The sequence below is a fragment of the Dysidea avara genome, chromosome 1, assembly GCF_963678975.1.
Source record: "Dysidea avara chromosome 1, odDysAvar1.4, whole genome shotgun sequence".
NCBI lineage: Eukaryota > Metazoa > Porifera > Demospongiae > Dictyoceratida > Dysideidae > Dysidea > Dysidea avara.
The window spans coordinates 29,978,137-30,118,272 of NC_089272.1; the positions used below are offsets into that span (position 1 = coordinate 29,978,137).

The 140,136-nt window shown below is 37.3% G+C and overlaps 6 protein-coding genes across 12 annotated transcripts; all 6 read right to left on the minus strand.

Moving 5' to 3' along the window:
* Nucleotides 1-13,766: 13,766 nt before the first annotated feature.
* Nucleotides 13,767-52,609, minus strand: LOC136243721 (extracellular matrix organizing protein FRAS1-like). Its single transcript, XM_066035352.1, has 12 exons — nt 52,250-52,609; nt 46,401-46,790; nt 42,498-42,653; nt 38,038-38,241; nt 35,206-35,256; nt 31,248-31,394; nt 24,845-24,973; nt 24,596-24,799; nt 17,766-17,903; nt 17,510-17,713; nt 13,875-14,201; nt 13,767-13,831 (listed from the first exon to the last, which is right to left on the minus strand). The coding sequence occupies exons 1-12, from the start codon at nt 52,467-52,469 to the stop codon at nt 13,767-13,769; spliced, it is 2,235 nt and encodes a 744-aa protein (XP_065891424.1). The 5' UTR covers nt 52,470-52,609.
* A 6,214-nt stretch (nt 52,610-58,823) lies between these two features.
* LOC136243810 (uncharacterized) lies at nt 58,824-61,193 on the minus strand. Its single transcript, XM_066035423.1, has one exon. It carries the CDS (start codon nt 61,191-61,193, stop codon nt 58,824-58,826), a length of 2,370 nt encoding a protein of 789 aa, XP_065891495.1.
* A 99-nt stretch (nt 61,194-61,292) lies between these two features.
* On the minus strand, nt 61,293-64,649 carry LOC136243934 (uncharacterized). The gene has a single exon (XM_066035502.1). The coding sequence runs from the start codon at nt 64,647-64,649 to the stop codon at nt 61,293-61,295; it is 3,357 nt and encodes a 1,118-aa protein (XP_065891574.1).
* Nucleotides 64,650-68,893: 4,244 nt separating this feature from the next.
* Nucleotides 68,894-74,803, minus strand: LOC136261163 (uncharacterized). Of its 7 annotated transcripts, none has more exons than XM_066055156.1 (7): nt 74,541-74,803; nt 74,417-74,483; nt 74,258-74,337; nt 73,881-73,981; nt 73,558-73,831; nt 73,415-73,491; nt 68,894-73,094 (listed from the first exon to the last, which is right to left on the minus strand). In XM_066055156.1, the coding sequence occupies exon 7, from the start codon at nt 72,276-72,278 to the stop codon at nt 70,365-70,367; it is 1,914 nt and encodes a 637-aa protein (XP_065911228.1). In that variant the 5' UTR covers nt 72,279-73,094; nt 73,415-73,491; nt 73,558-73,831; nt 73,881-73,981; nt 74,258-74,337; nt 74,417-74,483; nt 74,541-74,803; the 3' UTR covers nt 68,894-70,364. The 7 variants fall into 7 exon arrangements, 6 of the variants coding, with proteins under 6 accessions (XP_065911228.1, XP_065911236.1, XP_065911210.1 ...); XM_066055167.1 differs by having other exon boundaries at nt 72,282-73,094; XM_066055164.1 differs by having other exon boundaries at nt 68,894-73,491; nt 73,558-73,815.
* An 8,361-nt stretch (nt 74,804-83,164) lies between these two features.
* On the minus strand, nt 83,165-103,372 carry LOC136261198 (uncharacterized). The gene is made up of 10 exons (XM_066055177.1): nt 103,287-103,372; nt 99,741-100,061; nt 91,432-91,692; nt 87,417-87,749; nt 87,263-87,355; nt 86,427-86,567; nt 86,271-86,313; nt 85,823-86,051; nt 85,322-85,441; nt 83,165-83,552 (listed from the first exon to the last, which is right to left on the minus strand). The coding sequence occupies exons 1-10, from the start codon at nt 103,354-103,356 to the stop codon at nt 83,391-83,393; spliced, it is 1,773 nt and encodes a 590-aa protein (XP_065911249.1). The 5' UTR covers nt 103,357-103,372; the 3' UTR covers nt 83,165-83,390.
* An 8,139-nt stretch (nt 103,373-111,511) lies between these two features.
* LOC136261208 (fibronectin-like) lies at nt 111,512-133,036 on the minus strand. Its single transcript, XM_066055185.1, has 10 exons — nt 132,947-133,036; nt 123,190-123,504; nt 120,337-120,597; nt 115,535-115,867; nt 115,412-115,477; nt 113,887-114,030; nt 113,729-113,771; nt 113,253-113,496; nt 112,775-112,894; nt 111,512-111,924 (listed from the first exon to the last, which is right to left on the minus strand). The coding sequence occupies exons 1-10, from the start codon at nt 133,032-133,034 to the stop codon at nt 111,745-111,747; spliced, it is 1,794 nt and encodes a 597-aa protein (XP_065911257.1). The 5' UTR covers nt 133,035-133,036; the 3' UTR covers nt 111,512-111,744.
* Nucleotides 133,037-140,136: the final 7,100 nt, after the last annotated feature.

Genomic DNA, 140,136 nt, shown 5'->3' on the forward strand with positions numbered 1-140,136 from the left:
GCATGGGTGTCTATTAGCTAGATAGCAATATATCTACTGAATGGTTGGATTGCGTACTGTTTGCAACTAGCCATAGGACCTTGGAGTTACTGCACGATGGCTATATCTTAGTGGGAAACACGGATCCTTGGTGATATATGTGCGGGGAAACACGAATCCCTAGGGATATGTGTGTGCGGTGAAATATTTTAAAAATCGCTACGGGAAACACATATCACTGACAGCTTTTGGTGGGAAACACGGATCCCTAGTGATATGTGTGCGGGGAAACACGGATCCCTAGGGATATGTGTGCGGGAAACACGTTACCCGGGGAAACATATATCACTGTGACACCGGCTTTGGGGTATACAAATACAAAAAGAAGTGAAATCTAATCCAAAACAGCCAAGTTGTAAAAAAAGTGCGGCCCTCAGACAGGCTATGGTGAAAAAAGATGTGAAATCCAAGGTGGCGGCCAAGAAATGGCTGTGATGGTAGGTTAATGGTAAAAATTTTAATAATGACATTTCAGGTGAATTTTGTGCCAAGACCAAGCGGCACCAAATTCACCTGAATTGTCGTTATTAAAATATTTACATAAAACACGAATGCGTACTCGGATAGAGCTGAAATTTGGCACACTTGAAGGGCTCATTAAGGCGGATCTCAGTACCAACGTTGGTAGGAATTCGATGAACATACACGGAGTTATGACAGATTATGTGCGTAAAATAAGGCCGAAGGTCTGTCACGCCTACAGGGTAAACCCCTTGGAGGAATGAGTTGACAATTTCTATGTAGATGGAGTAACCATCGTAGGAGTGCCTTTTTGTGTTTTGAAAGGAATTGAGATAAAGACCATGGAGATATGACACAAAACCCAACCTGTGTCAAAATTACGCGATCGATTTTTATGAATAAAAAAACTATTAGTTTTCACATCTACCAGGCAAACCGCTTAGAGCAATGAACTGAAAATCAGTGTGTAGCTGGAATAATCATCATAGAAAGTTCTTGCAGTAGTACAGAAGAATCGGATTACAAACCACTGAGTTATGATTCGAAAGGCAACTACGTGTAGCAAATGCGAGATCGAGATACTCTAATAGAACAGTCACCCTAATAGAGCATTCAGCTACGTTTATAACTTACTCCATTACAGAATTGTATTACATTGCAGGATATTCTGTACGGAATTCAGCTACAAACAGTTAATCTGATAGACAATTCAGCTACATGCAAGTCACCCTGTAGAGAGTTCATCTAGAAACAAGTCACCCTGTATCAGCTAGAAGAAGTCACCTTGTAGAGAGTTCAGCTACAAAGAAACCATCATGTAGAGAGTTCAGCTGCAAACCAATCACAACTCAGCTACAAACAAACATGCCCTGTTAAAGGATCAGCTAGAAGAAGTTACCTTGTAGAGAGTTCAGCTACAAAGAAACCATCATGTAGAGAGTTCAGCTGCAAACCAATCACAACTCAGCTACAAACAAACATGCGCTGTAAAAAGATCAGCTAGAAGAAGTTACCTTGTAGAGAGTTCAGCTACAAAGAAATCACCATGTAGAGAGTTAAGCTGCAAACAAATCACCCAGTAGAAAGTTCAGCTATGAACAGATCACCTTGTTGAGAGTTCAGTTAGGGACAAGTAATCCAGTAGAGAGATCAGCTAGAAGTATCACCTTGTAGAAAGTTCAGCTGCAAACAAATCATCTGTAGAGAGTTCAGCTACAAACAAATCACCCTGCAGAGAGATCAGCTAGAAGAAGTCACCTTGTAGAGAGTTCAGCTATAAAGAAACCACCATGTAGAAAGTTCAGCTGCAAACAAATCCCCTGTAGAGAGTTCAGCTAGAAACAAGTCACCCTGTAGAGAGATCAGCTAGAAACAAGTCATCCTGTAGAGAATTCAGCTAGAGGAAGTCACATTGTAGAGAGTTCAGCTACAAAGAAACTACCATGTAGAGAGTTCAGCTGCAAACAAACATCCTGTAGAGAACTCAGCTACAAACAAATCGCCCTGTAGATAGATCAGCTAGAAGAAGTTACCTTGTAGGGAGTTCAGCTACAAACAAATCACCCTGTAGAGAGTTCAGCTACAAAGAAATCATCATGTAGAGAGTTCAGCTGCAAACAAATCATCCTGTAGAGAGTTCAGCAATGAAAATATCACCCTGTAGAGAGTTCAGCTAGAAGAAGTCACCTATTAGAGAGTTCAGCTACAAAGCAACCACCATGTAGAGAGTTCAGCTGCAAAAAAATCAATCACTCTGTAGAGAGTTCAGCTAGAAGAAGTCACCTTGTAGAGAGTTCAGCTGCAAATAAATCACCCTGTAGAGAATTCAGCTACAAACAAATCACCCTGTAGCAAGATCAGCTACCTCTAGAGAGTTCAGCTACAAAGAAACCACCATGTAGAGAGTTCAGCTGCAAACAAATCACCTGTAGAGAGTTCAGCTAGAAACAAGTCACCCTGTAGAGAGATCATCTAGAAGAAGTCACCATGTAGAGAGTTCAGCTACAAAGAAACCACCATGTAGAGAGTTCAGTTGCAAACAAATCAGCCTGTACAGAGTTCAGATACAAACAAATCACAGATCAGCTGGAAACAAGTCGCATTGTAGAGAGATCAGGTAGTATAAGTTACCTTGTAGAGAGTTCAGCTACAAAGAAACCACCTTGTAGAGAGTTTAGCTGCAAACAAATCACCCAGTAGAAAGTTCAGCTATGAACAGATCACCCTGTTGAGAGTTCAGTTAGAAACAAGTCATCCTGTAGAGAGATCACCTAGAAGGATCACCTTGTAGAGAGTTCAGCTACAAACAAATCACCTGTAGAGAGTTCAGCTACAAACAAATCGCCCTGTAGATAGATCAGCTAGAAGAAGTTACCTTGTAGGGAGTTCAGCTACAAAGAAATCACCCTGTAGAGAGTTCAGCTAAGAAGAAATCATCATGTAGAGAGTTCAGCTGCAAACAAATCATCCTGTAGAGAGTTCAGCTATGAACAGATCACCCTGTTGAGAGTTCAGTTAGAAACAAGTAATCCAGTAGAGAGATCACCTAGAAGTATCACCTTGTAGAGAGTTCAGCTACAAACAAATCACCTGTAGAGAGTTCAGCTACAAACAAATCGCCCTGTAGATAGATCAGCTAGAAGAAGTTACCTTGTAGGGAGTTCAGCTACAAAGAAATCATCATGTAGAGAGTTCAGCTGCAAACAAATCATCCTGTAGAGAGTTCAGCTATGAAAAGATCACACTGTAGAGAGTTCAGCTAGAAGAAGTCACCTTTTAGAGAGTTCAGCTACAAAGCAACCACCATGTAGAGAGTTCAGCTGCAAACACATCACCCTGTAGAGAATTCAGCTACAAACAAATCGTCCTGTAGAGAGACCAGCTAGAAACAAGTCACCCTGTAGACAGATCAGCTAGAAGAAGTTACCTTGTAGAGAGTTCAGCTGCAAACAAATCACCCTGTAGAGAATTCAACTACAAACAGATAACCCTGCAGAGAGTTCAGCTAGAGTCAAGTCACCCTGTAGAGAGAATCCTGTAAAGAATTCATCTACGTACAAGCAGATCACCCTGTAGAGATTTCAGCTACATTTCAAGTCACCCAGTAGAGAGATCAGCTGCAAATTATCCTGTGGGAATTAATTGACATGTAATAAGTACATGCTCTCTTTTTATATTATGAACTCTTGATATATGCATTATATATATAATTTGTACATTTACTGATAAAATCAGAATGAGTTAAAGTGTTTATAAAATCTCCTTCATCTTTTTCTTTTTCCTGTGGTAAAGAAAAATATATAGGTTAAAAAGCCCCAAAGCTGGCCATAGGCAAGCTTTGGGGTATACAAATACAAAAAGAAGTGAAATCTAATCAAAAACAGCCAAGCTGTAAAAAAAGGAGTGCGGCCCTTGAAAAGGCTATGGTGAAAAAAGATGAGAAATCCAAGGTGGCGGCCAAGAAATGGCTGTGATGGTAGGTTAATGGTAAAAATTTTAATAACGACAATTCAGGTGAATTTTGTGCCAATTGACCAAGCGGCCCCAAATTCACCTGAATTGTTGTTATTAAAGTTATTACCATTAACCTACCATCACAGCCATTTCTTGGCCGCCACCTTGGATTTCACATCTTTTTTCACCATAGCCTTTTCAAGGGCCGCATTCCTTTTTTTACAGCTTGGCTGTTTTTGATTAGATTTACACATCTCCAATCTTTTAAAGCACAACCTTTTAGTTTGATCCCCCCAACAAATTGCAAGGTCCTCTATCATCCTTTGCCAATCCACCCTGTTACTCAGTGTCTATTGGCTATACAATGGGTACTGGATACTACATAACACACAGACACCATGCACATAACCCACTGGGAAGATTTATGGATGCATCAAACTATTAGAGGTCAGTTGCAACTCACAGTTGCTGCTTGGAAATCTTCAAGAAGACTCTGTAGATTGACTCTCCATCTTCTTAATCCCATATTATATTCTTCAGTCAATTTCTAGGCGGTGTCAACTTGACACTGTCTCAATGTTAATATAATTGAGTTATCTCATCTTCCCCATCATGTATCGTCTGATTAAAACTGTTTTCCATGCTGTCTCTACTTGAATGCGATGTTCTTCACCATTGCCTGCATCACCTCTACTGTACAACCATAGAGTCTCAACATTTTGGAGCTGTTGGCATGCGTATCTCACAATTTACGTCACAGTGCGTCACAAGAATCGAGAAATTTTTGAGAAGTGAGAAATAATTAAGAAAAAGTTAAGAAATTATTGAGAAATTATCAAGAAGCAAGAAATTATCAAGAAACTATCAAGAAATCATTGAGAAATGAGAAATAATCAAGAAATTTCCCGGAAATTTCTCAGAAAATTTTGAGAAATAGCCCAGAACGGGCCACCGTACCTATGGAGAAATTAAATTTATTGCTCACATTTCAGCCAGGAAAGAAGATATCGAGTTCTAAACAACGTACAATTATTGCACAACAGCCTGGCCTTTTTGAGGGCCACACTGTTTTTTTACAGCTTGGCTGTTTTGGATTAGATTATATCTAATCAAAAACAGCCAAGCTGTAAAAAAAGGTGCAACCCCCAAAAAAGGCCATGGTGAAAAAAGATGTGAAATCCAAGGTGGCGGCCAAAAATTGGCTGTGATGGTAGGTTAATGGTAAAAATTTTAATAACGACAATTCAGGTGAATTTTGTGCCAAGACCAAGCGGCACCAAATTCACCTGAATTGTCATTATTAAAAATTTTACCATTAACCTACCATCACAGCCATTTCTTGGCTGCCACCTTGGATTTCACATCTTTTTTCACCATGGCCTTTTTAGGGGCTGCACCTTTTTTTACAGCTTGGCTGTTTTTGATTAGATATTACTTCTTTTTGTATTTGTATACCTAGGGCTGGGCGGTATTGAAATTTTACTATCATGATATATCATGGAAAAAATATCATGATATTACAAATTATCACAATACTTTTCATATTTTGACAGATGCTCTACTATGAAACTACAACTATCTACACAAGTGATATAATTGCAGCATCATGAATGGATGTGCAAAAACACATGTACATGGTATTAACCATTAATTTTATTGAACCATACGTGGATATGTAGACATTAGCTAGACCTACAATTCAGCATGGAGAGGATGTGTCTTACACACCCAAGTGAATGACATAAATTCATGAGTTTTACAGATTCCCATACATGACTTAAAAGATTGCTATAACTATAGCAACAAAAGCTCATTCACCCATGCACATATAATGCCACAATATGGAGAAATATTCTTTCCTCAATAGAAATCCAAAATAAAGAAGTCCCTTCAGTAGCTACTTTCATAATTATTCGCATGAATACTCTATAGAGTTAATTGCTGCTCTATTAGAGTATATAGGTGACTGCTCTATTAGAGTATCTCGACCTTTCCTGGAGCTATAAAACAGCAGCGCTATGTTTACAGTAGTTAGCTAATACGAATATTATTGGAGAACACCGTGGTAATCATGATATCACGATAATATCGTTTCCAAGAATTTTGACGATGCTGGCTGGTATCGTTACATCATAATATCGCGGTTTTACGATATAACCGAGATACCGCCCACCCCTATGTATACCCCAAAGCTGGCCATAGGCTGGCTTTGGGGCTTTTTTAACCTATCCTATTTCTTTACCACAGGAAGAATAAAAAGACAGAGCAGATTTTTAATACTTCAACTGTTTTTGATTTTATCAGTAATTATATAAATATATTTATTACATGCTATTATTCCCTACTGGATAACTTGTTCGCAGCTGATCTTTCTACTAAGGGACTTGAAATGTAGCTAAACTCTCTACAGATTGATTTGTTTGTAGCTGCACTCTCTACAGGGTGATTTGTTTGTAGCTGCACTTTCTACAGGGTGATTTGTTTGCATCTGAACTCTCTACATGGCGATTTGTTTGTAGAAGAACTCTCTACAGGATAGTTTCTTTGTGACTGAACTCTCTACAAGGTGACTTGTTTCTAGCTGACTCTCTACAAGACAAGACGACTTCCTCTAGCTGATTTCTCTACAAGGTGACTTGTATCTAGCTGAACTATCTACAGGATGATCTGTTTGTAACTGAAATCTCTACAAGGTGACTTGTTTCTAGCTGCCAGTGATCTCTCTATAGGGTAACTTATTTCTAGCTGAACTCTCTACAGAGTGGGTTCTTTGTAGCTGAACTCTCTACAACATCACTTCTTCTAGCTGATCTCTCTATAGGGCGACCTGATCTCTCTGTAGGGTCACTTTTATCTAGCTGAACACTGTACAGGGTGATTTGTTTGTAGCTGAACTCTCCAAAGGGTAATTTATGTGCAGCTGAACTATATGCATGGTGGCTTGACTTTCATCCGCCATAATGAACTTCGAGACTTAACAGCAGAATGGTTACAAGTAGTGTGTCATGATGTTACTGTTGAACCTCCATTACTGCCACTTAATAGGGAACTAATTACACCATCTTCAGCTAACTGCAGTAATACCGCAAGAGCTGACATCCATGCAAGGGGCTTCTGGGGCAGACGCCGGACAAGGTGCATTGTTTGACGTCAGGGTTTTCCATCCCAACGCACCAAGTTATCGTCAGACCGGGGTTGCTTCCCTTTTTCGTTGACATGAGCTCGAGAAGAAGCGAGAATATGGGGATCGTATATGCAGTGTTGACTGTGAATTTTTCACCCTGCTAGTTTTTTCAACATTTGGTGGTTTGGGCAAGGAGGCTACTATTTTCTACAACCGTTTGGCAGATCTTTTATCACAGAAGCACAATACGTCTTACAACCTGACACTCTCCTGGATGCGCTGTGCTTTATCATTTTCCCTATTACGTTCCGCTGTACTGGCCATTCGTGGGAGCAGAAAACTGCAGTCAACCGAGCTCCCCACCGTCTCCACTGAGCTGCGCTTAGTGGAGAGCCGTATTCTTACTGATTAGAACAATTGTTTTTATGTGTTGTTAAAACGTGTTCATTAATAATGGAAAAAAAAATATGCAGGGTGATTTGTTTGTAGCTGAACTCTGGTTTCTTTGTAGCTAAACTCTCTACAGGATGGTTTCTTTGTAGCTGATCTCTACAAGGTGACTTGTTTCTAGCTGATCTCTCTACAAGGTAACTTCTCCTACTACAGGATGACTTGTATCTATAGCTGAACTATCTACAGGATGATGATCTGTTTGTAGCTGAAATCTCTACAGGGTGCACGTGATTTGTTTGTAGCTGAATTCTCTACAGGATGACTTGTTTCTACATATAGCTGATCTCTGTATAGGGTAACTAGTTTCTAGTTGAACTCTCTAGTCTCTACAGAGTGGGTTCTTTGTTGCTGAACTCTCTACAAAGTGACTTCTTCTAGCTGACCTCTCTATAGGGTAACCTGATGTCTCTGCAGGGTGACGTTTATCTTGCTGAACGCTCTACAGGGTGATTTGTTTGTAACTGATATTTCTACGGGTAGATTTGTTTGTAAGTGAACTCTCTACAAGATGATTTTTTTGTAGCTGATTTCTCTACAGGGTAGATTTGTTTGTAGCTTAATTCTCTACAAGGTGATTTGTTTGTAGCTGAGCTCTCTATAGGGTGATATGTTTCTAGCTGATCTCTCTACAGGGGGATTTTTTTTTGTAGCTGAACTCTCTACAGGGTGATTTGTTTGTAGCTGATCTCTCTACAGGGTGATTTGTTTGTAACTGAAATCTCTACAGGTTGATTTGTTTGTAGCTGAAGTCTCTACAAGGTGTTTTGTTTGTAGCCGATCTCTCTACAGGGTAATTTGTTTGTAGCTGAACTCACTGCAAGGTGAATTGTTTGTAGTTGATCTCTCTACAGAGTGATGTGTTTGTAACTGAACTCTCTACAGGGTGATTTGCTTGTAACTGAATTCCCTATATTGTGTCTAGTGTATATATAGCTGATCTCTCTACAGGTTGATTTTTTTGTAGCTGAACTCTCTACAGGGTGATTTGTTTGTAGCTGAACTCTCTACAGGGAGATTTTTTTGTAGCTGAACTCTCTACAGGGTGATTTGCTTGTAGTTGATCTCTCTACAGGGTGATTATTTGTAGCTGATCTCTCTACAGGATGATTTGGTTGTAGCTGATCTCTCTACAGTGGGTGATTTGTTTGTAACTGAAATCTCTACAGGTTGATTTGTTTGTAACTGAAGTCTCTACACGGTGTTTTGTTTGTAGTTGATCTCTCTACAGGGTGATGTGTTTGTAACTGAACTCTCTACAGGGTGATTTACTTGTAACTGAATTCCCTATATTGTGTCTAGTGTCTATATAGCTGATCTCTCTACAGGTTGATTTTTTTGTAGCTGAACTCTCTACAGGGTGATTTGTTTGTAGCTGAACTCTCTACAGGGAGATTTTTTTGTAGCTGAACTCTCTACAGGGTGATTTGTTTGTAGTTGATCTCTCTACAGGATGATTATTTGTAGCTGAACTCTCTACAGGGTGGTTTGTTTGTAACTGAAATCTCTACAGGTTGATTTGTTTGTAACTGAAGTCTCTACAAGGTATTTTGTTTGTAGCCGATCTCTCTACAGGGTAATTTGTTTGTAGCTGAACTCACTGCAAGGTGATTTGTTTGTAGCTGTTCTCTCTACAGGGTAATTTGTTTGTAGCTGAACTCACTGCAAGGTGATTTGTTTGTAGCTGATCTCTCTACAGGGTGATGTGTTTGTAACTGAAGTCTCTACAGGGTGATTTGCTTGTAACTGAATTCCCTATATTGTATCTAGTGTCTACATAGCTGATCTCTCTACAGGTTGATATTTTTTGTAGCTGAACTCTCTACAGGGTGATTTGTTTGTAGCTGAACTCTCTATAGGGTGATTTGTTTGTAGCTGAACTCTCTACAGGGTGATTTGTTTGTAGCTGATCTCTCTACAGGGTGATTATTTGTAGCTGATCTCTCTACAGGGTTATTTGGTTGTAGTTGATCTCTCTACAGTGGGTGATTTGTTTGTAACTGAAATCTCTACAGGTTGATTTGTTTGTAGCTGAAGTCTCTACACGGTGTTCTGTTTGTAGCTGATCTCTCTACAGGGTAATTTGTTTGTAGCTTAACTCTCTACAAGGTGATTTGTTTGTAGCTGAACTCTCTACAGGGTGATGTGTTTGTAGCTGATCTCTCTACAGGGTGATTTTTTTTGTAGCTGAACTCTCTACAGGGTGATTTGTTTATAGCTGATCTCTCTAAGTGGGTGATTTGTTTGTAACTGAAATCTCTACAGGTTGATTTGTTTGTAGCTGAAGTCTCTAAAAGATGTTTTGTTTGTAGCCGATCTCTCTACAGGGTAATTTGTTTGTAACTGCACTCACTGCAAGGTGATTTGTTTGTAGCTGATCTCTCTACAGGGTGGTTTGCTTGTAACTGAATTCCCTATAATATTGTGTCTAGTGTCTATATAGCTGATCTCTCTACAGGTTGATTTGTTTGTAGCTGAACTCTCTACAGGGTGATTTGTTTGTAGCTGATCTCTCTACAGGGTGGTTTGTTTGTAACTGAAATCTCTACAGGTTGATTTGTTTGTAGCTGAAGTCTCTACAGGTTGATTTGTTTGTAACTGAAATCTCTACAGGTTGATTTGTTTGTAGCTGAACTCACTGCAAGGTGTTTTGTTTGTAGCTGATCTCTCTACAGGGTAATTTGTTTGTAGCTGATCTCTTTACAGGGTGATGTATTTGTAACTGAAGTCTCTACAGGGTGATTTGCTTGTAACTGAATTCCCTATATTGTGTCTATTGTCTATATATATAGCTGATCTCTCTACAGGTTGATTTTTTTGTAGCTGAACTCTCTACAGGGCGATTTGTTTGTAGCTGAACTCTCTACAGGGTGATTTGTTTGTAGCTGAACTCTCTACAGGATGATTTGTTTGTAGCTGATCTCTCTACAGGGTGATTGTTTGTAGCTGATCTCTCTACAGGGTGATTTGGTTGTAGCTGATCTCTCTACAGTGGGTGATTTGTTTGTAACTGAAATCTCTACAGGTTGATTTGTTTGTAACTGAAGTCTCTACACGGTATTTTGTTTGTTGCTGATTTCTCTACCGGGTAATTTGTTTGTAACTGAACTCACTGCAAGGTGATTTGTTTGTAGCCGATCTCTCTACAGGGTGATGTGTTTGTAGCTTAACCTTCTATAAGGTGAATTGTTTGTAGCTGAACTCTCTACAGGGTGATTTGTTTGTAGCTGATCTTTCTACAGGGTGATTTGGTTGTAGCTGATCTCTCTACAGTGGGTGATTTGTTTGTAACTGAAATCTCTACAGGTTGATTTGTTTGTAGCTGAAGTCTCTACATGGTGTTTTGTTTGTAGCTGATCTCTAATTTGTTTGTAGCTGAACTCACTGCAAGGTGATTGTTTGTAGCTGATCTCTTTACAGGGTGATTTGCTTGTAACCGAATTCCCTATATTGGGTCTAGTTTCTAGCTGATCTCTCTACAGGTTGATTTATTTGTAGCTGAACTCTCTACAGGGTGATTTGTTTGTGGCTGAACTCTCTACAGGATTGTTTCTTTGTCACTGAACTCTCTACAAGGTGACTTGTATCTAGCTGATCTCTCTACAGGGTGAGTTGTATAGCTGAACTCTCTACAGGGTGATCTATTTATAGCTGAACTCTCTACAGGGTGATTTGTTTGTAGCTGAAATCTCTTGTTGCAAACTGATTTCACTGTAGGGTAACTTGTTTGTAGCTGAACTCTCTACAGGATGGTCTCTTTGTAGCTGAACTCTCTACAGGGTGATTTGTTTGTGGCTGAAGTGATGAGTAATGGAGCTGCCTAGGAAGAAACAGCTCTTAAAGCAAGGTGAATCACAGCAAGGTCTTGTGAGGCTATATACATCCTGTAGACAACAGGAGAATTGGCTACATAAGCAATGGTAGGTTGGAAGAGTGTTTACAAATGAAAATACACTCACTTTCAAGCATAATCAACTGACATACATGTATACATTGTATTTAGAAGTTTGGAACCTTGTAACCAGCTGTCAAGTGATAAACATGTTACACTGCACAGGAACAAGTGGATAAGACACCTATCACAGTGGATAGGAGTTGTCAGTTATCGTTTACGTATGAAGAGCTTGTATGTCATTGGGTACATTGCTGGGTAGCAGGAAACAAACTAGCGAAAGCTGAGCCCAGTGGCACCAAGATCACAGTGTTTCTGAAATCCAGCTCTGAAATAATTCTGTGGCATCTATATAATGCTGCTGAAAGAAAGTGTTGATACAGAAAATTAATGCCTCGGTATGGTTTCATGGATGAAGACAAGTATCCTGATCGAAGATAAAAGAAAAGACAAGGCACAGAAGGCCTACACTCGTCGGAATCCCAAAAGGCACATCCCACTGGTGAGTTTGTTATCGTGGCATAAAGTGGTGGCCATGTACTGATTTATTTGGTCTCTACGCTTGCGAAAGTGGTCAGGCAGTGAGGCAGACTAAATTTCGAGTTTTGGCGATTTTTGTAAAACAAAAATCTTTATCTGGTCACCGGTAAGTGTTTTCTTGTTTTCAATGCTGTATTCATGTTAATATTATTCCACAAAGATGACTTTTGTCTTGTAATATTTCTCTACAATATTTCTCTACAGTAATATTTCTCTACAATGATTTTTTAAAGGTGGCAATATTGGCTGCTCACATCACTTTTGGGCGATCCCAACTTAAACAGTACTACCATACACTGTTTGATAAACAAGCATTGATATGTGTGACAAAAGAAATACAATGAGGATGCTCAGGTCTCAAAAATGTTACTGTTAGTGGCAGTGACAAACTTCAAATCACACTTTTTTATTATTATTATTATTAACACTTTACAGTGACCAGCACTGAAGGTCTACAACAACATGTGTTGCAGCCTTAGGATTACCTAACCTAGTTTCAAGGACTTAGACTTAATGACTTATACAGTAGCTGGAAAGGTGTAACAGAAAAGAGGCCAAAGTAAGGAAAAAAAATCCCTCCAACCCCATGAATCGAACTGCAGGTCACCCAATGTCTAGTCGGGGCCACACTCAGTCTTCCTCCAGGAGGGATGGATTTTCTTCCTTAATCCTAAGGTATTTATTATTAACACTTTACAGTGACCAGCACTTTGTTACATAATTAAATGGCACTCTTAAAAGGATATTATAATACTACCATTAATAATCACCATTTGAATACTTTTCCAACTAAAATACTAATTGTCTCAACAGAATGGTTAGTGTGCTTAATTGAAAATATTAAATCAAAAAATTGAAGTAGATTTTGGATTGTCAACCAAGTCACTGCAGCACTACAGTAACAATCCTGTAGTCAAATAGGGTTCAAGTGTTTTTATGTATTTTTAGCCCTTTCCTATATGAGTGATTATAATGATCTAGCTACAAAAAAGTGATAATACACTATGCATGTGCAATTTAGCACAGATCAATAATAATTTTGGTAATGTATAGTAGACTTGAGCCAATATGTACACTGTTTCCTTTTGAATAATGTTCAAATATCAAGCCTATTACTTTCAAAATTATGCTTGCAACATTATGCTCAAGAAATGGCTGTTTTATTACAGTACATCAGTATTTTATTTTAGATGAAGTGACTGTTTTATCATTATTATTGTAATCTTATTTTGAACAATCAGCCAAGAAACAGTAAAAATGACATAAAATGTAGCAACACTGTGTACTGTGTTCATGCTTTGCTATTTTCTTGGTGCGTATTGCACATTTTATAATTAAAATTCTTGAGAATTCCCTTATTATGCTAGCATAATGTTGGATACCTTTGCTAGGTTACTATATGTTCAATATTGTGCTGGCATATCGATGACACAAGCCTATGTCTAAATAGTTATGATAGTTTTGTAAGAAACTCCACTTAAAGTATAAATTGGAAGTAATAAATTTCTATACACTTTATCACCATCTCATTCTCAGGGTATTCAGCTCAATGATTAACTACAGTAACTATAGTAACAAGTCATACAGTATAGCAGGTAATTTTTGGAAACTGCATTTCCAAATATTATGAAGAGGCCCTTATCTTCAAAAAATACAATCGTCATGCTGTTTCTTAATGATGTTGAGACTACTTGTTTATCCATATTTACTTAAAATATCATCTCTCCTTTATATTTAATATATATACATGTCTGTAGTGTACCTATAAATTGTACAATATCACATACAACATTGAAGGAAACATTTTTACTCAACAGTTTGTGTGCATGTATTACAGTAAATGGGTATCACCCTACGTATGTACTGTATGGCTGTACATACAAATAACCTATGTACATATACATACACATGTACCTGATAAAACATGGAGAGAAGCATTCCTACTCATCATATCATTTACTACACAATGATATAAACTAGTTCCAAGTGCATTACTATCTGTCACACCAGTGATTAGGAGTGTACTAGTCAGTATATCTCCACTAATAGTTGTAGTGATATTGAAGGGAACTGCTCCTGTTAACATATATATTGTTGCAGTACTACCTCCTACTCTTATCTGCTCCCAAATCACATTATCACTAGTAATGTCACCATTACCATTCATATCTAGTACACAAGTGAACACTGCAACTCCTCCAGTACACACTGTGACATCACTTGGTTGTGTTATTATTTTAGCTGTGTTATAAAAATTGGTGAAAGAAAGCATAATAGAGTTTTTGTGCTGTCTGTATATATTTAGTTTGCAAATCATTCTAGCACTGATTTTTATACAGCGCATATAGCACCATAAAGATAATTGTCAACTTATAGACATGTTGTGATCTAGGATGTGGCACTCTATAAAATCACATGTGCACAATAAGACACCATTTTCGAGGGTGAAAATATATGCACTCTATGTTAGGAAAATTTTAAAATGCTATTGTGAAGACTATTGGTACTACAAAGTGAGTAGGGGTGCAGTAATTATGCTGGAATAAGTTTCAGCATAATGCCAGAAATCATTATTCTAGCATTATGCTAGCATTTTGAAAGAATAATTAAAGATTTCATGAATAAACGTTTGACATACTCTAATAGAACAGTCACCAGATCAAGATACTCTAATAGAACATTCACCTATATTACTCTAATATGATCAATCCTATTTTTTGCATACTACTCTATTAGAACAATAAATATCTTGTTTATGTGCAATAGTCAATCATAGAAGTTTAAACAGTCAATTCTACAGTTCTAATGGAATGATTTTGAGAATAATGCATAAATTTTTTAGCATAATGCAAGCTTTTTTCAGGAAATTCTAAATAGAATAATGCAAAGAATCATGAGCATAATTACCTCAGCCCTAAAAGTGAGTTTGCAGGTCAAGTACATAATATACTTGTGCCATGCCGTAGCAAATAATTCAGTTTAGGGAAGGTTTTCACTCATAATGGTGACTCGATACATCTGCCCTCATTTTTTTCCAGCATAGCAATTTTTTACCAGATCACACCTTTGATCACAACACGTCTATAATAGGTAAAAACCCAACTAAACAGGTGGAATTTATTAACGATGAAAATAATATTTTCATTTTGTCTCCCAAGTTGGCTTTGTGCCATCCTTTGAACATAGAATATACTGAGGTTCATATGGATTGCAACTGACAATTATTTTATATGCAATGATAGTATGGATTAAATTTCTGAAAAACTGCTGATCTTCGTACACACCATTGAAGATAACTTTTTACCATATAGGATAGCCACGCCATAGCATCACTGTAATTTAGAACACAGCCTTGCTGTTGATTTGTTCAGGTTGCAGGATCTCCACTGATGTGTGCCAGCCACTAGGATGCTTTGGCACCACGGAATGCTACTGGCTGGCTGAAATATATAAGGCTAGAGGCATAGACACTCTTACCATGAACAGTTGCTGAAATGGTTTCTACATGTACAAGTACACAGAATAAATTAGAATTTTGAACTAGAGTAGGGACCATAGCACATCGACAAAAAATTACTGAAACAAGCTGGAGTAGTGCACAATACTAAATCACAGTAAAACAATAAGAAGTGTTATATCCCTACTGTGCTCAAGATACCATAATGGAAATGCACAGTATAGGGATATAACACTTCTTATTGTTTTACTATGATTTAATATCATGCACTACTCCAGCTTGTTTCAGTACTTTTTATCGATGTGCTATGGTCCCTACTCTAGTTGAAATTTCCGATTTTTTCTGTGTACTTGTTTGTTAAATTTTTTTGTAAATAATTATTATGACTGGTAAACCCATGCATACTGCATCTGAAATAGCGCCGCACACTGCAATTATTGTCTGAAAAGTGAAGTATCCATTACGCTTTGTTGTCAGCTATTTTCAACCCATTATGCAGCATTTCGAATCAAGAACTGTTCGAAAAGCACCTCTGCAATCCACACATACCAAAAGAAATGGTGCCACACGCCCCAGTTATCGTCTGAAAAACCAGTATCCATTACATTTTGTTGACAGCTGTGTTCAACGTGTTACACAGCAGTACGAATCAAGAACTGTTTGAAATCACCTCTGCTATCAAAATAGCCACTATGACAAATACGGACGATTTCCATTATCAAGTCCGTTATGAAGGGAATCCATCATGTGCTATCGCCACATCAACACTTTTCATTGTCAGCAAAGATGAATGGGACACAAAGGAGGACACTGGTAAGTCCATGAAGAATGCATTGTACGTACTGCGGAATGCCAAAAGGCACCTGTTGGGATGAAGCGACGTCGAACAGTGAAAAAATCAAGCACATAGCCTTATATAACCGTTATCGAGTTATGCTTGTCTGAAGGCATCAGGCAGGCAGTCAGTCAGTCAGTCACTAGAAACTTCCGTTAAATAAATTATTTTTAAAATTCCGTAGTAGCTTGTTGAAAGCGTTTCAGGTCTATCTGAAAGCTTGTTTGGGCTTAGTTTTACCTAACTAATACTGCCTCATCGTCGTCAGGGAAAATCGAGGCTGTTTTTTGGGTGACATTGTTGCGTGGGCCATGCCTACTCCTTTGTGGTCCCTACTATACAGTAACTATCGTACTGTATGATTTTGCACTTTGTGTGGCACTGGTGGCCTTAAGAGCCCTATACTAAGGCTGGAGACTCCATATAACCTGCTTGACCATTTTTAAATCAATCGCTTGACCCACTACCACCCATGGTCGTGTGCTTGTATAGCCGTGAAAAAATCCTCAAAATTATAGCTACATAGTTAAAAAGCTATGATTAGCTGTACTGTATTTACAGTGAAAATTTCAAATTCTTAGCTTTTTGTTAGCCTTCCCACGCTATACTGGATTTAAAATATTTTAAATTGCATACATGTATCTCATCTATTCATGTGCGTACATCGACTTTTCTCTCAAGCTAGGTCACAGTACAGTACGTATGTAATTAATTTCTAGAACTTTCAATTATGAGGTAGAATCTATGACAAGGAGATAGAGGATTAATCATTGTAACCTCTGGGTGTTTGGTGTGGATATCCGTGGTTTGGATCCATGTACTGTAACAGTACATTTTGTGTATCTTTTATTCTGACTAACTCTTATTATTTTGATAGATTTGTAAAAAGAGGTCTTTCACTGTCCAATTGATCAACATTGATAATTCATAATTTCAGGTACCAAACAACCATGCTGTGAAAAAATGTGCATCCCTTCAAAAATGGGTGAAAGAGCTGTGAAATCAAAGGTGGCAGCCAAGAAATGGCTGCAATGATGCTAATGCTAATAATTTTTAATTATCACACCATCAAAATGATTAGTATTAGACATTGCAGTTTATTTTACAACTTTTTGCCCTGGCTTTTTGGAAGTCACACCTTTTTCACAGCTTAGCTATTTTAGTATAGATAAAAATACACACACACATGCATACATACACACATACAGTACATACATACATACACACACACACGCACACGCACACACACACACATACTATCATCATCCACTATGGTCACAGTAGCTATGCCATGACTACTACCAGTAACATCAGTTGGAAGCAAGTTTGGATCAATAGTGAGACTAAAGGCCTTATTGGTTTCAAATATGCTGTTATCATTTATTAGAATACTAAATGAAGCAATGGTCTCTCCAGCAAAAAACGTGGCAATGTATGGTCCAAAGCTATAATCAACACCTCCTGTGATATTATCATTACTATTAACATTTTATGACAATATCACTTTACTTACTAGTGGCAGTATTCTGAGTATCACTGACTTGTACAATAAAATCAGTTGATGATGGGTTACTAAGAACTAGTACAAGTTGTACTGTTCCAGCATCTTCATCAACACTGTATGTTGACTGGTTGAAGGATATGGTAATAGCTGTATGTAAATGAAATGAGTATCTTTATTAGCACTGTGATTGAACATTATTCTTACTAAAACACTGCAAAAAAGTTGGTGACATAACTGTCAAGGCTTTGCACTTGCATACTTACCAAAACAATCCACAATCAATTGATAGTGTGAGGTCTATGACATTATAAGTTCACTATACATTGAAGCAATTAGATTTTTTCATGTAGCATACATTTTCCCATGTGTACTAAATAAGGCTTATGTACATGGTGGGTTTTTGTTCAGCCAATCACATATACAGCTTTAGCTGTAATGAATTATCTGCCATTCTTTATAAGCACACTACAAACTGAATCACATCAAATGTGTTTGATCAATCCAGACATTTGAAAAAGGGTTTCCACTCTGAGGTCTGGCAAACTATAATACTCATAGTCCAGCTAGCTAACATATATGATAATCACCTTTACTAAAGAGTAAGAATATTTCTGTTTTATTTTCATACATAAAAGGAAACATTACTTACAGGCACTTGTTTACAAGGTCATTGTTTCTTTGTTCCAATTGCCTTCTTGTTTCTGCATACAGATAAAGGAAAAGCTCTATACCTCAATGGGATTTGCTTCCGGGTCAAATATCTTGTTGTTTTAACTATCAAAGACTATTCAACACAATTGGCTAGAACATTAGTAGTCTGTTCCTTTGTTACACTTAATGTCAGAGAAGCAATAAAAAATCAAGAATGTGTAAACATGATGGGAATTTGCTCAGCTGGGCACATATGCACATCATAACTGTTGTGAAACATTCGGTGAATACATTTCTGTGTGATTGTGTCTGTGTGTGCATGCATGCATGTGCATGTGCAAGTGCATACATGCGCATGCCTAGTTTGCACAATACATTCTGAAGCCTTCATTACCCAGTAAGGCACTTTTTACAATCATTTATACTACGAGTACACAAATCATTTGGAATTTTCAACTGGAGTAGAGACCATATACATCAATAAAAAGTACTGTAACAAACTGGAGTAGTGCACGATCAAGATACATGATAGTGTGTCACGCAGCCAAGTATGGGTGCGCAATAAAAAACTGTATATTTTACAGGAACCAAGAAAACACCATTATCATGCATCCGTAGCTCAATAGTGCCAGACCGGAAATCAACCATTTTTGCTGTGATAATTCTCTTGGGGTGGGATACCTCCCATTTCAAATTTGAGCTGAATCCGCTAAGCCATCACTGCAATATGTTTTCAAAGTTCGTCTTAGTTCCTTCATATTTTTCTTCTTTTTGCAACACTTAGAAAAATTGCTATAACTCACGCATGCTTTAATTGATTTTCTTCAAATATGGAGGGCAGTAAGAATGTAATGCAGCATGTGTGCAGTCCAAGTTTCATACACATCGGATAAAGAACAAGGGAGTTATATGCGATTTTCAAAAAAATGCAATAGCGATTTTTTGTCAAGGCCACAGGGTAAACTGTTTAAAGGGATGACTTGAAAATTGGTCTGTGCATGAAATAACTATTGTAGTGCAAATCTTTTGTGGTATGAAAGAAATCGCACTAGCCACTAACAGTCATGGAGTTATAACAAAAACACCAACTATGTGTAAAAAGTGCACGATCGAGTTTGTTAATAAAAAAGTATTACTTGTCACGCCTACCAGGCAAACTAGTTTATGGAATCAGCTGAAAATAGGTAGAGAAGTAGATTAACTGTTTTAGAATGTGATTTCAGTGGTTATAATGAGTTACACTACGAAAGTCAACTAGGTGTAACACACAAGTGGGTGATCAAGATACTCTAATAGTGCAGTCACCCTAATAGAACATAGCTTCATAACAAGTCTCTCTATTAAAACGTTCAACTACAATCAAATCACCATGTAGAGATTTCAACTACAATCAAGACACTCTGTAGAGAGTTTTCAATTACAAACAAATCACCCTTTAGAGAGTTCAGCTACAAACAAGTCACCTTGTGAAGAGGTTAGCCACAAACAAGTTACTTGTAGAGTTAAGCTTTAAAAAACCACCAGTAGAGTGTCCACCTACAAACAAGTTAGCATGCAGAGTTCAGCAACAAATAAATCCCCCTGTAAGGCGTTCAGTAAGTCACAATGTAGAGATTCAGCTTCGACCAAATCACCCTATGGAGAGTTGAGCCACAAACAAGTCACCCTGTAGAGAGTTCAGCTACAAATAAATAATCCTGTGGAAAGATCAGGTACAAACAAATCACCCTATGGAGAGTTCAGCTACAAACAAGTCACCTGTAGAATTCAGCTAAAAAGTCATCCTAAAGAGAGTTCAGCTACAACCAAGTCACCCTGTAGAGACTTCAGCTACAAGCAATTCACACAAACAGGTCACCATGAAGAGAGTTCAGCTACAAACAAATCACCCTGTGGATAGTTCAGCTACAAAAGAATCACTTTTGGAGAATTCAGCCACAAACAAGTGACCCTGTAGAGAGTTTAGTACACAAGTCAACCCCTAGGGTATTCAGCTTCACTTGGTACAAAGTTCAGCTACAGAAAATCACCCTGTGGAAAGTTCAGCCAAGAAATAAATCACCCTGTAGAGAGTTCAGCTAGTCCTGTAGACAGTACAGGTACAAACAAGTCACCTGGTAGAGAGTTTAGCTACAAACAAGCCACCCTGTAGAGATGCTCAGCTGCAAACAAATTCCTATTTGGAACAATCAGCCAAACAAATCACCCCTACAAACAAATCACTCTGTGGAGAGGTCAGCTACAAAATCACCCAATAGAGCTTCAGCTACTAACAAATCACTCTGTAGAAAGTTCAACTACAAACAAATCAACCTGTGGAGAAGGCGGTATTAAACAAGTCACCCTGAAGACATCTCATTTACAAAATAGTCACACTTTAGAGAGTTCAGCTACAAACAAGTCACCATGTAGAAAGTTCAACTACAAACATGTGGAGAATTCATTATTAAACAAGTCACCCTGTAGAGAGTTCAGTGGAAACAAACAGTCTTGTAGAGAGATCGGCTAGAAACAAGTCACTGTGTAGAGAGTTCATGCAGCTATAAACAAGTCACCTCATAGGGAGATCAGCTAGAATCAAGTCACCTATGGCAAGGTGCCATATGGGCAAGCAGTTGCTCGCGAAGGAACATGTTTGGTTGGACCACCACTTGAGTGTAACTTGAGCACAACTAATAAAAGTACAGCTGTACAACATTTTTATACACAAATAGGAAAATGACCTAAGGTGATGTGTGTGCATGAGTTCATGTAGCTACAAGGTGAGTCAGCTCTGTAGTAGTTGCTGAGTGTGGTGAGCTGGTCACTGATGCAACTGCTGTGTCAGAGTCGATAGGTCAGTGAACTGCTGAGTAAGCTGGGTCAATCACTGGCTGCTACAGTACTCTCCCTCCAGTGAGCAGATAGTGAACGATATGATCTGATAGGAGTGTGAAGGAGCAGTGGCAGTTGAAGGTGTCAGTGATGAAGGTTGCAGTTGAGCCTGTCCTGTCAGTGACATGGAGTATGGTGCTGACTTCACCGGTTGGAGAAACCATAGTGTGGATCAGTCAGCAGCGTGCAGGTGACTGAGTCAATTGACTGATATTGATGTTGGTTGAGTGATGCAGTGGCCAGCTGCACCTGGTTGGCTGGGGCTGGTTGAGTTGTAAAGCTGCAGAAGCTGTCCGGAACAGGAACAGAGTTTACGTGTCATGTTGATGTGCTGAGGTGAGCAGAGTTTATGTCTCGTTTGAGATGATGATCTGCTGTGATGTTAGCCGGAAGTGGGCAAATGAGGGGTGAGAAGGCTCAGTGTTGTCAAGTGGTGATAGCTGGGAGTATTGGCTATGCAGCGGTGCTTCGACAGTCCAGAGGCGTGCCATGTGAGCTGGTTGCTTCAAGCGATGGGCCTGTAGGAACTGGAAATGTTGTTGGATGAGCCGCGGATGACTGCTGGTAGCTATAGTATCCAGTGGGTGAGTGACTGTAGTGGAGGGCTGTGATGCTGGTGTCGGTCGGGTGGAGAGTCGATCACTACGCACGTGGAAGAGTGTCCGACGGTTGCTAAGGATGCACTGTAGTCGCACAGATATGCTCAGTGAGCGGCAGCAGCAGTTTTGTTGAATCCTCAGTAGTCACCAAATGTCAGCAGCATAGCTGGAGGTAGCTAGTCCTTTGTTAGGGGTAGCTATTAGTGTACGGATCGTCATCCAGGTATAACTCGCACCAGGGTTACCAAATATGGCAAGGTGCCATATGGGCAAGTGGTTGCTCGCAAAGGAGCATGTTTGGTTGGACCACCACTTGAGCGTAACTTGAGCACAACTAATAAAAGTACAGCTGTACAACATATTTATACACAAATAGGAAAATGATCTAAGATGCTGTGTGTGCATGAGTTCATGTAGCTACAAGGTGAGTCAGCTCTGAGGTAGTTTTTGAGTGTAGTGAGCTGGTCGCTGATGCAACTGCTGTGTCAGGGTCGATAGGTTAGTGAACTGCTGAGTGAGCTGGGTCAATCACTGGCTGCTACACACCCTAGGGAGAGTTCAGCTACAAACAAATCTCTCAGTAGAGAGATCAGCTAAAAGTAAGTTATCCTACAAAGAGTTCATGAAGTCACCCTGTAGAGAGATCAACTAGAAACAAGTAACCCTGTACAGAGATCAGCTACATTTCAAAACACCCTGTAGAGATAAACTAGAAACAAATCACCCCATAGAGAGATCTGGTAGAAAGAAGTCACCCTGTAGAGAGTTAATTCAGCCAGAAAGAAGTCACCCTGTAGAGAAATCAGCTAGAAACAAATCACCCTGTAGAAAGATTAGCTAGAAACATGTAACCCTGTACTAAGATCAGCTACATTTCAATCACCCTGTAGAAATATCAGCTTGAAACAAATCACCCTGTAGAAGGATCAGTTAGAAACAAGTCATCCTGTAGAGAGATCAGCTTCAAACAAGTCACCATGTAGAGATTTCAGCTAGAGAACATGTCACCCCATAGAGAGATCAGTTACATAACAAGTCACCCTGTGGAGAGTTAACCTGTACAAGAACATAGAAAGTTCAGCTATCTTGCAATTCTTTCTGTAGGGAGTTAGTTAGGTTACAAGTCACTCTGTGGTGAGTTCAACTACAAACCATTCACCATGTATTCAAAGAGTACAGCTACATTATGAGTCTCCCTGTAGAAATTTCAGCTACATACACATTTCCCTGTATAGCATTCAGCTGCAAATAATTCAACCTATGTGACTTTAATTTTTATCATCAATCAACACAATTGTAAATTACTAAATAATTTTGCCTAAATGTACACGTAGCTAAACAAATCATTAAAATCTTTATCCTCATAATAATCTTCTCCCTGTAGTAAAGAAAAATACAAGTTAAAAAGAAATATCTAAAGCTGGCCATAGGCTGGCTTTAGGTATGAAATTACAAAAAGAAGTGATATCTAATCAAAAAACAGGAGGAGGCAACGCAAATTCACCTGAATTGTCGTTATTACATTTGTTGCCATTAACCTACCATTACAGCCATTTCTTGGCCGCCACCTTTGATTTCGCATCTTTTTCACCATGCCTTTTTGGATGCTGCACCCTTTTTTTATAGCTTGGCTGTTTTTTGATATCACAGTAAAACAATAAGAAGTGTTATATCCCTACTGTGCATTTCCATTATGGTATCTTGAGCACAGTAGGGATGCAACACTTCTTATAGTTTTACTGTGATTTAACATCGTGCAATACTTTAGCTTGTTACAGTACTTTTTATTGATGTGCTATGGTCCCTACTCTAGTTGAAAATTCCAAATTTTTTGTAAACTTTTCTTTGCAAAATAAAATTATTTTGACTGGTGAACTGCGCATACTGCATCAAAAGAAAGAAATGGTGCCGCATGCCCCAGCTACCAACTATTGTCTGAAAAGTGTAGTATCCATTATGCTTCGTTGTCAGCTACATTCAGCCTCATTACACAGCATTACGAATCAAGATCTGTTTGAAAAACATCTCTGCAATCAATCAAAGTAGCCACTATGAAAAATGCGGACTATTTCCATTACAAAGGGAACCATCATGTGCTATTGCCAAATCAACACCTTTTGCTGTCAGCCAAGATGAATGGGACACAAAGGAGGACACTGCATAGTAAGTCCATGAAGAATGAATTTTACATACTGCTGCGGTATACCAAAGGCACCTCTCGGGTCAAAGTGACGTCGAACAGTGAAAAATCAAGCCCATAGCTTTAGCTGTTATCAAGTTATGCTTGTCTGAAGGCATCAATCAGTTACTCAGAAACTAGAAAAATCCATTAATTTTATTTTTAAATTTCGTAGCAACCTGTTGAAAGCATTTTGGGTCAATCTGAAAGCTTGTTTGGGCTTAGTTTTACCTAACCAATACTGCCTCATCATCATCAGGGAAAATTGAGGCTGGTTTTAGGGTGATGTTTTTTTCGTGGGCCAAACCTACATTTTTGCAGTCCCTACTATACAGCACTATCATACTATATGATGATTGCTAATGACAATATATATTGCAAACTAGTTCACTAGAAAGGAGGTGTGCACTATGTATGCTGCAAATGGTAGAAAAATATGTGTACTTACAAAACATTTATTAGTCATGCATCAAACCAGGGTGTTTGGGTAATCCACGTGGTTATGGATTTTGGCAACAGGTGTGTAAATTACTCACCATCATCATTCACTATAGTTACTGTAGCTGCACCCCTAGCACCATGAGTGACTCCATTGGGTAATGTAGAAAGCACAATAGTAAGAGTAAAATCTTCATCACCTTCCAATATATTATCATTATTGATCGGAACAGTAAACGAAGCACTGGTCTGTCCAGCAGTGAATGTGACAGTGTACGGTCCAGATTCATAATCAACACCTCCTGAAATATCATTACTACTATTAACATCTTGTGATAATTGCTTACCAGTAGCAGTGTTTGCATTGTCTCTAACTTGTACAGTAATATCAGTTGATGATGGGTTACTGAGAGTTAATACAGGTTGAACTGGTCCATCTCTTTCATTAATTCTGTATGCTGACTTATTGAGAATGACTAAACAAATAAATTTAACTAATAATTATCAAAATGTAGTTTTTAAAATACATCAAACAACATGGTAATGTGCTGTGCAGCCAAGAAAGCCAGTATGTCACACCAGTGTCACACCAGCATGTTCTTAACATGAAAAGTGGACCATTATTACAACACAGTTGTCCACCAGGTAGGGTAGATCTTATACCAAATGTGAGCACAGTCTTCAAAGTATGAATGACCAAGATTTTATTCTGCCCCTCAAACAAGTTGATGCTGTGCTACCTATAAAAATCATGAAAAAAGCAAGCTGCTAAGTGAAAACAGTTTAATTAAAAGAATCAGCAATAAATTTTACCAGAAAACGAAACTGAATGTTATGAGAAACAATAAGAACAGAAAGAGACAAACTCCAAAATGAAAACAGGAAACTTGAACAGTGATGTAAATCTTTGGAGATATAATGCAAACAAACCAGTTTAAACTATGCACAAATTGTGCACATAGGTAGCTGCTACCTTCTAAACTGTTTTGTAGTGTCTTTATACACAAATTCTTTATACAAAGCCTCAAGGCTACTCCTGATTATTACTTGCATACATAAGAGACATGCCCGTTTTTAAGTAGAGATACACAATTCCTGGTGGATTTGAAGGATAACTACATTGTTCTTTAGTTGCTAAATCCCAATGGGAAGGCTGTTCACAAAGTCTAGAGTGTTGCTTCGTCTGTATTTCAAAGAAACCACCTCTAAGCAAAGCTTATTGTTGCAAAATTTAATATAGGCTTTTATTCATCACATATTAAATGCTGCCATTGCCACTATTGCTTTTGATCACGTGAGTGTGTATGGACAAACATAGATAGCATATATGTAGATCAAGACACACGATAGTGTGTCATGTAGCTCAAGAAGCCGGCGCACCACACCGTGGGTATATTGACAGGAAAAAATAAAAATGTTATTTTCACACCTTTGTATCTTGGTGATCCCTTATGTGATTGGAACCAAATTTGCTACAAAGTTGCCCGCCAGCCAGGGGAGTCTACATTCCAAATGTGAAGGAAATCACTCCAGCCATTTCTGAGATACGAGCTGCCAAAGTTTCAATTTTTTTCTTCGTTTTTTGTTTTCTTTCTTCTTTGTCTTTTCGCACACTTGCAAAAATTGCTATACAACGCAAATGCGTACTTTGATCACCTTGTAATTTGGCACACAGAAAGGGAGTCCAAAGGCGAATCATAGTATCAAATTTGGTGCAAATCCAATGAATGGTTCAGGAGTTATGAACGATTATTCGTGTAAAACAAGATCGATTTGTTGTCAGGCCTACAGCATAAACTGCTTCATGGAATGAGTTGAAAATTGCTATGTAGATGGAGTAATCATCGTAGGAGTGCCTTGCGGTGGTTTGAAAGGAATCAAGATAAAGACCATGGAGATATGACACAAAACCCAACCTGTGTCACAATTATGCGATCGATTTTTATGAATAAAAAGTATTAGTTTTTACGCCTACTAGGCAAACCGCTTAGAGCAATGAGTGTATAGCTGGAATAATCTTCATATAAAGTCATTGCAGTAGTACAGAAGAATTGGATTACAAACCACTGAGTTATGATTTGAAAGCCAACTCTGTGTAGCAAATGCGAGATCGAGATACTCTAATAGAACAGTCACCCTAATAGAGCATTCAGCTAATTTATTTACTCCATTATAGAATTCTATTACATTGCAAGTTATTCTGTAGAGAGTTCAGCTACAAAAAAATCACCCTGTAGAGAGATCAGCTAGAAAACATCACCCTGTAGAGAGTTCAGCTACAGACAAATCACCTTGTAGAGAGTTAAGCTGCAAACAGAATTACCCTGTAGAGAAATCAGCTACAAACAAATCACCTTGTAGAGAGTTCACTTACAAACAAATTTACCTGTAGAGATATCAGCTACAAACAAATCACCCTTGTAGAGAGATCAGATCACCCTGTAGAGAGTTCCGCTACAAATAAATCACCCTTTAGAAAGTTCAGGTGTAAAAAATCACCCTGTAGATAGTTTGATACAAACAAATCACCCTGTAGAGAGTTCAGCTAGAAAACATCACCCTGTAGAGAGTTCAGCTACAGACAAATCACCTTGTAGAGAGTTAAGCTGCAAACAGAATTACCCTGTAGAGAAATCAGCTACAAACAAATCACCTTGTAGAGAGTTCACCTACAAACAAATTTACCTGTAGAGATATCAGCTACAAACAAATCACCCTTGTAGAGAGATCAGATCACCCTGTAGAGAGTTCCGCTACAAATAAATCACCCTTTAGAAAGTTCAGGTGTAAAAAATCACCCTGTAGATAGTTTGATACAAACAAATCACCCTGTAGAGAGTTCAGCTAGAAAACATCACCCTGTAGAGAGTTCAGCTACAAACAAGTCACCTTGTAGAGAGTTAAGCTGCAAACAGAATTACCCTGTAGAGAAATCAGCTACAAACAAATCACCTTGTAGAGAGTTCACTTACAAACAAATTTACCTGTAGAGATATCAGCTACAAACAAATCACCCTTGTAGAGAGATCAGATCACCCTGTAGAGAGTTCCGCTACAAATAAATCACCCTTTAGAAAGTTCAGGTGTAAAAAATCACCCTGTAGATAGTTTGATACAAACAAATCACCCTGTAGAGAGTTCAGCAAGATAAAAATCACCCTGCAGAGAGATCAGGTAACCCTATAGAGAGGTCAGCAAGAAGAAGTCACTTTGTACAGAGTTCAGCTACAAAGAAACCATCATGTAGAGAGTTCAGCTGCAAACAAATTACCCTGTAGAGAGTTCAGCTCTACGAACAGACCACCCTGTAGAGAGATCAGCTAGAAGAAGTCACCTTGTAGAGAGTTCAGCTACAGAGAAACTGCCATGTAGAGAGTTCAGCTGCAAACAAATCATCCTATAGAAAATTCAGCTACAAACAAACCCCCCCTGTAGAAAGATCAGCTAGAAGAAGTTACCTTGTAGAGAATTCAGCTACAAAGAAACCATTCTGTAAAGAGCTCAGCTGCAAACAAATCATCTGTACAGAATTCAGCTACAAACAAATCACACTGTAGAGAGATCAGCTAGAAGAAGTTACCTTGTAGATAGTTCAGCTACAAACAAATCACCCTGTAGAGAGATCAGCTAGTAGAAGTCACCTTGTAGAGTGTTCAGTTACAAAGAAACCACTGAGAGTTCTGTAATAAATATATGCATTATATATGTAATTTGTACATTTACTGATAAATCAAAAATATTTATTAAAGTATTTAACATCTGCTTCATCTTTTTTTCTTCCTGTGTTAAAAGAAAAAAAAATAAGTTTAAAAAGCCCCAAAACCTGCCATAGACCAGCTTTGGGGTATACAAATACAAAAAAAATGAAATCTATTCAAAAACAGCCAAGCTGTAAAAAAAGGAGTGCAGCCCTTGAAAAGGCTATGATGAAAAAAGATGTGAAATCCAAGGTGGCAGCCAAGAAATGGCTGTGATCGATGGTAGGTTAATAATAAAAATTTTAATAATGACAATTCAGTTGAATTTTGTGCCAAGACCAAGCGGCACCAAAATTCACCTGAATTGTCATTATTAAATTTTTACCATTAAACTACCATTACAGCCATTTCTTGGCCACCACCTTGGATTTCACATCTTTTTCACCATAGCTTTTTTGAGGATCGCATTCTTTTTTTACAGCTTGGCTGTTTTGGATTAGATACATAAATAGGTACATGAAAAACAGTTTCAAGAATTGGTGCTTATACCGTATAACGGGAATGATTCACGGAAGAAAACATTCGCGAATTTCGCGGTTTTAGGTGCATTCGCGAATGTATTCTTGCAAAATTTTCCCTACAATTAAAAAGATTTTTTCATGGATCAGTTGATGTAGCATTAATGTAATGAGTGTATAAGCGGGTAGCTACTCGCCTTGCTACTCGCTAAACTGCTATATATGCGTGACGGTCAGTATAGCCAGTGAGGCGCAGGACCGTGGCGTGTGATTCGAACAGGGATGCAAACTTCAGTGACAGTGGGAAAAATCAGTGCTACTAAATGGGGTAAATATAACTGCAGCCCAGCGATTCACTGTGCCAGAATGGCGTGTCTTAGCCTCGGTTTTAGAGCCACCCCCTATCGTCCCACGCTCATTTAATGTCATGAATGCCTACTTCTCCAGCGAAACAGCGATCATGCATAGCTACTAGTATTCGTAGTACACAACATGTCAGAGTCAGCCATATAGTCAAGCATTCCCTAGCTATCCATAGACAAAAAGACAAATTCGTTGTGGGCATGTGCCCAATTATTAATTACTTTATGCAATGAATCGCGAACGTTTTCTCGTGAATGACGAAATAGTAGATCATTCACAAATGTTTTCTTCCGCGAATCATTCCCGTTATACAGTATATACCTGCAGACAGCCACATGTGCCTGGTTTAAAAAAATTATTTTTGTTAACACACATGTACATAATTTAATTTCCATCACATTTCGGTATATGTAAAGGCAAACTAACTTATATATTTGTAAAGTTGCTAGTTATTAAGAGAGTCATGAAAGATTTTTTCACAAAAAAATCACTCAATTTCATGCTTATAACAAACTTGTGACCTCAAACAAACAAGCTGAAATCACTCTGTGTATAGGATTGTAATAAACACTACAGAGGTACTGTATGCTGTCAAAGCAAACGTGTGTATCATGCAAGTGATCAAAATAAAAGATTGTTCGCTATTGTTTAAGGGATTTGATTATACCACTACTGTTAACATAATGGCAACCACAAGAATGTTACAAAATCATAAAATCAAGCCGTCAGCTTTGTGCACAAGCACATTCTACCAACAGTACACCGTTAATCAGTGTATAATTGAAGCAACAAACGTTAGTCTGATTTTCAGGTGCTTTTACAACTATGCATGTGCCATCACACACACATGTAACATTATTCATCCAACAGAAAATTGCACTACAACCTTGTATCTTATCTCCTACCTTTCCCTCCCTTCCCTTATGTAGACTACATAATTATTGTTTTTATAATCTCTTCAGTATGCTGATAAGCACCATGGATGAACAGGCAATTACATAATATTATGTGCAATAGTGCACAAAGGATTTAGGTACCCATGTTACCATGGCATGCTCATTTCATGATACATGCAGTGGTTGGTGTAAATTTAAATGAAGATTGTGACAGTTTACTGCATTCTGCAAGAACTTCTAACTTGATAAACTTTTCAAACGTGCATTTAGCAATTTCTCCAACTACGGCTGTAAAAGATCTTGAGACACAAACCTTATCACTATCAAGTTTATGGCACTTAGCAATTAATGGGGTAATTTGCTGCAATTAATTAGATAAAATACATTGGAAGAAGGCAACAAATACAACAGTGCATGTGCAGTATTGTGTGGTCAGCACAACAGTATGTTATCGCAGTCTCAGAAGGGCAAAGCACAGGGATATCCTCATTTAAGCACCAATTTTCTATCCATTAAGCCACTTTTGTCAATTATCCACCTTCCTTAAAAGTTTTACTTTACAAATAGTTTATGTAATTTGTGGATATAAGCAATTCCACAACAGCCAAGCTACAAAAAAAAGTGCAGCCATCAGAAAAACAGGTTAGTTTGATGAAAATATGATATGTACAAGTCAATAAATTTGTAAAAATATCACTGCAGTCATTTTCTGGTTTTCAAGCTACTTTGATGGCTTTACAGTTTTGCCACATTTTGGCTACTATGGATTATACCAAACTGTGAAAAAGTATAGCCCCTAAAAAACTAGTGTGATTGAATTATTAACATCATTTTAGCCATTTCTTGGCCTACACTTATAAATCCATAATGCCTTCACCTTAGCTTTTTCAAGAGCACACCTTTCTTCACAGCTTGGCTGTTTATAGGTATCACTTAATTTGTATTTGTATAGCCCCAAGGCCAGCCTGCAACTAGCTTTGCAGCTTGTTTACTACTATAGTGTAAAGCCATAGATAGTGTCCGGAGGTACAGATAAAGCACAGATCAATTGGAAATGCTCCCACCAGTAAATAACTATAGTCTACTGTATCAAATATATACATACATACCTATACATCACATGCATACCACATACATTATTTTCTAGATTATTAAATATCCACAGCCAGTATATACGTATATACAACTGCAGTAGCCATGTTTTTTCTTTTTTCAGATACAAAAACATAATGGCTATCAAGGGAAAAGAGCTTGATATTGCAGTATTCTCCTAACCTTCAAGACTAGCACGCCTTGTTCTCTCTTTTCGAAATTCCATAATTTTCTGTTCACTGACATAATCTGGGTCATTATACACTGTAGCTCGTCGCATCAGAGTTTTTTGTAACACATAAGGATAAATATACTTTCCATCATTTTGTCCTGCATAAATAACAAACATAATTGATATTAAATAACAATCAATGAAAGGAAAAAATATGAATGGCAAAAAATGTGACCGGATTTGCGAAAAAGTACCTTTTCCACACATTTGACATACCAGCAAACTAAATGATGGAACATTTAACTCCTCATACCGATTAACTTGCTTTTAGTATCAAAATGTAGCCAAATACTGTAGTTACATTCATTGAAAATTTCAAGCAATTATATGCCATGATCAAAAATTATGAAGCTTTAAAGTCCAAAAAAATGGGTCAAATTTTGTGTGTGAAAAAAGGTACCTTTTCGCAAAAACAGTCACAAATTATGAATTTATAAACTACATATACACACCATGTGATATGATGACAGTTGCAAACATAACTGATCAGCAATTGTAGATAATTAGCCTGCAGTCCTCTTAACTGCTCAGTATTAGAATACATTTGTGTGAGTGTGTGTACATCCCTGTGTATATACTGTATGTGAGGCTAAATTTGGTTATACCTCCTCATGGGCAACAGCTTTGTCAGCTAACAGAACTGGTTTTGTTTAGTGTGGAGTTTATTCTGACTTGTCAGTGCTCACACAAAGGGCTCAGTGTTTTGGACTATTGTGATTTTGCAAGCCCTTAGTGTGTAACTCATGTGCATAAGGAGCCACATTGACAACACATGCTCATTTGAGAGCTGCTGGTTGTTGTCACAACTATCACCAATAAACATTGGCAGCTAGAATTTACATTCACTTGTTTAGTCTGAGGGCTTTGTCTACTAGGAGAGGTATCCAAGTTGATCAAAAAGTCAACTTACTGGTAGGAGAATTGTATCGGTTTAATACGAGTATTACTGGCATTAGCAAAATGAAATAGTTTAGCCAAGCAGTCTATGAAGTGTGGATAATTTGTCTTGGTCCATTCTGGCAGACCCATTCCTACATGAACCTGTGCAGAGGTATGAAGGTGTCGGCAAACTTTTAGACCCTGTGATGGCTACAGCTTGGAGAAACTCTGGGGAATGTTGGAGAACAATTAGCTCTAGAATTGTCAGTATCCATATGCAGCTTCAAGGATGTACTTTCTGTGGTGTCAACAGGCATTATGATAGTGGAGTTAGGATAAAAAAGTGTTACCATGGTAACACTTTTTTGACTGCAAATAGTGTGTATGTGGAGTTAGGATATGCCTACTCAAGAGAGGTGGATGTTATACATAACAAGTGCACAAAAAATTGGAATTTTCAACTAGAGTAGGGACCATAACGCATCGATATAAAGTACTCGAGTAGTCCATGATATTAAATCACAGTAAAATAATAAGTGTTATATCCCTACTGTGCTCAAGATACATAACGGAAATGCACAGTAGGGATATAACACTTCTTATTGTTTTATTGTGAATTAATATCATGGACTACTCCCACTTGTTTCAGTACTGTTAATCAATGTGCTATGGTTTCTACTGTAGTTAAAAATTCCAATTTTTTTGTGTACTTGTTTGTTAACTTTTTTGTAAATAATGACTGGTGAACCCATGGATACCACATCTGAAATGGTGCTGCACACCCCAGCTTTGTCAATTATTGTCTGAAAAGTGAAGTATCCATTATGCTTCGATGTCAGCTACTGTATGTTCAACCCGTTACACAGCAGTATGAATCAAGAACTATTCAAAAAGCACCTTTGCAATCAAAGTAGCCACTGTGAAAAATACAAACAATTTCCATTCGAAGGGAAGCCAGCATGTGCTACTGCCAAATCGACACTTTTTGTTGTCAGCAAAGATGGACAAATTGACACTTTTTGCTGTCAGCAAAGATGAATGGGACACAAAGGAGGACACTGGTAAGTACATGAAGAATGCATTGCACATACTGCGGTATGCCAAAAGGCGTGCACCTCTTGGGCCAAAGCAACGTCACACAGTGAAACAAAATTAATCAAGCCTGTAGCTTTAGCCGTTATCGAGTTACACTTGTCTGAAGGCATCAGTCAGTCAGTCAGTTACTCAGTCAGTAGAAAATTCCATTAAACGTATAATTTTAAATTCCATTGTAACTTGTTGAAAGCATTTCAGGTCAATCTAAAAGCTTATTTGGGCTTAGTTTTACCTAAACAATACTGCCTCATCATCGTCAGGAAAAATTGAGGCTGGTCTTTGGGTGATGTTATTTTGTGGGCCATGCCTACTCCCTTGTGGTCCCTACTATACAGTATTATCATACTGTATAATAAATTTGTGGGTGGCACTGAAGTTGAAAACTGGAGATCAAGTTGCTTCATAAATGTGGAGGTAAGCTAGTGAGAAGACTAAAAGGACCCTCTGGGATGATTGAGCAGAGTTTTCGATGCTGATACTACTATAGCCATGCACATCTACTAGAGAAAACCACTACTGCTAGCATTGTGACAGCTTGCAGCTTAACCATTAGTATGTACCAAAAGACCAAGTTTTTAGTTGCACACAATGGTGTTGTTCTAAAACTAATTGTTGTAGGTAAATGATTGTATTTCATTTGTAACATCCTTTTGTTACCTTGGATCTCTCATGGTGGAGTCTAGATGGAATTGAACACTAGGACATCATGTGCTGCCAGTGTTTTTGGAACTCTCAGAAGATCTGTTTTCAGTGACCATATTCCATCTTTAACCACTATGAGCATGGTCTACCAAGGGTGCTATATGCTGTGGGAATTTGGTCTGTGAAGCAAAGGGAGATTTGCACTTGGAGGTATTACAAAATCACTGTTAGAGGACATTATTAGGTGTCACATGAACTGTGCAGCTTATTAAGAAGTGAGGAGTAGGGTTTAGTTTGCCTGTACCTTTGGTAGATATGATTTCCTGTAGAAGATTGCATTGTTTGGCTCACGTTGTTAGGATGATAGTCTTTCCAAACAGTTGCTGTTTGTGTGGCTGTCCCAGCATTGTCCACCACATGAGGAGAATCTTTGTTGGGATGACAAGGTTAGATGCAATATAAAGTCTTTGCATAATGATGAGGCAAGCTGTTACATGTACTGGCACAATAGTGACACAGGGTGCGGCTTATCTGTAAGTAGTAAGACACAAGAAGGTAGATTTGTGATGGTTGCCAGTACAGTTTTAGTAGATCCCAGGATTAAAGCTAGACAAACAGCTGTAGCAGTGTTCAGTCATGATGTTATGCAGCAAGCAATATGATTGTTCCAGTTGCTGTTCTCAATGTCAATGAACATGTGAAAGGCCCCAGACTATGACAAGGCACAAGTGCTCCACAACCAAAAGGTTGTGACAATTCATCAACTTAGTGTGCTGTGAGGCAGAAAGCCATCATTTTATAGTGGTCTGGTATCCAGGTCCAGGTGTGTGTGTGTGTGTGGGGGGGAGGGGGGGCGATGGGGTACATGTGTGCATGGGCCCCTGCTGCCAATCTTTCCGTGATGGGCCTGGTAACACACCACTTGGCTATATTAGGAGAAGGCACCACAGAACAATATAAATGTAGGGAGAGAATCATCATGCTATCAAATGCAGAAATAATCCCTGACCATGGGCCCACCAAATGGAATCTATGCATGCTCTTAAGGAGCCACATCAGCTGGAATTCAGATTTCACCTACACAAAAACACATATCACCAGCAAGGGTTGATCATAAATGCTATCCAGGGGCCTGTGAGAAGCTTAATGTTTTCTTTCTTCCTGCTAATCACACATTGGCATACTGTGCCAACTTTTGGTCACACAACACAGTGAAAATCTTTGATGCAACATAAGGATACAGGTACCAATACGCTACATGTTCACATTGTTGACATTCGTCAACCAACAAACCTCCATTTGGAAGTACATATCTATCACCATAACTCGACTTAAAATTCTCACCTGCAAATGTACAAAGTACAAAATACATGTGTAATTAATAGTACAATAACAATATGGGATAGAAGAAAAATCAATTCGTTGTGTTTATATAATACATTTGATATTTGGCTTTATTACTTAACAAGGGTGTACAATAGGGATTAATTTTGCACTTCAGATTATGATTTGCCTTGTTCAAGCACTTTTCATTGTAATGATAAATGCTAACTTGTAAAATTTCTAATTTTTCAAAAGTCCATGGTGTACAGTCCGCAGTGTACTGTATACACTGTGGTATACCAAAAGGTACCTGTTGAGCTGAAACAGCATTTAACAGTGCAATGGGTGAATGTATTTTAACATTTTTACTGTAGCTCACATTCACAAAAAAACAAGCACGTATATAGCCTTAGCTGTTGTTTGTCTGAAGGAACTTTAGTAAGTCAGTAATTGTGACCTGCTGAGCAAAAACCAGCTGTTTTCACAAAATTCTATTTTTGCTATAAAAATTTATTGAAATAAAAAGGGTAAAAATACACGTGCTACAGAAAAAAATTTATGCATGTGTCAATCACTTTGTTATGTACCGAAACAAAGCTCAAATCAAAAAAACCTATATGCCACCAGGTTCTCCGGATCATTGGGAGTAAGAAACTCTTTGTTTTGTGTACATACAGTGTAAGGTAAGTGAGTTATGGGAGCTTATTTACAATGCAGTAGAAATAAAGTTTATCGTCATCATTTAATTGTTGAAATGGCCTTCGTCTTTGTCCACACAGAGATGTATAAGGAAAAAACTATACCTTGATTGATGTGCCAGTTCATGATGAACAGACTGAGCTAATTCCCATCTTTGTAGCTTATTTCAGTTGTGTGTTATGGTCGATTAAGTAAGTACCTGTGATGGGCCTTATCCAAAACTATGTGAAACCTTACAAGTATCATATATTATCCATTTTATGAATGCTATACTTTCGCTACATTTCCGCATCACATCCATGATATTTTAACTGGGGGTGTAGTTTGTACTGGAGCCTATGGGAGAATGGTGGGTTAAGCATATAAGAGTAGCTCTAGCTTTATCAGACACAAGTATGTTGTTTCATGGTTTAAAATCGCTCTAAGATGGCGAAACCCAGGAATGATACCTCAAAGCAGGTTTATTTCGCTGTGTGTGCTAATTAGAAACTTCTATAGATTCATTTAATGAACTGTAACTGCACTATGTTTGCATGTAACTAGCAATGTAAAAAGCATGTAGGATAATTGAAACAATGATGAATGCTAGATTAATGCAATAATATCTTCTTTGTTCTGACTCTAATTAGCGCACATTATCAAAAACCTACTTCTAAACATTTTGCTATCTTAAAACACCTTCTTTTTAATGACAAAACAACATACTTGTGTCTGATAAAGCTATAGCTACTCACTCTTATATGCTTAACTCACCATTCTCCCATAGGCTCCTGTACAAACTACACCCCCCAGTTAAAATATCATGGACACGGCACAGAAATATAGCGAAAGTATAGCATTCATGAAACGGATAGTATACAGCACTTGTAAGGTTTTGGGTAGTTTTGGATAAGGCCCATTCATTTGCCATATCGTTGCTGTACAAATCAAGTTTATTTCTGTTCCAACTGTCTATTGCCGTAACTCCAAGACTATTCATCACAAAAAAACTGGCTGTCCATCTCTTCATTACTATAGGTAGCAGAGAAGCAATAAAATGGAATTTAAGGAATGTGCAGAAACGGCCGGTTTTTGCTCAGTGGGTCACAATTTTAAAAATCCACAAGATAATTTTTCTAAAAGTAAAGCATTTCAGGTTATACTGAAGGCACTTCTGGGTATGACCATGCCAAACCATTACAGCCATTGAAGATATTGTGAGGCTGGTTTTTCACCAATAGTCTTTGTGAAAAGATGCAAACTTTCATGATCCTTACTATTGTACTGTATATATATCTCTTTGTAGACATGCATGGTGACGACCTTGAACAACAGACTACATCGAATATGCTATACCACAGCTATCCATCATCATTCTCACTCATTGAACAGGTAAAGAATTAGTTAATTAGTGTAGTTACAGTATAACAGGCATTAAATACGATGATATAAAGGTTTTTGTATGGCTCGCAAATCCTACTAGCTAATTATCTAAGGTGCAGCGCAGTGATGAAGACAGTATTTTGAAAATATTTTATCACACTTGCTGTCAAGCATAATGTTTTGAAAATTAAACTTTTGAAACTTTTCCACTATGTGGTAGTACAGTATCAATATTAATTGTAATGCTGTTACTAAAATTCTTGCATTCATTGGACTGCACTACTGAACTTGGATTACTGGACTGGACAAACTGTACTTGAGTTTTTGTTTGTTTTCTTGTCTTTTGTAGCCAGACTTTAACAAAGAAGTATTTTGTGACTGGATTTGCAAAAAAGTACCTTTCTCACACACAAAATTTGATCAATTTTTTATTTAACTTTGAAGCTCCATAACCATTTTATAATTTCATAAAATTGTCTGAAATTTTCCATGAGTAAAACTACAGTATTTGGCTACATTTTGGTAGCAGCTTAATCAATACAAGAAGTTAACTGTTATAATATTTTGTTTACCGGTATGCAAAATGTGTGGAAAAGGTAAATCAGGTCACATTTAGAAATCACCACAAATTCCACAATACACAAAAATGTGCACATTCTTCACAAAAAAAACAGAACCACACTAAACCACCAATAAAATGAAACAGTTGTAATGTACTCAACAATAATGTTACAAACTTACTCAACAGAATGTTAACTATGGCAGCTTTGTTGGCACCCTGCTGCAGACCCATACCATATCCAGCACCATCAATGTACAGTCTAAGACTAAACTGTTCAGTTGGTTCATCAATATCATCAGCTACTATTGGAATACTAGCTGTGGCTGTAGTAGCTCCCATTGTGAAAGTAGCAGTGTATCGGCCAGGAGTAAAATCTATCCCAGCTACAAATAATAAAAGCCAGTACATTTTAAAATGTTAGATATATACAGTAAATATAAAATATATTATCATCAATAAAGTCATACTAGCAAATCAAATTTTTTGGCTAAGAAGACAGAAGACTGAAAGGACAGTCCATTGTACATGCATGTACCAACTATTTTCAGGGATAAAAATGCACCTACTTTCTATAATTGAAAACAAAACAACAAAATAAAGTACATAAGTGACAAACTACTACAATTTTATGCATGCCTTTGCTACAGGTACTTTATTAAATAGCTGCGAAACTATTGTACAGGAATTGTAGGCCAGGGTTGAAACTGGTGCAGTACTACTGACCCAGATGTAAATAACAATCGGATGAGACCTGGATGTGACCTGGATTAAGGTGCACACCACAAACTACATTTTAAATGCTCCATTAGGGTATTAAGTAAACGGGTAGCTATAGTACCTGTTAGTGATCAAAATTGGTTGAAATATTCAATGGATTAGGTATTTGAGAGTCTTTAGCACACACATTTACACCCAACTACTCGTGGTTACTGGGTTATTCACAAAGGAGACAAGAGTTCGTCAACAACCCACTCAGCAACCCCATAAGCATACTCACTTGGCTTCATAATCCAAATTTAGAGAAAAAATGACAGCTAACCGGCTAAAACTCATTAGACCAGAAAAGAATTGCTATATTTTCTTGGCGCTGCATTAGGTGAGTGACTTAATTAGTGCTGCTTTTGTGGTTGACAGCTAGCTTGTCATATGTTCATAAGCTAAGGTGTCAAAATGGTAAACATCATGTGAATTGTGGTGAGGATTGCAAAACTGTTACCACATGCAAGGCTGCATGACTCACTACTGTAAGTATTGATTAACATGCCAAAGTCTGTGAAACAGATACATTTTGAAGCTTTTTCTCATTCATTTTCTTATAGAAGAAAAGAAAATTCCTAAGTTTTACTAGTTAAACAGATAAAATAGGATTTTTTGCAAAATAGAACTGAATCTTCTTGTTTCATACATGTATCACATCTCAGACAGTCTCAGTGTATTCAACAACTGACAGTTATACACTTCAGTTGTGCATTTCATAGTATGATGAGCTTAATTATTATCCTAAAACAGACACACTCACAAAAGTCCTGTTTTTGTGGTGTAGTTCCTAAGCTCTATCTATATGGCCATATGGTAGGGCCTCCCTTCATAAACAACTAGGCATTTATAAACTTATAAAATTGTTAGTAATATCTAATCCAAAACAGCCAAGCTGTAAAAAAAGAGTGCGGCCCTGAGAAAGGCTATGGTGAAAAAAGATGTGAAATCCAAGGTGGCGGCCAAGAAATGGCTGTGATGGTAGGTTAATGGTAAAAATTTTAATAACGACAATTCAGGTGAATTTGGTGCCGCTTGGTCAATTGGCACAAAATTCACCTGAATTGTCGTTATTAAAATTTTTACCCTTAACCTACCATCACAGCCATTTCTTGGCCGCCACCTTGGATTTCACATCTTTTTTCACCATAGCCTTTCTCAGAGCCACACTCTTTTTTTACAGCTTGGATGTTTTGGATTAGATTTCACTTCTTTTTGTATTTGTATACCCCAAAGCCAGCCTATGGCCGGCTTTAGGGCTTTTTACCTATCTTTTTTTTTTTACTACAGGAAAAAGAAAAGATGAAACAGGGTGATTTCTTTGTAGCTGACCTCTCTGCAAGGTGATTCTTCTAGCTGATCTCTCTACCGGATGACTTGTTTGTAGCTAAACTCTCTACAGGGTGATTTGTTTGTAGCTGAACTCTCTACAAGGTAACTTCTTCTAGCTGATCTCTCTACAGGGTGATCTGTTTGTAGCTGAATTCTCTACAGGGCGATTTGTTTGCAGCTGAACTGCTGAACTCTCTACAATGTAACTTCTTCTAGCTGAACTCTCTGCAGGTGGCTTGTTTCTATCTGATCTCTCTACAGGGTGACTTGTTTCTAGCTGAACTCTCTATAGGGTGATTTGTTTGTAGCTGAACTCTCTACAAGGTAACTTCTTCTAGCTGATCTTTCTACAGGGTGATTGTTTGTAGCTGAATTCTCTACAGGGAAATTTGTTTGCAGCTGAACTCTCTACATGGTAGTTTCTTTGTAGCTGAACTCTCTACAATGTAACTTCTTCTAGCTGAACTCTCTACAGGGTGACTTGTTTGTAGATGAACTCTCTACAGGGTGATTTGTTTGTAGTACAAGGTAACTTCTTCTAGCTGATCTTTCTACAGGGTGATTTGTTTGTAGCTGAATTCTCTACAGGGCGATTTGTTTGCAGCTGAACTCTCTACATGGTAGTTTCTTTGTAGCTGAACTCTCTAAAATGTAACTTCTTCTAGCTGAACTCTCTACGGGTGGCTTGTTTCTAGCTGATCTCTCTACAGGGTGACTTGTTTCTAGCTGAACTCTCTACAGGGTGATTTGTTTGTAGCTGAACTTTCTACAAGGTAACTTCTTCTAGCTGATCTTTCTACAGGGTAATTTGTTTGTAGCTGAATTCTCTACATGGTAGTTTCTTTGTAGCTGAACTCTCTACAATGTAACTTCTTCTAGCTGAACTCTCTACAGGATGACTTGTTTCTAGCTGATCTCTGTACAGGGTGACTTGTTCCTAGCTGAACTCTCTACAGGTGATTTGTTTGCAGCTGAACTCTCTTACATGGTGGTTTCTTTGTAGCTGAACTCTCTACAAAGTGACTTCTTCTAGCTGATCTATCTACAGGATGACTTGTTTCTAACTGAACTCTCTACAGTGTGATCTGTTCATAGCGGAACTTTCTACTGGGTGATTTGTTTGCAGCTAAACTCTTTGCATGATTGTTTCTTTATAACTGAACTCTCTACAAGGTGACTTCTTCTAGCTGATCTCTCTACAGGATGACTTGTTTTTAACTGAACTCTCTACAGTGTGATCTGTTCATAGTGAAACTTTCTACTGGGTGATTTGTTTGCAGCTAAACTCTTTGCATGATTGTTTCTTTGTAACTGAACTCTCTACAAGGTAACTTCTTCTAGCTGATCTCTCTACAGGGCAATTTGTTTGTAGCTGAATTCTCTACAGGGTGATTTATTTGAGCTGAACTCTCTACATGATGGCTTCTTTGTAGCTGAACTCTCTATTAGGTACCTTCTTCTAGCTGATCTGACTACAGGGTGACTTGTTTGTAGCTGAATTCCCTACAGAATAACTTGCAATGTAATATAACTGAGTAAATTATAAATGCAGCTGAATGCTTTATTAGGGTGACTGTTCTATTAGAGTATCTCGATCTCGCATTTGCTGCACGTAGTTGCCTTTCGAATCATAACTCAGTGATTTGTAATCTGATTCTTCTGTACTACTGCAAGGACTTTCTATGATGATTATTCCAGCTAAATACTGATTTTCAGCTCGTTGCTCTAAGCGGTTTGCCTGGTAGACACGAAAACTAACAGTTTTTTTATTCATAAAAATCGATCGCGTAATTTTGACACAGGTTGGGTTTTGTGTCATATCTCCATGATATTTATTCCGATTGCTTTCAAACCACAAAAAGGCACTCCTACGATGGTTGCTCCATCTGCATATCAATTTTCAACTGATTCCTCCAAGGTGTTTACCCTGTAGGCGTGACAGACCTTCGACCTTATTTTACACAAATAATCGGTCATAACTCCGTTAATGTTCATCGGATTCCTACCAAAGTTGGTACAGAGATCCGCCTTAATGAGCCCTTTAAGTGTGCCAAATTGCAGCCAAATCCGAGCACGCATTCTTGTTTTATGGCGAATTTTGCGAAGTGTGCGAAATGAAGATGAAGAAAAAAACGAAGAAATTAAAACGAAATTTTGTTCGCTCATATCTCGGAAATGGCTGGACCGAGTTTCTTCAAAGTTGATATGTAGACTCCCATAAATGGTCGGCACGTCTGTAGGAAATTTGGTTCCAATCGAATAAGGGATCACAGAGCTACATAGGTGTGAAAATTGCGTTTTCTTTCTTCCTGTTAATATACTCACGGTGTGGCGCGCTGGCTTCTTGGGCCGCACGACACACTATCGTGTGTCTTGATACACGTATTGTATCCAAAGTGTAATGAAGGCATTGTGTTATAAAAGTTTTGCCGATGCTATTACATCATAATTTTGCAAATTCAGGCACATTTACATGTAGACTGGACCAATTGTACTTAAAGGCCAAAAGGTGTATACATTTAATTATATTTGACAGCAAACATAACATTACCTGTAGCAGCAGGTGACAAAGAACTGTTAGCTTCAGCAATGACAATAACACTGAATGATTGAGATTGAGTCTGTCCTGATAATACTAGAGAAACAACCAGTGGACCACTTGACTCTGACACTGATAAGGTAGATGAGCTGAACTCCACTGCGGTTACTGTTTGAAAAAATGACATACAGTTGTTTCCATTAACTGGCATACACAAAATCTAGCAGTAATCATAGAGTATGGTAGTACTGCATGGTAGGGATCATAAAGGTTTGCACTTTTCTATGAAAACATTGACCAGAAACCAGCCCCACAATACTTTCACAGCACTCTGACAGTATTAATCAATCTCAAAACTGCCTTCAGTCTGATCTGAAATGCTTCCAATAATTTGCTATAAAATTACTAAGATTTTCTACTGACTGACTGACTGACTGACTGACTGACTGACTGACTGACTGACTGACTGACTGACTGACTGACTGACTGACTGACTGACTAAGTGACATCTTCAGACAAGTGTAACTCATATGGCTAGCTCGATATATTCACAGTTAGATCTCCCTTCAGTCCAGGTAAACAAGCACCTTTTAGCATACTGCTGTACATACAAGGGTGTGTTCGGTCCTCCATTTAGTCAGTGAAAAAAATGGGTGTGGTGCTAGGTGTGCATGTGAAAAGGAGATGTACTTACCTTTGCAGTTGCAAATGTGACAAAGCAGAATGACATTAAACCCGACTGTAGTATTAGAGTAGTTGTAATAGAGATACAAAATAATATTTTACCTTGCACAGGTAAAAATTTACCCTTAGATGACATAATTTATAATCTATTATCATCACAAATGCTCTAAATTATATTATAGTTTTAAGTTAATATTCAATTAGAGAAAACGCATATTTCTGGGCTTGAATGGCTTCCTAGAAGCATGAATGAGGCAGCTCCAGTCAAAAATTTTAATCTAGCATAAAAAGGAACTCACAGAAAGAAATGGTGCTTTTGTCAGTCATGTCCACATTTTCATGCTAAGCAACCTGACTAATTGCTTTTCACACTGACACAAGGTGCTGATTCACAATAGTGCTTCACAAATTGTTCTCTGTGTGTATCTTGAAGACTTGATCATCATGTCTCAGTTGACACTTTTGTGCAATTTATCAAGGTACAGTGTTTGACCTGTACACACCCATGCTTTAGCAAGAAGGCTGTTCAAGCTTAGAAACAGCGACAATAAAGTTACATTTTACCAAAAATAAACAAACATGCATAACTCACATTTGCTTAATCATACAGAAACAAAACAAAGATATCTCCATAAACAGTGGTATCTCAGAAGATTTATTCTTTTATGTGAATGCTATCTCACTAGGGACCTGTGAGATTCACTTTGTGTTTACTGAGCAATTAAAACGTACATATAACTTTTTAACACACGTTGTAACCCAATATATTTCAATGGAATTTACCTAAAAAATGAATTATGCAAAAAGTTGGGTTTTTGCTCAGCAGGTCACAATGACTGAAAAGTCCCAAGGGATTACTGTGAAGAAGAAAGAAAGGATGACCAGCTGCTTAGAGTTGCTTAACAAAGCCATTACCACTGATTTGCTACTGCAATGACACAAGATTGGGTCACTTCAGCACCCCTTGATGTGATTGCTTCTTTAATTTCTGAGAAGATTACTTCAGGGTGCAGTGGAACTCCACTTGTTACTGAACTGCATCTCTGGTTAACATTCAATGAAATCCCCGCCTAAAACTGATTCCCTATCTATTAAATGAATCTTAACCTCTTCACCCTGACACCATTCAAGATCCAGTTTTGGATCTTAAGAGCTTCACAAGATTTAAACATCATTAAAACACTGTACAGCAACAAATATTGGTGTAACTAATATTTGGTGATTTGCTATAAAATTGCAGTTGGTGAAAATTTAATTTGGCGAAATGCTCTCACTGAAAAATTTGTGCATTTCTACAAACTTCAGCACTCTGTAGTTATTGATAATTAGCATGTCCCCAAGTATGCTTACAAACAGTATCACACATTACCAACTAAAAGTGGGCGTGGTTCACAAAAGAAGTTGGTCTACTACAAACTAGACAATGTCTAGTACAATAACAGTCAATTACTGGACATGGCTCCATTTAAGCCTGCAGACAACAACGGACATGGATTTGTGCGTACCTACAGACTACTGGGTGTGGGTGCATTTATGGCTACAGACAGTAACCCTGATGGCTCACAAAAGAAGCTGGACTGCAGCTGGACTAGACTATGATGCGTTAATGCACTTCCACATTGTCCAACTAATTACTTTGTTTAACATGTCTAATCCAATCTGAGTCATCCTTAAATAATCCGTAAAACGGGTCAGTGGATAGAAATTGTGACCAACCTGGTTTTAGTGCTGGTTTGAGCACAGACATTCACTATGTGAGGCTAAGGGTTTTTGACCATTACCTATTCAAAGACAGCATGAAACAGTCAGACTCCAGGTTCAGAACCAATGGGTCTCAGTAACAGTGGTTCAGGAGACAAATACACCAGGTTTTATGTGGTACAGATCCACGATGGCAGGATGCATCATTGAAATAGGACATATTCCTTGACAGAGGAGAACAGCAGAAAAATATAACCAATTATAGAAACTTGCCTAACTTGCTTGTTGAAGACCCTGAAGTTGACCAAATAGTTTAGTAGTGGTAGTATTAGTATTAGTATTTGTGTTACAGGTAAAGAAGGCTCAAGGAGCCTGTAAAGCCTCATCTGTACAAAAAGAATTTAACAAATTTGCAACTACTATACACAGCAAAAACTTATATACAATAATAACTAACTAATTAATAATCATACAATAAAGTAGACCAGCCACTGTCAAGAAAATTTTAAAATCAGGATTAGCAACAATTAAAACATTGTCTTTCGTATGCATGGCATTGCTTCCTGAAATGTGAGTCCATATTTTGGTGATATTTGGCTTGGCTGTCACTGTATAGGTACATGCATGTACTTCTGTACTAGAAATCACCAAGTTGCTTTTCCAATGCCTCTTGTATTTCCATGTCACAGACCATGTGCTAAGTCCCCTGACAAGTATTGTGCATGCATCCTTTGATTGTTCATCAACTAATTATTGTTTTGGATCATTCATTCCAAGTAGACACTCTCACCACATCAGAATTAGCACCACACATGAAGTGTTCTTTGATCAACTGTTCTACTATAATTGTCATAGCTCTTTGGTTAGCTTAAATTCAGTCACATATTGGTCTATTGTCTTAATGCAATTACCTCTCTGCTGTTATGTTCTGCTTGATCATTGAAGTAATCTTGTCTTTTTCTCTGTCAGTGAAGGCCATAATGGCTTGTCCAATGGCGCAAAGCTTAGCTTTACCTACCTGGAAGGTTTATTAATACAGCAGCACTATACAGCACACATAGTCTGTTTTTAGCGTAAAATGTTTTGCATACATGGGTGTGGAAATACAAACATCCAAACGTACATGCATATACTCCACCAGCTGTAGATGTGCACCTTGACTAAAACGTTAACAAATGTAAGGATTGCAAAAATTTTACAAGCTGGCAGGGATCATTGCAACATAAAGTGCTTGGGGATCAGGATCATTATAAGAAAAGTGCTTAAGCAATATAGGACGATTATCATCTGAAATACAAATTTATTATCCCACTATGGGTAAATTAGGGACTAAATTTGCAATGTAGCTGATGATTATCCTTGTTTAAGCACTTTTTATTATAATGTTACCTACTAGCTTGTAAAATTCCTGACAAAAAATTAGACTTCAAATAACAGGGATCAACAGTAGTGAACCTTAATGGTCTACAGTACCTCAACATAAAGACATTGAGTTACTGATTCACGGTGTCCCCGTAACTAATCCTTTACCTGGAGGTGGTAGAGAAGATAATGGATCCACAACATGAATTATTATATCACGTCGCAGTAACTCAGTTCCCTCCATACTAACTGCTACTTGTAACTCATAATCATCCAGTGGAATAGGATCAGATGTTGCTGATGACAGTGAATATGTTTCTATAACATTAGGAACATAAAATTTATTTAATGCCACATGAATACTATCACTGTTGCCAAAATGAAAGTATGGATTATCAGATGGATAAAGATGGAATGTGATGTCATCACCATTATCATCATGTCTTTGGAACTCCTCAGAAACGATGAAGCCCAAAGTTTTGAATTCTCCAGTCACAGTAGGTGAAATAAAAATTTCATATAGTGTGGAGTCCATCCAGTATTGAACTTCATCTGGTACTATAGAATATAATTATGAAATAAATAAGGCATCAAAATATACACTGTACATACTCCAAGATATTAACATTGTTGTTATACTGCACAAAAACAGCCAAGCTATGAAAAAGGTGTGGCTTTTAAAAACCTGGGTGAAAAAAGTTGTGAAATCAAACATGGTGGTTGCAATGATGTTAATACTAATAAATTTTAACACTTCACACAGCCACTATTAAAATTTACTAGCAATAACATCATTGTAGCCATTTGTTGGCCACCACCTTTGATTTTGCAACTGTTCCACCCAGGCTTTTTAAGGCCGCACCTTTTTTCACAGTTTGGCTGTTTTTTTGTGCAGATATCACTTCTTTTTGTAATTGCAAGTTCAAAAACCAGTCTATGGTTGGCCTTGACACTTCCTTTTAACCTTTTTCACCTTTACTACAGGAATCGTCAAAGACTATAGTATGTTCACGTTGAGCTGAATCCTCAAAAACATTTAATAACTCATGGGTGCAATTACACACGATCTTGAAATTTGGCTCATTTGTAGTACTGCTTGACCCGCTAAAAATATTTCAAAATCTTTTTGTTCAGATGTTTGACATAATATTTATGGCCAATCAAAATTTTTAAAATACATTTCCTGTGGGGAAGCCATATAAGTACAGTGTCCATTACAGCTGTTTCCCAAACTTGTAATGGAGCCAAACCGTACGTGTCTGTTGTTGGCACCTTTGCTGTTACCAAAAATCATCTGGTTGGCTGAAATGTTAACTCTGTTGAAAAAAAATCCACTTTTAATTTTTAGCTGTTTTTCAGGATCCAGCTCAACGTGAACATACTATACATTATGAAGAACTGAAATAAAATAAATTTTGAAGGTGCGTATATCCCAATGATAGCCGTTGGGGCAGATTCAAGGAATGGGGGATGCCCTACCCTGAGGAAGCTTCCATAGCAGAAATGGTCAGTTATACCGCTCAAGCACTATGGAGCTGTGGATACATGAAAACGGCATTTTCTGGTTCTGTAAAACAAGTATGTCGCCTACCTGCAACGACTGTACTCGGCCATGCATACAACACACTTGATTTAGACTAATTTCATATTTTTCATGGTACTCTAATAGATTCATACATTTTTTTGAGCACTTCACTACAAGGCATATAGAATGTTCCAGAATTTCCACTGATACATCTACAAGTTATCATTCTAGTGTACTAAATTAGAACTTTCTAGAAATTAAGAGCAACTGACAGCAGTAGCAGAGTGGTAAGGTGCTCGGGTATATAGGTGTGGAGGTCCCTGGTTTGAAACCTGGAGAATTTTTCTCTGATGTCTTTTGTGCACATTTTTTTTTACTTCTCAGTGACGGGTATCTTGATCGTGCTTTTTTTCACATGTTTGGTTTTGCTTTATATCTCCTTAGCTAATACTCACAGTACATTCAAACTACAAATTGTTTGCATTACAATAGTAACTTCATGTACCGATTGTCAAATTATTTCATCAAGCGGATTACCCTGTAAGCATGACAACATATCGCTTTTGCAATTTTCAAAACTGTGTGTAATTCCATTGTTCTTAGTTCAGTCTGTACAAAGCAGGGGCGGATACAGGGGGGGGTCAAAGGGGCTCTTGACCCCCCTCCAAAGTTTTTTTTAGTATACCAAGATCAAGATACTCTAATAGAGCAGTCATTCTAATAAAGCAGTCACAGTATTAGAACAGTGTGTAGTGAGCTATTTAAGGATTTTTATGCACTTTATCAGCTATAAATGCATGGTTGGTGAGGTGGGCAGCTATTGTCAGCTGACTGTGACATTTTTTTTTTGGTCTCACCTTATCAAACCAGAGACAATGTAGTGCCTCTGTTCATTTTTGACCCCCCCCCCCCCCCCCCCTTCTAACTCGTCTGGATCCACCCCTGGTACAAAGATTAGGTTGTAAATGTGCCACAATATGTTCTTACTGTCCTCCAAATTTGAAGTTAAATGACTATAAAGCACACACGAGTTATTGCAATTTTTTTCTAAAGCATGCGAAAAGAAAATTTATGTAAGATAAAGAAGAAAATATGAAGAAAATAAGGGAAGGTGCATATCTCAGTGATGGCTGGGTGGATTCAACTCAAATTTGGAAAAGGAGGTGCCCTACCCTAAGGGTGTTTTCGCAGCAAAAGTGGTTAATTTTTATTCAGGCTCTATTGAGCTACAAATGTGTGAAAACAGCATTTTCTTGGTTCCTGTAAAATACACACTTGCCCATAGCACATATGTACCAGTTGTACTTGGCCACATAACGCTGTCCTGATCTTTCAGAATTTCAACTTATAGCTGAAAACTATGATCAAAAATCTCATTATCATTTTCACAGCACAGGCTCTTAACTAGTGAAATGTAATTCATGAGCTACTTAATCATTCAGCAGAGGTACTATCATTTTTTTCACTGTGGTATTATTCAAGGATGCACTATATACTATTATTTTTAAATCTTCCTACTGCTAGCTACCATACTTTATAAACACAACACATTGCTATTACTTGTTTATTTATTAGTTCTTAGTAAGTCTCCACAACATGATTAATAATCCAGTAATTTTAGCCAAAAAATGGGTCAACCTTAACTAATTGCAACAAAAACAGTTTCAACTGTTTCTGGTACAGAAAAAATGTGCTCTACAGTAGTGATGCCACGATATATTGTGTATCATGATTATCGTGATAGTAACATTAAATTTCATGATAATCGTGATAGAGAAAAAGCCATATCATATATAAAAAAACACAAATTATTTAGTGAAAAGTGACTTGATGTTTGCAAAATATGAGGATATTTCACTGACAACATATGGTGATGTTTAATAAACAAGTGTCAACTTTGTCACATCATTGTTTTAAGCATAACAGATAGACTGAATAAAACTTATCCTGTAAAAATATTCACAGATTCAATTCATTCAATGTAATCATGATTATCGTGATATGAATCCCATGATATCGTGATTATCGTGATATGAAAATTTTCATATCGTGGCACCACTACTCTACAGCTAGTATATCAAAAGTCTCAGTCAATCTCATGGGGGAAGTGCTTATCAGCATGTTGTCTGGAAGTGAAGATTAGTTACTGTTAGTATCATACGCTATGATAGTAGTGTATAGTAGGGACCGCAAAGGAGTAGGTGTGGCCCACAAAATAACACCCCCCCAAAAAACAGCCTCGATTTTCCCAGATGATGATGAAGCAGTATTAGTTAGGTAAAACTAAGCCCAAACAAGCTTTCAGATTGACCCGACACGCTTTCAACAAGTTGTTACGGAATTTAAAATTGTTTTTTTCAACGGAATTTTCTACTGACTGCCTGACAGACTGCCTGAGTAACTGACTGACTGACTGATGCCTTCAGACAAGCATAACTTGATAACGGCTAAGGCTACGGGGATTGATGTTTCACTGTCCTACATTGCTTCAGCCCAAGAGGTGCCTTTTGGCATACTGCAGTACGTACAATGCATTCTTCATGGACTTACCAGTGCTCTCCTTTGTATCTCATTCATCTTTGCCAACAGTGAAGTGTCGATTTGGTGGTAGCACATGATGGCTTCCCTCCATAACAAAAATCGTCTGTATTTTCATGTGGCTATTTTGATTGCAGAGGTGTTTTTAAAACAGTTTTTGATTCGTACTGCTGTGTAATGGGTTGAACATAGCCAACAATGAAGCGTAATGGATACTTCACTTTCAGACGATAATTTATGTAACTGGGGCGCGCGGCACCAATCCTTTCTTTCGGTATGCGTGAGTTACAGAGATACTTTTCGAACAGCTCTTGATTTGTACTGCTGTGTAGCGGGTTGAACATAGCTGACAACGAAGGGTAATGAATACTTCACTTTTCAGATGATAATTGGGGTGCGCGGCATAATTTCAGATGCATAATGCGTGGGTTCACCAGTCATAATAATTATTTACAAAAAAAGTTAGAAAACAAGTATTTCAAAAAAATTGGTATTTATAACTAGAGCAGGGACCACAGTACATCAATAAAAAGTACTGAAACAAGCTGGAATAGTGCATGATATTAAATTACAGTAAAACAGTAAAATGTTTATATCCCTACTGTGCATTTCCATTATGGTATCTTGAGCACAGTAGGGATATAACACTTCTTATTGTTTTACTGTGATTTAATATCGTGCACTACTCCAGCTTATTTCAGTACTTTTATCTATGTGCTATGGTCCCTACTCTAGTTATAACTTCCGAAATTTTTGAAATACTTTTCACAATAGGTTTCTAGAAGTTGCATAAATAACAGTGTGTGGGCTTTAGATAGTTAGATGTATAAACAGCACCTTTTTAATGTTACCATCCAAGGACACATTTTTTGTATGCATCATTTTCATTCAAACATGGTTCAGGGGAAGCACCCAGGCATTCCCCCAGACATTCTATCAGGGCCGCCCACGGGGGGGGGGGGGGGGGGGGGCAACTGGGGCATTTTGCCCCGGGCCCCAGCCTGAAAGGGGCCCCAGGAGGCCCCATGAAGGGCCCCCTGAATACCTGTTTAAAAGATCGATATACTCTAAAAGATCGATATACTCTAATAGAGCAGTCAGATCTAAATACTCTAATAGAGCAGTCACAGTATTCTTCAGAGGAGCAGTGTAGCAAGCTTATAGATAAGGAGATATGGTTGGTGATGGGTAGTTATTGTCATTGCCAGCAGGTTGTGACCTTTTTTTTTTTTTTTTTTTTTTGGTCTTCACCTTACAACTTGGGTCAAGGGCCCCACTTTAACTCTTTGCCCTGGGCCCCTTAATTTCTCTGGGCGGCCCTGCATTCCATGTAGGTCTACTTCAAATCCGAACCCCTTTCCAGAAAATCCTGGATACGCCTCTGTGCTAGCTAGCTAAATCTACTTCAGCTATGATCAATAATAATAGCTATGTACATAAACCTATGTGGGTAGTGCATTTTGGGTTACTTTGTTCCAGTTTCCCTGGACCATGAAGTTTGTGCCATTATAGCAAGTCTCAACACACACGCTTGCTACAGTCTTCTCCACAGAATATTTGAATTTATTTATTTGGGCTTTACAGCTCGCTTTACAGCACAAGTGGTGAAGATCTGTAGGACACCTGGTCCTACAGCCTGTTTAAATATCTTAAAACTTGTAGTTTTCAATGTGGGTTTTGAATCACTAAGAGTTTCGTATTGATCCTTGACCTATTGTAGAATTATTTTGTAGCCTTGACGGTTGATTTTGAGTGTAACCCCAGGCCCAGTTGCAGATTGACCTACAGCAAGAGCCCATGTGACAGTTCATCAGCACAAGCTAAGTTAAATAGCTACACATCTTGCAGAGGTAAGCTAACGTACTATTTATTTGGTTAATAATTTTTCGACGGGGACGATATATACTAATGAAATACGTAGCTAAGCGTGTTTAGTAGTTACTTCATTTCTTACCTGGTTCACAGCTTCCAGTGGTCCAGTTTCCCTGGACGTGTCTGTGTGTGCTAGTGGGGAGGCAAGTTTCAACACATCCATTGCTACAGTCAACTCCGATACGACAGAATTTTCCCAAACCACAGCTCCTGTGACCGTGTACACACGCGGGGTAGACCAAAAGTAGAGCCACTATTAGTGGCAACGCCAGCCGACCGCTACTAGTATAAAAACTTGGCATCTTTAGCCTAGTCTCCTGTTCACGGTGTTCGTCGTCACGTTGCCGGATTAGCTGACACAACTCGCTGTTTGAGTCCGACTCCCACAAATATACTGAGCCTGAGGCACTACCTATTGTTTACTTACGTACTGTAGCTGTAGTTAGCTATAACAGCGTCAGTCAGACCGGATTTGTGCACAAGGGAATTACCTATAGTGCTAATTATATGTCGCTGTTAGTGTAGCATCCCGTGTAAGTATTCCATATATGGTTCGTCTAAGCAAAGGCTAATGGTCCTCACTCAACAAAGATTAATTATTCTCAAAGCCTTCAGCAGCTCCATATATGGAAATGATACAATCACATACTAATTTATAATGAATCTCCATGTATGGTGTTCTGTAGCTATGGGTAGCTAAATAGCTCCCACTGATTGTTGAGTGGATGGCAAGAAACAGTTTATAATAGTTCAGAAGCATTTAGCCACAGAGCCAGCTGGTACTTTGAATACAGTATGTCAGTAGCTACAGCTAGTCCAAGTTTCATTCTACAGTATCTACTATAAAGTATAGCTACAATCACACTAGCCATTTTCTAGGTGTGCTAACATAAATTACCAATGGGTTTTTCAATATAATATTGTTACCAGCAATGTTGTAGTAGCCTAGCCTCTTCAAACCTTACAAAAGCTTTTTTTGAAATGTCCATATTTAACTTGTTGTACTACATGATTGTGAATGTACAAAGTTTAGTTAAATAAATTATTTCAGGCTATTTACAGGTTATAGCTATTTATCTATATAGTTATATTGTAGGTAACTAGGTGTAGGTAGGTAAAAGTGTAAGTGTAGCTAAGTAACCAGGCACTAGTATATCTTCTGGTTTAAAGGAATTATCTTACAAATGAAGAAGCTTGACACAGAGGATTTACATATAGGAGCTCATCTGCATGGAGGGGTTGGTGGCGTTCAGCATACATGATTGTTTAAAATATGAAATATTATTGGTATCATGAAACACAGTATTAAATGTGACCAGATTTCACAGAACCGATCCAAATCGCACATCAGGCAAAATCAAACTAACACCACCAGTGGATAGCTACACTATCGTACTACAAGTTTTGACCCTCAGCACTACTCAAACTACACGAGGCTGGTTTTTACACACGTCTTTTCTGGGTGGTGTGGAGTGCTCAAATGGCGGTTTCAGGCCTTGTGTAGGACCTGGCTTGGCAAGAGTCAGTGGTTTACTGGTGGACAGCCTTATAATGTTGGCCAGACGTGTTCTCTGCTGATTTTGCTACATATCAGCCACTAAGGAGCCAGCACAGCCCTGTAATCTGGTGTCTGGACTCCAATCGTGGTCTGCCTCCATTTTGAGGTCTATCTTTTGCCCTCCCCGCCACCCCCCAACCTCCACCCCCCAACCTCCACCCCTTTGTGAGCACTCGTGATACTACTTCGCTCGTCCAACTGCTCAGATTTTCTATCTTATTTGGCGGGAAACTGTACAAGCAGCTACAAGTACTGGAAGTGGCTTGAAAGGTAACAGATTGATGCATCTTTTGTGTAAATTTCATACGCGTGCTTGCTATCCTTGGAGAGTTATGCTGGCTTCAATTCTTCAAAACCGTTTATCTCGGAACTTCTAATGTGCGATTTGGATCGTTTTTCCAAAATCCAGTCACAAATATGGTCATTATTAAATACATATCACATTAGAGTTCCACAAGATGGATAATGCCTGTAAATGCAAGAAGTCACAGAGGACCTCAAAATCAATAGTTATAAACACAGAAAAATTCCCAGATTTAATAGTAAATAGAATTACAGAAAACTGTGATCGTGCACCTGCAGCTGAAATTTTAACATAAGAAATCTACAATATAGCATTGGTGGTCTATGGTTAACAAGTAGCTAGCTAATTTAAATCTCATGATGTACAGTGTAACAACACACTTGTATCCGCTTAATTATTATGGGTCCATGCAACTCTGTGGTAATCTATAATATGAATATAAATAGCTACACCAATCATAATAATGATATAAATAGCTACACTAATCATAATAATGATATAAATAGCTACACCAATCATAATAATGATATAAATAGCTACACTAATCATAATAATGATATAAATAGCTACACCAATCATAATAATGATATAAATAGCTACACCAATCATAATAATGATATAAATAGCTACACTAATCATAATAATGATATAAATAGCTACACCAATCATAATAATGATATAAATAGCTACACCAATCATAATAATGATATAAATAGCTACACTAATCATAATAATGATATAAATAGCTACACTAATCATAATAATGATATAAATAGCTACACTAATCATAATAATGATATAAATAGCTACACTAATCATAATAATGATATAAAATATTCATTGTACCTTGTTAGGATGCACTCAGACAAATTAATTGCCAGAGTAACAAATTTAATTGCAAAATTTATATAGCAAATTTAATTGCAAAATTGGATGAAGTTATATAATGATAAATTCAATCACTACAGTGCTGGTCACTGTAAAATACTAATAACAATAACTAAAAGTGAAGACCTCAACAGATGACTGTCTGTAGAAAACAGATACCATGAAAAGTTTTGACTAGATAGTGTAGCCATCTTGTGCTAATGCTATTATAAAATTGCTTATGTGGTAGGTTTTCCACACTTCAGGTCACCAATAATAATACTACATACATTGTGTACTTACTCAAGGACAGTGTAGCAACTCTAGAGTTGTCATATTGATTCCTAAGACAGAGAAACCATCCATATTGATGAATAACAAAGTTAAGTTACAAAATAAATAGCTAACTAATGAGTGAATCCTTGGACACACAACCACAGAAAAGGCAATAAAATGCCCCACAAGTGGGTGTGGCAATAGGAAAACACAAAACTTGAGTATAAAAAAGAACTAAGGTGGTCAGCGTTTCAAGATTCCCCTGACCATTCTGGACAATATTCTGTAGAAGAGATTAAAGCAGCGGCAGCCAAGTCAAAAATGTGTCTGCAGGAAGATTTAGCAATCTTGATCTCACTTTGAACAAAGTTAACACAGTTCTGAAATGATGACAAAGATGATGACAAGTAGTGACCTAACACGCTTAGTTCAATTGTATCGGAAGACCTAATAAGAGTGAGTGTGTTTATTTCTTTTCCTAAAGTGTATGATGCTCCCTCAGCCATACATGTAAACCAGCTGAACATTTGTAGAATCATTATTAACTTCAACAAGTTTATTGAGTGGATGAGTGGTGATTTCTAGATGTGCTACATAAAAGTAAGATTAAGACACACAGTAGTGTGTTGTGTGGCCAAGAAAGCCAGCCCACCATACCGTGAGTATATTTAAAGGAAGAAATAAAACACAATTTTCACACATATGTACTGTAGTTCCGTGCTCCCTTTTCAAATTGGAATCATTCTTATGACTGCAAATGTCCTCCACCTTTAGCACTCCACATACCAAATTTGAGCAAGATTGCATAACGCAATTGTGAAATGTGAGCCTTCAAAATTTGGCTTAATTTCTTCATTTTTTTCTTTGTTTAAGGGGCTTGAGGGGCTTAGGTTATTCTTTTTGCACACTCTACAAAAACCAATGCATACCTCGATTTTCTTAAACTTTGGTGCAATTTAAGAATATATTGTGGGACAATCACGTACCAAGTTTGGTGCAAATCTGATTAAAAGTCATAGAGCTATAGACGATTATTTGCATTAAAAAATCCGACTTGTTGTCACACCTACAGGGTAAACCAATTATGGGAATAACTTGAAAATTGGTATGTGTATAGGTAAACAATCATAGCTTAAACCTTTTGTGGTTTAAAAGAAAACGCGTTGACAGCTATGGAGTTACAAGGCAAAAACCAAACAATTAATGTAAAGGTTGTCAATAGTACCACTACTCTTTACACAGCTTGGCTATTTTTGCATGGAATTCACCTCTTTTTGTATATATATATACCTAAAGCCAACCCTAAACTGGCTATGAGGTTTGTTTTTACACAAATCATTGCTCTTCTTATCTACAGATGTACTGAAGATGATATAATACAAACTACTGCTACTATATGCCAATACAGAAAATACCTTCTGGTCCGATACCAAGAGTTTATGAATTCTTGCCGATACCAAAGCCAATTTATTACTAATAGCTATAATTTTGTGCTTGCTTGTTCATAGTTGTAATATACATGTACATGTAGTGCATGTAGCATATTTGTTTGCAATAGTGTTTTATAACAAAGTAAACTCCTTTCAAGTTTGATATACATGATTGCACTATTTGTCCATTAAGATTTTGCAGTGTCTGTTATATTAGAGTATCTTGATTTTCCATGCAAAATGTGATAAGTTGCAGTTGTTCAATTTTTAACAAAGCAAATCCTGCACCTTTTATGCTAGAATACGATTTCCAGCCTGTGGTCAAAAGTTTTATTAGCATAGCACTTATTAGTATGATGACAATTGGTACGAGTAGATCTTAATAATAGTGTATTACCCTGCCAAAATGGCTATACTGTACCTACAAAATGTATGAAGCAATCATGACAAATATTTTCACCTGTCAAATATTTTACAGTAGGAAATATTTTCACTAACACTGAACTGTCTGTATATAGCCACTTCCAATTTTTAAAACATATGCCTACGATTCAGAATGTACAATAACTATGCAAAGTATCATTGTAGCAGTATTAATATACAATTATGCTAATGGCAATATGCTTATGAATGGCTATGGCCCATGTATCGTACAAAGAACATAAACAGTACCTTTGTGTCCTTACTGGTATGGATATTATGCTACATTTACAGGTACATGTATATAGTATGTTCACGTTGAGCTGAACCCTCAAAAACATTTAATAACTCATGGATGCAATTACACATGATCTTGAAATTTGGCTCATTTGTAGTACTGCTTGACCCACTAAAAATATTTCAAAATCATGTTGCTCAAATGTTAGACATAATATTTATGGTCAATCAAAATTTTCACAATACATTTCCTATGCGGAAGCCATATAAGTACAGTGTCCAATACAGCCCTTTCCCAAACTTGTAATGGAGCCAAACCGTACGTGTCTGTTGTTGACACCTTTGCTGTTACCAATAATCATCTGGTTGGCTGAAACGTTAACTCTGTTGAGAAAAGATCCACTTTTAATTTTTAGCCATTTTTCAGGATTCAGCTCAACGTGAACATATTATAGTGTACGTATATACGTACACACTTAAATAAGTATTAATTTTGTATATATGCATTCTATTTTGTTAGATTTCTTTGGAAACCACCATTCCTTCCAAATGGCTCACATGATGATTGCCGAGTGTTGCAATAGCATCCATCACAACATTAACTGTTTAAAACTACATATACTGTACTGTAAGTTCCATTTACCGTACTTATAGCTTTACACAAAACAATTCAACTTTTAAAATCACAAATACTATTCATTGTAAAGTTTAGACTCAACTGTACACATCAATGACAATTTTAGCGCTCCATAAAACACTATGCCTACTACAGTCACATACACAGACACATACAAAATATATAATATTAAAACACTATACTGATTATTGGTGGATATGACTACTACAAACTACATATACGTATGTAATGGCTATAATTATATGCAATTCTGATCATGGGGCCCAATGGATTTATGCAACTTGTTCATATGCCATGGATGAACTAATTTTGTTAGTAGTAACATGTCCATTTCCAGATGTGACTGTCTGCTGCTGTTGTGCATTGTTGGAAGTGGTAAGGTGTCCATTCCCTGTTGTGGTTGTCTGTTGCTGTTTTACATCGCCAACCTAAAATTTTATGTTAAATTCTACAGTAACTGCATATCAAAGCTTAACAATATTTTTCAGCAATCCATTTTTATATTCGTGTATCCATACATTATAGTACAATCCACTTATAGCTTCATACACACATGACATTTTGCTTGTTGTGCCACACATTGTAAAACAATTGGCAAATACCACACAGGGATTAAGCTAAGGCCAATCATGGGTGCATGAAAAACCATGCAAAGTGTACCTAAAGACATGCATGTATAAAGCCATGCATGGAGAATGCCACAACCACACGTGAGCCATTCCTGTAACGAAGACAGAAGGACGCCAAGGCTCAATCGTTTCGGAGGGATAACTCGCTTCGTTTTGGCTCACATAAGACTGGTCATAATTTAAACAGAGTGTACACTTTTATACATTATATCACGTGCACATAATGATGACATCATAATAATAACACACATTACAAATGTTCAAGTCCTGCTTGCAATATAATTTAGACAATCACTCCTCAGTCTCGACATCCTCCCGGGAGAGCAAATAAAATAGAAGTTGGGTTATCCCTCAAACATTTATGTATTCGTTGTCGGGCGATCAAATGAGCCTTCCTTTTCTTATCATGTTTAGTAGAGTATTGTTCCTGGTTATTGATATCATCATATTCAGTAACATCATCCTCAGATCTTCTATTGTCCATCATAGTTATCTGTTCATCTGTTTTACTAGGCAATTCCAGTGGATAAAGGTGACATATAGCTCTAGCAATCACACCACCACTTGGTAAAAGAACCTCTGCTGATCTAATTTGACCATCACGTCCAGTTATCAACTTCTGAATTTTACCTAGTTTCCAACTACATCTAGGGATGTTATCATCTTTCACCAATACTATGTCATCTATTTTAGGAACTCTTAATGTTGAGTGTCTTGAATTTTTGTGATAGATAGGTAAACTTTCTCGGAGACTCAATAAATACTCCTCCCTCCAAACCTTCCAAAACAAATCCAGATACTTCTGGCCTTTCTTCCAAGTCGTAAACAATTGTGTTGCAGTATCTCTCTTAGGTTGATAATCCTCATCTGTATGATAACTATCTTCTGTGGATGGAAGACCCAGTTTCCTGTTAGTAACCAAAAAATGTGACGGTGTCAACGTAAAGCCCGACTGAAAGTCTTCATACACATATGTTAGTGGCCTCGAATTAAGTACTGCCTCGATCTCTGTCAGCAAGGTAGCTAGTTGATCCAAAGTAAAATTTTTTCTTCCCAAAGCTTTCCGTAAACATCGCTTAACCATCCCAACTAACCGTTCATAAAGGCCACCCTGCCAAGGGGCCAAAGCTGTAGTAAAGCTCCATCTGATACCCTCACTAGAAACATAACTTAACAAATCCTTGTCTGTAAAAACTCTCCTCCACTGTTGATTTATCACCGTATTTGTAAGTTTGAATTGAGGAGCATTATCTGAAATTATGGAATCAGGCTTTCCTCGTCGTGAAATGAATCTTCTCAAACAATTTAGAAACTGCTCAGCCGTCAAACCCAATACCCACTCCAAATGTACAGCTCTAACAGTTAGGCATGTGAATAAACACACCCAAACCTTATGTAACTGACTTCCCTCCTTAACATACACTGGCCCCAAGTAATCAAGTCCAGTAAATTGAAAAGGATCAGATCTAGCCACTCTCTCACGGGGCCAAGGGGGCATCAGTGGCAATGGGAAAGGGGCACCTTCGTGTCTACGACAGATCATACAACATGATAAAACACTTCTTACTGCTACTCGACCCTGAGGTATCCAATACTCCTCACGGATTTGTGAAAGCGTATGTGCAACTCCAGCATGAATCAAGCGTTCATGCACTTCTTTAATCAGTAACCGTGTAAGTATTTCATGCCGTGGTAGCAACTTTGGACATTTGGAACTGTCAGTAGTTTCAGCATTTAGAAATCGTCCATAACATCGTAATACTCCATAGACATCTAACTTCAAACCAAGCTGGTGTATCAAACAGTGTTTTCTATCTTTCTCAATAGCAGTCAGTACATCAGCAAACCTTCGTTTCTGAACAACAGACACCCACAACAATGTTGCTACCTGTAAATCACTTGCACAAACTGACTGTCCATCAGACAATGAACTCAACACAAAGTACAATAACTTACACCTCCTTTCAATTGATTCCCTAATCGACTGTGTCAAAGTAAGCCAGATTCTTCTCCTAATAAACTTTAAACAATAAACAGTAACTCTCAAAAGTCTTCTCAAGGAGGAAAACTTCTTTTCATCAATTCCACAAATTGAGTTAACATTGTCAACATCATGACTAATGACTGAAGTCGTTTCATACAAAGCCCTTGGAACCCCACATTCCAATCCTTGTAAAATCTCGGGTGTCAATTGAGGTATACACCATTCTGGCCAGATGTTCTCTGCATCTTTAAGCCACGTAGGCCCATTCCACCATAATTTGGCTTCCTTAACTTCAGACACTAGCAATCCTCTAGTAGGAAAATCAGCAGGGTTCTGGTCAGATGGTACATATCGAAAAATAACATCAGATTCCTTTAACACTTCTTTCACTCTATTCTCAACAAAGGTGGGCAACGGCTTGTTGGTTTTTAACCAATGTAAAACACATGTTGAATCTGTCCACAAAATCCGTCTCAATGATGGTAATTTCAACTCCCTAGCAACAAAATTTGCTGCTCGTATTCCAATGTTAACAGCAAGTAACTCCAGTCTAGGAAGTGTAATATTTCCTTTCATCTTATGGGTACCCTTTGAAACCAATCTCATCTTTGAAAAGATAAGGTTTACCTTGACAGAACTATGTTTCTCTACACGAAGATACACTGCAGCTGCATAAGATTTCATTGATGCATCACAAAACACAAGCAGCTTATACTGTTCAGTAGTGTCCACATTGGCAACACGTCTATTTATCTTAAGAGTAGACAACAGTCTCAATTCAGTCTATATTTCATTCCATCTCTTACATAACTCTTCTGACAAAGGCTCATCCCATGACACACTCTCCATCCACAGTACTTGAAGAAACACCTTCCCATAAAATGTCACCGGAGTAACAAGACCCAGTGGATCAAAAACCTTAGCCACTACTTTCAATACCTCCCTTTTTGTAGGGATAACATCCGAGTTACTAAAATTAACTCCTCCAACTTGTAGGTTATCTTCTTTGTAATTCCATGGCATGCCAAAGGTCTTAACAACACTTCCTTTGACAACTTCAGTCTCCGGTAACAAACCAAGGAATTCAGATGAATTGGAGATCCACTCCCTTAGATTCATAGATGCCTTTCCAAAAATGTTCTTTGACTCAAAATAAATCTTGTGAGCTTCTTTCACAGTACCAGCTCCAAGTAGGACATTATCAACATAGATGTTCTCACTAATCTGTGAAGCAACAGGTGTGCCAATCTTCTTCAAATGATACTTGATTGTTCCTCCCAACAAAAAGGGACTACAAATAATTCCAAATGGAACTCGACAAAATCGGTAAACATCCAGATTTTCTTCAACCACTTCTAAGCTTTGTAAGTTCTTAAACCAGAGGAACCTTGTTACATCTCTGTCCATCTCCTGGATACCAACCTGCAAAAAGGCTTTCTCGATGTCAGCAAGCATGACAATTGGCTGGATCCTAAAACGAAGTAGGATACCACACAAGTCTGGTAATAACACAGGGCCTCTGTGAAGACACTCATTTAAACTCTTCTCTCCCCTCTTTGCTTTGGTTGAAGCATCATACACAATACGCAGTTTGGTTGTACTCTTAGCTGGTGTGATCACTGGATGATGAGGAAGATAATGGCATTGTTGACTTGTCCTTGTATCAGTAGTGACCTTCTCCACTATTCCTTGCTTAACTTGACTAGAAATAACTTCATCATATTTCTCAAGTAGATTTCTATCCTTCTGAAAACGTCTTGCCAAAGATCTAAGTCTACCAACTGCAATATCCAAGTTTTCAGGAATATCCAAGTTCTCATATTTCCATGGCCACTGTATCTGATACCTACCATCCTCAAAACAAATCGAGGAATTAAATCTTTCAAGAGCTTTATCATCATCAGTTATGTCCAATGGATCGCTGATTCCAATTGTTTCCAATCTCCAAAAGTCTTCAATACAAGTAACTGAATCATCAGAACATGAAACCATACTCATTTCAGGTAACATCTTATTAACCTCTGTCATCACAAGACAACTTGAAACATGTTGTTGACAACTTCTGATACTGTACTTTCCTGTAAGAATGTATCCTATCTTTGAGGATATCAAAAACAATCCTGATGGAAGTGTCAACTTCTCAGTACCCAAGATGGTCCAAAAATAATCAGATCCTATTAAGAGGTCAACATTCACCGGCTCTACATCCTTGGGAACAGTGTCAGCCATTTTCTCTGGAGAAATTGATAGCAAAAACTCTAGATCTGATGGTTGTATTGGGCCCCTTTGTATTGGGCCTGTAATTTTATTTATCACATTAGCATGAAGTGGTAAACAAGAATTGTTTTTAGTTATCACATTAAAGTGGACAACAAAGGTGTTTACCTGCTGAGGTGTCCTTGCAGCAAAGGTCGATATAGACAGTAACTCCTCACGATCACAAGTTAACTTCAACTTCTTAGCCAGCTGGTCAGTTATGAAGGTACGATGACTTGCACTATCCAACAAAACTTTTGCCATAATGGTTGCTGATCCATCTGCTGTCTGAATAGGAACAACTGCTGTCTGTAACAAGACCTTTTCTCCAGAAGCAATTAAAGCATGATCAGTGCCTACACTTGCATTAAGAGTTTCAGTAGGTTTATCTTGACTCCCCTCTGTTACTACATTACCAACATCATGGTCAGGAACAACATTCTTTCTCACTTCACCATCACCAAATCTTTGTGGGCATATAGCTCGATTATGGTGTTGTTTTTTCCCACAATAATAACAACCATATCTCTGAGGTGATGAACAATCAGTAAATGTGTGTCCAACCTTAAAACAAAGAAAACAACGACCCTGAGTTATCAGTTTCCGCTTACGTTCAGCAAGTGTTTTAACTCTGTCACATTCATCATTAAAGTGGTCACCTCTGCAGAACACACAACTAGGACTTCTACCTCTTCTCTGTACATTAGTAGTAAAAGTGTCAACAGATGCCTGATTCAATAACTGCTTACCACCTCCGGACAAGGATTGACTCTCCTTTTGTCCTCCTTCATGTCTTACAGGTCGATAGTCATAATTCCTTCCTTTGGCATTAGCCACTCTTCGATAAGCATTCTCTTGAACAATCACATATCGACTCAATAACTGTCTCAATAATTCCATTGTCCATTCTTCATCACATTGTTTTGTGCTTTCCAACTTTAAAATGACTTCCAAAGGGAACTTGCTCAAAATCTGGTAAACCAGCATCCTCTGATTGTCAACTGTCTCACCTTGTGACTCCAACTGTCTCAATATTCTCTCAATATTATTGTGAGTGTACTGAATGTCACTGAACTTGCACGAAGAGGTTGGAAGATTCTGTAATTTGGCATAAAGCACTTCAACTATTGATTCCTTTCTTCCAAATCTCTCCTTTAAAAGTTTGAGTGCTACGTCATAGTTCTCCTCAGTTACAGAGATGCCTGAAATTGCAACAGAGGCAACACCTCGGAGAGTTCCCTTGAGATAACTGAACTTTGACACATTTGGTATCTTCTGCTTATGAACGGACGAATGAAAAATATCCCAAAATTCTGGCCACTTTAACAAATTTCCATCAAATATCGGTAAATGCAACTTCGGAAGATGTACTGACAACTGTGGATTGTTTACTGTAAAGGTATCACCTGATGAAGAAGAGGTCAAGGTCGCAGCTTGTACTTCCCGTGTAGCTTGTACAGTTGCATGGTCAATTATAGGTTGAAGGTTAGTTTGTGTTGAGGTTAGCATTTTCTGGTAGTTGGCTTGTTCTCTCTTCCTTGAGATTAATGTTACTCTTGCTTTCAATCTGGATATCACTTCATTGGCGGCAAACATAAGTTCAATAAATCCAGTTTCGCCATCTGTCGCTCGAGAATACTCTTTCTCTTCAGTAGCCTTGGCGTCACCTTTTGCTTCCTTAAGAACGTTCGACCAGTCTTTGTTGCATTTTTCTAGCAACGAAACGTTAGTCGTGAGCCTGTTCAGAAAATCTTCTACTTCACTCTCGTATTCGTCCAGTTCCTGTTCCTTGGGTTTATTCTCCAACAAACCGTTCGCTGACTCAATGTACTGCTGTAGACGGGCCTTAGCGGGTCCTATTATCTTCCTTATTGGTCCGGACATCGCCCAGAATCCTGGTCACAGCACCAACTGTAACGAAGACAGAAGGACGCCAAGGCTCAATCGTTTCGGAGGGATAACTCGCTTCGTTTTGGCTCACATAAGACTGGTCATAATTTAAACAGAGTGTACACTTTTATACATTATATCACGTGCACATAATGATGACATCATAATAATAACACACATTACAAATGTTCAAGTCCTGCTTGCAATATAATTTAGACAATCACTCCTCAGTCTCGACAATTCCCTCATGCATGTGTCATGGCGTGATTGTTATGGCATATACGTATTAGTCCAGATATTTTCATGACAGATGTTCAGCTTTACAATTTATATACGGTAGTGCTGCCCAGACAAAGACTCCAGTACCATCAAAATAAATTCAAGCAGTATAATGCACTGCTGAATGCTGATCACCACAAAAAAGCTCATACGTCCTTTAACAAAATGCCACGTTCAATTCTGGTTGTTTTGTTAGAGTATTGTTCGATTAGAGTATATGCTGTGACTACACAGCATGGTCTGATCTTACTGTTCTATTTATGTTGCACAAGTCAACCAACATGTTGCTTTGAAGCTAGGCTTGAGTCTATTATGCTCCAAAATTTGCCTATTATGCTTTTTGGAATTTCCCCAATTTTCTGCCTATTATGCTTATTTTTATGCTTTTCAGAAATGCATTATGCTTTTATTTTGTGTTTTTTTTTTCTTTGTACAGAGAAGTTTTTCATGTAAATGGAGAAGTTTCACTTCAACTGCAACATACAGATAATAACACTGGCTTGATAAGGGGATGTGTTCCATAGTTAGTAGACATTTTAGAGCAGGTTAGTCTGTCAGAAGCTATAGGCAATACATTATATTTTTGTCGTCTAGATTTATCTTTGTAGTCTTGTATGCAAATATAGTACGTTCGCGTTGAACTGAACCCTCAAAAACGATTAATACCTTACGATTGCTACATCGCATGGGCCTCCTGTATTGCTCGATACGTAGCGCTTCTCGATCCGCTAAAAATATATTAAAAGCGCTTCATTCGAATGTAAGACACTCCAGTTATGACACTGTAAAGTTTCGCTATACATTTTCAATGGGGAAGCCTCTAAAGCGCGGCCATTTGATGGTCATGTTGACACGGGGGGTCCGCCACTTTCTCGAAGGGCGTACGAGATTTCGAAATCACAGTGATTTCTCTGAAATCAATGATTTCATTAGTGATTTCATGATTTCAATTGTGATTTCGTGATTTCAATTTTGATTTCGTGATTTCCGTGATTTCACCATTGTTGACTCTCATGGAGCTAGAACAGGTCCAGAAGCTTCGTCATCAGTAAACTGGATGGTAAAAGTTATATCTTCACTAGAGCAAAGATGCTGGGGCCAAATCCGTCTGGCTGAGATGATTCCAGGCACCAAAAGGCTGTCTAAAAATGAATAGAAGCCGTCCCAGAACTTCAAGTCGTGCATAAGTTATATTCTAACAAGGGTAAAAAAATAATAGGCGTGGATCAAGGAATGCCGCACTGGCCTAGTTATAGCTAGCCGCCGGAATTTTTACGAGGCAATCCACGACTTATCTGCAGCCTATCAATACCATTATCCACTTAGCCACACAATGTTCAACTAGACACCACTACCCTTACCACTTCATCCAGGTACTTAGCTACATGAACCGGCATTCCTTCTTTCCAAGAGCTGTCCGGGATCGACTGGAATAATTTGCCAACTTCAGTGATTGAGTCAGAAAGCATGCATTATCAAAAAGCTACTACATACTTGTGCTGTAAAGTAAAAATGGTATAGGCAATGTTAGGCATTGTCGAGTATCGTCTTTACCGGTAGATATAATAAAGCAGTACTGTTGTTATCTTGTGTATTTTTTCCTTGGAGCATTACTCATGTCCCCTTGGCACATCGGCATGCCCAGCAATAATAATAATAAAAGTAGCTGATGGTGATACATGTGGTTAATTAAGTATATTGGAATTGGTTACTATTACATGGTTGCGTGTCATCAGTGGGTCCACATGATTTCAGTTACACTTTTATCACTGAGTTATGATGAATTTAAAACAGTATCTTTGGTAGGAGATAGACTTGGACTCAATCAGTAATGATTAGGTAATGAAAAAGGTGTAAAATTATTTACAAAAATAGATAACAAACAAGTACACAGAAAAGTTAAGCACAAAAGAATACAAAGACTAGCAAATTACAAACTACCACACTAATTACACTGAATAAACTAAACTACTTACAAGCTACACCTACTTAACTACATTATAAAACCTAAACAAAATCTATAATGTCCTCCGAGCAAAGAGCATAGTGTCTGAGGACCATTTTGGCATTGTATTTCCATAAAGTCACTGATTAGGTAATTGTTCTCCGTAAAATTTGTGTGCTATACACTGTTAGCTCCAATGCATCCTGCATTATCAGTTCTTCAAATAATATAATGCAAACCAATATGATGCATTGCCAGCAATGAACATACCTGCAAAATTTAGCAGAACTTATAAACCTTATCTGATCAATATGTGATGTATTTAATCTGCATGAAGCTGACTTAGCTATATGCAGAAAGATAGCTACTTGTATGTATTACCTACCAGTTTTATAATACACAATAGATTAAATCACACCTGAAAGTTGACATAAACAATATCTCTGCTAACATCAGTAACGTGCACATCCCTTCCTTCACAATGGTATTGAAAACTTGAATGGCTCTCTGTTAACAACCCTGATCTCATTTCATATTGACTAACAACCACAGTGGTAGGAAACACCTAAGTACACAGTCAACTGATCTGGATACATCCATGGTCTTCATTGTGTATGCCAGGATTATTTTATATGAAATGTTTGCTTGCGAGTTATGTAAAGATGTTTAGTGGGTCAGCTGAGCAAGCAGAATCATATTATGTGAGCTAATCTTTGAAAAGTTACACCTAGTAGCTAGTTACTAACCAGTACTGACATACATATTTTCTAGACAAGCTGCATAATTATTTGTCCTGAAGCTAATGCTGGGAACTACTTTCTTTGCAAAAGTGTGCTTATAGTTTGCAGCCCTTCTACATGGTTTACCCGTTTTTTTTTTTTGTTTTTTTTTTTTTCAATTTATTTAAACAGGGAAGGTAGCATCAGCAAAGCTGTTTTTCAGCTACGCCATGTATACAGCATACATGTATAAAACTACATACATTTACAAATTAATATTAACTACAATTATATTGTTCTAAATAACTACTCCTGAATTGAAATAAAGTTGATGCGTGATACAAAGCAGCTGGCAGAGCGTTCCACAATATAGTACCTCTGTAATATAAGCTTCTTTTCCCATAATTAGTCCGTAGCTGTGGAACAAACAAGCGATGAGCATTTCTGCTGATACGTCCCGTAACATTAACAGCATATTCAAATATGCCATGGAGATAATCTGGAGCCAACTTGTGCAATACTTTGTAAGTTTGTAGAATGGTATGAAACTTGCGTCATTCAGTAAGGGACTGTCCTGAGATAGATGAGTCATTACAAAGAGAAATATACTTAGAGTGAAATCTTTCTAAACGTCTAGTTTGGCTTGCATTTGTTGGTTGCCACACCACATCACAATATTCTAGAATGGGCAGAAGATACACTTGGTACAGTAACTTCCTGACAGTAGGAGGAGGTTTTAGGCGATTAATAGAGTAGATTTTTCCCCTCACTCTTTTCAAAACATAATCTATATGATTTTGCCACGTTAAATATCGTTTCATCATTAACCCATGCAGTCACTATGATGTACCGTCACTTGTGGCTGCGAGTAGAGCCTAAATTGCTAGTTAAAACTGAATAAGATTCCGAGATGGATTCTCAGATCACTCGTGTGGCTCCAGCATAGATTTTGCGCCTCTAAAATCTATGGCTCCAGTGATGGAAGCTTTTAACCATTAGTGGACTCAGCTTGGGCTGTAAAATTCTAGAGATTGGCAGCCGAACCAGTGCCAGATCAAGTGATTCGGGCCTTAAATCACTTCTGTTATGTTCGCGTCCGTAATTTACGGAAATATACGGAGTTTTACGATTTTCGTTTTCAAAAAGTGTGATTTCTGATTTCTTTTGAGTGTGTGATTTCATGATTTCAAATGTGATTTCTGACGAAGCGTACGAGATTTCAAGAGTGTCGGACCCCTCGTGTTGACACATGTTTGTGGCCAAGCCAGACGTCACACACCCGCCCTCAACACGCATGATTTCACCATCCGTTATGTAAGAGGCTGTAATACACTTTTACAAGAAAAATAAAACAGATTTTGTGTGTGTAAAACAGAGTTGCATAAGTAGAAGAGCTGGGGCCACTGTTGCACTATTTAGAAGATAAGTGGCCTGCTTATATTCAGGTAAAAAACTTCTTCAGCCTCAAAAGAGTTGGAACTTAAGAATTCGGCGGCATCGACTCTACCTGATGGTGTTACTATTGCCAGGCGTTCAACAACGTCCGTGGCAAAAGACTGTGGGGACATAGGCTTCTTCTTGGGGGTCTCACCGATGATCTCTGCTGACACATCCAGGAGACTGCTGTCCATGTCTTCGATAGTGCTACTTATGTGGTGGAGAGAAAAAAAATGTAAATAATAAAATGTTTAATTTTAATGCTGTAGTAAGTTAAGATATGTGTTAAGAGGTAATTGGTGAGAGAGAAGATGGTAGACGGAACTCTGTGACGTTGTTCAGAATTCCAGGAGACTCTGACAATATTATTGTCAATAGTCAGGTAACTAAGAACTTAATACTAGTCACAATGCATTTCTGCTTTTGACAGCTTCCTCAGGTGACATGTTCTTAGGTCACAAGAATGAAGAATAGAATGTATGGAGCTGTATGTATAATGTTAAGGTCAGTGGAAATAAATTTATTGCTTACCTTGTCATGTTACCCAAATTTGTTTTTATTTTAGTGGGCTTGGGGAAAGTAGCTAGTCTCTACGATGACTTTAAGAACTGGTGATAAAAAAATAAAGTATGTTGAAAAGTGTTGAAATAAAAATTATGTTTGTAGAATACCTTGAATTAAGCGGCGGCGTGCGTATATTTGTGGTTAGGAAGGGGTTATCCAAGGGGTTTCCAGCGGCGACACGATAAATAATTTATTTCGACAAAGCGAGTGGTCTTTGTAGAATGCTAACAGGGGAAGGAAGTTTACGATAAGATAAAACTTTTATTCACTATACCTCTTCAGGAGGATACGAAGTTTGGTAGTTTGAGCTTGTCTCGTAAGAGTCTTAGTTCAAAATAAAGCAGCTTAAACGGTTGTTCAAAGCGTAACTATGCAAATGTGCTAGGGTGGCCAATGAGAGTTTGTGGATTTAAAAAAAATTGTAGTCAGTGGCTTGAGGGAAAGATACTGTGTATACTCACGTGACTGGTGAAATCACGTGTATCTAGTCTACCGTTGTTTCATATCATTCAACTGGGATCAAAGCGATGATGAAAAGCGCGACGAATAAAGTGGTTGCTATTATAAAAAAGGTATATTTTATTGTGTGCGTGTGTTAACCATATGTACTATATAGTGCACGAGATTTAATTTATAGGTTAGTGGGTGAATAAAATAGAATCATATGATTAAAAGATACAAGTTAATCTCACTATTTTGTGTTTGTAAGGGTAGTGTCTAACAGTTGTTACATCTGTTCAAGTAAAATACACCATAAATAGAGGCCTATTTAATTTCCATTTTAATAGGAGGGGGAGAGTTCTCATCACAGTCAACTCCATTTAATTTAGCTCTGACTAAGTGAGACCTTAGATTGCGATTTTTCCTAAATGTGAGGAATGGAAATGGGATAACATTATTTTTAAAGCAATTGGTCCGTTGTATGTTCGGCCAGTACTTTTTAATGATTCCCATAACCTTAGGTGCTACTTTAGAAAACCTTGTAATGAAGGCTATTCTGTTAGAAATTCCAACCTTGCAATGTGACTTAAGCTCTTGAGATCTATTTGAGAACTTAACTCTATTCATTTGCTGATGAATGACTTTATGTGAGTACCCTCTCTTTAATAGATTGATTCTATGTTTTTTCTTAAACTCCAAGAACGTGTCAAGTTTCGAATTAGTTCTGACGAATCGTTTCATTTCTCCAATAATGACGCCTTTACTAGTACCTTGGGGATGGAAAGATGTTTCATGGATGTAGGCCTGCTTATTTGTAGGTTTAATATAGGTTGAGACATCTAATGTTTTTGTAGATAAAAAATCAGGTCCCTTGTGTATCTGGAGGTCAAGATAGTTGATGCTATGGTGGCTGTATTCATAGGTAAATTTAATTGTGGGGTGGAATGCATTTAAATTAGAAATGAAGTTCTTAAGTTCATCTTCCGTATGTTCCCATAGTATTATTAGGTCGTCAATGTAACGTTTGTAGTACAGCGGTTTAAAAGCGACTTGGGATAGAAAATCCTTTTCCAGCCTACCCATAAAAATATTTGCATAGGCTGGTGATAATTTGGATCCCATAGCGACGCCTTGTAATTGCTGATAACAAGTGTTGTTAAATTCAAACGTATTCATTGTCAGAACAATTTCAAGTAATTTGGCTAACATTTCAGGATCGGGTAGAGATGGGTAACTCACTTTAAGTTCTGTTAATGCTTCTAGACATGCTTTTATTCCATCTGAGTGTGGAATGCATGTATATAGCGATTTTACATCTACCGTTACTAAGATAGTATTTGGTTCGACCTCAAGCTGTCTAAGCTCATTGATTAATTGGGTGGAATTCTCAAGATATGAGGGTAGTGCCTTCATGATTGGTTGTAGCCAGTAGTCTACAAATTGTGATAGGTTTTCCGTAGGACTGTCACAACAACTAACTATGGGTCGAATTCCCATTGGATTCTTGTGTGTTTTCTTTAAAAAGTAAAGTCTGGCTAATCTGGCATTGTTAGTTGGGGAGCAAGCCTCAACCATTTGTTTAGTAAGGAGTCCTCTTTTGTAATAGTTATTAAGTACGGAGTTTATCTCCATGCAAATACTAGCTGTGGGGTTACCATCTAGCTTACAATATGTATTACAGTCGTTGAGATGATCAAGACCCTCTCTTATGTAAGTAGACTTGTCTTGAATCACGACATTTGTTGATTTATCAGATTTATTTATTATAATATCAGAATTATTCTTAAGCTCTTTAAGGGCTTGTCGCTCCTTGTAGGTGAGGTTCCCTTTGGCTTTATCTGCAAGAGATAACTCTGAAACTTCTTGTTTTACAGTACCAAGAACTCCCTCTAAATCTGCAAATGATGTAAATGCCCTATTATAGTCAAACCCTCTCTTCATAAGTTTACGCTTAGGGAATTTCGGTACCATAGCATGTTGGTCTGTATGTTTTTTAGGCCGTGACAGTCTTCGTATTTTATGGAAAAAATAATCTAGGTCTCTTAATAGTTCAAAATGGTTAGGATTTCTTGCTGTTGGGACAAAACTCAACCCTTTACTAAGTAGGAAAATTTGGGTCTCTGATAGTGTATAGCTTGACAAGTTGGTAACATACTGCTTGGCACAAGTTATACAATTGGCATCAATACATGTACTAGAGTCATGGTTATATGGTTTGTTATAATTGTTTATATACATACGTTTAACATATCTTCTTTGTTGTTTCCTAGTGAATATACTTAGTCTTTTTTCTCTTTTAAGTTTTTTGAAAACAGCTTTTTCGGTTTAACCTTCTTAAGAGGTTTCTTACGAGATGGTGTTGTTTTTACAGTTTTTATCTTCTTCCTTACAGATTGATCAGGATTGGCTGCGGCGCTTCGCTTACGTTGCAGTCTCCTGGTAGTAATTGCACAATCCAGTTTGACCTCTCTGATGGTGCCTTCTAGAATATCACCTATGTTAGGGAACTCAGTGATGAGCTGAGGTAGTAATTCACACGAAGCATCATGGATGACTTTAGCCGCTTTAAGCTCTATTTGAGCTATTTCAGCTTTGTGGAAGTCATCCAGTGCTGTGGTAAGTCTGGTTCCACATTCGTTTAATATTTCGTCCCACTTGGTAGACAGTTCTTGGGGAGGGTCAATGATTTTCAAAGGAACTTTTGGTGTTACTCCTATAGGAATGGCTTTGTTCTTTATGCAGTCACTTAAGAAAGTTTGTTTGCTTATAGATTTAGCCTTTTCCTTTAGGACTCTCCAAAGTGGTTCCTTCAAGATGTCATTGATAGATTTCCTAGTAACATCAGGGAGCGACACAACGCCGGGAGTGTAATCAATAGTATTGGAACTTAAGAATTCGGCGGCATCGACTCTACCTGATGGTGTTACTATTGCCAGGCGTTCAAAAACGTCCGTGGCAAAAGACTGTGGGGACATAGGCTTCTTCTTGGGGGTCTCACCGATGATCTCTGCTGACACATCCAGGAGACTGCTGTCCATGTCTTCGATAGTGCTACTTATGTGGTGGAGAGAAAAAAATGTAAATAATAAAATGTTTAATTTTAATGCTGTAGTAAGTTAAGATATGTGTTAAGAGGTAATTGGTGAGAGAGAAGATGGTAGACGGAACTCTGTGACGTTGTTCAGAATTCCAGGAGACTCTGACAATATTATTGTCAATAGTCAGGTAACTAAGAACTTAATACTAGTCACAATGCATTTCTGCTTTTGACAGCTTCCTCAGGTGACATGTTCTTAGGTCACAAGAATGAAGAATAGAATGTATGGAGCTGTATGTATAATGTTAAGGTCAGTGGAAATAAATTTATTGCTTACCTTGTCATGTTACCCAAATTTGTTTTTATTTTAGTGGGCTTGGGGAAAGTAGCTAGTCTCTACGATGACTTTAAGAACTGGTGATAAAAAAATAATAAAGTATGTTGAAAAGTGTTGAAATAAAAATTATGTTTGTAGAATACCTTGAATTAAGCGGCGGAGTGCGTATATTTGTGGTTAGGAAGGGGTTAGCCCAGAAGAAGACTTGGACCCGTTGCTGCTAGTGGAAGATTCATTAATACCACCATCACCATCTTCACTATCACTGCTGATTTGGATGAGGAATTGCTCTAGAAGTTCTTCATTACCCAAGTCTCATCCAAATACACAACCGGTCTTCCTTCAGTTCTGTTGCACCTCGTTCGTCTTTAATATTTATGATGCTGATGGACTGTGCAGGGCTGCTCATAGCATACCCTGCATATACGTGTAGTGACATTAAAGCACAAACAGTTTCAATGCTAACCTCTTGTCATTAATCGTCTTGTACTTAAATCCCATATCACTCAACACTCTTTAAAGCAATGTTCTACCCCCAGAGAAAACACCATCATTCTTAAGTTTGGCCTAAGACGGAGTAAGGTAAATGCGGGTATTTCCGGACAGCGTACAATTCCGGACACTTTGGTACCTTTATCAAGCTAGCCGAGGAACGAAACAACGGATTGCCTTGAAATTTCTGCTGTGAATAGCTATTCTTATAGGGATTATAAAAATCGAAAAGTGTGTTCTAGTTGATTCATTTTTGGGTGCTATACACGAAGTGTCCGGAATTGTGCGCTGTCCGGAAATACCCGCATTTACCTTACGTGACAAAGTTGCAGGTTTCAAAATTTAACTTACCAAAATCTTTGAGAGCGATAGATTTCCTTCCTTCCATACAATGAATGGATCTTGTCTGACAGTATCTGGGTCAAAACTGTCTGCATCAACATGGACTCGTGAACATTAATGTACCTGACGATTACAATTGAGCGGGCTTGTGCAAATTGCATTTTGTACCTTTTTCTTGGCGTAAATAAACCACCTTTCTTGCGGTGCTCCATTCTAATAGATGTCCTTGAAATCCCTGCGTGGCGTAATGTATGCAAAAACCCAGCAAAGAAGGCACTGTTACATACAATACCGGTGGCCTTCGAGATTCTCTCCGTGATGTTGATACAAATTTTACATTTCTTCGCTTCTTGCTTAAAGTACTCCCATAGTTTCATAAGTAGATACTTCGTTTGGCTGTTTAACTTCTTTCCAAGGGGGGTTCGCTCCGCACTCGCTGACGGTGCACTGGACGCCATATTCACAACAATTAAGTGCGCGCCCGTAACATGGGCTTACGAATAAATGCGTCATAAACATTATGTTTAAAGCCTTTGATCTTGTATGGCTTCTTAATCAACAACCATGTCTTTGACAAAAATTGATAATCTAATCTAATCTAACCCAGGATTCAGCTCAACGCGAACGTACTATAGTAAATTACTGTATATAAAATATAAAATATTTGCCGCGTGGTTTCTGATTGAACTTCTGAGTTCTGCAATTGGTATTCAAAGGGCAGCAACTGCTCAGTATAACATAAGACTTGCATTTGCAAAAACCATATTAGCCTGCTACATGCGGATAAACACTTAAACGGTTCTCATACTCTATTTTGCATGTGATGACTGTTCTATTAGAGTGTTTGACTACTCTATTAGAGAGTCTCGATCTTTTTGACATATCTTCCTAGTTTGATATTAATCCCAGTAGACTCTCTAACTAGCTATACTGACTCAATGCTAACTTCATTAGAGCTTCTATTGTATTGTCTTCCAGTCGAGCCTCCAGTAATCATATTCATCATGAAAATTATCACAAAATCAGACAATGAGACACGATATCATCTGTAGGGTTTCCACTCAAAATAGGAAGGTGCTTCGTTTTGTTGTTTCTGGAGATTTTCACACAGATTTACCTTTAAGATAAAGCAAACAAGTGCTAATATGTTATTAAATTGTCTATTACTTTCAATATCAGTGTAGTTTTAACTGTAAATACCCAAAAAATGGTCACATGGCCAACAATCCCATCACAACTATAAAGGATGTGCTGTAGCACTACAAGATGTAGAAGTCTTTATTATAAGGCAAGAAAATACACTAATTGTGACTTCAGTCACCCTAAAATACAATGATTTTCTAATAAGCTGCTCAATTTAACTATTATGATATTTTTGGTCACTTAACCACTTTTTGAATATTTTTGTGGGTTAAACTTATGCTGATACTCAATGCTACAAGCAATCCAATAATAAATTAGCACTTGTTTGCTTTATCTTAAAGGTCAGTCTGTGTAAAAATCACCAGAAACAACAAAAAGAAACACCTTCCTATTTTGAGCTGGAAACCCTACGATATATAATACCAAATTCATTGATTGAAGCTCAGCTAAACTGCTTTTTCATGCTTTGGTGGCAAGTGACTACGTATGTCCTATAAAAGTTAAACCCACAATGAAAAGCATCTATTCCATCGAGTGTAAGCCTGTAGTAAGATAGTAGTGCATTTTTCTACTTGTTGTTAGGAATCATTTTGCCATCCAAAACAGGTTAGCCCTTGACTTAGTGACTGTTATAGCAGAAGTTATACTTATTGTGGCCGGAATTTGCCCATTATGCTCCTAATTATGCTCCATTATGCCAGCATTATGCTTTATGCTTTTCATCCTAAAAATTATGCCGACATAATTGACGCAAACCTATTTGAAGCTCTTCAAATACCACTACCAATTATTTTAAAATGTTTTGATATTAATAGTTTATGTTTACTTAAATTGCACATGTTGTGTTAACAATGTAAACTGTAGGATACTGAGAAAACTGTAGTGTTGAATTTCATCAGTTTCATAGGAAGAGTAAGATTATAGGTTTTCACTGCAAAGCAATACTTAAATAGATTATTGCACCTTTTAGAAAAATCTCATGGCATGTGTGAGTATTGTGTTAATAAAATAAATTGATTCTCTTTGTATTACCTTTTCTTTATCTTTTGGCTCACTGTAGGTCCGAGCAACATTAGCTGGTGTCATTCTAGTAGAAAGAGCATAATAATTATTCAGTTCCGTTGGCAGTGGCTTGATGGGGAACACTTGAGTTATCATTCTGTATGGATAAAGCTACAGTCAGCACAGAGCATCTTGGTGTCTTGTTAATGAATAATGTATGTGTTTCACTGTTGCTCAAAAAAGTTTAGATACAGCAAATAAAAGGATAATAGCAGAGCCGTCACTTGAATGCACAACCACAGCCAACAGTCTATTTAATTTATCAATTGTATTGTATGTTGAATTGTTGATAATGGCTTTGCTCCCGACATAACTACACAGTTGGTTTGAGAATATGACACTTCAAGAACATGTGAATGTGATAGGGTAATATAGTTATAGTATAATTATGAACAACTGTTGGATAAACTCCACTTGTAATTACAGAATCACTCACCATAGCTACTGTTTCATATGAACCCAGTGGTACTGGTATTTCAGGCAGTACCACTGGGTAGAAAAGCTGAAAGGTTATCAGGCGAACTAAAAAGAAGAAAACAAAAACCCTGTCAAAATCTGGGGAAGAAATGCTGTGTTCTCTTTGGCAAGTACTTAACTCAATAATCACATAATCCTGGAAAGAGTATACATTTGTAAACATAGTACAGCATCTAGTACTGACTGTACATGAGTATTCAGGCAGTGCGTATAGCCAGCCATTTGAAGGTTTTCGGCCATTTGAAGGTACAATATTTGAGAAGAACACCATGGCCAAATGTACTTGAAGTACTTCCTAAAGTAACTGTATAAAGCTACTTCCAGTTACAAGGGCTCTTGATTTGTGACTCCTTCTCTAGTCCTGTTAGCCCTCATACCGTTTGCTGTATTCAGGCTTTTGTTGCCATCCATTATGTGAGTATATGTTTAACAATTTCATACTTAGGTAAGTTGCAGCTGCCCTTACTGAATAATCGCTTGCAACTGAAACAACTACATATCAGATTAATGGTTTCAACACCCGTGTACAATTAATATCCCAGTGCAATGGAGCAGATCATGATATTCATCAATCACCACATGCCCATATTTCCATTGTGAGTCCTAGTATCACTATTAACAAAAAATAAAACAAAGAACAAGAGCTCAGTGTATGTATGCATATTGTTATTGTTGAAGCTGTACTGAAACATTTCAAATTCTTTTGATGGAAATTTCAATTCTCTACAATCCTCAGCTATACATACTATAGATAGTTACTACTACAATTATACTGGTATAAGTGGGCTTAATTTTTAAGTGTCACAGCAAAATATCCTAGTAATATACTGACCTAGACCAACTCTATCATTGTACAAATACTGCCCTGTCTCAGTCTTTCTTGCAAAATAGGGCAATGGATCTTGTAGTATAGTAATGACAGAAGTCTAGGTCAGTATTAGTAGGGTATTTTGCTGTGTGCGTGGTCATGTGCAGTGTTTCAGCCAACAATCAAAATACATACATACATACATACACACACACACATACATACATACATACATACATACATACATACATACATACATACATACATACATACATACATACATACATACATACATACATACATACATACATACATACATACATACATACATACATACATACATACATACATACATACATACATACGTACGTACAGTATGTAGCCATCAATACAGGTTTTTGCAATTGAATTCGTCGCCTTTGCAATTGAATTCGTCCCGTTTGCAATTGAATTCGTCGGTATTGCAATTGAATTCGTCGGTATTGCAATTGAATTCGTCCCGTTTGCAATTGAATTCGTCGGTTTTGCAATTGAATTCGTCGCTTTTGCAGTTGAATTACTAGTCGGTTTTGCAATAGAATTCGTCGCGTTTGCATTACAATTCGTCATAAACAAAACGGCTCCAAGAAACCAACCCGTTCATTAAGAGATGACTGAACTATTTATGCCTTGGAGAGTTACACTTGAGACACTAGAAGGTAATTGAAGCTGGTAGTACGCGAAGTTGATAGCTGTCTGACAAGTTAATTAGCTTGCTCGCGAGTGACCACACCCATCGCGAATGGCGTAGTAGAGTTTGGAATGTTGTTGGAGAGGCTGTAGAGGAAGAATTATTGCCTTATAAAGAGTTGTTTACTACTGTTGTACTTGAACAAGTTCTTGTAGCAGCTGCTACATCATGTTTTCATGTTTGCTCCAGCTGCCATTCTTGTTATGGACGAATTTAACTGCAAAAGCGACGAATTCAATTGCAAAAGCGACGAATTCAATTGCAAACGGGACGAATTCAATTGCAAACGGGACGAATTCAATTGCAAAAGCGACGAACTCAATTGCAAACGGGACGAATTCAATTGCAAAGTCGCCGAATTCAATTGCAAAAACCTGTAAAAGGGTGGAATCTCCATGGCCAGCACATATATGGCAGTACCACAGTCCCAATGACAGCAATAGATAATATACCCACTACAATGTGAAGAATTACACATTATGATATGCTCTAATGTCTATAATTACCCATGCATAGTTTACAGTGCCAATTTGTTGCTGACTGATTGAGCTTGGCAGGAGTTACACAAACCATAAAACTGTATAAAGTTAATTTCAATATCAACCATAAATACTGTAATGTGTACAGAGATTATTTAGAAGTCCATTAAGATCAGTTTTTACTTATGTACCATTAGCCACAAGTATAGACTTAATGGCTCCATTAAGTACTTGAGAATATAATTTATTGGTCAACACTGTGGCAATATATAATGTGTGTGCACATGTGTATGGCTTAGTTGTATATTTGTACTATATATGTGGAGCATAGGTAATGATTATTATATATTACCACAATAATAATGTAACTGTATAGCCACACACGCTATGTATACAATCTATGTATTTGTACTGTTCATATATATGAGAACTATTCTTTGAAGCCAGTTGTATGACCTGAAAAGTAATAGCATATGGTTCAAACATATACAATTCTGTCAAGTTATTGTTAAGGAGGTGAGGTTGTTTTTGCAAAGCTATAGGTTCATATGATTTTGGCAGGAATATGCATGCAAATCCTATGATCCCCACTATTGCAGCTGTACTGCACCATTGACATTTGCGACTGGGTCTGCGAAAAGGGGTCTTATAGCTTTTCCAAGTTTGATGCATCATAACTCATCATGTGTTAATAACCTATTGTCTTACAATCACATCCAGGAATAGTGCTATGTTAGGAGTGTAAAGTGACCAAAGTTCAGGCTGGTGCCATACTCACAAGTCAAGTTCTGGCCATGGATTGCTAAGTGCATGGAATTGGAAAGGCTATAAGACCTTTTTTCGCAGTTCCGGTCATACACTGTATTTGTGAAATGAATTATAAATGTGACCATTTCAGCATTAATGTACAAGAATAGTTTACATCATTTTCAAAAACAAAATGCATTAAGCTCTATTAGGATAATGGATGAAAAATGCTTCAGAAACACTTTCCCAATGAACTCCTTCATTACCCAGTAAAGAAATAAATATCAAACCAATAAAACCCATACGCGATCATACTTGTCTGTTTGTATATAAAGAGTTTAATGCTGAATTTTTTGCAGTTAACTAAGGCATAGCTGTTATTATATTTTTTACATGAAATGCCATCCTATCACTTCATCCTTCATGTACTGTGTAAATGATTCATAGCTAAACTGTAAATGTACATCTGTATGTAGCTAGCATTTAATACATGCATGTGGCATATTGATATACTGGTATCACATAGAAGCATGAATGTTGTAGGGACACTGCACAAGATCTAAACTTTAATGTGTTTCACCCTACAAGCTCACTGCAAATTCTGCAATGTTTCTACCATAAAGCGCACAGTATCATGAAATGGCCATGGTGATTGCTTAGTACATATTTCCTGCAAATTTAACCATACTGAATGAAGCTCTGCTAAATGCAAAAAATCAGCTTATTAACTTAAAAGTGTTTTAAGTTCCACACAACCCAGAATCCAGATATCCTTTTGCGTTCAATTCATATATGTATATGTTTATGTACACATAGGCTTGTTCCAAATATGCTGCCAGTATAATTCAAGCATGATAGGCAAACAAACAAGCAAGCACAAACTGAAAGAAATCAGTAATTTTCAAGGTTTTAAATTGATATACGAACGTATCAATTACATAAGCACACAAAAAAACACACACACAAAATGAACCTACTATCTAAATTTATATTCACTGTTTCTTGGTTGATTGTTTACACTCAGAAATGATGTAAGACCAAGACACTGTTACAGCACAGTCACTCTACAGAAAACACTAATACAGTTTAATTAACAGTTAGCTCTTTAGCACAATGATTATAAGCTAACTAGATGCTCAATAGCATAATTTTATTCAGTCTTCTTATACAGCATCACTTCTTGTACAGCACAATTAAGATTTGTTTATAAATGTCTATCCCATGCACTAGGGACTTTTAGCATATAAGATGCATAATATTATGGATTCACAAATTTTAAAAAATTACAAGCAGTATTCCATATACTGTACATTCACCCATTAAAAGTTATGAAGTAATACAAACTTGCAAATACTTTCACCCATCATCACAGTAGGAACTTTCAATCTTTAATACATACGGCTATGGTTTGAAAGAATCAGAATGTACAGGTACTTGTATTTTCAGTAGTGGTAATTTTGCTAATGGCAATTTATTTCCCTACATCTTACAGAGAACAGAAACAACACCACTGTGTCCTTACTGGTAGGTATGTTAAACTGCTCTTGTAGTGCTTACACACTAAATATTTAATTAGTTGCAATAATGTCCGTCACAATATTAACTTTTAAAGCTATTATACTAACACAAAAACAATTCAACTTTTTAAAATCACAAATATTATTCATTGTAAAATTCTGACTCAAACTGTAACACATCAACGACAATTTCAGTGCTCCTTACAGCACTATGCCTATTACAGTTACATACAAAATATAAAATACTAAAACACTATACTGATTATTGGTGGATATGACTACTACAAACACTTAATAGTATTCTCTTTAGTTTGTTTACCCATCAGTTCCTTTTGTATTCTTTGTTGCCAATAAAACTATTACACAGTATAATATTGTAACCACATCATTACCTGTGTGTAAATACCTGAAACTGCCCCTTGGCCCCTTAGTCGTATGCATGTACTCAGTATATCATGAGCTCTTATACTCAGGCCTACTAGCCGTATTCCTTTCAGGTACATATGTCAGCTTTTGTGCATAGTGTTGTATAGATCTGTTTAAGGCATCAAAGTGGTGATCTTTACCTCAGAATGTCTTTGTAATTCTAGCCCTTATCACTTGGAATTTTGGGCTGTTTTCTATTTACTTAATTTATTTCTGCATCAATAAGTTATTACGCAGGTGGTTAACTAGATGGGTGGGTGTAACTGATTATATGTAATCTTAGCCAATTTCTGGCCTAGTACCAATACACTGGATAGGTATCAATAGTCGCATGTGTTCCCTAGCATTGCATATGGATCTCTACCCCATGTAGATGCATTCTTATGTCTATAGCCGCAATATACATTTACTCATACATAAATTATACAATACTATGAATATAACTGGTTTTATGTGTATATATTCCTACATACCAGCATACATCAGTTTCTTGGGTGCATATATATTTGTTCAGGATCAATGCATGTACCTACAGGCATGTACAGTATGTAACTGTATATGTGTGTTTTGCTATGCTGATGCTACCAACACATTTTTCTGGTGAAGGGCATTTTGTTGTGGGGGAAGTCTGGGAGTTATGTAGTTTTAACCTAACCTTATGCTTTGCTGTTTAATTTGCCCTAAAACAAACAATGTTACGTCTGTCTTAAGATGAAACACCATCGTTATTTTCTCTGTTCTATTATTATTTGTAATGCTTACTTGTTTTTTTTCAAAGCACATCATTTTGCTTTTAAGTTCTCAATTTGAGGTAATTTCTATCTGTCCCTGAGTATTTCTTTTAACCGAAAGTTTGTTAGCACCAAAACAGTTACTTGTGTGGTCACATGCAGCTAAGCCATGTTTGCAACCAAGATGATACATGTAGTCTAAACACATAGGGTTGAGTAGCTTCAGTATGTACCTGTATTGTGTATTGATAGCCACATATGTATGGTCTGTATGCCATATACATGTATGTGTTACGGTGTACATATTGAAATTGTGTGTGATTAAGTGTATGCCTTCTGTTTATTAATTTAGCTTGGCATTGTTTCTTTCACAGTATGGATAATCTGCAGTTTAATAAATATATTTATTCTATTATTTTCCTTGTCGTCATTTTTCCTCCTTTTCTTCAGTGGAAAGGTTCCATATGGAAACCTTTCTGTGGCCTTTCACCCACGTTTATGCCTAAGTTTCCTCCCAGAAGCTAAGTTTTAGTAGTGTGTGTAGTTTAGTGGCCCTGTTCTATTTAGTAAACCAGGTGGCGGGGCCCTGTGTACTTACCACTATCATCACAATCAATGATTAGGGTGACCATCAACCATCTGATGTCTCAAGCTAGGATGCTCTAGGCAAGGTGAGCAAACAGCATTAAACTGCACTTGTAGTGCTTACACACTTAATATTAAATGTGTTGCAATAATGTCTGTCATAACGTTAACTTTTAAAGCTATTATACTAACACAAATTAAACAATCCAGCTTTTTAAAATCACAAATTATTCATTGTAAAATTTTGACTCAAACTGTACATATCAATGACAATTTCAGTGCTCCTTAAAGTATTATGCCTACTACAGTCACATACACAGACACACACAAAATATAAAATACTAAAGCATTATACTGATCATTGGTAAATACGACTACTACAAACTACATATACGTAATGGCTATATATGCAATTCGGATCATGGGGGCCAATGAATTTATGCAACTTGTTCATATGCCATGGATGAACTAATTTTGTTAGTAGTAACATGTCCATTTTCAGATGTGACTGTCTGCTGCTGTTGTGCATTGTTGGAAGTGGTAAGGTGTCCATTCCCTGTTGTGGTTGTTTGTTGCTGTTGTTGTTGCACACCATCAACCTATTAGTAAATAAACATTAATTTTATGTTTAATTCTATATCAATGCTTGATGTTTTTCAGCAATCCATTTTTATATTCATGTATCGTACAATCCACTTATAACTTTACACATGCATTGCATTTTCTTGCATTAATAGTGCCACACATAAGCAAAATAATGCCATGTACACGGGGATAAAACTAAGGCCAAACATGGGTGCATCTAAAGACATGCATGTATACATTTAAAGCCATGCACCACAGTCACACATGGGCTATTCTCCATGCAAGTTTCATGGCGTGATTGTTATGGCATATACTGTATTAGTCCAGACAATTTCATGACAGATGTTCAGCTTTACAATTTATATACAGTACGGTGGCGTAGCCAGAAAAAAATTTTACCAAGGCAAAGTTTATACATTGACATAATTGAGAGGGTCTGCAGCTGCTAGTGACTCAACTGATTCACAAACACTTTCAAGCATAGGTGGTACAGCGTTTGCAAGTTGATTCTCTGGTTGGATGGAAGAAACTGTTTCAGAAGACTCTGAGCATTTTTCTACATGTCATGCTCCAGCTTAGTCAATGCAACAGTATACCATGCTTCAATTATTAGACTAGTTTAACTGTACTCAACACAAAAAAAAACTGACTTACTCTGGAGATATTGGACTGCAACGCAGGTCATAGTCATGCACACTATACTTTTTATTGATCTGATGTGATATTTAAGTCAGAGATATCTCTTTCATGAAATACTCAACTGCATGTGCTAAGGATGTCAAGCTAGGGAGTCTGGGGGCATGCTCCCTCAAGGAAATTTTTGAAATATATGCTTCGAAATGGCATGTGGAGGTTATTTTCATGATATACATGATCAATGAGCTCAATGCAATGCCATGTAGTTGATTCATTGGAACACTTTTGAAAAGTAATTTAAAGACAATTAACAATGTAAATGATTTAGACCAAGCAGTGTAAGAGCATTGACTATAATTTACACTGAATGCTCCATTAGAGTACATTACGATGACTGCTCTATTAGAGTATTTCGATCTTTTTCCGTACACAAATTCAAGTAGCTGAAAAGTGATTCAGGACTGTGTCACCATGGGCTCCGGCCTGCTTAGTACTACAGCCATAGATTCTATTATGTGTGGTACAGTAATGCTGCATAGTAACGTTTGAGTAGAATATTCGGGGTGCCAAAACTCAGGCCTGCTCAGCCTGAATTGTTGAGCATTTTTATAGCCTCGGTTGCCTCAATGGTAGCTACGTCACTACAGTAGTGCTGCTCAGACAAAGACTCAAGTACCATCAACATAACTCAAGAAGAAAATGCATTGCTGGTCACCATTAAAGCTCATACTTAAAACAAAATCGATTAACAAAATGCCACAGTTAATTCTGGTTGCTTTATTAGAGTATTTTTCCATTAGAGCATATACTGTGAGTACACAGATGGACTGATCATAATGTCATATTTATTTTGCAGAAGTCAACCAACTTATTGTTTTGAATCTCTTCAAATACCACTACCAATTATTTTTAAAGTGCTTTGATATTAATAGTTTGTTTACTTAAATCACACATGTTATGTTAACAATGTAAACTATAGGATACTGAGAGAACTGTAGTGTTGAATTTCATCAGTTTCATAGGAAGAGTAAGATTATAGGTTTTCACTGTGAAGCAATACTTAAATACATTATTACACCGTTTAAAAAACTCTCATGGCATGTGTAAGTACTGTGTTAGTAAAATAAATTGATTCTCTTTGTATTACCTTTTCTTTATCTTTTGGCTCACTGTAGGCCCGAGCAACATTAGCTGGTGTCATTCTAGTAGAAAGAGCATATTCAGTTCTGTTAGCAAGGGCTTGGCGGGGAACACTTGAGATACTATTCTGTATGGATAAAGAACAGCAAAACTACAGTCAGCACAGAGTATCTTGGTGTCTTGCTAATGCATAGTGTTTGTACACTTCACTATTGCTCAAACAGGTTTAGGAATACAGTATGCTTGATACAACAAATAAAAGATTTATAGTAAAGCCGTCACTTTATTGCACAACCATACTCAGCCAACAGTCTATTTATTTTATCAACTTTGTTGTATGTTGATAATGGCTTTGCTCCCAACATAACTACACAGTTGGTTTAAATATGACACTTCAAGAGTATGTGAATGTGATAGGGCTGTACAGTACATGGTAATATACAGTAGTTATAGTACAATTATGAACAACTGTTGGATAAAATCCACTTGTAACTACAGAATCACTCACCATAGCTACTGTTTCATATGAACCCAGTGGTACTGGTGTTTCCTCAGGCTGTTCTTTAATGGAGTCACTATTAGAAGTTGTCCTACTGGATGATGATTTGTGGCGGACAACTTTAGGTGGTTGGGCACAGTTAACAACTTCACTGTAGTCTTCAATTACACGAGAGGTCATTTGTGGCTTGAATACTGGAAGATCAATGCTGTTTTTTGAAATGCTATCACGACGAGTACTAAAGTACACAAGAGATAATCATTATTACTACGTATCATTAATTTAGTACTTGGTTGTATAATTATGACTATGTGCTAAGCAGTACAATATACATTATGAACATTTTGTAACTGATGGATCAATACCAATAAATCAATGCTTGTACAGTGTATATAGTCATGCAAGCATCGGCATCATACGATGACATTGAAGTAATGTACATAGTGAAGTAACTAACCTATTTACAGCATTATGTATCATTTGATCATTTCCAGGTTCACCTGGAACAGACAATAACATCACTACAATATTATGTGTTATTGTGTTATTGTGTACACAAGTGTAATACAATAGAAAACTGGTGTACGTAACACAGTGAACTACACAGCCGTACCTTTCTTTTTGTTATAATAGCACCAGAACACTAGAATTATAATCACTACGAGGGTTATCACGGCCATTCCTCCAATAAACCCTGCGATGATACCTCCAACTAGACTAGTGCAACTGCACTCATCATCATCTACTAGCTTCCCTAAAATATATTTATCATTAACAGACACAATACTACTGTATATGAGTAGTGCTGTACACCATCTGAAGTTAATATAAGGGCAACGTACGCTAACTAAAGTTAGTTACTTTCTATCTCAACCTGAACATAACTTACTCCAGCTATACAAGTACAGCCAATAATTACTTTTAAAATATTTCAGCATTTCTTAAGTTTTCTGCTAGTCCATCACTATCACTTACTGAGGTGCATACGTATGTGGATTTTCATTTTAACCTAGTTGTATAGCAAGTACTGCTTGAATTTTATTGCACATGCAACTCAGTAAGTGTATTATGTACAACTTAAAGTGAAGATTCTGACAATTTCATTCATGAGTACCTATTATGCAATCGCTTTTTTAAAGGAAAGTATGTACAAGCATTTTCCAATACTACGTAATTTGCATCATATTAGTGATTAGATATTCTTACCTATCCAGGGTACTTACAGGGTAGTAATGCACCACTCGGCAACATGATCGTGAATCATGTAATGATATGAATAATATTATGACACAATAAACTAGTATACATAAATGAAAGGCTTGCTATAAGAACTGATGTCATATACTGTAACAGCGTAAAGTTCATGTAATTATAGTTTTACACTAATTTGGCATATAATGCATAACTGAACAACTCATGCAATGCTATATGGGTAACAACAACAATCACCTGTTGGTCGTATCACAGTTGTCATTGTGACATGTACAGTTTTAGTAGTAGTGGAAGTATACGTATTAGTAGAAGTTGTAGTTGTTGTGTGTTCTGTGTACATATACAACATATATGCTGTAGATACAATGGACTGGTACTTGTTAATACTCACCAATAGGAGGTAATGTAATGGTGACAGTTGTGGTTGGTTGTAAAGGAGCCATTGACATAGATGTGTTAGTTGTTAGTACAGTATAACTGGTTAGTCCAGCTCCACAACAAGTATTAATAGCTACAACAGTTACATTGTAAGCTGTGTCATAGATCAGTCCATTAATAGTGTAAGATGTCTGGTTGGTAGCCATTATTCCATTGTCACCATTTCCATCAGACCAGCTAACTTCATAAGTTACTGGAAACATGTCCACCACCTCATCCCATTGTACCATAAAGGATGTACATGCTCTTTGTGAAAATCTGATGTTTGTTGGTTTATTGGGTGTATCTGTATTCATTGTAAACATGTATGCACATAAGTTTACATTACATTTCTTACAGCATGTTATTATTTTACTACAGCAAACCTTCCAAATAAATTAAGATCATGTGATCTCTTATAAAAGTGCTGTAAACTACACACAAGTTAAGCAAATGGGAGATTCTTCACTTTCAATAAAAGTCAGGTACAACCGAAACAATTATTTTTTGACCTGCTCAGTCATTAATAGAGGTTACAATAAGGTATGGTCTGTCTGTGGATCAAGTCACCGCCTGGCCTGGGATTTTTTTCTGATGGTTTTCAGTTACAGGATTCTGGCTACCTGTTTCACAGGCTTACTATTAGCCTCCTTGCAGGTCCCTAGAAGGATAGTTATCTAACAAATAAATGGTATTATAATACTAAATGTTAAGCCCTAAGCCCAAACATGGCACTCCCTATAAATTATGGTATGTATCATTTTTTAGCAATGATAAATAGGCTTGCGCAAATTATGCCGGCATAATTTTGAGCATAATAGGCTAGCAAAAGCATCAAGCATTATGTCAGCATAATAGGACGATTTTCAAGAATTTTAATCAAAACGTACAATGCGCGTGCCAAAAATACTGCACAACATGAACACATTGTACATTATTACTGCATTTCATATTAAAAACCTTGCAGTGTTATTATTTTTACTATTTCTTGACTGATTATTCACACTTTATGGAAATAAGATCGAGATACTCTAATAGAGATAATATTATTATACTTTAATAAAACAGTGAGCTCTCGAGCATAATCTTGATTTTGAGAGCATAATTTTGAGTATAATAGGCTGGATTTTTGAGCACTGCTCAAAAGCATGATAAGCTATTTTTCAAAGCATAATTGGCTCAAACCTAATGATAAATACAAGAAAACAAGTGCACCACACTGTGTGTGTATTGACAGGAAGATAGAAATGCGATTTTTATGCATGCAAAGCTCCATGGTCCCTTCTCCAAAGCACACCATTTATAGCTGTCTGCCAAGTAGGGCAGGCCACATTCTAAATTTTGATTGACATTGCTCCAACCATTCCAAAGATATGGGTGACCAAAGTTTTGATATTTCTTTTTTGGGTTTTTTCCCTCTCCCCTGCTTAAGGTGTTCAGGGACCCTTCTTTCATTTTGTACACTTTACAAAAATTACTATAAACACACTCTTTTTACCCAATTCCCTTCAACCATTGCTAAAAGAGGGTGTATAAATTAAGGCAAGTTCAGGCACCACATTTGAGGCTAATCTGACTAATATTCACATTGTTGTGCAGTAGTGCTATGGTAAATTATATATAAATTTTATGTTTACGTAAAGATTGATTTTCTGTCATACTGTAGTTATAGGGAAAACCAGACATGGCTAAAATTTAGAATGTACAGAAAAATGGACTTGCAAACAGACTGGCTCATAAAATCCTATAGCATGAATTTTCCAGCATAGCTTAAGAGTATAGCATCCCAAAACCAGTCCAGAAGCCTTTGAATGAAGCACACTGGAGCTGATATTATATCAAACCCTGTGCTTAAAACTAGTCTTTCGCGAGTGATAAGTGAACTTGTCACTAGTGTTGTAAACAAGGCTAACATCTGCCTTTGTCAGCTGATAAACTACAATGTGGTATGACTTGAAGCCTGACCATTATCAGTCGTCACTTGTTAAACTGTTAAACTGAGAAGCAGCCACAAAACTAATTGTGACTGGATTTTGGGAAAACGTTTCAAATCATACATTAGAAACTTCGAGATAAACATTTTTAAAGAATTCAAGTCAACATAACTTGCCAAGGATAGCAAGCAAGTGTATGAAATTTACACAAAAGATGCATCAAACTATTACCAGGAGCTCATAAGTGCCACAAGGTGCAAAGGAGCGTAACACTTAGGATATAGCTGTGTTTATCTTTTGTGAAATTCCTTTGCAGCCACATGTCCTTATGGAGAGAGCAGCAGGTGCTAGCAGTTAATATGCAGTCATAGAAGGTCTAAAAGAATGAAGTTCTGTTTCTGGTCCTCCACAGCACAGAGAGCTTACAAAATGGCTACTTAGTGCTTTTAACACTTATAAGCTCCTGCTATTTACCTTTCAGACCACTTCCAGGACTTGTAGCTGCTTGTAAAGTTTTCTGCCAAATAAGATTAAAAATTTGAGCAGTTGGACAAGTGAAGCAATATCACGAGTGTTCAAAAAGGGGTGGAGTGTGGGGGTGGTGGGGTGGGCAAGAGATAGACTTCAAAATGGAGGCAGACAATGATTGAAGTCCAGGCACAAGATTACAGGAGCTGTACTGGCTTCTTAGTGGCTGATAGGCAGCAAAATCAACATAAGAAACGTTTGGCCAACAATATCAGGCCATCCACCAGTAAACCACTGATTCTTGCCAAACCAGGCCCTTCACAAGCCAGAAACCACCATTCGAGCTCACCACACCACCCAGAAAAAATTCCTGTTAAAAACCAGCCTCAAGCAGTTTAAGTAATGCTAAGGGTCAAAACTATACCGTATAGCTGGAAATTTTCGAGGGATGAAACTTTCACAATTTTTTGAGTAATGATAGCTTTGTGAAAATATAATCATGAAATGTTTCAGGTTTATACGCATAGCCATTACCTTACCAAAATTCTTTTCTAGATTTTCGTGAATTAAAAAACATAAAAATCATATTTTACAGTTTCACAAAAGTTTTACCCCTCGAAATGTTCTGGCTATACGGTAGTATGATAGTGTAGCTTTCCACTGGTTGATTTTGCCTGATGTGTGATTTGGATCGGTTTTGTAAAATCTGGTCAATGATTGTAGCAATTAACCTGAAAACAGATCAAGTAACTCTTAACAACAAGTTTTGAAACTTGTATCTTGGCTTGTTTACAGTTTTAACTTAAAGAGTACTCTTCAATTGAGTACAAAATTCAATACCTAGTTGTATGTGCAGGGCTTAATAGCCTAATATCAGCTCAAACAGGTTTTGAAATGGTGTTCAGAGGTTTAGTTGCTGTCATTGTAATGCTTGGTGTATTGTTTCCAAGTGGCTAATTGTGGTAAATAGACAAGTTAATTCCAGTCCATTTGCAAATTCATTTTCCAGTTTGTTCTGTGTTTTAATCACATCCTACAAAAACCACTTCAAGCATAATTTTAAAATGGTGTGTACATAAATTAACTATTGGAATGCAAACCTTTTATGGTTAAAAAACAACTATAGAGTTAAAAAGCAAAACGTATGATCATGGGATAGAGGTACTCTGATAGAACAGTCACCAATGGGTAAAAAGTGTACAAGGAAATGTTGAGAAAAGTTGCCCAGACTTTGAACCAGGGACCTCCCCACATCTAACACCCAAATGCTTAACTACTCAGCCACTCTGTCGTGGCTGTTCAACAAACTTTATTTCTACCTTACAAACAAAAGTCAGGGTTAGATCTACCTAAATCTGGAACATTCTATGAGCATTGTAACAAATTCACAGCTATTTTAATATTTTATTAGCAAACATCATTTCGACCATTTCTTCACCACCCTCTTTGATTTCACATGTTTTTCACACAGGCTTTTAAAGGCTGCAGTATTTTTACAGCTTAGTTGTTTTTGAGTGGATTTACATGCTGTACAGACAGATACTCAATGGAACTATCCTGGAACATGTTACACAATTCTGTACTCACCATATACAGTGACAGGATCACTAGTTGCCATTATTCCACACCTGTTCACAGCAGCTACACTCACATTATAGTTTACATCACCACTCAATCCTGTTACAGTGTAACTGTTTGTATTCCCTGGAACTGTCCTGTTGTGCATCACACCAGTATATAGGTTAGTCCATATTACTGTGTAGTTGTCATTGACAACTGACGATGTCCAGTAAATAGTGAACATTGAAGAATTAATAGAGGTCACCTCAATTATAACTGGTACAACATCTGAAGACGAACAATACCACTATTATAAATCAAAACCATAGTGTGCATCTGTTGTACGTATTATGGAATTAGTTTTAGAACGTGTCTGCATACACAGTGTGAATGCTTTAAAATTTACCCCCCATTATGCTTTGGGCATTACTGGCACATTCAGTCTTTTTAGTTAACATACCATACAAGGTGTGCCATAATATTATTACATAAAATGTACTTTGTGACTGGGCCTGCAAAAACAGGGCATGTGGGCACATGATTTTTGCCTACTTTTTCAAACTTCCTTGACTCATAACTTTTTATGCCATTATGCTAAGGCAATGAAACCTTTTGCCCTTAGTATAAGCATTTAATTCGCATTATGATGCAAGTTACAGAATGCAAATATTCTGTTCCATTACTGAGCTGTAGTGCGACGGGGTGTAGTTTGTGCCCACATGCCCTGTTTTCACAGGCCCGGTCACATTTCTTGATCATCAATTATACTGTATCTAACATTCTGTTCTAACAATAAGTGCTGCTCAATCTTAAAGAAACACTGTTATCAAGACACACGGTAGTGTGTCGTGCGGCCCAAGAAGCCGGCGCGCCACACCGTGAGTATATTGACAGGAAGAACGAAAACGTCATTTTCACACCTTTGTATCTCGGTGATCACTTATCTGATTGGAACCAAATTTGCTAAACAGTTGCCCGCCAGCCAAGGGAGTCTACATTCCAAATTTGAAGGAAATCGCTCCAGCCATTTCCGAGATACGAGCTGCCAAAGTTTCGTTTTTTTTTCTTCGTTTTTTTTTTCTTCTTCTTCGTCTTTTCGCACACTTGCAAAAATTGCTATAACAAGCAAACGCGTACTCCGATCGCCTTGAAATTTGGCACACAGAAAGGGAGTCCAAAGGCGAATCCTAGCATCAAATTTGGTACAAATCCGATGAATGGTTCAGGAGTTATAACCGATTATTCGCGTAATACAAGATCAATTTGTTGTCACGCCTACAGGGTAAACCGCTTCATGGAATGAGTTGAAAATTGCTATGTAGATGGAGTAACCATCGTAGGAGTGCCTTTTGGTGGTTTGAAAGGAATCGAGATAAAGACCATGGAGATATGACACAAAACCCAACCTGTGTCACAATTACGCGATCGATTTTTATGAATAAAAAAGTATTAGTTTTCACGCTTACTAGGCAAACCGCTTAGAGCAATGAGCTGAAAATCGGTGCATAGCTGGAATAATCTTCATAGAAAGTCCTTGCAGTAGTACAGAAGAATCGGATTACAAACCACTGAGTTATGATTCGAAAGCCAACTCTGTGTAGCAAATGCGAGATCGAGATACTCTAATAGAACAGTCACCCTAATAGAGCATTCAGCTAATTTATTTATTCCATTACAGAATTTTATTACATCACAAGTTATTCTGTAGGGAGTTCAGTTGAAAACAGTTAATCTTATAGACAGTTCAGCAAGAAGACAGTCACCATGTGGAGAGTTAAGCAAATATATCACTATAGAGATTCAGAACATTACAAGTCACACTGAAGAAAGTTCAGCTATAAACAAGTCATGCACTGTGTAGAGAATTCAGCTACAATTAAGTCACTCTCTAGAGAATTCAGCTACACACAAGTCACTGTGGAGAGAGTTCAGCTACAAACAAATTACCCTGCACAGAGATCAGCTACAAATAAAACACTTTGCAGAGTGTTCAGCTACGACAAATCAACCTTTAGAGCAATCAGCAATGAACAAATCAACACAAATCTACCTGTAGAGAAATAAGCTAGAAACAAATCACCCTGTAGAGAGTTCAGCTACAAAAAATTCACCCTGTAGAGACATCAATTAGAAACTAGACACAATGTAAGGAATTCAGCTACAAGCAATCACCCTGTAGAGGGTTCAGCTAAAACAAATCAACCTGCAGAGAGATCAGCTACATACAAATCACCTTATAGATAGTTCAGCTACAAACAAATTACCTTGTAGAGAGATCGGCTACTAAAACAAATCACCCTGCAGAGAGAACAGCTACACACATATCAACTTGTATAGAGATCAGCTACAAACAGATCACCCTGTAGAGAGATGAGCTACAAACTAGACACAAAGTAAGGAGTTCAGCTACAAGCAAATTACCCTGTAGAGAGTTCATCTACAAACAAATCAACCTGTAGAGCAATCAGCTAGAAACAAATCACCCTGAAGAGAGGTCAGCTACAAAAAATCACCCTGTAGAGAGATCAGCTAGAAACAAATCACCCTGAAGAGAGGTCAGCTACAAAAAAATCACCCTGTAGAGAGATCAGCTACAAACAAATTGCCCTGCAGAAAGATCGGCTACAAACAAATCAACCTGCAGAGAGATCAGCTACACACAAATCAACTTGTAGAGAGTTCAGCTACAAACAAATTACCCTGTAGAGAGATCGGCTACAAACAAATCAGCCTGTAGAGAGTTCAGCTAAAACAAATCAACCTGCAGAGAGATCAACTACAAACAAATCACCTTATAGAGAGTTCAGCTACAAACAAATTACCCTATAGAGAGATCGGCTACAAACAAATCAACCTGCAGAGAGATCAGCTACACACAAATCAACTTGTAGAGAGATCAGCTACAAACAAATCACCCTGTAGAGAGATCAGCTAGAAACTACACACAATGTAAGGAGTTCAGCTACAAATAAATCACCCTGTAGAGAGTTCAGCTAAAACAAATCAACCTACAGAGAGATCAGCTACAAACAAATCACCTTTTAGACAGTTCAGCTACAAACAAATTACCTTGTAGAGAGATCGGCTACAAACAAATCATTGACAACCTGCAGAGAGATCAGCTACACACAATTCAACTTGTAGAGAGATTAGCTACAAACAAATCACCCTGTAGAGAGATCAGCTAGAAACTAGACACAATGTAAGGATTCAGCTACAAGCAAATCACCGTGTAAAGAGTTCAGCTACAAACAAACCAACCTGTAGAGCGATCAGCTAGAAACAAATCACCCTGAAGAGAGGTCAGCTACAAAAAATCACCCCGTAGAGATATCAGCTAGAAACAAATCACCCTGAAGAGAGGTCAGCTACAAAAAATCACCTTGTAGAGAGATCAACTACAAACAAAACATTTTGCAGAGAGTTCAGCTACAAACAAATCAACCTTTAGAGCGATCAGCAACAAACAGATCAACCTGTAGAGAGATCATCTAGAAACAAATCAACCTGCAGAGTGATCACCTACAAACAAATCAGCTTGTAGAGAGATCAGTTACACACAAATCAACCTGTACAGAGATAAGCTAAAAACAAATCAGAGTTCAGCTAAAACAAATCAATCTGCAGAGAGATTAGCTACATACAAATCACCTTATAGATAGTTCAGCTATAAACAAATTACCTTGTAGAGAGATCGGCTACAAACAAATCACCCTGCAAAGAGATCAGCTACACACAAATCAACTTGTATAGAGATCAGCTACAAACAAATCACCCTGTAGAGAGATCAGCTAGAAACTACACACAATGTAAGGAGTTCAGCTACAAACAAATCACCCTGTAGAGAGATCAGCTACAAACTAGACACAAAGTAAGGAGTTCAGCTACAAGTAAATCACCCTGTAGAGAGTTCAGCTAAAACAAATCAACCTGCAGAGAGGTCAGCTACAAATAAATCACTTTATAGACAGTTCAGCTACAAACAAATTACCTTGTAGAGAGATCGGCTGCAAATTAATCAACCTGCAGAGAGATCAGCTACACACAAATCAACTTGTATAGAGATCAGCTACAAACAAATCACCCTGTAGAGAGATCAGCTAGAAACTAGATACAATGCAAGGAGTTCAGCTACAAGCAAAATCACCCTTTAGTGAGTTCAGCTACAAACAAATCAACCTGCAGTGAGATCACCCACAAAAACGCACTTGTACAGAGTTCAGTTACAAACAAATTACCCTGTAGAGAGATCAGGTAGAAGAATTCACCTTGTAGAGAGTTCAGCAACAAAGAAACCACCATGTAGAGAGTTCAGCTGCAAACAAATCACCCAGTAGAAAGATCAGCTAGAAGAAGTTACCTTGTAGAGAGTTCAGTTGCAAAGAAACCATCATATAGAGAGTTCAGCTACAAAGAAATTACCCCGTAGAGAGCTCAGCTAGAAGAAGTCACCTTGTAAAGAGTTCAGCTACAAAGAAACCATCATGTACAGAGTTCAGCTACAAAGAAACCACCTGTACAGAATTCAACTACAAACAAATCACCCTGTATAGAGATCAGCTAGAAGAAGTTACCTTGTAGATAGTTCAGCTACAACAATTCACCCTGTAGAAAGATCAGCTAGAAGAAGTCACCTTGTAGAGTGTTCAGCTACAAAGAAACCGCCATGTAGAGAGTTCAGCCTCATACAAAGCACCTTGTAGAGAATTCAACTACAACAAATCACCCTGTAGAGAAGAAGTTACCTTGTAGAGAGTTCAGCTACAAAGAAACCATCATGTAGGGAGTTCAGCTACAAAGAAACCGCCATGTAGAGAGTTTAGCTGCAAACAAATCACCTGTAGAGAGTTCAGCTAGAAACAAATCACCCCGAAGAGAGATCAGCTGGACGAAGTCACCTTGTAGAGAGTTCAGCTACAAAGAAACCATCATGTAGACAGTTCAGCTGCAAAAAAATCACCCTGCAGAGAGTTCAGCTACAAAAAAATCACCCTGTAGAGAGTTCAGCTAGACGAAGTCACCTTATAGAGAGTTCAGCTACAAAGAAACCATCATGTAGAGAGTTCGGCTACAAAGACACCACCATGTAGAGAGTTTAGCTGCAAACAAATCACCTGTAGAGAGTTCAGCTAGAAACAAAATACCCTGTAGAGAGACCAGCTAGAAGAGGTTACCTTGTAGAGAGTTCAGCTACAAAGAAACCATCCTGTATATAGTTCAGCTACATTTCAAGTCACCCAGTAGAGAGATCAGCTGCAAAAAAATATCCTGTGGGGCATAATGGGCATGTAATAAATATATGTATATAATTTGTATAATTACTAATAAAATCAAAAATAATTGAAGTACTAAAATTCTTCTTTAAGTTCTTTTCTTCTTCCTGTAGTAAAGAAAAAAACACATGGGTTAAAAAAGCCCCAAAGCCAGCCATAGGCCGGCTTTGCAGTATACAAATACAAAAAGAAGTGATATCTAATCAAAAACAGCCAAGCTGTAAAAAAAGGTGCGGCCCCCAAAAAGGCCATGGTGAAAAAAGATGTGAAATCCAAGGTGGCGGCCAAGAAATGGCTGTGATGGTAGGTTAATGGTTACATTTTAATAACAACAATTCAGGTGAATTTTGTGCCACTTGGTCTTGGCACCAAATTCACCTGAATTGTCGTTATTAAAATTTAACCATTAACCTACCATCACAGCCATTTCTTGGCCGCCACCTTGGATTTCACATCTTTTTTCACCATGGCCTTTTGGGGGGCCACACCTTTTTTTACAGCTTGGCTGTTTTTGATTAGATATACTTGACATCTCATATTCAATATTAAAACTTTAGTAATGATCGCAGTAGTTAAGCTGTAACTCTAACTAACTCTGTAATGTGCCCCATGTTATACTTGAATATTATTGCTGGAATTTATACTCGTATCCACTAGGATTGGGTGTGTATTGTATGTAAATGTACATGCATACTGCATTTGCATGTACGTGCTTCCATGTATATAACAATGCATACATGCAGAGTCTGTGTGTGTGCATGCATGCACTTTTGCCTATGGTCTAACTACATGGGTGCAGCAACAGTTAGAGCATTAGCCTGATAAAGCAAAATTTTGATTACAGATGAGCTATAGTATGTTTGCGCTGAGCTGAATCCTGAAAAACGGCTAAAAATTAAAAGTGGATTTTTTCTCAACAGAGTTAACATTTCAGCCAACCAGATGATTATTGGTAACAGCAAAGGTGTCAACAACAGACACGTACGGTTTGGCTCCATTACAAGTTCGGTAAAGGGCTGTAATGGACACTGTATTTATATGGATTCCCCATAGGAAATGTATTGTGAAAATTTTGATTGACCGTAGATATTATGTCTAACATTTGAACAAAAAGATTTTGAAATATTTTTAGCGGGTCAAGCAGTACTACAAATGAGCCAAATTTCAAGATCGTGTGTAATTGCATCCATGAGTTATTAAATGTTTTTGAGGATTCAGCTCAACGTGAACATACTATAGAGGTGCATACAGTAAAGTAGCAAAGGAGCCATCACGATTAAATTTGAATGAACACAAAATTGACTATTATAATTTTACTAGTATTTGAATTTTAGAATAAAGTCAGGATCTACTGTATGCTATAAAAAGCACTGAAACAAGGATTATTAAGCTACAATGGTGAATTCATGTCATGCACAATCAAACAATGCAACTGATGATTCCTACTGTGGTAGGGTGCCATAATGAAACTTAGATAAAGATGTCGGCACTCTACCACAGTAGGGATCATCGGTTGTATTGCTTGATTGTGATTTTAATTCACCATTGTAGCTTGATAATCCTTGTTTCAGTGTTTTTATAGCATAAATCCCTTTAAATTCAAAATTTTTGATATACTAGTTTGTTAAGTTCAGCTAAAGTTAGCTGTAGCTACGTATAAGTGTACTGTTTTAAACTGCATACATTTTATAACTATATAGGAAGAGCAACAGGATCTTAATCATGTAGAGATCAGAATGTCTGCAGAGATTTAAGCATTAATGATGAACAATACAGCTGCACAGCATAGCTAATAATACTGCTATACATATAAACATTGATGAGATAATTAAAGAAAATAGAACACACGCCTGACCAATTAATGAGCGTAGTTATCTCATTTTTGTAAGCAATATATAGCTAGCTAGCTATTAAGTTCCTGAAACAGCTCATTAAAAGTACATGCTATGCCAAAATTGGAAGTGCATATAGGCCCGTAGTAGCAGTCGCGCTCAGATCTATGATCTGTCTCAGTACGAGTAGCTATAGAATCAGAGTAGGCCTTCTGTCTGAGGGATGGTCCACATTCTATTCACCCACACCAGAAGTCCTTTGAACGAACAGGCCCTTTCAGTTGTCTGGAGCTGGTCTTGAGTAAAAGGATGAAGTAGTAAAATTTTTTTGTCAGAGAAACTGTCCACTTGAGTATTTAGTAGACTATCCAATCACTCGCTGAGCTCACCGTCCGGCACTGAGTGGCTGAGTCAGTGTGTTCAGAGTAACAAGCCATCGAGTATCGGTCCGTATAGTAAGTAACAAATCTCTACGTCAATTGCAGTCCAGGTGTTGGGCAAAAGTCAAAGTGACAACTTAGCTGCTGTCTTAAGGTACGTATCATGTGCAACACTAGACTACAGTTGGTTTATAACTGTGATTGGAAATTATAAGTGCTCCGCTCTTTCAGCAGCATGAGTGTTTTAAGAAATAATTTTGTGGTGTCTAAAGGAAAGTGTCGATACAAAAAATTAATGCCTCGGTGTGGTTTTGATGCTTGAAGAAGAAGACAACCAACCTGGTTAAAGATAAAAGGAAAGTTAAGGTGAAGAAGGAACACACTCGTCAGAATCCCAAAAGGCACATCCCACTGGTGATCTTGCTATTGTGGCGTAAAATGGTGGCTGTACACTGCTTCGTTTGGCCTCTAGGCTTGTGACTGTGGTCAGGCAGTGAATGAGTGAGGCAGGCAGGTTGGTAGACCAAATTTCAAGTTTTGACTATTTTAAAAAAAATTTTATATCTGGTCACCAGTAAGTGTTTTCTTGTTTTTTTAATGCTGTATTTCATGTTGGATGGACTAATATTATTCTGTAAAGGTGATTTTCGTCGCATAAGATGTCTCTAGGATGATTTTTGGAGGCTGCATTTTAGGTGGCATACGTCACTTTTGCAGTGATCCCCAATTAAACAGTACTACCATACTGTTTGATGTACAGTAGTTATGTATATGTTCAACATACAATTGCAAACAGCAAGTGCATTTAGAATAGGACTGAAACAAGCATTGTATCACATTCTATACTGTACCTGCAGTCGTTATGACATTCAGGTATGCTCTGTTGCTCATCACATCGATATCACTGCCTACTTCAAACACATACCATCCTTCATCATCAGTTGTGATGTTTTGTATTCTTAATGCACCAAATAGTGTGGTACGCTCAAGATTGAAACTTTCAAATATTTTATACTTTGATCCTGTTTCTAGATGTTCATAAACACCACTCTGTGTCATGTGTCTCTTCCAGCGAAATGGAATATCAGACAAATTTCCTTCAGCGCGACATTGGAATACAGCAATTTCTCCAGTACATTTTGTGGAATTGAATGGGTGAGCTGCTATTGTCACTGAAATACAGCATGTCAACATAATAAAGCACCGACTATACATACTACTGTACATGTATACAGTGTACTCAGTTTGTGAATTATGCACACACATTTTTTGTAGTTACAAAATTCTTAAGAAGCACTTAGTTTTACACTACTGCAATCCATTGCACTTTGTAACAGTGCTAAGATCTTGTAAGCATATGCTAAGATACTGTATGTAGTGCACACATACAATTTGTATAACAGATTTATACATCTCTTTTTGCAGTTTGCATTGATTTTTACTCATGTAAAATGTGCAGTATGTACAAACGATTGTCTACCTTTTTGTATTATAATACAATACAAACATTCTGCAATTTGATTAACGAACTACTGTGTCATATCTCCTTCCTACCACTTACACTGCACACTTAAGTGGACTGATGTACAGCGTATAATATATTTGCAAAAGTGGTGACTAAGTGTATAGTTTTACTTTTCATGAATAGTTTAACGATCCTAGTATTTATATAGGCTATTAAAATTCATTTTCACATGGACAGTGACTTCACACTGCAGCATACAGTAGTTATACATTCAGAATCAACAAATATTTATCGCTCTACCTTGACTAATTATTGCAATCAATTATAATATGTAATACATATCTATTCATTGCTAGATAAAGAAAATCATTGCTACAAAACCTGTTTAATAGCTCTGGAATAGTAACTCCCACTAATGCTTTACATATTCACTTTATAACTATTATGGGTTATCATTACCATCAGCCAGTGATCCTTGACAACCACACTACACATAATTATACATACACTAGCTACATGTACAATGATTGAAGGAAACTGAACATTGTGTTCTCTATAGTCATTCATGTAATTCCTTTGATATTATTGTGAAACCTATTCAGTAATTAGCATGAGACAATGTATTAAATTTAAATCCACTTAGGGAACCTTTAAACTGATGCAGTAAGCAGTAAGTTTGTTGTTTCTGTTGCTATGTTTTGATTCTTGTCCATTCTACATGTATGTACTGGTCTAAAGCAAATACAGTACCCTACATGTATACACAGTTATAATAACTGTTATGTAGCTGTTCTTTGTTGTACTGTATAAATTTTAGTGCTTCACTTCAAAGAATTTAACCTATTGGAGTAAACTACTCATTCACTGTATGTCCCAAAACTTTGAAAAGTATCAACACCTATTGAGTGTAGCAAACATCACAAGCTAGTCAACAACATGTTGCATTCGCTGACCAGGTTTTAATTTAAATTCATTAACAGGTATATACCCAAGTTTATTATTATTATTATTTATTATTAGCACTTTACAGTGACCAGCACTGAAGGTCTGACAACAACATGTGCTGCAGCCTTAGGATTACCTAACCTAATTTCAGGGACTTAGACCTAATGACTTGACTTACTGACTGACTGAAAAGGTGTAACAGAAAAGGGGCTAAAGTAAGGAAAAAAATCCCTCCAACCCCAGGATTCGAACGGCAGGTCACCCAATGTCTAGTCGGGGCCACACTCAGTCTTCCTCCAGGAGGGATGTTAGCAATTTGTAGGTACTAATTATTCAGTTTGAATTGAATGTAAAAACATTTTATGGATGATGAAGCAATAATATTCAATCGACATACAGCAATTAAATGCAAGATGGAGACATAACTGTGGTGTGATGTGTGTATGAACCTGGTAAACACATTACCAAAGAGCTAGTTGGCATCCTATAAAATTATTGTGGTCAGGAAATAATCATTTTTACCTCTTGAGGATAGCTTTCTCTCATTTCAAAACAAACCCATAAAACACTTATTTGTCAGCTGAATATTTGAAATTTAATGAAGCATTTATCGCATCTGATCAACAAGTTATGGTACACTACACAGATGAACTGATAATGGTTACCAATAGCTTTATACAACAACTGGTAACAGTACAAATTCACTACATATAATGCACATATACGCACATGTTAGATAAGCAATGCTACACTTAAAAACCGGGGGGAAACATGATATATTAGTATATGCATTGTGAATTAAATAGCTAACCTGCGGTAAGTGCTAAAATAATATTTTGGATGACATACAAACATGTGACAAAATAATTTTACAGCAGTAGTAAGCAGTTGTAAATATGGTCATGGAGTAGGCAAACATTACAAATTTACCGATCACCCATTAAATTACTACGTACAACACACATCAGTACTCCAACACAAGTTACAATGTTCATGCTCATTTGAATTAAAGCCAGTTAAGTGTACACTGAAATTAATATCATCATTATCAAATGAATACAGAAACTGAAGGGTAAGTTATCTATAGGGATTGCAGGATTTCCTAAATAAATTAAGTATGTATAGCAACTAATACAGTATTTGAAAACATACATTACAAAATGGCATAATCATATTCCTGTGGTGTGTGGGTGTACCACAAATACAGTGAGTCAGTGTTTCAATGTTTAATTACACACATACACATTAACACTTGTGTAGCTGCTTGGTTCAGTTCAATTTGCCTTCTCTCTCATATTATCATTGAGTTAATAATAGTGGTACCACAACTCTCAATCATGCAAAATCCTAACACTGAAGTGCTGTACTAAAAATGTACCACGGCCAAAATCGTATCATACTGTATATGAGTGCCCTTGATAAAGGTATACATATTGTGTACAACATACATACCTGTGGACATTGCCAACATGCTGCATAAACTATGAATATATTCCCTATACTTTTGCAGTAATTCCCATACTACTAGCATATTAAAATATTTTCACTGCATGCAATGAACTGTGAACACACAACAATAATCCAAGTAGCTAGTGTACTGTAGTTGTTCAACATTTTGAGCATGCAGTAAGCAACCGGCTGTTACACATCTAGCTAGCTACAGCTAAAAGCAGCTCCTGTTCGAGGTACCCTTCCTGAAGAGTCTATTCAAATTTTACAATTTCTATTAGAACTTTAGAAGGTTGTATAGCTGCCAGGATTCACATACTGTAAATTTGAATTGCTCGTGGCTACCACGCTCAGGAAGCATGTTCACCTATCATTTCTAGAGGATCGTGTATCTAACAGAAGAACGCGCCTTCCGAAAATGCATCGTCCACCGTGCAGTAGCCGTATACACATGAAAGGATTGTCTCCGAATGACCAAACAGCTCAGGTATTGGACATTCGTCACAAGGTAAAATGCACCTAAAGAAAAACTGATTACCTTCCCCTCTACAACATCCTATCAGCAAGAGTAGGAGGACAACACAGCCTTCTTTGCTCTCAAGAGACATTTTTACGATCGTACTCACAAAGCCGGACATGCGCATGCGTATTATCCGAAAGCACGCAAGGTAATACCATAATTATAATAGACGATATGCACACTCTATTACTCGAACGAAAAATGATCAATTAAGCGTAGACGGCGCAAAACTCGACGGTACCTTAAAAGCGGAAGTCCCATACAAAAGTATGGGAAGCAAATGCGGCTCGAGCAATAATTCACCACTCGAGCTAAGGACAGGCCATCTCGCTTGCCATACACTTCTTTTGCACGGAAAGAAGTGTATGGCAAGCGAGATGGCCTGTCCTTAGCTCGAGTGGTGAGTTATTGCTCGAGCCGCATTTGCTTCCCATACTTTTGTATGGGACTTCCGCTTTTAAGGTACCGTCGAGTTTCGCGCCGTCTACGCTTAATTGATCATTTTTCGTTCGAGTAATAGAGTGTGCATATCGTCTATTCCACACAATACTTTGCAAAGCATGTACACTGTTACCAATGTGGATTGAGCTACAGTACGTAGCCACTCACCTGTGTGTAGTTCCCTCCCCAACCCAACCTGTACACTTATGTTGTAAATAATACGTTTATCACATCATCACAATCTATAGCTACAGTAGCTATACATACAGTAGCTGTAGAGATTTTGATTTGGAGTGTATATATAATTACTGATCATAAGGTGATGAGCAACATGGACTGTAGTAACACGTGCCAGAACGTGTGAGTGTTATGCATCACTACTGACATGATCAACGTGGTCATGTAACATTCTTTATCTTGTACAAGTACATGTACATGATGTGTGACAATTGTCTCTGCCTATTACACTGGTCACACTCAGTCATCTGTTCAAACTTTAGCTCTTTATTACCTTAGTACATTATTATTATAATTATTATTGGTAATACTATGCAGACCTCTAATAGAGTATAGTGCACAGGTCACAACATACATACATACATCTTCCAAGGTACGGTATATTGTAGTGCAGAATATGTATTCAGTTGAGCAGTAGCTACTACGTGATAAAATAAATAGCTATATTGAGTGACTTGGTGAAGATTGTGTTGTCATGACATACTTGAAACCTGACATCATTGACAACCAGTACATTGAATACATCAATTACTGAGCACTGTATATTAAGTACATGTACGTAGTTATGGGATGGGTGCAGTGTTAAAAGCTCATGATGTAACAATACATTAAGATGCCATTATAATGGTGTGTATCACACTGGAGATCACTGTCTACAAGAGACATTTATACATGCTTCAAATACTGCACTATGATACATGTACTGTACATACATACTGTATGTCATCATTACATGCTGTCAGTGGTGAACTGTACACATACATCATTTAAAGCATCGGTACAGGAGATTGGTCAACATAAGATTACCCTATGTAATGTAATGAATGTTAGAATTAGCCAAGTATGATATATAACGTGAGCATTCAACACAGATGAAATGGGGATTTACTGCTTTACTGTTTAATGAAACCTTACATGCATTTTCTATTGGGTAAACAGTGTACAATCATCCCTCAGTTCCATTGCATATCACAAATGCTGTCCACACTCCAGCATACAGTAGCTACAATAATAAATTTGCTTGAAGATTTGTTAAACAACGGACTAATAATTCTTCGGCACTGTGCTGTAATGTAGCTACCATACTCATAATTATGTTCAAGTGTGTGTGTGTGTGTGTGTTTGTGATGTTTAGAAACAAATATCAATCTGTGGTGCAGATAGACATTTACATGTAACAGAGTCTTCACGGATGTCCACACAGTACAGATTCTGATTGCTATGGGTTCTGATTAAATAAGAATCACTTCAGTGACTTTCACCCCCAAACACATGTGAAGCAATATCACTATTCTTGTGTAAAGTACTTACTCCTTTACCTTAGTTAGAGAAGGTTACTACAACAATGTTTGTTAAGCCAGTGACTATATACCAATGCCAACAGTTATGGTGTGTGAATCAATGTTACTATCAATATTAAAATACAGGCAACAGGAATGGATACAGAATCCAAAGAAGAAGCATACAAAGAGTGGTTGCACTGTAGAAGATTTTATGCAGTACAGATGAGAAATTCACAATTGTTATTATGTAGCCACTAAATGCTAGCATTGTGATTTACACTGGCAGGCATAACACAGTTTAAAATAATAGTCACTTTGACTAAGGACAAAAGTTTGTCAGTACAAGCTGAAGGGTCATCATGTCAAGCAAACTAAAAACAGAAACATTCCCTCAGGCTCCCCTCTTCAAAGACTGGAGAAGGGATGCATGTGTTCTCTTTGGATACTCAACTGAGTCAACTCTTTAGTCTACATTTGTAAACATAGTACAGCATGTAGTACTGACTGTAAATGTGAGTATTCGGGCAGTGGTTGTAGCCAGCCATTTGAGGGTTTCCCTGCAGCCGTATCTGAGGACATTTGAAAGTATTACCATGGCCAGCTGTACTTCCTAACTGTAGCGACGTAGCCTACTTCCAATTACAAGGGTTTTTGGTACCAGAGCTCTACCCCTCATTCCGCTGTCTTCGGGCTTTTGTTACCAAATTCAGGACATACCAGTCCTGAATAGTGATCCAATATGTATAGTAAGTATCAGGGGCGGATCTAGGATTTATAAAAGGGGGGGGGCTAACTCAAGGTACTAATCTGTTGGGTAGAGGTGTGCAAAGCACACTTCCCAGCATGCAAACCATGCTGGAACTAGGGGGGTCTGGGGGCATGCCCCCCCAGGAAATTTTTGAAAAATAGATGCTAAAATACTGCAATTTGGAAACATCTCCACATAAAATTCATAATATTTTCTGCCAGTAGATATTTCATATACTGCCTTTAGATTATAGGTATGGCTTTCTAAAGCATTTTGCTAATCAAAATGTTTGGGTAGGTACAGACAACCAAGTACATGATGCACCCGTCTCACAATTGCACAACACCGAATACGTGCATGTTAGAATAATATAATGTTGAACGTGGAAAATTTTGAAATTTGAACAATACAAGATTGAATCTGAGAGCATTTTCAATGAAAATTGTGTACCTGAATTAAGTATTGCCATATATATTAACTACACAAGTGGATGAATGAAGCCCTTTAAACAAACCAATGCACTTCATTGTATATATGTATAGGTGCAGGCAGATTTGGAAAAATTCCATAACAGAACCAACTACATGTTTCCAGTGAATGTTCTATTAGAGTAGTTAGCTGACTGCTCTATTAGAGTATCTCGATCTTGTACACCTCCAATGCTGATCCGGGTCCTTGTTACATAAACTTTAGCATAAATCCACTGATAATACCTTGGAAAGATGTTTATAAGGTGGTTTTATGAGTATTTGTAGTATTAGTGATCATATAATTATGCTAAGACAAAATTTCATTATAATACTCAGCATATTGATCAAGTAAAGCCTAAATATGAAGGGGGGGGGGGCTTCAGCCCCCAAAGCCCCCCCCCCCCTGGATCCGCCCCTGAGTATGCTTAATAATTACGATTATTCATTTTAAGTTTCGGTTGCACTTAATAATCACTTCATATTATTTGCAGCTGAAACAACTATTAGATATGGTTTATCATATACGTGTATTAATATCCCAGTGTATGGGAAGGCAAATGGAGTGGATCATGATTCATCAGTGACCACTCATATTTCATTGCGAGTCCTAAGTAGTATCACAATTACATAATTATTAAGAAAGAAAGATAATTTTGTGGAACGTATAACTGTACATAATTTACACTCAGTTACGATAATTCACAATTTGTGACTGAATTTGGCTTCCACACACATACAGTTTTATGACTTTCAAGTACCATAACTCAATGTAGGAGTATGTGATTAGTTACACATTTTGACCTGGTATTGTACTATGCTATGGAAGGACTATGTGAAAATTTTAGACCAAAAGCTTGCTGAGTAGTCAAGTTACAGCTGGTTAAAGTCAGAAAATTGGATGTGTGTGGCAGCCTTGTTTTGTCAAATTTGGTCACATATGCTCCTCACATTGATGTACTGTATGTACAGTAGCTAATGTGTGTATTTGCCTATCACCTGATATTTGGTGAGTGACTGATTGAGCTTGGCAGGAGCTACACAAGCCATAAAACTGTACAAACTTATAATCAATATCAACCACAAAAATTTATGTTGTATTTGTACACAAATTACTTTAGAAGCCTATTAAGATCAGTTTACATATTTACACAAGTATATACGTGACTGAATTGTGGAAAATCACCCTTATGGGTGCATTTGACACATTAAATATTAATTTTAGTTCTGAAACACAGTATTATAAGTTAAATTCCTACCCAATTAAGGGTAGAATAAATACAGATACCCTGAATTACAAGAAAATTTTTAGAAATATTTGAAAAGTGCTTTCTGCTATTAACAGCACCATGATAGTTTCTAATTGTTTCAGGCGTGACCATAAGGGTGATTTTCCAAAATTTGGTCACATATAGTGGCTCCATTAAGTACTTTATTGTGACAGTAATAATCATCTTTTTATATTCCACATAGTACAAGTATGGATAGTTGAGCTAAGCCATATACTTGTAACCATTACACACAATGGGCACACATGATATTATAATGTGACTGTATAGCTGCACACACTACATGTAGGTACGATCTAAACTTGTACTGTTCATATGAGAACTATTTTTGAAGCCATGTATGACCAGAAAAGTAATAGTATTATGGTTACCAATACAATCATGGAAAATGTACTTACTGGAATCCGTGCAATCTCTGTCATTAATTTATTGGCATTATCAAGTATATACCAAAGTCATTACAGATATACAATGCTGTCAAGTCACTGTGAAGGAGGTGGGTAAAGTTATAGGTCCGTGTGTGGCAGGAATATGCCTATACCATTGCTGTACTGCACCATTGACATTAAGGTGAAATGAATTACTAGTGTAAAAATAATTTAAAAAATTAAACATGGGAATAGAGATCGCTGAAAAAAGTAAAGAAACAAGAGTCAAACAAGCCAGCATGTTAAACACACAGAGATCTCTATTTGGACTCAATGGATATGGTAGAAGGTAACTTCTCCATAAATCAGGGGAAGATAAGTACCGAGAATACTTCTGTATGAATGTTTATTTGAGTCCAAACAGAGATCTCTGTGTGTTTAACATGCTGGCTTGTTTGACTCTTGTTTCTTTACTTTTCTCAGTGATCTCTATTCCCATGTTTTAATTTTTAAAATTATTTTTACACTAGTTTGTTTACTTTTTATAAATCCATTTATGGATATCTAACATGATAATAAGAGGTGCTGGTGGTGCTTGATATTACACAGTACTAAACACTCTATGTGAAAGGGCCGGAGGGTGAGATGAAAGTGTATGTATGTCTGTTTACCTGTGTTGTTACAAGAGCGGTACATTTGAAGTGTTAACTGATCTTAGTTTATTAAGTTAGCCATCATGTACAGTAGCTGTTAAGTAGTTTGCTAATAATTTATTATCAGAGTTAGCAAACACCACTGCATTGTATCGAATGTATACTTTGTACTATACAGCTTACATATTTCAACTATAGGCAGTGTATAGCATGCTGTGGTCAGCTATAGTATGGCTTCTGATTTATCATTACAGGCATGCACACTTGTGCAGCTATGTGATCACAGCAAGTCAAGTAGACAGTGGTACACACATTAACATCGTTGATCTGGTATGAACTTATCATGAACCACAGTAGTGGTTCATAATAGAGATCGCCTAGATGTTTTTGCCAAAATCCTATTACTGCCGCTGAGAGACTTTCAATATTTTAATGAATCAAAACTCAGCAAATTGCTATATTTTATGCAAAAAGTACATTGATTATGATACATTAAGTGCCCCTGGGATGAAGGTGGTATACTAAATAAAGCCACCTAGTGGAAACAGACAGCATAGCACATAGAGACACATATAGTAATCTGTAAATGATGGTTATATCTCACTGTGGTATAGGAGCCATGAATCCACTGATACAAATGGAATGACTTACAATCAAAACAATAACTATACAAATATGCATAGCATGAATTCAATTTGCATAACACAAGTGATAAATTACTGGAGCTCTATATCTTTAAACACTGCATGCACACCAAAGCTATAGCAGTATAAGGTCATTCCTGAAAAACTTCATATGGACATGGATATATTTACATGCATGTTCTATTAGAGTATACCCGACTGCTCTATTAGAGTATCAATCTCTTTAACAAGTTTTGAAGAGGGCTCATGTTACCTCTGTAAATCCTTCCCTGAGAAATGAATGCAGGTTTTATCAATTGTTGTGCTGTGCCATTACACTATAATAATTGCTCACTCATTTTGTCCTGCCACACTAATTAATGGTGTGTTAGGATCCTGCTTGCAGAAGTCTAAATTTTACAGGGGGGTTCCTGAACCCCCTGAGTCCCCCTCCCTACGCCCCTGAGTCCCTACAAAAGCGGGCAGCTCGATGGATCTGCGGGAGTCGCTGGTGTCCATCTACCAGGTCTTGGACCATTTCTTCAAACGATTATTGCTCCCAACTTCACCTTCCTTCTCTCCAGTCAAGACGAAGTTTCCTTTCGGTCAGTTTCCTCAATGACATATAGCTAGCTACCACCAGCAAACGGCATCTATTGCATTTTTAATAATAGTCACTGTTCATTTAATTCAATGGCATCTACCAGAAGTCACTATCTTTCACTAGTCCCTCCACAGTCCACCATTAACTCTAGGAGATATTCTTTTTTGTCAACACAACATTCCTCTGGAACACTGTACCATTATATCCTTGAAGACAGTAATCGAAAGTCTTTCCGGCATCACCTTTATAATTACTTATGTAGGGTTCCCAATGAAAAAAAATCGACTTTCACCAAATAATTTCTTTACCAGTGCAGGGTGTTCATCTTACTGCCCTGATACCATAGGCGGCGGAAAGGGGGGGGGGGCTAGGGGGCTTAGTCCCCCCTCAGAATGATATCACACCGAAATTATCTTTCTTGGAGTGGGCTGAAAACCGTGATAAAGATCGAGATACTCTAATAGAACAGTCACTCTAATAAAGTATTCAGTGTGTAGCGAGCTATGTAAGGATTTTATGTAGTTTATCAGTTAGAAATGGTAGCTGGTGAGGTGGAAAGCTCTTGTCAGTTGGTTGTGACCTTTTTTTTTTTTTTTTTTTTTTTTGGTCTCACCTTACCAAACTATAGAAATAAGTCTGGATCAGCCCAGCCCCCCCCTCATATCAACTACTTCCTCCGCCGCTGCCTGATACTTGAACCACTATAAAACCGGAGGCGCGATTGTTTTAGTTTGAGAAATAGCCACCGTAATTTTTTGCATGTCGTGGTATTTGCGTCAAAAACATAGTACCGTAAACACAGCTACTTCCGCAGGACAGGATAGAATGTTCTCATTATAGCTAAATGTTAGCTATCTAGGGTTGCTGTACTCAACAAACGTGCATGATGATTGATTGGGCGTGTTTATGCAAGTTGTTTGTGATTTTTTTTTTTGCTCCCTCCTTTTTTTTTTCTTTTTTACTGAAATGATCATTTCACTTCACAACCAATAAAATAACAAGAACAACAAATTAAAAGTAACAAAAAAAAAAAAACAATATGAGTTACTCCTTAAGCATGATGGGAGTCTTGACTCTACTTGAATGAGGTCAATTGGTGCTGACCCTAAAGAGTGGCCAAAGGATCCCTTTGAGGATCTAGAACCCCTCAGACATCTAATTGCTGACCTCAGAAGTGAAAAAGACAAGCAGCACCGGATCCACCCCATTACAGATTTGAGTCCCATTTATCTGACAGCAAGGAAGCAAGACGTTTGTAAAACATGGTTGCTTTGTCAGCCATTCCTCCTGTGGCTGAAAAAATTAAAGGAGTAAAGGAACTCTGTTCAACTTCACGTATGCGAGCTTCGTAAGAACGCTTCTTACACAATTCATGTTTTCTGTAAATAGCACTGGCACTGGTGGTACGATTACTAGAAGCGTGTGGGTTAAATACTTTTAACATCAATGTAAGTTTTCTCACAATGGCCACCCCAAAAACCATTGGCTGAAATATCTAGTCAAGCACTATTATACTGTACCATACTAACACAAAAACATTATTCAGCTTTTTAAAATCACAAATTATTCATTGTAAAATTTTGACTCAAACTGTACATATCAATGGCAATTTCAGTGCTCCTTAAGGCAATATGTCTACTACTAACAGTTACATACACAGACACATACAAAATATAAAACACTGTACTGATCATTGGTGGATATGACTACTACAAACTACACATGTACACAATGGCAATATATGATCATGGGAAGCAATGGATTTATGCAACTTGTTCATATGCCATGGATGAAGTAATTTTGTTAGTAGTAACATGTCCATTTCCAGATGTGACTGTCTGCTGCTGTTGTGCATTGTTGGAAGTGGTAAGGTGTCCATTCCCTGTTGTGGTTGTTTGTTGCTGGGGTACATCATCCGTCTGTTGATGTTGTACACCATTAACCTAAATAAACATTATAATTCTATGTCAACGCTTGACATTTTTCAGCAATCCATTTTTATATTCATGTATCGTACAGTCCACTTATAATTTCACACGTGCGTGGCATTTTTTGTATAATAGTGCCACAGATTGTAAAGCAAAATAATTCCATGTACACAGGGATAAAACTAAGGCCAAGCATGGATGCATTTAAAGACATGCATGTATACACTTAAAGCCATGCGCCACAGACACACATGGGCCATTCCCTCATGCATGTGTCATGGCGTGATTGTCATGGCATATATTGGTCCAGACATTTTCATGACAGATGTTCAGCTTTAAAAAATTTATATATACAGTGGTGCTGCCCAGACAAAGACTCTACAGTACCATCAACATAACCCAAGCAGCATTGCTGGTCACCATAAAAGCTTATACTTAAAACAAAATCCATTAATAAAATGCCAAATCAATTCTGGTTGTTTTATTAGAGTATTGTTCCATTAGAGTATACGCTGTGACTACACAGATGGTCTGATCTTACTGTCATATTTATGTTGCACAAGTCAACCAATATGTTACTCTGAAGCTCTTACCAATTATTTTAAAGTGCTTTGATATTAATATATATGTTTACTTAAATCGCACATGTTGTGTTAACATGATGTAAACTGTAGGATACTGAGAAAACTGTAGTGTTCCTTGTGTTGAATTTCATCAGTTTCATAGAAAGAGTAAGATTATACAATTTCACTGCAAAGCAATACTTATTAAACAGGTTATTGCACCTTTTAGAAATATCTCACAGTATGTGTAAATACTGAGTTAGTAGCATAAATTGATTCTCTTTGTATTATATGATATATACCTTTTCTTTTTCTTTTGGCTCACTGTAAGTCCGAGCAACATTAGCTGGTGTCATTCTAGTAGAAAGAGCATATTCAGTTCCATTAGCAAGGGCTTGACGGGGAACACTTGAGTTATTATTCTGTATGGATAAAGATCAGCAAAACTACAGTTAGCACAGAGCATCTTGGTGTCTTGTTAATGTACAGTGTATGTGTTTCAATATTGCTCAAAAAAGTTTAGGAATACAGTATGCTTGATTCAACAAACAAAAGGGTTATAGTAATGTCATCACTTGATTGGACAACCATACCCAGCCAACAGTCTATTTTATTTTTATCATTGTGTTGTATGTTGATATTGGCTTTGCTCCCAACATAACTACACAGTTGGTTTAAATATGACACTTCAAGAGTATGTGAATGTGATAGGCCGTACGGTACAGTATAATTATGAACAACTGTTGGATAAACTCCACTTGTAACTACAGAATCACTCACCATAGTTACTGTTTCATATGAACCCAGTGGTACTGGTGTTTCATCGGGCTTTTCTTTAACAGAGTCACTATTAGACTTTGTCCTACTGGATGATGACTTGTGACAGACAGCCTTAGGTGGTCGGGCACAGTTCACAACTTCACTATAGTCTTCAATTACACGAGAGGTCATTTGCGGCTTGAATACTGATAAATCCATGCTGTCTTTTGAGATGCTATCCTTTGAAATGCTATCATGATGAGTACTAAAGAGCACAAGAGATATGTGAATTATTATTATTATTACTACATATTATGTATTACAACTTGTTCACAGTACGATATACATTACAAATATTTTGTAACTGATGGAGTATCGACACCAATAAATCAATGCTTGTACAGTATTCATGCAAGCATCAGCATCATACGATGATATTGAACAATAAACACCTATACTTATTGAAGTATAGTAATGCACATAGCGAAGTAACTAACCTGTTTACAACATTATATATCATTTGATCATTTCCAGGTTCACCTGAAACAAACAATAACACCACTAAAACATTACTGTATAATGTGTTACTGTACACACAAGTACAACACAATGGAAATTGTCATAAGTAAGAAAGTGAACTACATAAATACTGTACCTTTCTTTTTATTATAATAGCTCCAGTACACCAGAAGAATTATAATCACTATGATCACTATCACAGCCATTCCTCCAATAAACCCAGCAATGACACCTCCAACTACACTAGTGCAACTGCACTCATCATCATCTGCTGGCTTTCCTAAAATATATTTATCATCAATAGACATAATACTACATGAGAGTGCTATACACCATCTGAAGTTTGTATAAGGGCAACACTAATTAAAGTCAGTTGCTCATGAGCATAACTTACTCCTGCTATACAAGTGCAGCCTATAATTATTTTAAAACCTTTTCAGTGTTTCTTAAGTTATCTACTAGTTCATGCACGTACATATGTGACCCAGCCTGGGAAAAATGGTCTTATCGCCTAAAAGTATCAAGAAATGCCAGTTTTAAATATTAAATTGGTATATTGTAGCTTGCCAATGGTTGCAGCTATATATATCAAATTTACACACATTTTACACCACTTACCATCCAGAGCATCCACTGTGCAAGTAGACAACAGTTAAGTTTCTCACCATTTTAGATAGTTTTTAAACCGAGGTTGACTGTAGCAGGTTAGCTCCAAAAGAAGAGGGATGTGGGGGTCCAGAAGGAGGGAAAGAGACTGTTTTAAAAATTGGAAATAAGGCGTAGGGATAAGTTAGGCTAAGTTATGGGCCATTCAGGTTTCAAAACTTGCTAAAATGGGAGGGAAATTCATGGTACAGGTCTTTATTCAACACCACGGAGCTGTACAGCTGTATACAGCCATCCCCAGGCTGACCAGAGCTCAATTAAAGCCCCACACCGCACGTATGGATCACCACTGGGCTTGAGAAAAGCAGCCAGCAAAAACAGACCACTCATATCTAGCTGCATGATTGCGAAATTAGATAGCTACACTTAGTGTTCTTGGGGAAAAGTTGAATCTGGCAATAAGACCTGTTTTCCAAGATCCAGTCACATATGTGGCTTTTCATTTTAACCAGTAGCACATACATGTGATGTAGCAATATAGCAGGTACTGCTTGTATTTTTTACACATACAACTCAGTAGGTGTATTGTGTACAACTTAAGGAGAAGATTCTAATAATTTCATTTCATGAGTGCCTAGTTAGCAGTTTTTGCAATCGCTTCTTAACGGAAAGTATGTGCAAGCATTTCCCAATAGTACTTTGCATCATCTTAGCAAGATTACGCAATAAAAATATGGAGGACTCCCTATTTTTATTATGTACTCTTGATCTTAGTGAATATATATGCTTACCTATCCAGAGTACATACTTACAGGGTAGTAATGCACCTCTCGGCAACATGATAGTAAGCTCATGAAATGACATGATTATTATCATGACACTAAAAATAGTATGAATCTAAATGAAAGTCTTGCTAATAAGAACCAATGTCGTATACTACTGTAACAATGTAATGTTCATGCAATTATAGTTCTACACTAATTTGGCATATGTACGCATAATACACATCTGAACAACTCATGAAATACTATTAGGTATCGGATAACAACAATCACCTGTTGGTTGTATCACAGTTGTCATTGTAACACGTACAGTTTTAGTAGTAGTAGAAGTTGTGTGTTCTGCATACATATGCAACATATTATCAATACAATGTATTGGTACTTGTTAACACTCACCAACAGGTGGTAATGTAATGGTAACAGTTGTGGTTGGTTGTATAGGAGGCATTGACATAGATGTATTAGTTGTTAATACAGTATAACTGGTTAGTCCAGCTCCACAACAAGTATTAATAGCTACAACAGTTACATAGTAAGTTGAGTCATAGGTCAGTCCATGAATAGTGTAAGATGTCTGGTTGGTAGTGATTGTTTCATTGTAACCATTTCCATTAGACCAGCTAATTTCATAAATTACTGGGAACATGTCCACCACCTCATCCCATTGTACCATAAAGGATGTACATGCTCTTTGTGAAAATCTGATGTTCATTGGTTTATCAGGTGTATCTGTATACATGGCAAAGTAACATGTACATACGTAAGTTTACATTACATTTCTTACAGCATTTTAAGTTTATTGTAGCAAACCTCCAAATAAATTAAGGTCATGTGATCTCTTATAAAAGTCCTGTAAACTACTGCAAGAAGTCACAAGGTAAGCAAATGGGAGAAAAATGGAGATTCTTTACTTTTACAGGTGTAATAAAAGTCAGGTACAACTGAAATAATTATTTTTGACCTGCTGGGTCATTAATAGATGTTACAATATTGTATGATATTATAATACTGAACATTAAGCCCTAAGCCCAAACATGGAATTCTCTATAAATTATGGTATGTATCATTGTTTAGTTAAATGCAGAATTTTCCATAACAATTATGATAAATGTGAGAAAACAAGTGCACCACACCATGCATATTATACTGTCAGAGTTGGGGACGCGTTACGTAATAATATTACTTTTAAAGAAACGAGTAATACAATGCGTTACATGACAAAGTAGCAAGTAATATGTAACAGATATTGCATCCGGATATTGTAACAAATGTAATGCGTTACTTCCTTTTAAGGCACATTGTATCCAGGCATGTGATTGATTGCATTTTGGGTCCAGACAAGACTGGAGATAGCATTATAGGCATGGACAAAGAATGATAGTGTATGGGGAGTGCCCTTGAGGCCAAGATACAACAACAAAGTATGTATTTGTGGCTGAACTACACCAGAGAAACACGTGTCTCGCTCGTGTTACTTGTAGTTATAGGCTGGTAACTTGTATTTAGAAGGTTGGACTTACTTTATAGTTTGTAACGAACAAATGTAATATGTAATATTATTACTATAGTTACAGCCCTCAAAGTAGCGAGTAATATGTAACTCATTACTTTTTTCAGTAAGTAATATGTAACTGTAGCACGCTACATCGCATAAAAGTAACGAGTAATATGTAACTAGTTACATTTTTAGTGTAACAACCCCAACTCTGTATACTGTATTAAAAGGAAGAAAGGAAACACAATTTTCATGCACATGGTCACTTCTCCGAAGCATACAATCTTTTTGCATTATAGCTGTCTACCAGATAGGGCAGACCTCATTCTAAATTTTGATTTTAACATTATTCCAGCCATTCCAGAGATATGGGTAGGCAAAATTTTGATATTTTTTTAGGTTTTATATTTCTCTCCCCTTCTTAAGGTATTCAAGGGCTTCTCCTTCTTTTTGTACACTTCACTAAGACAAAATCACTATAAACACACACTCTTTACCCGATTACCTTTCAACATGCAAAAGAGGGTGTGTAAATTAAGGCAAGTTCAGACACCACATTTGAGACTAATCTGACTAATATTCATAGTGTTATGCAGTAGTGTTATGGAAAATTATTGCCAAACAGACTGGCTCATAAAAGCCTATAACATGACGTTTCTAGTATAGCTTAACAGTGTAGCATCCCAAAACTAGTCCAGAAGCCTTTGAATGTGATTATGAAGCACACTGGAGTTGATATCAAACCCTGTGCTTAAAACCAGTCTATCACGGGTGATCAGAGAACTTGTCAGTAGTGTTGTAAACTAGGCCAATATCTACATTAATTTTGCCAGCTGATGATCTACAATGTGGTATGACCTTGAAGCCTGACCATTACCAGTTGTCACCTGCTAAACTGAGAAGCAGCCACAAAACTAATTGTGACTGGATTTTGGAAAACATTCCAAATCACACATCAAGATAAACGGTTTTAAAGAATTCAAGTCAACATAAATTGCCAAGGATAGCAAGCATGTGTATGAAATTTAAGTTAAAAATGTATTAATCTGTTACCAGGAGCTCATAACCGCCACAATGCGCAAAGGAGAGTAACACTCAGGATATAGCTGTGTTTCAGAGGAGGCATATATGACACATTCATGTGAGCCATAGGGTTTATAAAGAGAAACTATTTCTGGAGGGTATTGCTAAAAACCATGTATCAATTGAAAGCTTTCTTATGCTGGATTCAGTGGTGTAATAAACCATATTCAACCCCTATGGTTTGACTTATACATGGTCTGCTGGAGACTTTGTCACATGATAAATAACTTAGCATATGAAATGGAGGATAAGCAACCACCAGGGAAGAGAGTACTGCTAACAATGAAGCAAAGAGAGCCTTGAAATCCTTCAAAAGTCCGTTAAGATGTTAGTTTGAAAATTTAAATATTCAAAGCATGCAATTAACATGAATTCTTTTGGATGGTGCTTATTTCATGTCATACATCCTCTGGCTGTATTTTATCTTTTGCAAAATTCCTTTGCAGCCACATGTCCTTATTAGAGATGAGAGAGCAGTAATTTCCTGGGCTATGCTTGGTTATGTTAACAGGTGCTAGCAGTTAATATACAGGCATAGAATGTCAGTAATATGTAGTGCTATAGGGTAGTAAAAAGAATGATTCTGGTTTTGGTTTTCTACAGTACAGAGGTCTTACAAAATGGTTACTTAGTTCATATAAGCGTCTTTGGTGCTTATAAGCTCCTTTAATGCTTATAAGCTCCTGCTATTTGCCTTTCAGACCACTTCCAGGATGCATAGCTGCTTGTTGAGTTTCCTACAAAATAAGTCAGCAGTTAGACAAGCAAAGTAGTATCACAAGCGTTCAAAAAGGGGTAAAGGGTGGGGGGTGGTGAGGTGGGCAAGCGATATATTTCAAAATGGATGATTGAAGTCCAAGCACGCAATTACAGGGCTGTGCTGGATTCTTAGTGGCTGATATGTAGCAAAATCAACAGAAGAAACATTTGGCCAACAATATCAAACCATCCACCAGCAAACCACTGATTCTTGCCTAGCCAGGCGCTTCACAAAGCCAGAAACCACCTTTTGAGCTTACCACACCACTCTGTTAAAACCAGCCTTGAGCAGTTAAAATAATGCTAAGGGCCAAAACTATAGTATGATAGTGTAGCTACCCAGTGGTTGATTTTGCCTGATGTGCAATTTAAATTGGTTTTGTAGAATCTGGTTAAAATTGTAGAAATTAACCTGAACACAGATCCAAGTAACAGCATCTCTTTAACAAGTTTTGGAGCTTGTATCTTGGCTTGTTTACAGTCTAGCTTAACTTGAAGAGTGCTCTTTATTGAGTACAAAATTCAATACCTACAATAGGTGTAAGTGCAGAGCTTAATATCAGCTCAGGAAGCTAGACTTTGAAATAGTGTTCAGAGGTTTACTGTGATGTTTGATATTTAGTATAGCAATGTATCCCCCAAAATTAGCCAAATTGTGCACTTTTTCATAAAAGCATGAAACTTTCCACATATATAGTATTCCTTATGACATGTATTTTTATGTAGTGCCATCACGATTTGACCTTTGGTGACTTTTGTGGCCACTTTTGTACAGAAAGTTGTCTTTATCTCCCTGATGCATCAACTGACGTGTTAAAACCTGATACCAAAGTGAAGGTCTTGTTGAACAAAATAATTTGGTTTTATTTGAAGCTAATAGGTAACTCTATTTCAAAGTTTGATCACTTTTATTAGCTGCAAAATTCTTTGAGTTCACCTACCCTTGGGGTGTAAATTACTCATGGGGAGGCAAATTATCTCAAAATTCATGGGTAATATGAATGATCATAACTTTGGAATGAAATCGCCTATTAACTTCAAATAAAAATTAAGTTGTTTCGTTCAACAATATATTTATTATGGTACCATGTTTTAACAAGTTAATTAATGCCTCAGGGAGATAAAGACAAAAATGATTAAATTTCTGGGCAAAATGGCCACCAAAGGTCAAATCTGTGATGGCACTATTAATATCAAAGAAATACATATCATGAAGAGTACTACTTATGTGGAAAGCTTATGAAAAAGTGCACGATTTTTGAATTGTGCCGCTATATGTACTAATTTTTTCCAAGTGGCTAATTTGCGAGTTTGTTTTCCATCCGTTACATGTTATAGTCACATCCTACAAAAACCATAACTTTAAACACAATGTATACATAAATTAACTATTGGAATGCAACACCCTTTATGGTTAAGAAAACAGCTACAGAGTTACAAAGCAAAAACCAAACAAAAGTATGATCATGGGATAGTGGTACCCTAAAAAGTGCACAAGGAAATGTTGAAAAAGTTGCCCAGAGTTTGAACCAGGGACCTTTACACTTAACACCCAAATCTTTTAACTACTCAACCACTCTGTCGTGGCTGTTCACCTAACTTTATTTCTACCTTAGAAACAAAAGTCAGGCCTAAATCTGGAACATTGACAACATTCTATGAGCATTGTAACAAAAATTGTGCATTCACAGCTATCAATATTTTATTAGCATTAACATCATTTAGACTATTTCTTGACCCCCGTCTTTGAATTTACATCTTTTCCGTTCAAGTGAATTTACTTACTGTACATGCAGACAGATACTCAAGGAAACTATAGCTAGCCAGGAGCATATTATATAGTATACATATCTGTACTCACCATACACAGTGACAGGATCACTAGGTGCCATCATCCCACACCTGTTCACAGCAGCTATACTCACATTATAGTTTACATCACCACTCAATCCTGTTACAGTGTAACTGTTTGTATTCCCTGGAACTGTCCCGTTGTACATTACACCAGTATGTAGGTTAGTCCATATTACTGTATAGTTGTCATTGACAACTGACGATGTCCAGTAAACAGTGAACATTGAAGAATTAATAGAGGTCACCTCAATTATAACTGGTACAATATCTGGAGATGATCAATACCACCATTATAAATTAACACCATAGCGTGCATCTATCGTATATGGAATTAGATTGTGTCTGCATATAAAATGTGAATGCTTAAAAATTTACCCGTTATGCTTTGGGCATTCTCAGCATGTTCAGTCTTTTTAGTTAAACATACAGGGTGTACCATTATTACATGTGACACTTTCACATCTCAGATCAGAGGAGCTTCCCGGGCTACATTTTGTATGTAACCCAGCTAACTTGGCTATACATATTAAATGTTACCGGGCTACATCTGGGCAGCAGTTATATACACATTAAGGTTGAAATCGATTGTGGGGATCGAATAATACCATTGGGCTAAGGTAGAACTAGTGCTATAGCTTATTCACTGATTGTTCTGCATGTTTTCAAATATACGGATACACCTCCATCACAAAACTACCTCTCTACACGGAGCAACCACTCTACAAGCAAGCTTACCTATCTAGGCCTTTAGTGAACTCCGTAACTTTTCCATAAATGATCTAATGGCACTGATTAAAACATTAAACTCACATAACCAATATTCTCCATGATAGCTTTAGAATATGTCCGTTCATTGTAACTGAGCATAATCACAACGTACTAGCTGCTGACCCATAATAGAAAATTTTAGGTATGCATATATAATACATCCAGTGGCTGCACTCGTATTGGCTTGGGTGATTGATTGCCTTGTACAGGCTATCAGGCCTGATAAGTTTTACATATTAGCTGTAACATGAGGAATTTGGGCTTTGCTTGATATATGCTCTCTGCCCTCGGGCCTGCAACCCTCGGGCAGTCAGGCATACATATAAGGCAAAGTTCTCAAGCCTGTATTACAACTATTACATATATGCATGTTTTAATTAGGCCAGTGGTGGAGGAAGTAGTTGATATGAGGGGGGGGGGGGGGGGGGCTGACTGGAGTATAGAGTCTCTGGCAGCAGGGGGTCTGGGAGGCTGTCCCCCCAGAAGCTGTAGCCATTTTAGCTTTCACAATGTCTCAAAGTTCATGCAATTTTATAGGAACAATTTCTAAAACACCAACTTTTAGTCAAAACAGGTTTTTTTTCCAGTTAAAAACTTTTTTGGCAAAGCTTTTAGCTGTTGACTACACAGTTAATGAACATATAGCATTTATAAGCAGTACAAAACAGCCTATAGCCACCTGGAAACACTTGATACAGTGGTAAGACACCAACTCTTAAAGTAAGAGGTACCTGGTTCAATTCCCACTGTAGGCAACTTGTTCATGTTTTTTTTATTTATTTAAAGCTACTTTTAGGAACACATTTTTTATGAAGGCCTTGACTGCTCTATTAGGGTATTTGAGCATTCTATTAGAGTATATCAATCTTAATCACAGTTTTCAGCCCCACTGCAAGAAGGATAATTTCAGCGTGATATCATTCTGAGGGGGGGCTAAACCCCCCTCAGCAGAGTGATGGGGGCTTCAGCTCCTAGCCCCCCCCCCCCCCCCCCCCACCCTTCTGCCGCCTATAAATTATGCTAAGCATTCTCTTAAAGGAAATAATTGAGTTAATAAAGCATTGCATAGTTCAGTTACTAGCTATCAGCAAATAGTCACTTTCACAATTTTTTCACACGGCACATTTCAATTATATTAAAAGATGGCTCAGACATTCTCAAGCTATACTCCTAAGTACTTATTTTACCACTTTAAGTTACTTTAGGCATCCACATAGTGGTTATTTGGTTAGAAATGGTATCACTACATCCAGCAAATCCCACAATCATTTCTTTTTTGTCCTCACAGTTGCAAGTTAACAAACTTCTGTATAAAAGTAATGTGTATGCATGCAGGTTTGTCTTCCTTCACCTATTAGGTGAGCATATCAGAGTGGTATACATTACCTAATATACATGTACTATGGCCTCTCAGGATTTGCCTAATATATAGTCATGCCTGTGCCCTTGGGCCTATGGCCCTCGGGCTTGGGCATATATATCAGGCAATTCCATTGTGGTCATCATATAACTATTGTAATTTCATAATTATATCTAACATTCTGTTCTGAAAATATGTGCTGCTCAATCTTAAAGAAACACTTATTATTATATTTGACATCACAGCAAGTTATGTTCACAGCAAGTTATGTTGTAACTCCAACTAATTCTGTGATGTGTCCCATGGTTCAAATGTGATTATAGAAGAGATTATGTGTCTTATACTTTGATACTATTGCTGGCATATTATAATCAAATCCACTGAGAAGATTGGGTGTCCATTGTATGTACGTAAATGTACATGCATACTGCATTTGCATGTATGCGCTTTCAATGCATGCATGCAGAGTCTCTGTGTGTGTGTATGTCGGCATGCACTTTTGCCTATGGTCTAACTACAGTACATGGATGCAGCAGCAGTTACAGCATTAGCCTGACAAAGCTAAATTCTGATTACAGATGAGCTAGAGGTGCATACAGTAAAGTAGCAAAGGAGCCATCATGGCTAAACATGAATAATTGAACACAAAATTGACTATTAATTTTATGTACAGTGGTTATGTATAATTCACCATGAACTGATACAAGCATTTTATCACATTCTATACTGTACCTGCAGTTGTTATGACATTCAGGTATGCTCTGTTGCTCAACATATCACTGCCTACTTTAAGCACATACCATCCTTCATCATCAGTTGTGATGTTTTCTATTTTCAATGCACCATAATGTGTGGTATTCTCAAGACTGAAACTTCCAAATTCTTTATACCTTGATCCTGTTACTAAATGTTCATAAACACCACGCTGTGCTATAAATTTTTTCCAGTGTGATGGAATATCAGACAAATTTCCTTCAAATTGACATTGGAATACAGTAATTTCTCCAGTACATTTTGTGGTGTTGGCTGGGTGAGCTGTTATTGTCACTGAAATAAATATTTCAACATATACATAAGCACTGACTATGCATGCTACATATACAATGTACTCAGTTTGCGAAGTATGTACACACATTTTTATAGTGACAAAATTCTTAAGACACACTTAGTTGCCTGTACATTACTGCAATCATCTGGTGCTACAATGATCTTGTATGCATACACTGATACATAGTGTACACTTACAAATAGTATAACAGATATATACTAGGGATGCCAAGATAGTCATGACATATGACATATTGTGAAATAAAATCCCATGACATAGTATGTCATGGCCCATTTAGTGACAGAGAAATAGCACACAAATTTGGCTACTTTATTGTACAAAATTAATTATTGGGACCAAAAACTATGTGCATTATACTTTGAAAGTATAGAAGTTTTGTGGAAATTCACCAAAGGGAAACATGTTTTGTTAAGATTTTTCTAGATCAAGTTATATCATGACATACGATAATCATGACATAAACAACTGTGACATAATAATTATGTATGACATAAACATTCTTTATTGTCATGGCATCCCTAATATATAAATGTCTTTTATTAGTTTGATGTGCAATGTGCAGTATGTACAATCGGTTATCTACTTTATGAAGACACACGGTAGTGTGTCGTGCGGCCCAAGAAGCCGGCGCGCCACACCCGTGAGTATATTGACAGGAAGAACGAAAGCGTCATATTCACACCTTTGTATCTCAGTGATTACTTATCCGATTGGAACCAAATTTGCAACACAGTTGTCCGCCAGCCAGGAGAGTCTACAATCCAAATTTGAAGGAAATCGCTCTAGCCATTTCCGAGACACGAGCTGCCAAAGTTTCGTTTTTTTTTTCTTCGTTTTTTTTTCTTCTTCGTCTTTTCGCACACTTGCAAAAATTGCTATAACAAGCAAACGCGTACTCCGATCGCCATGAAATTTGGCACACAGAAAGGGAGTCCAACAGCGAATCCTAGCATCAAATGTGGTACAAATCCGATGAATGGTTCAGACGTTATGACCGATTATTCGCATAAAACAAGATCGATTTGTTGTCACGCCTACAGGGTAAACCGCTTCATGGAATGAGTTGAAAATTGCTATGTAGATGGAGTAACCATCGTAGGAGTGCCTTTTGGTGGTTTGAAAGGAATCGAGATAAAGACCATGGAGATATGACACAAAACCCAACCTGTGTCACAATTACGCAATCGATTTTTACGAATAAAAAAGTATTAGTTTTCACGCCTACTAGGCAAACCGCTTAGAGCAATGAGCTGAAAATCGGTGTATAGCTAGAATAATCTTCATAGAAAGTCCTTGCAGTAGTACAGAAGAATCGGATTACAAACCACTGAGTTATGATTCTAAAGCCAACTCCGTGTAGCAAATGCGAGATCGAGATACTCTAATAGATCTAATAGAACAGTCACCCTAATAGAGCATTCGGCTAATTTATTTACTCCATTATAGAATTTTATTACATCACAAGTTATTCTGTAGGGAGTTCAGCTGCAAACAGTTAATCTTATAGACAGTTCAGCAAGAAGCAAGTCACCATGTGGAGAGTTAAGCAAATATCACTACAGAGATTCATAACATTACAAGTCACACTGAAGAAAGTTCAGCTATAAACAAGTCATGCACCCTGTAGAGAATTCAGCTACAATTAAGTCACTCTCTAGAGATTTCAGCTACATAGAATTCAGCTACACACAAGTCACTGTGGAGAGAGTTCAGCTACAAACAAATTACCCTGTAGAGAGATCAGCTACAAATAAAACACTTTGCAGAGTGTTCAGCTACAAACAAATTACCTTGTAGAGAGATCGGCTACAAACAAATCACCCTGCAGAGAGATTAGTTACACACAAATCAATTTGTATAGAGATCAGCTACAAACAAATCATCCTGTAGAGAGACCAGCTACAAACTAGACACAATGTAAGGAGTTCAGCTACAAGCAAATTACCCTGTAGAGAGTTCATCTACAAACAAATCAACCTGTAGAGCAATCAGCTAGAAACAAATCACCCTGAAGAGAGGTCAGCTACAAACAAATTACCCTGTAGAGAGATCGGCTACAAACAAATCAACCTGCAGAAAGATCAGCTACACACAAATCAACTTGTAGAGAGATCAGCTACAAACAAATCACCCTGTAGAGAGATCAGCTAGAAACTAGACACAATGTAAGGAGTTCAGCTACAAGTAAATCACCCTGTAGAGAGTTCAGCTAAAACAAATCAACCTGCAGAGAGATCAGCTACAAACAAATCACCTTATAGAGAGTTCAGCTACAAACAAATTACCCTGTAGAGAGATCGGCTACAAATTAATCAACCTGCAGAGAGATCAGCTACACCCAAATCAACTTGTACAGAGATTAGCTACAAACAAATCACCCTGTAGAGAGATCAGCTAGAAACTAGACACAATGTAAGCAGTTCAGCTACAAGCAAATCACCCTTTAGTGAGTTCAGCTACAAACAAATCAACCTGCAGTGAGATTACCTACAAAAAAGCACCTTGTACAGAGTTCAGCTACAAACAAATTACCCTGTAGAGAGATTGGCTACAAACAAATCAACCTGTAGAAAGATCAGCTACACACAAATCAACTTGTAGAGAGATCAGCTAGAAACTAGACACAATGTAAGGAGTTCAGCTACAAGTAAATCACCCTGTAGAGAGTTCAGCTAAAACAAATCAACCTGCAGAGAGATCAGCTACAAACAAATCACCTTATAGAGAGTTCAGCTACAAACAAATTACACTGTAGAGAGATCGGCTACAAATTAATCAACCTGCAGAGAGAACAGCTACACACAAATCAACTTGTACAGAGATCAGCTACAAACAAATCACCCTGTAGAGAGATCAGCTAGAAACTAGACACAATGCAAGGAGTCCAGCTACAAGCAAATCACCCTTTAGTGAGTTCAGCTACAAACAAATCAACCTGCAGTGAGATCACCCACAAAAACACACCTTGTACAGAGTTCAGTTACAAACAAATTACCCTGTAGAGAGATCAGGTAAAAGAATTCACCTTGTAGAGAGTTCAGCAACAAAGAAACCACTGAGTTCAGCTGCAAACAAATCGCCCGGTAGAAAGATCAGCTGGAAGATGTCACCTTGTAAAGAGTTCAGCTACAAAGAAACCATCATGTACAGAGTTCAGCTACAAAGAAACCACCATGTAGAGTGTTTAGCTGCAAAAAATCACCTGTAGAGAGCTCAGCTAGAAATAAATCACCCTGTAGAGAGATCAGCTAGAAGAGGTTACCTTGTAGAGAGTTCAGCTACAAAGAAACCACCACATAAAGAGTTCAGCTGCAAATAAATCACTTGTAGAGAGTTCAGCTACAAATAAATCCCCCTGTAGAGGGATCAGCTAGAAGAAGTCACCTTGTAGAGAGTTCAGCTACAAAGAAACCATCATGTAGAGAGTTCAGTTACAAACAAATCACCCTGTAGAGAGATCAGCTAGAAGAAGTTACCTTGTAGATAGTTCAGCTACAAACAATTCACCCTGTAGAAAGATCAGCTAGAAAAAGTTACCTTGTAGAGTGTTCAGTTACAAAGAAACCATCATGTAGAGAGTTCAGCTGCAAACAAATCATTCTGTAGAGAGCTCAACTACAAAGAAACCGCCATGTAGAGAGTTCAGCCTCAAACAAACCACCTTGTAGATAATTCAACTACAACAAATCACCCTGTAGAGAAGAAGTTACCTTGTAGAGAGTTCAGCTACAAAGAAACCATCATGTAGGGAGTTCAGCTACAAAGAAACCCCCTTGTAGAGAGTTTAGCTGCAAACAAATCACCTGTAGAGAGTTCAGCTAGAAACAAATCACCCCGAAGAGAGATCAGCTGGACGAAGTCACCTTGTAGAGAGTTCAGCTACAAGAAACCATCATGTAGAGAGTTCAGCTGCAAACAAATCACCCTGTAGAGAGTTCAGCTACAAAAAAATCACCCTGTAGAGAGTTCAGCTAGACAAAGTCACCTTATAGAGAGTTCAGCTACAAAGAAACCATCATGTAGAGAGTTCAGCTACAAAGAAACCACCATGTAGAGAGTTTAGCTGCAAACAAATCACCTTGTAGAGAGACCAGCTAGAAGAGGTCACCTTGTAGAGAGTTCAGCTACAAAGAAACCATCCTGTATATAGTTCAGCTACATTTCAAGTCACCCAGTAGAGAGATCAGCTGCAAAAAAAATATCCTGTGGGGATAATGGGCATGTAATAAATATATGTATATAATTTGTATAATTGAAGTATTACAAATCTTCTTTAAGTTCTTTTCTTCTTCCTGTGGTAAAGAAAAAAACACATGGGTTTAGAAAGCCCCAAAGCCAGCCATAGGCCGGCTTTGCAGTATACAAATACAAAAAGAAGTGATATCTAATCAAAAACAGCCAAGCTGTAAAAAAAGTGTGCGGCCCTCAAAAAGGCCATGGTGAAAAAAGATGTGAAATCCAAGGTGGCGGCCAAGAAATGGCTGTGATGGTAGGTTAATGGTTACATTTTAATAACGACAATTCAGGTGAATTTTGTGCCATTTGGTCTTGGCACCAAATTCACCTGAATTGTCGTTATTAAAATTTAACCATTAACCTACCATCACAGCCATTTCTTGGCCGCCACCTTGGATTTCACTTTTTCACCATGGCCTTTTTGGGGGCCGCACCTTTTTTTACAGTTTGGCTGTTTTTGATTAGATTGTATTATAATCAAGACACACGATAGTGAGTCGTGCGGCCAAAGAAGCCGGCGCGCCACATCGTGGGTATATTGACAGGAAGAAAGAAAACGTAATTTTCACACTTTTGTATCTCGGTGATCCATTATCCGATAGGAACCAAATTTGCTACAGAGTTACCCGCCAGCCAGGGGAGTCTACATACCAAATTTGAAGGAAACCGCTCCAGCAATTTCCTAGATACGAACTGCCAAAGTTTCGTTTCTTTTTTCTTTCTTCGTGTTTTCGCACACTTGCAAAAATTGCTATAAAACGCAAACGCGTACTCCGATCGCCTTGAAGTTTGGCACACAGAAAGGGAGTCCAACGGCGAATTCTAGCATCAACTTTGGTGCAAAACCGATGAATGGTTCGGGAGTTATGACCGATTATTCGCGTAAAACAAGATCGATTTGTTGTCACGTCTACAGGGTAAACCGCTTCATTGAATGAGTTGAAAATTGCTATGTAGATGGAGTAACCATCGTAGGAGTGCGTTTTGGTGATTTGAAAGGAATCGAGATAAAGACCACGGAGATATGACACAAAACCCAACCTGTGTCACAATTACGCGATCGATTTTTATGACTAAAAAAGGATTAGTTTTTACGCCTATACTAGGCAAACCGCTTAGAGCAATGAACGGAAAATCGGTGTATAGCTGGAATAATCTTCATAGAAAGTCATTGCAGTAGTACAGAAGAATCGGATTACAAACCACTGAATTATGATTCGAAAGCCAACTCCGTGTGGCAAATGCGAGATCGAGATACTCTAATAGAACAGTCACCCTAATAGAGCATTCGGTTAATTTATTTACTCCATTATAGAATTCTATTACATTACAAGTTATTCTGTAGGGAGTTCAGCTGCAAACAGTTAATCTTATAGACAGTTCAGTAACAAGCAAGTCACCCTATAGAGAGTTCAGCTACAAATATATTGCTGTAGTGTAGTGATTCAGACATTACAAGTCACACTGAAGAGAGTTCAGCTATAAACAAGTCATGCACCCTGTAGAGAGTTCAACTACACACAATTCACTCTGTAGAAGTTCTGCTACAAACAAGTCTTCATGCAGGGAGTTTAACAACCAAAATCCATCATGTAAAGACTTCAGCTTTACTAACAAGTTACTCTGTAGAGAGATCAGCTAGAAATAAGAGAGAGCTCAGCTAGAAAACGTCACCTTGTAGAGAGTTCAGCTACAAACAAATCACACTGTAGAGAGATCAGATAGATGAAGCCACCTTGTAGAAGGTTCAGCTGTGAAGTGAGAGAGTTCAGCTAGAAAAAAAAACCACCCTGTAGAGAGTTCAGCTACAAACAAATCACCCTGTAGAGAGATCAACTACAAAACAAGTCACCCTGTAGAGATATCAGTTGGATACAAGTTACCTTGTAGGGATCAGCTACAAACAAATCACCCTGTAGAAATATGTGTTGGAAACAAAATCATCTTTCATTGTTAAATATACAAATATTTTTAATCAGAAAAAAAACTGTACACAACATTTCTTCCTTTGTTCCAATATTCCTGCAGAAAAGAAAAGAAAAAAACAAGTTAGAAGGAAGCACCAAAGCCAGTTAGTCGCTGGCTTTGTGGCTTGCAATACAAAAAGAAGTGATATCTAAACCAAAACAGCCAAGCTGTAAAAAAAGAGTGCGGCCCCCCAAAAGGCCAGGATAAAAAAAGATGTGAAATCCAAGGTGGCGGCCAAGAAATGGCTGTGATAGTAGGGTAATGGTAAAAATTTTAATTACGACAATTCAGGTGAATTTGCGTTGCCTCCTCTACTAGGATTCGGCACCAAATTCACCTGAATTGTCGTAATTAAAATTTTTGCCATTACCCTACCATCACAGCCATTTCTTGGCCGCCACCTTGGATTTCACATCTTTTTTATCCTGGCCTTTTTGGGGGCCGCACTCTTTTTTTTTACAGCTTGGCTGTTTTGGTTTAGATAGTATAATACAGCATAAACATTCTGCAAATTGATTATGAAGTACTGTGTCATATTGCCTTCAGTCCTAACACTTACACTGCATACTTTAGTGGACTGATGTACCTGCGCATATAGTATCTTTGGACTCACTCAAAAGTGGTGACTAAGTGCGTAGGTTTGCTTTTTGTGAATAGTTTTATGATCCTAGTTCTTATATAGGCAGTTAGAAAATTCATTTTCACATGGACAGTCACTTCACAATGCAGCATAGCTATAGCTATACATTCAGAATCAGCAAATATTTTATCACTCTACCTTGACTAATTACGGCAATCAATATAATATGTAATACATATGTATTTATTGCTAGATGAAAATCATTGCTACAAAACCTGTTTAATAGCTCTATAAAAATAACTCCCACTAATTGCATTACATAGTCACTTAGCAACAAGGCTATAACTATTATGGGTTATTATTACTATCAGCCAGTGATGCTTGACAACCACACTACACATATACATACACTAACTACATGTACAATGATTGAAAGAAACTGAACATTGTGTTCTCTATAATTATATTATAGTCATTCATGTAGGATCCTTTGATATTGTGAAACCTATTCAGTAATTAGCATGAGACAATGTATTAAATTTATATCCACTTAGGAAACCTTCAAACTGATGCAGCAAACAGTAAGTCTGTTACCATCAGGAAATGTCTCTGTTGCTATGTTTTGATTCTTGTCCATTCTATATACGTTGCTATGTATGCGCTTGTCTAAAGCAACTACCCTACATGTATACACAGTTAAGTATTTATACTGCAGACTGTATAGATTTTAGTACTTCACTTCAAGGAATTTAGCTTATTGAAGTGAACTACCCATTCTCTGTATGTCTCAAAACTTTGAAAAGTGTCAACACCTATTGAACGTAGCAAACATCACAAGCTAGTCGACAACATGTTACATTCGCTGATTAAGTTTTAGTTTAAATTTATTAACAGGTGTTTATGTTAGGGAATATTCAGTTTGAATTGAGTATAAAAACATTTTATGCATGATGAAGCAATAATATTCATACAGCAATTAAATGCAAGATGGAGACATGACTGTGTGATGTGTGTATGAACCTGGTAAACACATTACCAAAGAGCTAGTTGGCATCCTATAAAATTATTGTGGTCAGGAAATATTCATTTTTACCACTTGAGGATAGCTTTCTCTCACTTCAAAACAAACCCATAAAAGTAATGTGAGATACCTATTTGTCAGCTGAATATTTGAAATTTGATGAAACGTTTCTATCAGCTGATCAATAAGTTATGGTACACTACACTGATGAACTGATAATGGTCACCAATAGCTTTATACAACATCTGACAACAGTACAAATTCACTACATATATACACATATACATACATGTTAATAGATAAGCAATGCTTTAAAACCAGGGAGGAAACATGATATATTAGTATATGCATTGTGAATTAAATAGCTAGCGGCGGTAAGTGCTAAAATAATAGTACGGGCGACATACAAACACGTGACAAAATAATTTTACAGTAGTAGTGAGCAGTTGTAAATATGGTCATGGAGTAGGGGAACATTACAAATTTACCGATCACCGATTAAAATTACTACATGCAACACACACCAGTACTCCAACACAGGTTACAATGTTCATGCTCATTTGAATAAAGCCAGTTAAGTGTACACTGAAATTAATATCATCATTATCAAATGAATACTGAAACTGAAGGGTAAGTTTGATATAGGGATTGCAGGATTTCCTAAATAAATTAATATGTATAGCAACTAATAAAGTATATGAAAACACACATTACAAAATGACACAATCATATTCCTGTGATGTATGGGTGTACCACAAACGCATTGAGTCAGTGTTTCAATACGTCATTACACACACATACATATTAACATTTGTGTGGCTGCTTGGTTCAGTTCAATTTACCTTCTCTCTCTCAGATTTATTATTATATCGTCAAGCTAATAATAATAGTACCTCAACTCTTGATCATGCAAAATCCTATCACTGAAGTGCTGTACTAAAAATGTACTGCAGCCAAAACCATATCATACTGTATATGAGTGTTATACACGTACTGTATTGTGTACAACATACATACCTGTGGACATGCCAACATGCTGCATAAACTACGAATATATTCCCTATACTTTTACACTCATTCCCATAGCTACTAGCATATTAACATATTTTCACTGCATGCAATGAACTGTGAACACACGACAATAATCCAAGTAGTGTACTGTCAGTAGTTGGAAAATATTTCACCATTTTGAGCATGCAGTAAGCAACTGTTACACCTCTAGCTAGCTATGTGGCTATAGCTAAAAGCAACTCCTTTTCGAGATGCCCTTCCTGAAGAGTCTATTCAAATTAGACAATTGCTATTAGAACTTAGAAGGTTGTATAGCTGCCAGGATTCACATGGATTCGAATTTGAATTCTCAAGCTGAGCAATCATCGTTCACTACAAAATTTGATTAATTGCTCGTGGCTAGCTATCACGCTCTGGAAACATGTTCACCTATCATTTCTAGAGGTGTGTCACGTCGTCGTGTATCTAACAGATGAAAGCGCCTTCCGAAAACACATCGTAAACCGTAGCTACACACATGAAAGGATCTTCTCCGAATGACCAAACAGCTCAGGTATTGGACATTCGTCACAAGGTAAAATGCGCCTATAGAAAAACTGATTACCTTTCCCATTACAGTATCCTATCAGCAAGAATAAGAGGACAACACAGCCTGCTCTGCTCTCAAGAAACATTTCTACGATCGTACTCATAAAGCCGGATATGCGCATGCGTTTTATTGTCATATTATTCGGAAGTACGCAGCGATTAATTAATACCATAATAATTATTGTAGTTCCACACAATAAATACTTTGCAAAGCATGTACACTGTTACCAATGTAGATAGAGCTAGAGTGCGCAGCCACTCCTGCAGCTCACCTGTGTGTAGCTAATGAGCTGCCTCCATGATTGACGTGGACACTGATGTAACATTCTTTGTCTTGTACCAGTATATACATACAAATGATGTGTGACAATTGTCTCTGCCTATTACACTGGTCACACTCAGTCATCTGTTCAAATTTTAGCTCTTTATTCTTCCAAAGTAGCTACAGTATATTGTAGTGCAGAACATGCACTCAGTTGAGCAATTATAGCTACTAGCTACATGATAAAATAAATAGCTAGCTATATTGAGTGACTTGGTGAAGATTGTGTTGTCATGATATACTTGAAGCCTGACGTCACTGACAACCAGTACATTGGATGCATCAACTACTGAGCACTGCATAAGTACATGTAGTTATAGAATGGGTGCAGTGTTATAAGCTCATGGTAGGCATTCCAGTATCCGAGATTTTTTAATTAAAAAATTCTCCGTATATTCCCTAATAGAACTCTGGCACAAAATGACAACTCGTGTTTAACTTGGGATTGCTCCGTCGTCCGAGCTCCAATGAGGATGAAAATCGCTGTGGGGTTTGTCCACACGCTGATCATCATGAAAATCTTAGTTTTATCGTGCGCGTTATATATAAGTAAGTTTTGTGTTGTTTTGTAATCTTTTCAAGCCATGCAATGTATGAAGAATACTTTATAAAAAACGTACTGTTGGGTAGAAGGTAGTCATTGGTGCTTACTTTAAAGTACATAGTTACTTTGCTCAGGTTAGCGATTTTCAGCTCCAGAGCAATTTTCTAATGGCTGTGTCATCAGCTCAAAAGTTTAAATCACTTTAAAGTCGGCATAACAATGCCATATTCGAAACCACAACTCCACCTTAGGTATTGTTGCATCATTGTGGCACCTCCACTTTAGTTGTTTACCTTTATATGTTGTTAACTTGATGTTTTTACTTACTTGAGATAGCCACTTGCCTATGGGTATATGCCATTGTATTGAGAAGTGTGCAGTAGGTGAAACATATTTGTTCACCACAAAGCATACAAAGATTGCTGAGATCCGATGAGACCTGAAGTTACTCTCATTACATGTACAAACTTGCAGCTAGAAGCAACTGCAGTTTCAAGATAATCCAGATTGCTAGGTGGCTTCCTGATTCAATTGTGCCATTTTTCCCAACTCGGCTGCCACACTGGTGTTATTCAAGTTACACTTAGCCTAACACATGACAATAGTTAGGTTATTAGTAATTGATTGGAGGATATCGATTTTTCGCGTTGCGGACCCTATTATCATCAGTGTAACAATGCATTATTAAGATGCCATTATAATGGTATGTATCACACTGGAGATTAATGTTGATTGTCCACAAGAGATATACATGCTTAAAATACTGCACTATATATGATACATGTACATACATACTGTATGTCATCATTACATGCTGTCAGTGGTGAACTGTAGTGATGGGTGGTATTGATAATTCTAAGAATCAATATGGTATTAATGAAATAAAAAAGTTATTCAATAATATTTACAACTGACATTTGTGGTTATGTACATCTAATGGACATTAAACTGAAGCAAGGATGTATGTAAAAACTATCAATATTAACTGAAACATTGTAGTAATTTCTGAAGTTACAAATCAATCTGATATTAATAAAATGCAGTGGAATGGCTCACATGTAATGTTTATGCCAACGCTGTCCTGCAATTACTCTCGGTATTTGTAATATATTGCGGTATTTCAATTATCGCTACACCAAAAATGCCATCCGGTGTGTATTAATATCTTAATCATTTTGAAATATTGATTTATTACCCAACTCTAGTGAACTGTGCATATACATCATTTAAAGCACAGGTACAGGAGATTGGTCAACACAAGGTTACCCTATATGCAATGAATGCCAGTGTTAGCCAAGTATGATATGTAACAACTACCTGTGAGCATTCAACACAGATGAAATGGGGATTTACTGGGGTGAAAGTCACTGAAGTGATTCTTATTCAACCAGAATCCATAGCAATCAGAATCTGGTGACATCTGTGAAGACTCTGTTACATGTAAATGTCTATCAGTACCACAGATTGTTGTTATTTTGTTTTCTGAACATCACACACACACAAACACACACGCACTTGAACATATGTGTATGGTAGCTACATTACAGAGGAATTAGTAGTTGGTTGTTTTACAAATCTTCAAACAAATTTATTATTGTAGCTACTGTATGCTGGAGTGTGGACAGCATTTGTGGTATGCAACAAAACTGAGGGATGATTGTACACTGTTTACCCAATGGAGAATGCACGTAAGGTTTCATTTTTTAAAGGAAATGCTTAAACAGTAGAGCCACACATGTGAAGAATATCACTATTCTTGTAAAGTGCGTACTCCCTTAGTTATAGTGAAGGTTACTACAACAATGTTTGTTAACTTATTATAATAAGCCAGTGACTATATACCAATGCCAACAGTTATGATGTGTGAGTCAATGTTACTATCAATATTAAAATACAGGCAACAGGAATGGATACAGAATCCAAAGAAGAAGTGTACAAAGAGTGGTTATAATTACACTGTAGAAGACTTTATGCGGTACATATATAATTATGACACAATTGTTTTATGTAGCCACTAAATGCTAGCATTGTGATTTACAGGCATAACATAGTTTAAAATAATAGTCACTTTGACTAAGGACAAAAGTGGGTCAGTGCAAGTTGAAGGGTCATCTTGTCAAGCAAACTAAAAACAGAAACATTCCCTCAGGCTCCCCCCTTCAAAGACTGGGGAAGGAATTCGTGTGTTCTCTTTAGATACTCAATTCTTATCCTGGAGTGAGTCTATATTTGTAAACATAGTACTGACAACATGTTGTACTGTCTATAAATGAGTATTTGGGCAGTACGTGGTTGTAACCAGCCATTTGATGGTTTCCCTGCAGTCTTTGAGGGTATCTGAGGACATTTGAGAGTATTTCCATGGCTAATTGTACTTCCTAACTGTAGCTACTTAACCTACTTCCAATTACAAAGGTTCTTGGTACCAGAGTTCTAGCCCTCATTCTGCTCTCTTACACCTGTCCTAAATAGTGAGTCCAATATGTAAGTAAGTATGCTTAATAATTACGGCTATTCATTTTATTAATAAGTTGCAGCTGCACTTAATAATCACTTCATGTTATTTGCAGCTGAAACAACTATCAGATACAGTTTATCCTTGTGTAATAATATCCCAATGTATGGGAAGCCAGATGGAGCGGATCATGATATTCATCAGTGACCACTCATATTTGATTGCGAGTATAATATATCACAATTACATAATTATTAACAAAAAATAAATAAAGAAAGAAAGAGACCTTTGCAGAACGTATAACTTGTACTCAGTTAATTCACCATATGCTCCTCCCATTGATGTACTGTATGTACAGTAGTTAGTCTGTGTATTTGCCTATCACCTATTATTTGGTGAGTGTACCTTGTAGGCACAGAAGCTATGTAGCTATGTATAATGTTATCATTAAAGCTGTAAACATTTCAAATTTTTATGATGGAAATTTCATTTACAGTAGCCACAACCCTATGCATACCATGGACAATTATTACTATGCTGTCCTATAAAGCTTTTAGCTTAATTATTTCATACAGCAGAAACATAAAATGTGACAGGGCCTGTGAAAACAGGGCATGTAGGCACATGATTTTTGCCTACTTTTTTACACTTCCTTAACTCATAACTTTTACACCATTATGCTATCACAATGAAATTTTTATCCCTTAGTAAACCTTTATGATGCAAGTTACAGAATGCAAATATTCTGTTCCAGTACTGAGATATGACCTGTAGTGTGACAGGTTGTAGTTTGTACCCACATGCCCTGTTTTCGCAGGCCCGGTCACAAATTTCCTTAGGTGTCACAGCAAAATATCCTATACCAACCTAGACCAACTCCATCATGGCCCGAATACTGCCCTGTCTCAGTCCATCTCAGGATACTCGGTCCTGAGATGGACTAAGACCAACCAAAAGCAGGGTATAGTATATTTAGATAATGACAGAGTTAGTATTTAGTATGGTGATGTAATGTGTGTGGTCAGTGTTACAGCCAACCGGTGTTGAGATAGTTACTTTAAATGCAACTCGTTACATATTGCGTACAACTGAACTATTTAGTTACAGTTACATATTACCCATATAATAAATTAACTATAATAATATATTACTTTGTGTCCACAGCCTTAAGCTGTCACGTGTGAAACTACATTTTATCACGTGACATGATTGCGTTATGGACAATGTGCAAATCTTGGTTATAATCAAGAAGCTGGTGAATAAGCTTCATTCAGTAGGCTTCGTTACTTCGTAGTAGCTAGGCATTACTCAGTGGATTACTAACAAGGTTAGTAACATCGTTACTTAAAGTAATAATATTATGTAATATTAGACTCATTATAGTAACTTCATTACATAGATAACGCATTACATTTGCAAGTAAAGTAACTTGAGTTATAGTACCTGTTTTTACAGCATATTTCGTTATTAAACTTTGTTACCATAAAAGTGATAATTATTACTTTTGTGTATATGTAACGCGTTACGTAATAATTATTACTTTTGCAGTAATGAAGTAATATAACAAAATATGCTGTAATGTAATGTGTTACTCCCAACACTGCAGCTAACAATCAAAATCATTACAGTACATGCAAACAATATGTACCATATACAGCCATCAATAAAAGGGTAAAATGTTATGGAATCTATATGGTGAGGCAAATGCCTGTGCGTGTATGGCAGTATCACAGTCCCAATGACAGCAATAGATCATATCAAGAGTTCATAATATTTGTACGGTGGAGAGTGTCTAACTTGAATGCATTCACCAAACACCCTGCATAAAGTAACAGCTCAGCCTTATTTCAGAACAAAGGTTTTGCCTTCATCAACACTAATCAACATCAATCAACAGTTTTCTATCCCCAGTGAAGGTGTTGATTTGATGAAAGGTGAACTTTGGTGAACTTTACGCAGGGTTTTTGTACAGGCCATACTGAGAGTTAGACACTCTCCCCCATACAAATATTATGCCCGGAACTCTTGATAATATATCCACTACAATGTGAAGAACTTACACAATATGACATAACTTATTATACATATACTCTAACACGTTAGAAATAGCTACTACCTATTTTACATTGCCAACTTGATTGAGCTTAGCAGGAGCTACACAAACCATAAAACTGTACAAAGTTATACTGAATTAATTTCAATATCAACCACAAAATTAATGTTGTATTTGTACACAAATTACTTTAGAAGCCTATTAAATCAGTTTACTTAGTTACACAAGTAGAGACTTAATGGCTCGGGCTGGGAACAGTTTCCGTATAGCTTCGCCATGAAATTTACAGGGCTAAAACAAGCAGAGAACAATCTTAACGAGGTGCATTGAACGAACAGAACTTTATGAAGCAATTTGTTTTTTACCGTTTACAACAAACAGCTCTCTGGGATGCGTGTAGCGCAAGTTCAAATTTAACCGGCTTTCAGAGTGAACTCTCAGTTCCTCAGCGCTTGGCGCTATGGGGCTGGATTCGCTGTTAGACACTATTTACCTGATTAAGTTCTTATCTACCATTGTGCGGAGCTACTTTTCATACCAGGTCTTTAGTTGACGCGTTAATTCTACCCATGTCACACCGGCAAAGATTTGAAATAGGTTTTTTTAAAATTCGCCACTGCCAGGCAGAAGCGAATATTTAAAATCGGCTTCCCCACAATTGTAGCTTATTTACTACTGCTTGCCCATCCAAAATTCGACAGTCGTATCTTGAAAAAACCGGCAACTAGTTCATTTTTGTATGGAGGTTTGTAATAATAGCGCGCAGCGATCTTGTTAAATGCTGTGATGATGTATGCTTACGCAACATAGCTAATTATATTCATTTGCAAATGACAGGATCTGGTGGTCAACCACAGTAATGATTATATTTAAGCCTCATAGCTATGAATGTGCTTGTATAACACTGTTGAAACCTTATGAAAACTGTTCCAAGCCACCTTAAGTACAAATAAGGCTAGTTGAGCTGAGCCATACACTTGTAACCATTTCACACGATGGGCATGCACACATTGTATTATAATGTGATTGTATAACTGCACACACTACGTATAGCTATGATCTATACTTGCACTGTTCATATGAGAACTTTTCTTTGAAGCCAGTTGTATGCGGACCAGAAAAGTAATAGTATGTATATGTTTACCAATACAATCATGGAAAATGTACTTACTGGAATCCATGCAATCACTGCATGTCATTAATTTATTGGCAATATCAAAGTCATTATATGCAATGCTGTCAAGTCATTGTGAAGGAGTAAAGCTATAGGTTCATGTGTGGCAGGAATACGTATGCCTATACCATTGTTGTACTGCACCACTGACATTAAAGTGAAATGAACTACTATAGTGTAAAAATAATTTTAAAATTTAAAACATGGGAATAGAGATAGCTGAAAAAGTAAAGAAACAAGCATCAAACAAGCCAGCATGTTAAACACTCTCTCAATGGATATGGTAGAAACTAAGGAAAAAGCAGTAGTTTCTCCATAAATCAGGAGCAAATAAGTACTGAGAATGCTTCTGTATAAATGTTTATTTGAGTCCAAATAGAGATCTCTGTGTGTTTAACATGCTGGCTTATTTGAGTCTTGTTTCTTATTAACTTTTTTAGCAATCTCTATTCCCATGTTTTAATTTTTAAAATTATTTTTACACTATAGTTCGTTTACTTTTTATAAATCCAATTATGGATAGCTAACATGATAATAAGATGTGCAGGTGGTGCTTGATATTACACAGTACTAAACATGCATATCAAGTTAGTCATCATGTACAGTAGCTGTTAAGTAGTCTGCTAATAATTTATTATCAGAGTTAGCAAACACTACT

What these genes read in the sequence shown, in the direction of transcription:
- LOC136243721 (XM_066035352.1), bottom strand. Translation starts at nt 52,469, where the DNA reads ATGCCAAGTTTTTATACTAGTAGCGGTCGGCTGGCGTTGCCACTAATA. An exon ending in CATAGTTAACATTCTGTTGA is followed by an intron (nt 35,257 to 38,037) that starts GTAAGTTTGTAA and finishes GTACATTTGCAG; the next exon opens with GTGAGAATTTTAAGTCGAGT. An exon ending in GACCATAGTGGATGATGATA is followed by an intron (nt 14,202 to 17,509) that starts GTATGTGTGTGT and finishes TTTATAACACAG; the next exon opens with CTAAAATAATAACACAACCA.
- LOC136243810 (XM_066035423.1), bottom strand. Translation starts at nt 61,193, where the DNA reads ATGAAATCTTATGCAGCTGCAGTGTATCTTCGTGTAGAGAAACATAGT.
- LOC136243934 (XM_066035502.1), bottom strand. Translation starts at nt 64,649, where the DNA reads ATGTCCGGACCAATAAGGAAGATAATAGGACCCGCTAAGGCCCGTCTA.
- LOC136261163 (XM_066055164.1), bottom strand. Translation starts at nt 72,278, where the DNA reads ATGTATATAAACAATTATAACAAACCATATAACCATGACTCTAGTACA.
- LOC136261198 (XM_066055177.1), bottom strand. Translation starts at nt 103,356, where the DNA reads ATGTCTCTTGAGAGCAAAGAAGGCTGTGTTGTCCTCCTACTCTTGCTG. An exon ending in TGATCCTGTCACTGTATATG is followed by an intron (nt 87,750 to 91,431) that starts GTGAGTACAGAA and finishes CAATGAATACAG; the next exon opens with ATACACCCAATAAACCAACA. An exon ending in CATTACATTACCTCCTATTG is followed by an intron (nt 87,356 to 87,416) that starts GTGAGTATTAAC and finishes ATATGTACACAG; the next exon opens with AACACACAACAACTACAACT.
- LOC136261208 (XM_066055185.1), bottom strand. Translation starts at nt 133,034, where the DNA reads ATGAGTACGATCGTAGAAATGTTTCTTGAGAGCAGAGCAGGCTGTGTT. An exon ending in TGATCCTGTCACTGTGTATG is followed by an intron (nt 115,868 to 120,336) that starts GTGAGTACAGAT and finishes CCATGTATACAG; the next exon opens with ATACACCTGATAAACCAATG. An exon ending in AGCCAAAAGAAAAAGAAAAG is followed by an intron (nt 111,925 to 112,774) that starts GTATATATCATA and finishes ATGTTTATTTAG; the next exon opens with GTTAATGGTGTACAACATCA.